Source organism: Natrix helvetica (assembly GCF_964273705.1).
Source record: "Natrix helvetica genome assembly, chromosome: 2".
Classification (NCBI taxonomy): Eukaryota; Metazoa; Chordata; class Lepidosauria; order Squamata; family Natricidae; genus Natrix; species Natrix helvetica.
The window spans coordinates 121280049-121424227 of NC_138552.1; the positions used below are offsets into that span (position 1 = coordinate 121280049).

General features: G+C 43.9%; 7 protein-coding genes across 15 annotated transcripts in view; 3 read left to right on the forward strand and 4 right to left on the reverse strand.

The window, feature by feature from the left end:
* Positions 1–4740: 4740 nt before the first annotated feature.
* ABHD13 (abhydrolase domain containing 13) lies at positions 4741–13762 on the reverse strand. 6 transcript variants are annotated; one of them, XM_081943493.1, is made up of 3 exons: positions 13632–13762; positions 12718–12827; positions 4741–5998 (listed from the first exon to the last, which is right to left on the reverse strand). In XM_081943493.1, exon 3 carries the CDS (start codon positions 5991–5993, stop codon positions 4950–4952), a length of 1044 nt encoding a protein of 347 aa, XP_081799619.1. In that variant the 5' UTR covers positions 5994–5998; positions 12718–12827; positions 13632–13762; the 3' UTR covers positions 4741–4949. The 6 variants fall into 6 exon arrangements, with proteins under 6 accessions (XP_081799619.1, XP_081799620.1, XP_081799621.1 ...); XM_081943494.1 differs by having other exon boundaries at positions 13569–13705; XM_081943495.1 differs by having other exon boundaries at positions 13542–13681.
* A 9420-nt stretch (positions 13763–23182) lies between these two features.
* Positions 23183–27016, forward strand: LIG4 (DNA ligase 4). The gene has a single exon (XM_081945872.1). The coding sequence runs from the start codon at positions 23194–23196 to the stop codon at positions 25918–25920; it is 2727 nt and encodes a 908-aa protein (XP_081801998.1). The 5' UTR covers positions 23183–23193; the 3' UTR covers positions 25921–27016.
* Positions 27017–40606: 13590 nt separating this feature from the next.
* HTR2A (5-hydroxytryptamine receptor 2A) lies at positions 40607–41884 on the reverse strand. The gene is given in 2 exon segments (XM_081944878.1): positions 40607–41752; positions 41755–41884. Coding segments are annotated over 2 exon segments (768 nt in total). The 5' UTR covers positions 41864–41884; the 3' UTR covers positions 40607–41093.
* Positions 41885–56888: 15004 nt separating this feature from the next.
* Positions 56889–99187, reverse strand: SUCLA2 (succinate-CoA ligase ADP-forming subunit beta). 2 transcript variants are annotated; one of them, XM_081942933.1, is made up of 11 exons: positions 98787–99187; positions 87372–87549; positions 81892–81991; positions 75024–75186; positions 72599–72727; positions 71603–71741; positions 69675–69836; positions 69417–69559; positions 64042–64162; positions 60529–60617; positions 56889–57677 (listed from the first exon to the last, which is right to left on the reverse strand). In XM_081942933.1, the coding sequence occupies exons 1-11, from the start codon at positions 98814–98816 to the stop codon at positions 57603–57605; spliced, it is 1329 nt and encodes a 442-aa protein (XP_081799059.1). In that variant the 5' UTR covers positions 98817–99187; the 3' UTR covers positions 56889–57602. The 2 variants fall into 2 exon arrangements, with proteins under 2 accessions (XP_081799059.1, XP_081799058.1); XM_081942932.1 differs by lacking the exon at positions 98787–99187 and adding an exon at positions 98297–98437.
* On the forward strand, positions 98416–107097 carry MED4 (mediator complex subunit 4; the record flags this gene model as incomplete). Of its 3 annotated transcripts, none has more annotated exons than XM_081942935.1 (7): positions 98416–98594; positions 100565–100631; positions 100907–101077; positions 102075–102132; positions 103087–103173; positions 103798–103929; positions 106661–107097. In XM_081942935.1, the coding sequence occupies 7 exons, from the start codon at positions 98416–98418 to the stop codon at positions 106831–106833; spliced, it is 867 nt and encodes a 288-aa protein (XP_081799061.1). In that variant the 3' UTR covers positions 106834–107097. The 3 variants fall into 3 exon arrangements, with proteins under 3 accessions (XP_081799061.1, XP_081799063.1, XP_081799062.1); XM_081942936.1 differs by lacking the exon at positions 98416–98594 and adding an exon at positions 99243–99375; XM_081942937.1 differs by lacking the exon at positions 106661–107097 and having other exon boundaries at positions 103770–103906.
* Positions 107098–108846: 1749 nt separating this feature from the next.
* NUDT15 (nudix hydrolase 15) lies at positions 108847–117640 on the reverse strand (the record flags this gene model as incomplete). Its single annotated transcript, XM_081942938.1, is given in 5 exon segments — positions 108847–110203; positions 111637–111806; positions 111808–111828; positions 113063–113088; positions 117524–117640. Coding segments are annotated over 5 exon segments (471 nt in total). The 3' UTR covers positions 108847–110066.
* Positions 117641–130147: 12507 nt separating this feature from the next.
* Positions 130148–144179, forward strand: part of ITM2B (integral membrane protein 2B) — a gene marked incomplete at its 5' end in the record, with an annotated part of 23568 nt that continues 9536 nt past the window's right edge. The window contains 4 exon segments of the mRNA XM_081943854.1: positions 130148–130216; positions 130268–130324; positions 142601–142645; positions 142649–142729. Of these exon segments, the coding sequence (XP_081799980.1) occupies positions 130148–130216; positions 130268–130324; positions 142601–142645; positions 142649–142729 (252 nt within the window).

Below are 144179 nucleotides of genomic sequence, written 5' to 3' on the forward strand. Positions count from 1 at the left end.
TCCCGGTGCCTGGAAGCCGTACGGGTCTGGATGGGCGACAACAGACTCAAGCTCAACCCTTCCAAGACGGAGTGGCTGTGGTTACCGGCACCCCGGTTCAGCCAGTGGGTTCCATCTGTGGCCATTGGGGGTGAGCAACTCCCCCCCGTGGACCGGGCGCGCAATTTGGGCGTCCTCCTAGATACCTGGCTGTCGCTGGATGACCATGTGACGGCCGTGGCTAGGGGGGCGTTCCACCAGGTTCGCCTGGTGCGCCAATTGCGCTCCCTACTGGATCGGGATGCCCTTCGCACAGTCACTCATGCCCTGGTGACGTCCCGCCTGGACTACTGCAATGCTCTCTACATGGGGCTCCCCTTGAGATGCACCCGAAGGCTGCAGCTGGTCCAGAATGCGGCCGCGCGGGCAATTATGGGGAGTACCAGGTACTCCCATGTAACACCTCTCCTGCGCGAGCTGCACTGGCTACTTGTGGCTTTTCGGGTGCGTTTCAAGGTGTTGATTCTCACCTTTAAAGCGCTCCATGGCTCAGGACCTAGTTATCTGCGGGATCGCATCCTACCCCATACATCCCTGCGACCAATTCGCTCTCACAGAGAGGGACTCCTCCGGGTGCTGTCCGCCAAACAATGCCGGCGGGCGACACCCAGGAGTAGGGCCTTTTCTGTGATGGGCCCGACCCTCTGGAACGACCTCCCCCCTGACATTAGAATCATTATTGATCTCCGCTCCTTCCGTAAGGAACTCAAGACCCACCTGTTCCAATTAGCTGGCCTGACCCAATCGCAATCATGATCTAATCCCTTGACTTTCCTGGCCGGATATTTTAAATTTTGGGGTATTTTAATTTGGTTTTAATCATTAATTAATCTTTGCACTATTGTACAGACTTGTGTTTAATTTGTTTTTTATGGGGTTTTGTAATTGTTGCATATAATGTTTTTTATAATGTTTTTATTCTGTCTGTACACCGCCCCGAGTCCCCTTGGGGAGAGGGAGCGGTTGACAAATCCAATAAATAAATAAAATAAATAAAGGGAGGAGTACCCAGATTTGAACCAGGACCTCCTCATGATGAAAGTAAATAAAAATCCATAGGAAAATATAGAGTTCAATATTTTGCAATACTAGGACTGCAAACTAAAGTCTTGGGCACAACCAGGTTTACCTGCCTTTGACACTGTACGGCAGTGGTAGTCAACCTTTTTCTACCTACCGCCCACTAATGGATCTTTCTTGATGGAAAAATTTCCTTACCGCCCACCAGTTTTTGTGCAAGTGCAGAATATTTTTTAGAAAGGAGGGTGTTTTTTTAAAAAAAGAAATGTACATACATTTATCTTTTCATTTCTACTTTATGCATGTTTATAATGTTTTTAACTTTATAAAGTTTAATTAGAAAACAATAAAGTAAATTGAAATTAGCTTTACTAGTGATTAATGAGATCTTTGAGGCTGATGCTGCGAGACTAAATATTTGATATCTGGTTCGATTTTCGTAAGGAACAAACGAAGGTCTCCTCTTTTGGTGCTTTTCCTTTTTATCTCCTTTTTTAAATCTTCCTTAGGGCTATGTACAAAAGTAAGGCTGAGCTAGTTAGCCCACTTATTATTATTAGCCAACAACAATTCTCTCCTGCCTTTTCTTTCTCCTATTTTGCAACTGCTCTGCTCCGCTTCTGCCTGTCCCTGCTATCAGTTTCTACTCGACTTCTCCTCCTCCTCCTTTCCCCACAACCCCACTCCCTTCTAGAACTGATGATGTTACCTAGTTTGGTAATGAAATGTCTGTAAGAAAACCACCAAGCTCAGAAAGCAGCAAGGATCCCCTATCCCCCACCTCCTCTTTCTCCCTTTCATTCTCCTTTTTGTCTTTTCTGCTCCCCCCCCCCCCAAGCTCAGAAAGCAGCAAGGATCCCCTATCCCCCACCTCCTCTTTCTCCCTTTCATTCTTTTTGTCTTTTCTGCTCCTCCCCCCCAAGCTCAGAAAGCAGCAAGGATCCCCTATCTCCCACCTCCTCTTTCTCCCTTTCATTCTCTTTTTTGTCTTTTCTGCTCCTCCCCCCCCCCCCCTTCTAGCACTTCACCAGCTCAGGCGCGACCGGAGAAGTTTCTCTTCTCAGAAATGTCTTCAGTGGAGCAGTGAGGAGCTGAGAAAACTTATCCGGTCGCGCCTGAGCTGGTGAAGCGCAGGCAAGCGCCGTCCCATCGCCAGAGAAACAGTGAGTGAGGTGAATCACGTGGTTGCTCAGATCACATGGGCGCAGCCCGACCGGAGAAGTTTCTCTTCTCAGAAATGTCTTCTCGGGCTGCGCCCGTGTGATCTGAACAACCACGTGATTCACCTCACTCACTGTTTCCCTGGCATTCCCAATGCCATGCGGTGGTTTACAGATGACAACTAGCACTTTGAATTGCAACTATAAATCTACATAAAGCCAATGCATCTTGGTGTCACATAAGTATAATGAGGAATGCATACCTGCATAGCTACATTCCAAATAGTCTTCATAAGGCAGCCCCAAGTAGAATAAGTTTCAGTAATTCATTCCGGAATGACTAAAGATGAATGACTGGAAGCAGTCCAGGAAAAGGTACAAATGGTGTACAAGACAGAGTTATGTAAAAGTCCCTGGGCTCACAGATATCACCCACTCTTTGGACAGGAGCTATGAATCTAGGTGGACTACAAAATTACATGCTGAATCCAAGCAGGGTAGTAGAACCCCATTCAAAGTTTAAATATCTCTAGCCCAGGTCCTATGGGGCGGTCACTGTCCTGGTAGGTTGAGCTGAGTCTGTCCTTCCATATCAACAAGTGATAGGGCCTTGATGTAGATATTAAAGAGGAGGGAGGAGAGCCCTGTGGCACTCTTCAAATCAGGGATCTAGGACATGACTCTGCCCTCAAACTGACTGGAACCTTCAGACTTTGAGGAAGAACCACAGGAACATAGTGCTTTCTATACCCAAACTCTAAACTTGACCAAGACACCATGAATAGTATGAAAAGCTGTAAAATCACCAAAGGCCAGGATGGATACACTACCCCCATCCTAGATCTGCCACAAATCAAGGATGACCAAGTTGTTTCAGTACTATACCAGGTTCTGAAAGCTGATCACCACCTTCGGAACTGTAGTGTGGGGTGCCACAGGGGTCGGTCCTCTCACCTCTCCTGTTCAACACATACATGAAACCGCTGGGCGAGATCATTCGAGGGTTCGGGGTTGAGTATCATCTGTATGCCGATGATACTCAGTTATACATCTCTACCCCGAACCACCCCAACGAAGCCGTCGAGGTGATGTCCCGGTGTCTGGAGGCCGTACGGGTCTGGATGGGAGACAACAGACTCAAGCTCAACCCTTCCAAGACGGAGTGTCTGTGGTTACCGGCGCCCCGCTTCAGCCAGTGGCCAGTCTCTGGCCATTGGGGGCGAACAACTGCCCCCCGTGGACAGGGCGCGCAATTTGGGCGTCCTCCTAGATACCCGGCTGTCGCTGGATGACCATGTGACGGCCGTGGCTAGGGGGGCGTTCCACCAGGTTCGCCTGGTGCGCCAATTGCGCCCCCTACTGGATCGGGACGCCCTTCGCACAGTCACTCATGCCCTGGTGACGTCCCGTCTGGACTACTGCAATGCTCTCTACATGGGGCTCCCCTTGAGATGCACCCGAAGGCTGCAGTTGGTCCAGAATGCAGCCACGCGGGCAATTATGGGGAGTACTAGGTACTCCCATATAACACCGCTCCTGCGCGAGCTGCACTGGCTACTTGTGGCTTTTCGGGTGCGTTTCAAGGTGTTGATTATCACCTTTAAAGCGCTCCATGGCTCACGACCTAGTTATCTGCGGGATCACATCCTACCCCACACATCCCTGTGACCAATTCGCTCTCACAGAGAGGGACTCCTCCGGGAACCATCCGCTAAGCAATGCCGGCGGGCGGTGCCCAGGAGTAGGGCCTTCTCTGTGATGGGCCCAACCCTCTGGAACGACCTCCCCCCCCGATATTAGAATTACTGCTGATCTCCGCTCCTTCCGTAAGAAACTCAAGACCCACCTGTTCCAATTAGCTGGCCTGGCCCAATCATAATCATAATCTAATCCCGACCCTCCTGGCTGGTATTTTAAATTTTAAACTTTGGGGTATTTTAATTGGTTTTAATTATTAGCTAATTTTATGATCATTGTACAGACTTTTTGTTTAATTTGTCTTTCTGGGGTTTTGTATTTCTGTTGTTTATAGTGCATTTTATTTCTGTCTGTACACCGCCCCGAGTCCCTTCGGGGAGAGGGGGCGGTTTATAAGTCTAATAAATGTAAAATGTAAATGTAGTCTCATCGTATTCTCCATTTTTTCTAAGAAAAGCCTGGAGACAGGATGAAAATTGTCCAAATCACAGAGATCCAGCAGTGGTTTTTTTGAGGTGCTCTTATCTCTTCCGGAGTTGGAAGGACTATCCTCTCTCAAGGAAGCATTCACCATTGCAAGGATGAGGCCTTAACCAAGCAGGAGCAGGGGTTGAAAATACAGATTAATTTTAGTAACAGACTAATCTATATCTAGCTGTCTATGGTTCTCTGAAAACAGATTGCCAGATATATTTGGCAAACCATGTTTGTCCATGGAGCTAACATACACACTATACTGAACTGCTTTATTCTTCCCTCAATTCAGAACACAACACTGAGCAACAAATGTGTTAAAATGTCTTTTCCTAAATAAAAAAAAACATTTTATTAAAACAAATAGAAGTTTTATTTGTTTACAATGCAGTGTAAAAACTATGTTGGATCATAAATCAGTAGATACCTCCATGTTTAATTTCACTTTTTAAAGATAAATACATGCAGAATACACATTTTAAAAATGGTAATTAATGATCACTTCCCACAAATCCAGGTACAGTGCAGTTGTATCAGAAAGACAGACTGGAATTACAATTATATTATTGTTACATTAGATGTCATTTTTGCCATTTCTTCAGGCGAATGGCTTTTTAGAACTTCTTTGATAAACTGTTCGAGTGCAGTAAAGTAGCCTTGGCATTGCCAAGTGTCATTATGAGTTCCATCTGGAAATATTGCCAATCTTTTAGTCCGAGCAGGGGAAAGTTCGTAAAGTTGCTTCATCATAACTGGAGGAATCAATTGGTCAGCAAGTCCAGAAATGAACAGTGAAGGCATCCTGCACTGACATATTTTTCTATAAGACAGGAACTTGTTCTTATAGCACCATAAAGGAAGGTACCTCATAGGGAAAAAAGAAAACAGAGTGCTGGCCATATGTGGGATACTAAGGAATGTATTCTCCACCAAGATTGCAGAAATCCTATGAGAATTTTCAGAGGCTAGGTGAATAGCAACTGCTCCCCCCAATGAACGGCCAAAAAGAAAAATTTTTGTCTTGTCAAGATCTGATCTAGTCATCACATAGTCTAGAACAGCCTCAGAATCTAAATAGATGCCATTCTCACTTGCTTCTCCTTCACTCTTCCCATAGCCTCTATAGTCAACCAATAATAAATTTACTTTCAGGTTTACCAGCATCAATAAAGCATTTGGTAGTCGATGCCCAATGTTGCCTGCATTCCCATGAAAATAAATGATAGTAGGAGAATATGAGGAATTATCACCTGTGAATCTGAGAAGAATTAGGTTGAGCAACACACCATCTTTGGTTTTGATAAATATATTCTCATGTGGGATGCCAGTAGGCATGGGAACATAGAGTCTTGATGTAGAGGGTTGCTCAGGGAAATAAAGCAACACATCCTGGAATTTATATAATATACCTGTGATAGATACAAATATTAACAGAGGTAAAATCAGGCCACCGTACAAATGAAAAGTCACTATCAAAGGTAAGAGAGAAATACGGCAGACACCACAGGACCATGACACCAAAGCAAGCAGCCATTTTTCAATGGAAGTCCAAAGCATCCATGATTTTTCCATTATAGTAGCCAATGAATCTCTAGTCCACATGAATCCTGAAAGAAGAAAATACACTTAAGCTTAAAACAACATGAACAAAAAAAGTAAAGCAAAACAAATGCTAAGCATAATATGTCAGAAAAATTAGATTGCTCTGGTAACCGAGCAATGTTTTTGAAAAATAAAACAAAATAAGTGTCTCATCTAAGGCACTTGAAATGTGTATTAATTAACAAATTAATAAGAAAATTAAACTAATTTAAAAATTCATAAATAAAAGACAGAGAAAATAGAGGTAAGGAAGGTCTCTCCTTAGGTTTGACTGGTGTCTTCTAAATTAAAGCAAATTAAATTTGTTTTCTTCCCCCATTCACCCCAAAAGAGAAACCCAATTTAATTAGATTTAATTAAAATTCTATCATTCAAATCCATGTACAGACATACCAGCTGGCAGCAGCAATTAAAACTCATGGCAACTCAGAGCCATTACTTAGTGTATAAGGGCAGTGTTGTGTTCAATATTGGTTTTGCCCTAAAATGAAGCAAGAAAGGAAATTTCATTGCCTATCATACAATCTCAAGAAATGATGGCCTTTCTTTGGCTATGCTTTAATTGAAAATAATTCTACAATTGAGACAGCTGATTTTTACTAATTCCCCTCCTATTGTTCCTTCAGCACCACACGCTATTCTAAAGATTGAACAGATGGATTACCAAAGAGACAATCTTATTACAAAATTATGGCGTCTACAAATTTTCAAAGGAATTGCGAGCTGGAACATAAAATATATTAAGTGGAGAAAGCAGGACAGTTTAATGCTTTGGGTTTGAAGTGCTTCCACAAAGACATGAGTAGCCTTGACTCCTTTAATGAGACACAGACAGGTGCAATGTTTGTACTACATGCAAAGCAGTGGTGGGTTTCAAATCCCGTTCCAACCGGTATGGTTGGAACGGGGATGGCGGCATCCTCATGGACGCGCGCAGCGCGCACATGCGTCTTAGCACCTCCGCAATGGTCTGTGATGCTCCAGCTGCTCCACGGAGAGTCACGCAGACGCTGTACGCGCCATGCATGTGCGTGGCAGCACAGAAGCTTTAAAACACAGGTAAGGAGCTCGGGTGGGCAGGTGGGCCCTGCGGAGCACTGTAACAGAACAGCACCTGGTGCTCCGGACTGGCTCTGGTACGCCCGTACCGGGGTGTACTGCCTGCAACCCACCACTGATGCAAAGTACCATCCCTATTCCACAAATTATTTAAATGTGAATGTAGGATGGTGCAACCAAATACATGGAAAGAGATAGAATAGGTATCACAGACTTTTCTAATGTATTACTTGAAGGTAAAAGAAAGGATCAACTTTGGCCTTAGATGTGAGATACAAGATGCACAATGGCTGAGATCACAAAGTGTTGTAGGACAAAGGAATGCAAGTGAAGAATCAGGATAACATCACAGCTCATGTAAGAAGTATTCAATTGCAGACGAAGGCCATATTTTTGTAATAGGTTGGTTATTGTCTTCTACCAAAACCCCACATTGGTTGGGTCAATATAATACTTTAAACAAAATAAAATATTTTACATTATGACTAAGTGCTGAATGCTGCATTAAGTGTAATTTAGAAACTAATTTCTTTAGTATGCTGTGCTAATCTAGAAATTGTGGCTCCTTTAATAAATTATGGGCAACACAAACAAATAATAAAATATATACATATACCTAGCTATTTCATTTATCAAGAAAGCAGCTGTGGGAACTCAAAATCCTACTTGACATGTGTTTAGGTAGCAGCTGACTCCTCACTTTTATGCAACACTATACTCTAGACTATTAAACATATAAATGTAGAAATGGATAAGTCATGGAAAATCAACCCTGCTAGCTTTGTAGGGCAGATTTCTAGGCCAGCAAATATTTGCATGATTTTTTAAAAAATTCTATACGGAAAACCTCTTTTACAAACTTGGGGTGACAAAAGTTGTATTATCTTTCTAAAATATGTAAGCTAACTAACACTCTTTTCTATTTTTAAAACTTTCACAAAGCCATGTGTTCTCCCAAAAGTGATGGTTCCTTGAAAAATGAAAACATCTTTACTGATGCTTGGTAAATGATTATGTTACAATCTTACTTGCTATATTTCTGAGGTAAAATTTCTAACTTTGAGTCAAATCAATATGCAGATGATAAAATGACTAATTTTGATGACACAAGATTTCATATTAAGCTTAGGTATTCATATTTTCATCCTTTTCCTTAACATTCCATTTGTGTTGCATCATTTTAAACTATAGGCCGGAGGATATTTACTGACTTCAATTAACACATAAGCTGTTTTAGCAGCCTTCTAGGTTGAACAGCAACACATTAATTAACATTTTTAAATAGATTAGTAAGGTTCTTCAGTAGAAGCTTAATAAGTGCTGAACCTGTAGGATTCAATTTTTTAAAAAATAATCATTATCATCCAGTAATACCAATACTAGCATAATAATTATGCATAACATATTATGGCCAAATCTATATACTCTAATTTTGATAAAAGCTGCTGGAAAAAAAACTTCCAAGGCTACCAATAAAGTCTACAACCAGATAATGGCTTGATGCAAAATAGGATGAGTAGAATGCAGCAGTTTCCTGTCTCATCCAGCCCATTTGCAGCTTCAGGTTTATATTGTAAACTACCTAGAATCACTTAGCTCATGGGTGTCAAACTCGCCACATCACATGACATTTTTCCCATTCGCAGGGGTGGGTGTGACCTGCACATGATGCATCCAGCCTGCAGGCCACCAGTTTGACCCTCCTTGACTTAGGGTGATATAGAAATTCGATGAATGATCTGTTTCAGAATCAGATGGCCATTTTAGCTGCAGTATCCTTATATCCCTCAAATCAGGTGCTTACAGTTGAGGGACCATCAACAATAGTATTGGAATAGATTGCAGCTGGATCAGAGACCCAGGAACTGCACTGATGTGCTTTCATTTTGAATCACACAAACTTTAGCCAATGTCATATACAGAAAAAATAGTTTAGATGCACAAATGCTTTAGTCTAATGACATACCAAAAATGACTTGAGGAAAATATCACAAACATCTCATCATTCAGGAATCTGGAAACATTATATCAGCACCCATGAATTTGAAATATCCTACAGGGTTGGTACTTAAAAGCATAATGATGGTTTTGTGCAAAGAATAATTAAACTGCCTCTCAGAAGTACTACCTTCTCATTTGGTATTCTTAGATTTAATTTTTTAAATCAGATTTCTAATAAATATGGTAATCAAGATTGCCAAGGGGAAAAAACTTGTACATGATAACTTTGCACATTAAAAGTAATAGTATTTCAGTCTTATTTCAAACTATTATAAACTGGTTGCAGTCACAGAATTTTACATGTCTGATTTCATTGACACTACTTTATCTATTTATTATCCATCTATGCTTTAATCTTGGAACTGAACAACTACAACAGTAATATTAATTTTACAGTAATATTTTAGTTCTGGTTTTTCTTCACTCTTTAAAAAAAATAATCATAGCTGTTGATTCTTGTCCTTATTCCAGCCCTGCAAAATATATGTTTAAGTGTTGCTTATCCTATATTTGTTCCTTGGTAATAATACGTGATGAAGAGATAAGATTACCAGTAATGAGTGACAAAGAATCTAGATTTTTAAACAAACTATTCTCCAGATTTCATCATTTTTTCAGCTGTTAAGCCTGATGTGTTTAACTTGCAGCATGATGAGAATCATTTAGCTGTTCTCTGAAAATTAAACTCAAAAAAAAAGAAAGAGAGAGACTCAAAAACATAGATGGGAATACCATGTTTCCCCAAAAATAAGACAGGGTCTTATATTTTTTGACCCACAAGATATGGCCTTGGGCTTATTAAAGGGGGAGGGCTTATTATTTTGCAGGTGCAGGAAGCAGCAAGCACACCAGCCCCACCCTCTCCATCCCACCACCTGCTTGCCTGCGGCCACAATGACCCAAGTTCTCCTTGCATCCTGGCCTTCGCTTGCCCTGCTTGCTCGTTACCGAACAGCTGACTGTGCTGCTGTGGCCTCGCGGGGGGGGGGGGGGCTCTTCCTGGCAGAACGAACACACACACACACACACACACACATACACACACCCTCCAAGGAAGCCACATCCCTTCACTAACTTGCTTTCCAGCTCCATTCTCCACTCTATGTGCAGGACAAGAAAAGTAGACTGTGTGCCTATGGTAAAAAAAACCCAGAAAATACCTTCCAAGTTCTCGAAAAAGAAAAAAAAAGATCTCGCGTAGTTGGAAGTAGTCCCACAAACTACTTTTCTTGCCCTGCACGTGGCAGTGGAGAATGGAGCAGGAAAGCAGGTTAGTGGAGGGATGTGGCTGCCTTGGGGGTGGGGGGTAGGGATCTCTTTCTCACACACACATACACACCACCCTTTCCTTGGGAGCTCTGCACAGACGCAGAGAAGGCTTCGGATAGAGCATTTGGGGGATGTGCGTCTGCGCTGAGATCCCAAGGAAAGAACGATTGCCAGGAAAAAGGGAGGGGATTGTGTTGAGCTTCAGAACAGGGTAAGAGGAAGGAGAATCTCCCCTCCCCATTTTCAAGCTGTTTGCAAAAATGCCTCATTCCGAGCCTTTAATCCTGCAATCCTGGAATATTCTGAAGGCTCGAAATGGAACGATTTTGCAAACCGTTTGAAAATATGGAGGGGGATATTCCTGCCTCTCCCCGTTCTGAAGGTCACAGACTGAAAACAGGATAAGAGACAAAATCCTCTCTCCTGCATGCCTTCAATCCTGCAATCCTGGATAATGTGAAGGCTTGGAATGGGGCATTTTTCAAACCTCTTGAAAATGGGGAGGGGGGATTTCGTCTCTTATCCTGTTCTCAGTCTGTCCTGACCTTCAGGACAGGGGGAGAGGCAGGAATATCTCCCTCCCCATTTTCAAGAATGCCCCATTTCGAGCTTTCAATGTGAATATGCAGGTGAGAAGCGACCTCCTGTAGGCATTAAAATCCATACACTTGGGACATCGAAAGAAGCCCTGCAAGGAGAGGCTGCTGCCGAAGTGCAAGAAATACTCCCCCCCTCCCCAACCTGCAGATCGTCCTTTCAAAGAGGAGTTTCACTAGGACGAAGAGGTGGCTGAAGGCGGCGTTTGTGTCGCCTTCATCCTGGTGAAACTCCTCTTTGAAAGGATGATCTGTAGGTTGGGGGAGGGGAGATTTCCTGCACTTCCTTGCATGGCTTCTTCCGATGTTCCAGGTGTATTGATTTCCATGTCTTCTTTTCCTGTTCTGTGGATGGAATTGCGAGCTGTGACTGTCACCGTTAGGCAAGGAGGGCATGAGGCATTTGGGTTGTGTTGCTTGGCCTCCGGCTTCTTTTGCAGCCGCAATTGGCTGCAAAAGCGACTGGCGTTTGCTGGAGGCAGAGCCACAAATCAGCTGTTTTGTGAACGGAGTGGCCCAGCTGATCCAATTAAGGGGCCAAGAAGCCCTGAGGCGACTGGGAAAAGGAAGGGCTGCCCCCTGTTCTGGCTAAACCTACTCCTTCACTAGGGCTTATTTTCGGGGGAGGGTTTATATTTTTGCCCACCGCAAAAATCTGGCATGGCCTTAATTTCAGGACATGTCGTATTTTGGGGGAAACACGATAAGATACCCTTCCTACTTTCTCACATGTTCTCAATTTCTAGAATATTTAATTTTAAGTTGATGTTCAGCTTTATACTAAATAAACAAGTCAGATTCACAAACCATTTTGGAAATTGATTTATTTCAAGCTGACCACCTTGTTTTACAAGACAAAAATTGATTTCTGGATCACACTAACTTTAAATGTATTATATAAAACAATGTTACAAAATCACTCCTACCATAGGGTAGGATTATAGTACATAAGTCTAAGGTTTCAAATCAAATTTGTTGCAGATTCTCCACATAATGTTAAGCTATTGCTTGGAAATACTGTTTGTGTGCCTTTCAATCTGTTTTACCACAAAATCTTTAAAAATATGTTCTTAAAGTAATCAAATAAATCCTAATTTTAGCATTATTTTTAATATCATGGTAGTATTCTGAAGTTTACATTAGTGCAAATTCTTTGAAGAAATATCTAGGCATGCTCTATATAATATAGAAGAATAATACACTATGTTTTACAATAATAGCATTGAGAAAATAGTTTAAATTGGCCCCATGCAATCAATGTTTCACACAAAAACATGGAAGAAACCCAACTATAATGTATATATCCACTGGTGGTATTTCAATAGTGCAAATTGCTTTAATTCACTCATAATGCATTTGTGATATAAATGATTATCACAAAGGCTTTGGTGTGCTTGTTTGTATACTCTAAAGCAGTGGTTCTCAACCTGTGGGTCGGGACCCCTTTGGGGGTCGAACGACCCTTTCACAGGGGTCACCTGAGACCATCGGAAAACACATATTTTCGATGGTCTTAAGAACCAAGACACCAATTTTATGGTTGGGGGTCACCACAATATGAGGAACTGTATTAAAGGGTCGCGGCATTGGGAAGGTTGAGAACCACTGCTCTAAAGGAAGCCCATTGTATTTCTGAAAAAAGCCAGTACTTTTGCAGAACTAAATAATTTCTGGGTATAAGCTAAGATATTTATTAGCAATCTAATGTAATGTACGTAAACAATAGATTTTGGCACTGACCCGAGAAACTACATGGTATATGCTAATAGAAACACAAAAGGCAGCTGATGCATTCATACCTAAGGAGCAACTTCTTGAAGAAAATATCTCTTACATAAGCCATCTCTTTTCAACTTTAGATCAGGAACTGTTTTATAACAAAGAATTCCCACAGGATTTAGAAATGGAGCTAGGACAGAAAATAAAGAAGTTCAAACAGTAACTATTTCAATTACTGTACTATTATATCTGTTAGTTAATTAACAAATCCTACTAAAAGAGTTAAATATTTTAGTAAGCTTTATGTTACTGTTTAGTAAGCCATAAAATGTGGCCAACTGGAAAGAACTACACTGTCATCCACTTTTAGAAGTCGAACCACTGCAGTGGTCAGGCCAAACCTGACATATTACAAAAGATCGACAGTCCGATTTTCCAACGTATATTTGGCTTAGCAATAGCACTTAGATTTATATACCGCTTCATAGTGCTTTACAGCCCTCTCTAATTTTTAGAAACAATCTTGGGAGCAATTCAAATAGACAGAGGCTCGGGTAAAACAGCCTAAACCCAGCATTAGATTAGTTCACTAGGGCCAACCTTTCCCAATCCGGGGCAGTCCAGAAAGTCAAAACTATTTAAGTCCGAGCCATCAAGGGTCATTTAAGGACGAGCCCTATGTCGGAACGCCGCGGTGAAATGTCCTTTCCGAAAGAGTTCAGAGATCTGCCAGCCTCGACACCAGAACTACCAGTACATATGGGCAGCCCTTTCGCGCCCACCCAGGGGATTTTCGAGAGAAACGCACAGCGGCACGAAGGGAGAGGCAGAAGGCGAAGCGCTCGATAGACCTGGCGGCGCCCAAGGCCGTGGACGCTTTGAGCCGACTGTTCTCCCACCCCACCTCGAAGGGGAGAGGACGGCGGCGCACCTCCGCTTCCTTAGCTAAGCGCGCAGGCCTCTGCTCGAATCAGCGGAGTCCCAACACACCAACCTCATCGCTGCCCGTGACGGGATACTCTGCATCCCATCCTTCTTCCTCTTGGACCAGGCTTGACTCGCTCAGACGTCACTTCCGGGACATCATCGACAACGTCACAAGTGCTTCCGGCCAACGAGTGACGAGGACGGATCGTCTTGAACCGACTGAAAGACCGCTGCGCACCAAGTTGGTGAACGCAGCAGAAATTGGCCAGAGCGGGGTTGGGGAGTCTTTCTGGGGTTCGAGTGCAGGCCAGCGTTCCTGTTTCTATGGCGACTTTCGAACCGTTCCTGTGAGGTTCCGGAAGTAGCGCTTTAATAGGCCGCGGTTCTCCCTGATCGTAGCTTGTAATCTGCCGGTGAGAATACATGTGGGTATATACATCACATATACTCGTGAATAAGCCAACACTAAAATTTTTAACCAAAGTAGCATAAAAAACTTTGGTAGGTGGTAGGCCATCTACCAATAAAGCAATATTTGAAGTTTCGCTTAATTTTCACATTTGGTTTCTCTGTGGGTGGTTAATTTTTGGGTTAAAAGTTCAAGGTTTGTTTGCAGTATCTGCAGATGGACTTACTCGTAAACATATACACTGGTACTTTAAAATGTAACCTTATATACTTGTGGATACATTCATCTACGAATAAGCTGAATCTATTTTTCCTGGATGTACTTTGGCACTTAAAATTCCAGGTTTATGCGTGAGGAATAGGTATATACAGGAATTTACAACTGGGTTGTTTAGCGATTGCTTGAAGTTACAAAAGATCCTTTCAGATTCAAAGTTTTGAAGGCTACCCTCATTGATCACATGACAACCAGCTTGCATTTATGGTGATTTGCAGTTTCCTGCAGTCACATGACCATGGCTGAGGATGTTTTTTTGCAAAACTGGTTTTATTTCTGGTTTCTGACAAAGAATACTCACAAACAATGGGTTTGCTTAATGGCTGCAGCATTCAATAAACGGCCATGTTTGCCTAATACCTGCTGCACAAGCCATCGTAAAATTGGGGGCAGTCACATGATGATACATTTACAATACAATATAATAGTAGAGTTGGAAGGGACCTTGGAGGTCTTCTAGTCCAACCTCCTGCCTCAGCAGGAAATCCTATACCGTTTCAGACAAATAGCTATCCAACATCTTCTTAAAGACTTCCAGTGTTGGGGCATTCACAACTTCTGGAGGCAAGCTGTTCCACTGATTAATTGTTCTAACTGTCAGGAAGTTTCTCCTCAGTTCTAAGTTGCTTCTCTCCTTGATTAGTTTCCACCCATTGCTTCTTGTTCTACCCCCAGGTGCCTTGGAAAATAGTTTGACTCCCTCTTCTTTGTGGCAACCCCTGAGATATTGGAAGACTGCTATCATGTCTCCCCTAGTCCTTCTTTCTATTAAACTAGACATACCCAGTTCCTGCAACCGTTCTTCATATGTTTTAGTCTCCAGTCCCCTAATCATCTTTGTTGCTCTTCTCTGCACTCTTTCTAGAGTCTCCACATCTTTTCTACATCGTGGTGACCAGAACTGAATGCACTATTCCAAGTGTGGCCTTACCAAAGCATTATAAAGTGGTATTAACACTTCAGGTGATCTTGATTCTATCCCTCTGTTGATGCAGCCTAGAACTGTGTTGGCTTTTTTGGCAGCTGCTACACACTGCTGGCTCATATTTAAATGGTTGTCCACAAGGACTCCAAGATCCCTTTCACAGTTACTACTACTGAGCAAGGTATCATCTATACTGTACCTGTGCATTCCGTTTTTGTTGCCTAAATGTAGAACCTTATTCTTTTCACCATTGAATTTCATTTTATTAGATAGTGCCCAATGTTCAAGTTTGTCAAGATCCTTCTGTATCTTAAGCCTATCTTCTGGAGTGTTGGCTATTCCTGCCAGCTTGGTGTCATCTGCAAATTTGATGAGTTCCCCATTTATTCCCTCATCCAAATCATTGATGAAGATGTTGAAGAGTACTGGGCCTAAAACAGAGCCTTGGGGTACTCCACTGCATACTTCCCTCCATGTAGATGCAGTTCCACATGTTGAGTGAGGTTGGTCAGCCAGTTATGAATCCATCTGGTGGTGATGCTGTCTAACCCACATTCTTCTACTTTATCTAGTAGTAGGTTATGGTCTACCTTATCAAAAGCCTTACTGAAGTCCAAGTAAACTATATCAATGGCATTCCTCTGGTCCACTAATTTTTTCACATTATCAAAGAATGCAATAAGATTAGTCTGGCATGATCTGTTTTTGACAAATCCATGTTGGCTTTTGGCTATTACTTTGTTTGCTTCTAGGTGTTCACAAATTCGTTGCTTGATTATTTTTTCCAGAATCTTTCCTGGTATTGAGGTCAGGCTGATAGGTCTGTAGTTTCCTGGATCTATTTTTTCCCCTTTTTTGAAGATGGGAACCACATCAGCTCTTTTCCAGTCCTCTGGTAGTCCCCCGGTGTTCCAGGATCTCTGAAAGATATAATTCAGTGGTTCTGAGATCTCGTCTGCCAGTTCCTTCAGAACCCCGGGGTGTAATCCATCTGGTCCTGGTGATTTGAACTCGTCTAGGGTAGACAGGTGCTCACTTACCATTTTCTTCCCTATTTCAATTTGTGTTCCTAATCTGATTTTTGTGGTGCTGCTTTTGATAGGTTGGACTGTTTTATCCCTTTGTGTAAAGACAGATGCAAAACATGAGTTAAATAGTTCTGCTTTCTCCCTGTTGCTTGTCACCTTCTTGCCACTTTCTCCTAGCAATGGACCAATTGTTTCCTTAACTTTTTTCTTGTTTTTAACCTGTTGGAAGAAGCTTTTTTTGTTAATTTTTACTTTTGTGGCAAGCCTTTCTTCATTGTGAGCCTTAGCTTTCCTCACTTCATCTTTACAGGCTTGGGCTATTTGCTGATATTCTGCCTTAGTTATGTCCCCCTCCTTCCACTTTTTATACTTACCTTTTTTGTCTTTCAGTTTGTCAGATAGTTCTTTATGCAGCCATGCTGGTTTCTTTTGGGAGCTGTTATTTTTCTTCTTCATTGGTATTGTGCTAGACTGGGCTTTTGTAATCTCATTTTTCAAAATTTCCCAAGCTTCTTGAGTTGTTTTCCCCTTGAGGATTCTCATCCATGGAATTTTTCCCAAGCTCTCTCTAAGTTTATTGAAATTAGCTTTCTTAAAGTCCAAGACTCTAGTTTGACTTTGTTCTACTACTTGTGTTTGGATAATGTTGAATTCCAATATTGCATGGTCACTTGCCCCCAGGGTTCCTATGGCTTCAACACCTTCTATCATTTCCTCTCTGTTAGTGAGAATTAAGTCCAATATGGTTGATCCCCTTGTTCCCTTCTCTACTTTTTGGAAAACAAAGTTGTCTGCTAGGTTTGTTAGGAACCTGTTGGATCTTCCACTTGGTGCAGAGTTTGTTTCCCAGTTGATGTCAGGTTAGTTAAAATCTCCCATTACTATTGTGGTGTGCTTCTACATACCTTAGTTAGCTGACTAGCAAAAAGTTCATCTACTTCCTCTGCTTGATTGGGTGGCCTGTAGTATAGACCTATGGCAATGTCATTTCCCCCACAACCTTTAATATTGACCCAAATGCATTCAAGATAGTTCTCATCATTGTTGTGCTCTATTTCTGTAGAGACGTAGTTATTTCTTATATATAGTGCAACTCCACCTCCTCTTTTATTTGGTCTATTTCTTTTAAATAATTTAAATCCTTCTAGCTGTATGTTCCATTTGTCGGTTTCATCCCTCCAAGTTTCTGTAATGGCAATAATATCGTATCTGCCCTCTTTTACTTGAATTTCTAATTCGCCCTGTTTATTCCTCATACTCTGTGCATTGGTGTATAGACATTTGAGTCCATTTTGATTGACCTTGTGTTTACTGTCTACATAACCTGTGTTATGCCTGACTGCCCCTATTTTCTTACCACTTGTGTGATTCATGCACATGGTATGGCAATCACTATTAAATGCTTGGTTTTGCTTGACAGCAGGAGTGATAATCTTACCCACACACACATCTATGTTACGTGCACTTATAACCCTATGAATTTTAGTTTGCTGGGGACAGAAATGTTCTGTATCTATTAATTCTCTGTCCCCGCTCTTCAGTTTAAATGTTTATCAAGAAAATCTGTGAATTTAATGCCAAGTAACTCAGTCCCTTTCTTGGATGGGTGCAACCCATCTCTTTTGTACAGTTTTTCATTGGACCAGCTATAGGCATCATGACTAATAAAACCAAAGCCTTCCCTTTTATACCACTCCTTTAGCCAAACATTAAACTCTGCTACACGCTGGCCCTTCCCTTTTTGTTCCTTATATACAGGTGAAACCTCTGAAAAGATAAGCCTACAACCTATACTATTAAGTTCATACCCCAAGTTCTGGAAATCATTCTGCACAGAAAGTACATATTTCTGGGACAGATCATTAGTGCCAAGATGTATAATAGCATCAACGTCACAGTCCTTACTTGCATTCTTGCCTATTTTAAGAATAGGCCTCTTGTCTCTGCTGGCAGTAGCACCTGGCAGACACTTGACCTCTTTTAAAACTTCCATATCATCTCCTAAATTTACATCCCTAATGATTGAATCACCAACCAGAAGGTAGCTTCTCTTTTTGTTTACCTTGCTCTTCTTCTGTGACTGATGTGTGATACCTGATTCCCCATTTCGCATTTCCGAAGAAAGTTCTTCATTTTGGACCACGATCCCCTGCTTATTTGAGTCATCATTATCACAACTACCTTGACCTATCTCTTTAGTGTCCCCATTAAGGTCAGCAAGGGCACTATATCTGTTTTGCTGGGTCACAGCAAAAGCTTTGTGTTTATGGTTCACAGCTCTCAACCTGCCAGATCCCACGGTTGTCCAGACTGCTCTTCTCCTGCAAGATCTTTGTGGCAGAGGGGGCTGATAGCATGGCATCTCCATAGAGTGGAATGGCTGAATTTGATGCTCATCGTGGCTTATGGCCATAATTTCAAGTTCAATTATGGACATAATGTAAGGGTTATCTGTATAATACCTGTATGTTGTAGAGGACTGCTGGAAATGGGTCAAAAACTGTACCCAACCCTGATAATTAGGTAGTACTGTGCTTGATCTTGCTTGCCCCAACCCTATTGGCTTTTTGCAAAGCTTAAAAAAAACACCCAGCTATATACCCAGACCTGGGACTTGGAATGTGTTAAGGGCCCTATTACTTGGGTTTACTATTAGTTGATTTTTTTTTAAACAAAGTTTTATTGGTTTTTTTAATATTTTACAAAGGGAAAAGGTAGGGGATAGGTTACAAATTTTGGCAACTGCAGTGTGCGGTAGGTGCGCTCCCCCTCCATACTCATAGTATACATTTGCACATAATTCATTATTAGATAATAACATAATAACATATAGTCAGCATGTAAGTTCAGTTAATAATTTCGAACAGTTTATGTCAGGTGGATTTTCTTACTCATTTTTGTGATCTGAGCTTTCTCAATGTTGCCCCATCTCCCCCCGCCGACAGAGCTCCGGCCCCTCCCGTGTCCTGTGTATCTGGTGGAGGATCCTCAGGTTTTTCTAGGAGTAGTTTGTTTTTTTCCATAAAGGCCTGTGCCTCTATGGGTGTATTAATTCTAACTCTGGTCTCCGCCCAGAATATTAGCATACCTTCAGGCATCAACCATCTAAACCACACCCCCTTCTGGTATAGTTTATTCGCTAATTGTGAATAGTTTTTTCTTTTTTCTCTTACTTTCTTGGGGATCTGTTTCAGAATGGTTATCTCCTTATCTTTGTATGTCAGGGCTTGCCCCCGTTGTGTGCTCAGAATTTCATCTCTTGTGCTTTTTCTAAGGAATTTAATGTGTACCTCCCTGGGAACATTGTGTGTCCTAGCATAAGCTGAATTCACTCTATATACCAGGTCTATTTCCCACCCCATCTGTTGCTTCTCTTTCTGGATGTAGTCAGCCAAAATGCTTGTCATGATGTCCCTTATATTTTCATCATCTGTCTCTATCACATTTTGAAATCTAAGATAAAAGGACATTCTCTCAAACTCTATTTTCATCTGCTGGGAGTCAAGTTCTTTGTTTCCCTTCTGCATCCCTTCCATCCCTTCCTTCATCTCCGCCGCCCCACCCTCCAAGAGGTCCAATCTCTGTGAGTTCTTATTAATTTTGGCCTGGTTCTCTTTAATTTCTTCTTTCATCTCCTGCAGTTGTTTCTTTATTTCCTCTTGTCCCTGTATAATTTGCTGAAACATTTGTTGAAAGTCCATCTCCAGAGATTTGGGTTGCATCAAAGCTGTTATTTTTGATTGTGTACTAGGACTGGAGGTTGCAGATGTCGGGGCAGAGGCAGCAAAGCCAGGCTTTCCAGGAGGTGGTTTTTTAGGTGGCATTCTTTATACCATAAAGAGTTCAGTCAGTATAGAGAATGGACAATCAGAAAGGCAAGGCAGCTAAGAGAGTCCAAGAGACAGAAGGTCCAGGCAGAAGAGAGTTTTTGTTTCCACTGGCCCTGGTAATAGAGCAAAATTTCCACTCCAGGGAGTTCAAAGAACAGCAATCCACAAGAGACCTATCTGAGCAACACGGAGACAAAGACTGGAAGCCTGAAGTTTCAAAGGTGGAGTCAGATTTCACATTTCATAAAGACAACGGAAGTGTGCCATCTTGCCCTGCCAGCTTCGGGTTTGGAGGCAACAAATAAAGTTTTCGAAGTTCAATGTTCAAAGTTTCCAGATCATCATTGTTTTAGGGCTTAAGTCCGAAAATTCACTTAATTCACTTAATAGGAGCGTGACCTCATTGGTTGGCTCTCCCCCTCTTCCTCCTTTCCCTGGGGCAAAGAGCTAAATCGTTTCCAGCCGCCTGTCCGAGGGAGGGGGGAATTCCCCCTCCCTCCAGCCGCGCCTCTCCGATTCACGCCGAAAGATTTAAACAGCTGACTTTTTTTTCGTTAGAGTTGTTAGGGTTGTTAAAGGGAATGGAGAAAGTTCACGTCTCACCGCACAGCAGCCGCATCCTTCTAGTTTCTTTTTCTCCGATCGGCATCGTAGCGAAGACACCGGAGCGTCTCCCCATCGTGCTCCCCGGTGCCTGGAGCGAGGCGGGGGACCTCCCGCCGGCCGCCGCCGATCCAGGGATCCCCCGTGGTGCCGCCCCTTTGGCAGGACGCCTCTACGGGGTGTCCTGTGCCCCCCAAGGAGTGGGAAGCCCACCAGGGAAGCGGGGGGCGAGCAAAGCTTGCTCGTCGCTGCCGGCCGCCGGAACCGGAAGCCAGGTTTACTATTAGTTGATTAATCATCACAGCTGCTGTTTATACTTATTTTTGTGGGTAATTTTATTGTTTTAATATATTTAAATTGTTTTATAATTTTCAGAGTTATAAAACAATTTAAGAATCACTTGGTTGAGTTGGGCAGGTATAGAAATTGAACAAATAAATAAATCTACCATAGTTAAGTGGGCAATATTATCCTGAAAGTGCTGGCAGTTAAGAATGCCCCCTGTTCGCCCAACAGTTCTTGATCCCACATAATTGGGATATGAGAATTGGTGGTTAAAGAGCAGCTACCCAAACATACTTTTCTTGCCTTTCCTCCTAGCTGCTTGAGATCTCTTGCCAGATCTGGCAGAGTTGGCACAAACTGTTTGAGACATGGCTGATTAACTCATTCAGTGAGTCCATATTTTCCTACTGCTATAAGGCAAATGGCCCTGAAGATCAATAGGCAAGGATTGGGGCAGGGACATAATGCACATCAGCCTCTGGCTGTCACACCAATGTTATCTTGATACAAGATAAAACAGGTAGATGACAGGGCACAGATTCTGACAAAAGAAGCTGAAAATCTATATACCATAGATTTAAAATATAATGTAAAACTGGAAAATATGTGGGTCAGAATGTGTTGATTACTTAATCACTTCTCATCCTCCAAGTACAGTTGCTGAAGTTTCTCTGATGTGCAGTTAATAGGCTGTGGGGATGACAAGTTTGATGTAGTTTGATGGTTATGGTTTATAAACCAGGAGACACTGAGTTCTAGGTCTCCCTTGGGCATAAAAGATGATTAGGTGACTTTGAAGCAGTCACTATCAGTTAAGTCCACCTCACCAAGTTGTTGTAGGGAAACAGATGTATTAGATATACTTGCTGTCTTAAGTTATAGATAGAAAGAAAAGACAAAAGTATAAGAAGTCCTTAGAAGACAAATCTGGTGTCGTAGATTGTGTTGGTTTATTCTTCCAGTCTGGGCAGTGCTGAATCTGGGCAGCATTCTATGTTTCCACCAGATGTGGCAATCATGGTAGGAGAATGGGACTGATCCAGTATTGTATTCTCCTTTGCAGGTGGCCTAGCACAGAGTGGACTCAGTTGCTCAAACTTCTGGCTATCTCCATCTGTTCTCTTTCTGAGCAGCAGAATTCTGTTGGGTCAGCACTTTAAAGGCAGCAGGATAATTGGCTGTATTTTTTGTTTCTTTATTAGATTTTTATCCTGCCTTTATTACTTTTTAGGTAACTCAATAGCAATAACACTTAGACATATACCGCTTCACAGAGTCAGCATATTACCCCAACAATCTGGATCTTCATTTTACTGACCTCGGAAGGATGGAAGGCTAAGTCAATCTTGAGCTGGTGAAAATTGAACTGCCGAACGGCAGCTGACAGCAGAAATAGCCTGCAGTATTGCATTTAACCACTGTGCCATCACCACTGAAGATGGTGAACAATATGCTACTCCTCTGATTTTCCCTACAACAAGAAACCTGTGAGATGGGTTGTGTAGAGAGGGAGTGGTCCAAAGTCACCTAGCGGGACTAGAATTCAATCTACTGGTTTCTAGGCCGTCACCTTAACCACTACACCAAACTATCGCTTTAATCCTCTGGGACTAAGGATGCTGGATGCAGAAAGCAAAGCAAAGAATACAAGCATAACATGCTGCCCATTAGCTGCTGCCATTGTACCACATTAAATATTAAAATTTGATGACTTACAAAGGTCTATGGGAGCATCACTGAAAAGTCTGGTGAGGTCAAATGTAGCTTTATGTCTCAATTAGTACACTTTTCCTTTATAAATCAGTGTTTGCTCAGTTTTCCTCAGTGTGTTGCCATATAGTACTACCATATCATCATATAGCAAAACACATTCAAAGGTAAATTAAGACTATAAATTAGAATAACTGGATATGAAAAGAAACAATATAATAAAAATAAAATGGGAAGCTTCTTTGCTTACGGAGTATATAACAATGCAGCCTAAAACTCTTTTATTTAGTGTTTCAGGTGGCATATGGCTTTGCCCATGTACTTCATCTGATGATATTCTGATAACCAGTAGAATGTGTTTCTAACCTCATATAGATTACTATGACATAGCTGGAACCAGAGAGTAAAACTAAGTTTATTACTTTGAGTTTAATGTTCATTGTGCAATGTCGAGGTATACAATTAATTCATGGTAAAATGATAAGCAAAAATGTTCAAACTAAAAAGAGCTATGCATTTGTAATTCCTTTGGTTGTTTCTTTTTGTAGAGAAAAAAATCTAAGATGGCTTCAGTCCCTACTTCACATTCATCTTCCAAGCTAACTGTAGCATCACAAGTCCCATTTTCAGATCTCTGTTCAACATTAGAACAAATACAGAAGTGCAAATCTCGACAAAATAAAACAAGATATTTCAAGGATTTTCTAGATTCCTGGAGGAAATTTCATGATGCTCTTCATAAAAATGAGAAGGATGTGATAGATTCTTTTTATCCTGCAATGAGGCTTATTCTTCCGCAGTTGGAAAGAGAGAGGATGGCTTATGGAATTAAAGAAACAGTGCTTGCTAAGCTCTATATTGAATTGCTAAGTTTACCCAAAGATGGAAATGATGCTTTCAAACTTTTAAATTTTCGAACACCCATTGGCTCACAAGGAAATGTTGGAGACTTTGCTATGATTGCCTATTTTGTTTTAAAAGAAAGATGCTTCAACAAAGGTCAACTGACCATACAACAAGTAAATGATCTTCTAGATTCTGTTTCTAATAATAATGCTGCCAAAAGGAAGGATCTAGTTAAGAAGAGCCTTCTTCAGTTAATAACTCAGAGCTCAGCACTAGAACAGAAGTGGTTGATCAGGATGATCATAAAGGATTTGAAACTTGGTGTGAGCCAGCAAACCTTATTTTCTATTTTTCATCCTGATGCTGCAGAATTGCACAGTGTCACAACAGATTTGGAAAAGGTTTGTAGGCAGCTGCATAATCCTTCGGTATCACTTAGCGATGCTTCTATTGCATTATTTTCTGCCTTTAAACCAATGCTTGCTTCTATTGCCAGTGTGCGCCAAATTGAGAAACAAATGAATAATCAGACTTTTTACATAGAAACCAAATTAGATGGTGAACGAATGCAGATGCACAAAGATGGAGATGTTTACAAATACTTTTCCAGGAATGGATATGATTATACTCAGCAGTTTGGTGGTGGTCCTCTCGAAGGTTCATTGACTCCTTTCATTCATCAGGCCTTTAAAGATACTCAAAACTGCATTCTGGATGGTGAAATGATGGCCTATAATCCTACCACCCAGACATTTATGCAGAAAGGAAGCAAGTTTGACATCAAAAGGATGGTGGATGATTCTGAATTACAAACATGTTTCTGTGTATTTGATGTTCTTATGGTCGATGACCAAAAGTTGGGTCATGAGATGCTGAGCAAAAGATACAATATATTAAATACAATTTTTACACCAATACCTGGTCGAGTACAGATTGTTTCTAGAATTCAAGCCAACACACAGAAAGAAGTAGTAGATGCCCTAAACAAAGCCATTGATAACAGAGAAGAAGGAATTGTAATAAAAGACCCCATATCAATTTACAAACCAGATAAGCGTGGGGAAGGATGGCTGAAGATCAAGCCAGAATATGTGAGTGGGTTGATGGATGAACTGGACCTTTTAATTATTGGAGGCTACTGGGGTAAAGGTTTTCGTGGTGGCATGATATCTCATTTTTTATGTGCTGTTGCTGAGACTCCTTTGCCTGGTGAAAAACCATCTAAATTCCATTCCATTTGTCGTGTTGGTTCCGGTTGCACTATGAAAGAACTGTATAATCTTGGCTTGAAATTAGCCACATATTGGAAGAAATACGATAGGAAGTTTCCACCTTGTAATATCTTATGTGGTGTTGAGAAGCCTCAAGTCTATATTGATCCTTGTAATTCAGTGATTGTTCAGATTAAAGCTGCTGAGATTGTGAGTAGTGATATGTATAAAACAGAATGTACATTACGTTTTCCACGCATTGAAAGAATAAGGGAAGATAAAGAATGGTATGAATGTATGACTCTCGACCTTCTAGAACAACTCAGAAGTAAAGCTGCTGGGAAGCTTGCTACAAAACACCTTGATGTAGTTGAGGATGAACCACAAGAAAAGAAGCGTAAAACTCTTGCAAAAATTAAAAAAGCAATTGGTTTAATGGATCATTTTAAAGCACCAGATCTTTCTAAAATAAACAAAGTTTCTAATATTTTTGAAGATGTTGAGTTTTGTATTATGACTGGGACACCAAATTATTCAAAGTATACCCTGGAAAGCAAAATAGCAGAATACGGTGGCAGCATAGTTCAAAATCCTGGGCCGGATACCTACTGTGTTGTGGCAGGTACTAAGAATGTTAGAGTGAAAAATATTATTTCTTCCAACAATTATGATGTCGTGAGAGCAGAATGGCTTTTACAATGTTTCCAAGCTGGAAAGTTTGTGCCGTGGCAGCCTGTTTTTATGATTCACATGTCTCCTGAAACAAAGCAACATTTTGCTTATGAATATGATACTTATGGTGATAGTTTCACAGCTGATACTGATCCACAAGAGTTGAAGGCAGTGTTCTCAAGAATTAATACCTCTGAAGAGATTTCTCAGCATGTGATTGCTGACATAGAAGCCCGTTATTCTTGGGAAAGTTCCCTAAATATGTTCAGGCAACAAACCATTTACCTGAGTCTTTTTGATGAAATGAGCAATTCAAGGGACAGAATAAATCAAACCAGATGTTTAACTGTAGAGTTGCTACTTCGTTTTCATGGAGCAAAAGTAGTGTCACAGCTTGAGGAAGATGTATCCCATGTAATCAGTGGAGATCATTCTGATTTGAAGAAAATAAAAGCCATCAGAAGGACATTTAAGAAAAAGTTTAAAATGGTTTCTGAGCAATGGATAAAGGATTCTGTAAAAGCTGGAGAATTACAAAATGAAAACCTGTACATAATGTAAGATTTTAATTTGTAAGAAAAATCTTGTTAGGATTGTGCAAAACGTTTGAAAGTGATTTGCAGTATCAGGAGCAGGAGTGAAGTACATCTCTTTCAAAATGATCATGCTTTCTGCAAGATGATGTGGCTACTTCCAAAGTTGTTTTCAGAGCACACTCTTAACCTGGCAGAATGTAGTTTTTGAATGTGTTGCACAATTCAATTCTTTTAATATTCCAACTCTTTTGAAGGTATGTGAATGAAAGAAAAAAATGCTCAGGAAAACAGGGGGATGATTATTTCTCAGTCTTAAGTTTTTATCTGTTTTACCTAGCTTTTAAAGTATTTATAGAGAAACCTGTATTACTCAATTATATCTATTAAAATGTACAGATCCTAAATAAATTTTATTATTTGCAGCCAACAGGGCTATATGTTGAAATTTCCAGTACAGAATGTGGTTTAAGATGTGGTTTAATTGTTTTAAAAAGTGCCATCTATCTAAATCTGTGTTTCATTCATATTTAATGTATTGTTGTAATGATGAATTTTTAAATAACTGGATGTGTATACTCAGAATTCAAAACATCTACAATCTTAAATGCATAATAGGAGTGCTTTCTCCAGCAAAGAGGCTTTTAGTTTTATAAACTTAATTTAAGTTTTATCAAAAGAGAATCCAGGGATCTATTTTCTGAAACTTGAAAGGGCTGCTTTTCAATAGTTTAGCGAGAATAGTTTGTTTTGCACATGTTTTCTTTTTCCATCATTCTGTAATAAATATTTAATATAATTAAATAATATGTGTATTTTAAAACTTGATTCTGTTTTGGAATAAGTAATTAGTTAAGAATATTTAATTTTATGTCTATATTCAATGTTATGTTGATGTCTGTGCAATACAATTTCTAGTACTGATAATGTGTTTTATTAAAAGATATTACTAGGATTAAACAAGCTTGAGATAAACAGATGTCCATCATCTGACAAAAAAAATTAAAATGAAAAAATAATTAAAATTTTAATTAACTAGTTTATTTTAATTAATTAAAAAGAAAAGGCTTTTCCAAAGAAGACAAAAGCCTTCAAGGGTGGGGTAGATCTGGCATCCCTGGAGACCTCCACTCCTGCTTGGAGTGTCCAAGCATGGGTTAACTTCAGCTTGCTGCCCAAGGACTGAGTTCAAATCTTTGTGTAGCCACGCCTCCTGCTCCCTCCAGGAGCTCAGTTTTAAAAACTCAGTCGCCCTAAAAGGATGCAATTGGAGAGTTTCCAGACCTTGAGCAGCAAATTGAACTCTCCATATAGTTAGTGTAGCCTAATTTTTCTTATTTTTGTATTAGCTTAGTTGTAGATCTGTTAAATTTATCAATCACTGTAAAGTGCTTGTGAGTGCGTGGGACAGGTGCTTGGAGCGTGGCGGCCTTCCGCGACCACCGCAGTTAAGGCTCCACCGGGAGGCTTGTTGGCGGCTGCTGACGAGCTCCGAGGGCAGGTACCCTCAAATTTGCTGCCAGGCCTTTGAATTGTCGATTGGAAGCTCTACTGAGCTTTCCGATCTGCAGGCAGCTCCCTGGTGCGCTCTGTAGTTTGCGGTGGCCATTTTGGGAAAGAAAAAAAGTGGTGCGCTTTATTTCTAGCCATTACTTTGCCGCAGCCTGCTCCCAAAGCAGATTGCCGCCAGGAGGGCCTTAATTCGGGATTTCCCCTGGGTCGCCAGGCAGGATCTCCCCCCCTCTCCAGGAAGAACGTGTGGGCAGCAGCAAGGAGTTTGGCTTTCTTGGGCCGTTCCTCGCTTCTTTAATACGCTGATCTGCATTGCCTGGAACTTTGAATTTGGCCCCAAAAGACTGCTGATTGCAATTGAGTTCCGGCAAGGCCCCATTCCCATCTGGACTGGACTGGAGTGAAGAGGCCTACCTGCAAGGCGCTTACTGGGACCAGTTTCTTCTAAAGCTCTTCTCAGGGCAAAGAGGTACCATGGCCACCAAGAACGTGGCTGAAGCCAGAGACCCAACTGAGACACCCCCCCTAGCAAGCGCAGCAAGACCAACCATGCTGCAAAAGGAGACAGTGCAGGCTGCCCTGCAAAAGGGAAACAGCCTCAAGCCAAAAAGACCTCCAAAGCTGCAGAGAAATTGGCAGAAAGGAGACAAAAGGTCCTTGAGAGACAGTTCCAGAAAGCAGCTAGTGCATAGGCCGTGCAAAACAGGCCACGGAGATCCTGGTTCGCCGACCTGGTCAGTCTGTTGGTAGCTAGGCATTGGTGCATACCTGAGGAGCAAGTAGCCCTCTGCCAGGGGACCATTCCTCACCTGGACCCTCGCTGGCTCCAATTGGTCGTGTGGCACTTGAGGGGGAGCTCCTGAGAAGGGACAATTTCTCTGACAGAGTGATCAGCACCATCTTGGCATCCAGGAAACCCTCAACCGTGTGTATTTATGAGGCAACGTTGTCCACCTTCTCCTCCTGGTGTCGCTCCCAGCAGATCAGCCCCACGGCTGCGACTATTTCGCAGATCCTGGAATTTTTGCAGGAGGGCCTGGACAAAGGACTTACCCCCAACACGCTTCAGAGGCAAACAGCGGCCCTGGCCACCATTCTATCCAGGGGTGATTCCTTACCGCTCAGCAGACACCCAAGGGTCCGCAGCTTCCTGAAAGGGGCTACTAACCTATGCTCCCCCACGGTGCACCGTTATCCAACTTGGGACTTACCAATAGTCTTGCAGGCCTTAACATCACCGCCTTTCGAGCCTATCCGCTCGGTTAGCTTACGACACTTGTCCGTCTCAGAGTTGGCCGCACTTTCTGTGAGGGAGGACCTGTGCATTATACATTCGGACAGGGTCGTCCTGAGGTTGGATCCGACCTTCCTACCAAAGGTCAACAGTCTATTTCACAGAACACAAGAGGTGATTCTGCCCAATTTCTGTCCTCATCCTACTCATCCCAGAGAGCGGACTTGGCACAAGCTGGATGTGTACAAGAAGAGAACAGCCTTGTTCCGCAGGTCCGAGGCCTTCTTTGTGTCATTCCAGCCTACGTCTATGGGCAGAAAGGTGACATCAGCTACCGTTGGCCGCTGGCTGCGGGCATGCATAAAGTTGGCATATGAACTACAGGCCAGACCTATTCTTCCTCGTATTACAGCACACTCCACGAGGAGCGCCGCTACAATGGCCGCCTGGGCCACTCAAGCTCCTATTGAGGAAATTTGCTGGGTGGCTACCTGGTCCTCGCAGTCCCTGTTCATTCGGAATTACAGATTGGACTGTTTTGCCTTGGCTGAGGCCGTTTTCAGAAGGAGGGTCTTGCAGAGAATCCTTGCGGCTCCTGGAGACGAGACGGTTCCTTCTTCCCACCCTGGGACCTCATAGCTTGGGTATGTCCCATGCTTGGACACTCCAAGCAGCGCCTAGGAGAATGACCGTTGGCTTACCTGAATGGTTGTTCTCTAGGCGCTGCGGGAGTGTCCAACCCCACCCTGGGGTCGTCTCTCTGAATGGATGCAGGACTTTGCACCAACAGACACGGACATTTTCCACACAGCGACCTTTCATCGGATTCCTTCGTTTTTAAAACTGAGCTCCTGGAGGGAGCAGGAGGCGTGGCTACATAAAGATTTGAACTCAGTCCTTGGGCAGCAAGCTGAAGTTAACCCATGCTTGGACACTCCCTCAGCGCCTAGAGAATGACCATTCAGGTAAGCCAACAGTCATTCTCTGCAAAAAGGCTTTTCCAAAGAGCATGGAAGCATGATAAGAACACAAGATCTAAAGAAAACAGTTTCACCAGCATCTGAGAAGAAGGCCACTTTTTTGCCACCTGGCCTTGAGCTTTGTTGATCTTCAAAAGGTAAGGCGACCAGAATAGTGGGGGAGTATGAGATACCTCAGAGGGTGCAGGGAGGCCTTGGATGGCTGGAAGCACATGGTCTTTTTCTGCACTAAGCCCCCATGGTCTTCCTCATCCCTGAGCTACCTCATTCACACTTAACAACCTCTGCATTCAATTAAAGAATGCATCGGGGGAGGAGCGATGGGGCTCCATTCAACATAATTCAGATAATGTTATGACCATAATGGGCAGATGCTATTACAGTCATAACTTGGGGACTACCGGTAGTTGTGTTTCTGAAGAGGTAATGAATTTGTGCAATGTATGTGTAAGTACAAGAGGCAGTAGAATATGGTAGTTTTGATGATTGTGGAAAATAAGTTAATAGGAATTATTGAAGGGAGTAAAGGAACAAACTTCAATGCTAAGTAAAAAAAAGCTGACACTTAAAAAAAAAAGACAGTGAAAAGCCTGTATTATACTACCTAGAAAGGGGGGGGGGGGGGACAACAACAAAACCCAAATGCCTAAAAATGGGAAAGTTAAACCTTACCTAAACAAAAATAAAAACTTATTACTCACAAATTATATCTAGTTCTATATAATTTAAATAGTGTGATGTATGTGTGCATTGGAAGTTATTACAGGTGGTTGTATTAAATCTTCAGCTTAGAGCTTTGCTGGCATCCTGCCATAAATTGTTAGGTGGCTGGGGGGAAGATGAAATAGGCAATTTGCATGTAAAGGGTAGAGATGAGCGAAAGAAGGAGTGACAGGTTGACAAAAGCCAGAGGCACTGGTACCATTGGTGACTCCTCCCAGCTTTAGACTCAGCCCAATCAGGATTGGATGCATAAATTAATTCTCCAAATTAGCTACTTAATTAGATTTTTTTTTCCAAATTTATCCCTCACTTTTTTTTAATTGGCTTGTCTAAGGTTTTGCTGCTGTTCTTCTTTAATTGTGATCTACAAACTGCCTTTCCCCAGCTCCTACTGCATCGTGGGTGCCACGAGGTAACTCCAGAGCACCCCATGACTTCTAATCATAGGACAAGCCAACAGTCCCTTTCCATCGCAAGGCCTCCTGCTGGATTGATTTTGCCGCTGCTGCCCTCTCCATTCTCTTCGTCTGCAAGCTCCAGAGGCCATTTTGAAGCCTCGGGACCATTTATTTTGGCGCCAAGCCTGGCTTTCAACAACAAGCTTCTACTCCACAGGCTCCTATACCTGCTTCTAGTGTGCCATCACCTAGACTATCTCATATCAATAAAAATCCATCTACTCAATCAATCCCATCTCATTCTGATCAGGTCTCAGTGGGAGGGGAGGAGGAAAAGACAGTTAGGGATTCTGACTTGTCCAAAGATGAGGATTTAACCCCTGACCAGCCTACCTTCGTAGGTTTATTCAAACCAGCTGTCTTTAAATTCCATCTCGCAGGCTCATGATGGAACAAGCCATCTAACACCTAATGGAAATCCAGGCAATTCAACCGGTCCCTCTGGATCAGGTAGGTCAAGGTTTTTACTCACAACTGTTTGTCATGTCAAAAGCATCAGGGATAGAGAACAATCCTCGACCTAAAGACTCTGAACCTGTATATCAAATACCGCAGGCTCAAATTGCATTACCTTCAAACCAGTCTGGAGGGGATCAGGGAGGGCGACCACCTAACATAGGTGGACTTAACGGAGGCATACATCCACACCCCCATCCTACCTGCCCACAAGCAGTTCCTAAGGTTTTGCTATGCATCAAAGTGCTACCAGTACAAGGCACTCCTGTTCAGCCTGTCGTCCGCACCGAGGGTGTTCACAAAAGTACTGGCAGCAATAGCAGCCCATCTTTGCTCCTGGCTCATCAGACTACAGTGCAACCTCGATGATGTCTTAATACAGTCCAGGTCAGCAAACCAGATGCACAGATATCCCCAGACCACTCTTTTGACACTTAGGGAGCATGGATTCTCCATAAACTTGGAGAAAAGCCACCTTGTCCCCACAACAAGACTGCTACACCTTGGTGCAGTAATTGACACAGTGCAGGGCACAATCTTTCTTTCCCCAGACCGTCTCTCTAGTCTGCAGCAGATGGCCCGACAGGTGAAAAGGAACCGCAGAACATTTCTCCTCTCTCTCTCCCAACTGCTGGGCAGGGTGGTCTTCTGCTTCGGCATTGTCCCCTGGTCCAGACTACACAGCTGGAAGCTGCAGTGGTTCCTGCTGCCGCATCAAAGAGCCAACAGGAGCTGCTCGCCAAGACAGGTCACATTGCTATTAGAGGTAACCAGGTCCCTGGGGTGGTGACTCTCTCCAAAGGTAGCCCAGGGGTCTTCCTTCCGGGACCTGGCCCGCATCACTATCACCATGGATGCCAGCCTCGTGGGTTGGGGGCCCACCTCCACACTCAGATAGCACAGGGCACCTGGTCTCCTCGACAGACAAAACACAACATCAAGGTTGCCTTTTTGGTGGCAATTACCTCTGCACGCTGCATCTCTGAAATTGCAGCCCTGTCCACTAGACAAGATATTTGTATTTTCCATGAGGACAGGGTGGTGCTTCGTCTTGACCCGGTTTTCATCCCTAAGGTCAGTAGCAGATTTCACAGGGCCCAGGAGATCGTCCTCTCCAACTTTTGTCCTTCCCCTGCACATAGACTTGAGCGCAAATGGCACAAGCTGGACATGCTCCGTGCACTCCACTTCTACATCTCCAGGACTGCTTCCTTTTGGCGCTCGGAGGCTTGTTTGTTTCTTTTCATCAAATTAACATGGATGCCAAAGTCTCTTCCAGGTCTGTCGGACGTTGGATCAGGTCCTGGATCTTGAAAGCCTATGGGCTCAAGGACTGCCTCTCCCTCCACATGTGACAGCGCATTCAACACGCAGCGCGGCCACCTTGGCAGCATGGTCTACCCAAGCTTCCATTTAAGAAATCTGCGAAATCTGTATCTCTTAATACCTTAAGAGAAAACAGGATTTTTGCTGACTATATTCTCTGGATAACCTTTGGATACTACTAACTGGAAAGAGAGAGAAAGAAGATCTATCGGAGCAGGGGAACCCAGAACATTCAAATATAATTATCCAACACAGGACGGACGCTCTAAGGTTGAACTTAAAAAATAGGAATTAATGTTATAATACTACCATCAAAGGAATATACTGTTTTTGTTATTGTTGTAAGATTATTAATCCTAACTCCTTTTGATATTATTGGCACTAGTACTGATTAATCTAGGAGATTGTTTGATCATAATATAATAACTATAAGCATTCTACCCTTAGATTTTATTAAGTTATCAAAATAGATTAATAGATTAATAGAAAGTTAGGAGTATTATAAATGTGACATACAAACACACTTATATACAGTGATAAACCGATAAGTCTCTCACACTATCTCACTATCCTATGACAGCTGTTCCCATATAACATACGAACTAATCGATATATAGAGTTTACTACCCCCTATCACTATTTAAAATTGATAATTGAGTAGAGGTAGAGGGAAGAGGAGAGGGAGAGGAAGGTAGGTAGGTAGGCAGGAAGGAAGGAAGGAAGAAAGAAGGAAGGTAGGAAGGAGGGAGGGAGGAAGGAAGGAAGATAAAGAAAGAAAGAAAAAAGAAAGAAAGAAAGAGAAAGAAAGAAGGAGGACTGGAGAAATTTACGAGGGAGAGAAGTGGGAGTTCTGGAAAAAAATTAAAGTAGGGATCAAATTCCTCCCAAAAATGACAAGTAGTACAAATTTAACGAAAATTGGCACGGGGAGGAAGCCAGCATCCCAGCCATCCCTAGTGGCTGCCAGTCCCTCAAACCAAAGATCTTCAGAGGATATGCCTCAGAGAGAAAGGTCCAACTCAACTAAGGAATTGCAGATGATACTACAGACCATGCAGGAGGCAATGGCTAAAAATCACGAAGAACTTAAAAAGGATATTAAAGAAATAAGGAGTGATACGGTAGAATTAAAGGAGAGAATGCAGAAGATGGACGATAAATTTGAGAAGTTCCAGGAACAGATAATAAACACGAACAAAGAATAAATGTAATAGAAGGAAGGTTGGAAAAGGAGGATGAAAAAAGGGAGCAGCTGAGTGCTAGGCTGATCCAGGCAAACAAGGAACTTGAGTTAACGGTCCTCGCATTAGAATCGGAGAAAGCAGCCCAATTCCTATGTTTCCAGAACGTAAAGGAAGAAAAAAGCGAGGATTTACCAGACACGATGGCAGACCTAATGGCAAAGGCTTTGGGAATAGAAAAGGCTGAGATGGCAAGTGAGATCGACGAGACGTATAGAATACAAACAAATTACGCAAAAAAGAATAATCTACCAAGAGAAGTTCATGTAAAGTTTGTTAAAAAATCAATACGTGATGAGGTGCTGAATAGAACCAGAGATGACCCGATAATTTACAACCAACGACAACAAACAGTTCTAAAACAGGTACCGAGGAGAATTAGAGAATTAAGAAGGCCCTGTCAATTTTTAACATCTGTCCTGAACAAATTTGAAATTAACTTTAGATGGCTGATGCCGGAGGGCGTACTGGTAACTTGGAGAGATAGAAGATTTAGAATAGACACAACAGAACAAGCGGAAGACTTTTACAATACCCTTGTTGGGCAGGAGGAGGAGAAAGACGAAGGAGAACAGGCAGGAGCAAGGAGGCAAGGATCCAGGGTACAGATAAGAAGAGAAAAGGAACCAGTGGAGACACGAAAGGAGAAAGAAGTTCTAGACGAAAAAGGGGAAGAACCAAAGGAAGTGAGAGAAATAAGGGCAACAAGAAGCACACGACCCAAATACACATAGAAGTATGTCAGGAGAAATCAAGATCCTATCATTGAATATTAATGGTCTAAACTCACCCCAGAAGAGGAAAACAATATTTAGTAAATTAAAACATTTGAACTACAATATAATTGCAATGCAAGAGATCCATATGACTAAAAGACAGATCCAGATCTTAGAATGTCCTAGATTGGGTAAACTTTACGCGGCACTGGCTGACCAAAAGAAAAGAGGAATAACATTATATGTCAAAGACACAATTCAGACTAAACTAATCTATCATGACGAGGAAGGGAGAATACTAATCGTGGAAATAATGTTAAACCAAAAAAAGGTGTCACTGGTTGTAATATATGCACCTAATGAAGGCCAGGAAAATTTCTACCACAGACTACATAGCATTATTCGAGAGATGGGAAACGAAAATGTTAGTTTACTGGGTGATTTCAATGCTATAGTTGACCCGAAACGGGACTATAAAAGTGGAAAGAAGAGAAAAGGAGCTAGGAGAACTTTGCCAAGGTCATTCTTCCAAATGGCTTAAGAACTTAATCTGTTTGATGTATGGCGAGAAAGATGCCCAGAGGGTAAGCAATATACCTTCTACTCGAATAGACACGAATCCTGGTCAAGGATAGACATGGTCTGGCTGCCGATGGAGCTAATCTCAGAAGTGAAGGAGATAGATATAGAACCCAATCTATGGGCTGACCACAATCCCATGAGGATTATTTGGATAAAACAAAAGGGCAGTTATCATTGGTTACTCAATAGATCAATTCTAAAAGACCAGGAATATATTAAAAGAATCAACCAAGAATTAAGATTCTTCTTCAAAGAAAACGGACCAGGAGACACATCCATACAAAACCTATGGGATACGACTAAGGCATTTATAAGAGGGGTCACAATATCAGCCACAGCCAGGAAGAAAAAAACCGAGAATCTAAAAATAAGAGAGCTGAAAGAAAGGTATAGAAATTTAGAGAGTGAACTGCAAAAGAAACCGCAGAACAGAAGTATAAAAGGAAATATGGAACTGATTAAACATGAATTGGCTATATTTGAAAAAGCAAAATTGGCACAATCTATAAAAAAAGCAAAACAAAACTTCTTTGAGAATGCAAATAAACCGGGGCGATGGCTATCCTATAGGTTGAGGAAGCAAAAACAAGAGAACTGGATCAATAAACTACAAGATGAAAAAGGCGAGATCTGCTACCAACTAGAGGAAAAGAAAAAGATTACCCAAGAGTTTTATGAACAATTATATAAAGAAAACCGAGACCATACAAAGGAAGGAATATTACAATATTTGGAAAAGTCAGATCTGCCAAAGGTACCAGAGGAGATTAAGGACATGTTCAATGAAGACATTAAAACATCAGAGATAACCGAGGCCATACAAAGACAAAAGAATAATAAAGCTGCAGGGCCAGATGGGTTGCCAGCGGAAATTTATAAAGAATTTCAGGATATACTTGTCCTAACGTTGTTGGAAGTCTACAACGCTGTGTTGAAAGAGGCGAAGACACCGTTATCATGGACGGAGGCTAACATTGTACTATTACCTAAGGCGGACACAGACCAGGTGCTTATACAAAACTACAGACCAATATCACTGCTAAATGCAGATTACAAAATCTTTGCCTCAATAATAGCAGAAAGGTTGAAAAAAATTCTTACATCGTTCATCCATACAGATCAAAACGGATTCCTCCCCAGAAGACAAATTAAAAACAATATGAGAATTATGTTGGACATTCTTGAATATTATGAAGTGCACAATGACAAACAGGTTGCACTAATCTTTCTCGATGCCCAAAAGGCATTTGATAATGTCAACTGGGAATTTTTGCACCAACAATTAGAATACATGGATTGTGGGGATAAATTTATAAACACGATCAGAGCAATTTATACAAACCAAAAAGCCAAAGTAATAATCAATGGTGAACTAACACAAAGTATTGTAATCCAGAAAGGTACAAGACAAGGTTGCCCCCTATCCCCCCTGTTGTTTATACTAACCCTAGAAGTACTAGCCAGGAATATATGTAAAGAGGTACAGATAAAGGGACTAGAAAGGAGCAATTTAAGTTACAGGCCTTTGCGGACGATCTAGTGTTTGTGCTAGAAGATCCTATGAAGTCTGATACGAAACTCATTGAGGAACTGACAGAGTATGGGAAAATAGCGGGTCTAAAGATAAATATGACAAAGACCAAAATGCTGACTAAAAATATGACATCAAAAGCAAAAGAGGAGTTAACGAAGTAATTGAGTATCCAAATTGTCAAAAAAGTTAAATATCTTGGTATACATTTATCTGTGAGGTGTGTGACCATCAAAGAAGACAATTATACCAATCTGATTAATAAAACTAAGAAGGATCTAGAAAGATGGAAAAACCTACAACTGTCCCTGATGGGCAGGATCGCAATTATAAAAACGAATATATTACCAAAATTTCTTTTCCTATTTCAGAATATACCCATTAAATTAGAAAAAGGTGTCTTCAAAGATTTGAATCAATTGGTTTCAAAATTTATCTGGCAGGGAAGAAAACCAAGAATAAAACTTAAGGCTATGCAAGACACTAAGGAAAAGGGAGGATTTGGCGTACCAGATTGGGAACTCTATTATACTGCGGCCATATTAACATGGCTAAGAGAATGGATAATGCTGAAAAACAAAAGATTACTCAAATTGGAAGGTCATGACCTCCAAGCAGGCTGGCATGCCTTCCTCTGGTTTGAAAAAGGATCCGCACACAAATATTTTAGTAGATATTACATTAGACAATCTCTGTTAATAATATGGAACAAAATTAAACATGACCACTATACCAAAATACCTATTTGGCTATCTACGATGGAAGTATACATAAACCCAAATTTAATTAACGTGGAAAATATAGTCACATATAAAGAGCTATTGAACAGGCAGGGGGAGATCAAAACTAGATCAGAATTGACATCACAAGGAATACAAGTAGAATGGTGGTCTTATTTACAGATACAATCAAGGTATGCACAGGATAGGAAGAACGAAGGTATTGCCAAAGACTATACAATATTAGATAAACTGTTGATACAGACAGAAAACAGACTGATCAAAGTGCTGTATAGATTTTTGTTGGAATATAAACTAGAGGAAGAACATGTCAAAGAAACCATGGTCGCCTGGGCGAAAAATTTCGGTTACAATGTGGAATTGGCTAAGTGGAAAAAACTTTGGATACTTAATCAGAAATTAACATTGGCTACGGCGTATAAAGAAAATCTTTATAAAATGTTCTACAGATGGCATCTCCCGCCAGCACGGCTTTCTAAAATGTTTAAAAATCTGGCCCCAAATTGTTGGAAGTGTAAAAAAAACACCAGGCACTTTCTATCATATGTGGTGGACGTGCAATGAGGCAAAAAAATATTGGAAAATGATTCAATCATGGTTAGAATAAATGGTGGGATAACAAATTATGTTTAAACCAGAAACTTTTCTCCTAGGCATAATACCGGAGGGGTTTAAGAAAGATACACTCTATCTAATTATGCATATACTAACTGCAGCGCGCATAACCTATGCACAGCATTGGAAAAAAGAAAATACACCATCAGAGCTAGATATAATCAGAAAAGTGTTGGCCTGTGCAGAAGCAGATAGGCTCACTTTGGAACTTAAAAATAAAGGGGAATCAGAATATTTTGAGGTATGGAATAGATTTCATGATTGGTATAAGTTAAGATGACAAGACTGGAACAAATGTATATATTGTGATCAAACAGAAGGACAGACAATGTATTAAGTAGATTAACTGTTAATGGTTGAAACTAGCTGTACATAATGTGAATATATGATCACCCCGACTATATATATATATGAAATCTGTGAAGCAGCTATGTGGTCTTCGCCATCTCTATTTGTAAACCATTATAGACTAGACAGATATGCATCAGCAGATGCTGCCTTTGGCAGGAGGGTACCCTCAGAACTGGACAATTGGCCTCAGGCCAGTCAACTACCCACCCTTAACATTATGGACAGGCTTTGGTATGTCACATTCTGGCTGCTGTCTCCACCAACTGGGGAGAATGGGTCCTTACCTGATATGCCCGTTCTCCAGATGGTGGAGACAGCAGCCAGCCCCATCCCTTAGCTGACTTCTTTCTGAAACTCTTTTACTGATTTTTCAATTCGGAATAGCTCAGGGCATACTGGAGGAGAACATGAGAGTGTTTTTGATCTTGTGATTAACACCATGCGTCAGTCTACAGATTTACCTTTGTTAAAACGGGGGGGAGTCACCAGTGTTACCAGTGATGTCACAGCTGTAGATTCAGTCCAATTGATCACTGGACAGAGACAACCCATTCTGGCTGCTGTCTCCACCATCTGGAGAACAGGCGTATCAGGTAAGGACCAACACCGATTCCAGTCTTCAAGGCTGCAAAGCCTGAGAAAGAAATGTGAACTGTACCAAGCAGCTCCAAATATCTGAGCGGTTCCCAAAACACGTATGCGGCACATCATTGGACGAAGGCAAACCAGACAAGTGGCGGAGGGCCAGGGACAAAGGGGAATACTGTAACACTGTGTGGGAACTTTAGTTCTAGCCTGCTTTCATTGCAACACTAATCCTTAGTAAAAGAACCTATAATTTCAACCAAATGGAGTTGAGGGTCTGTCTTTCCTAGAGACCTAGCTGTGGAAGGTCTGACACAGTTGGACACCCAGGGTATTTTTGTTTGGCACCTGGCTGACAAAAGAGCTAAAGGTGCCAAATTTCCAAGAGGAGGCTATGAGTGCCTGAAGTTTCATATCACTTAACACTGTACACAGGCAATTGTTGGGTTAACCATGTCCCCTATTTTGCCACAGTCTGCTGCAGTTGCCAATAAATGTGAGTTTGATGTCTTTGAAAAAATTATCTATGCATACTAAAACATAAGTTTGGTATCTTTGGAAGTATTTGTAATAGAGAATTACGGTGTTATGCAAGTTGAAGTTCAGGTTACTGCAAAAGCCAGTCTCTTTCATCTTTAATCAAACCATATTAAGATTATTGTAGCACATTGTATTTAAAAGGCAGTTTTTTTTCTCATAGCTATTGAAACGTCTCCTCTTGAAGTTAGAACTAATACAGCAACATGTACAAGGAAAAAGAGAGGAACTCTTATATTCATATGCATTCTAGGTAATGTCTTTCCCTTCTGGGATTCTCAGATTTATATAAATTAAACCAAGGTGAAAAACTAATATCATTATGCTATGTATTTATTTATTTATTATTTATTTATTTTACCGTGCTTCTAGACCGCCCCCTCTCCCGAAAGGGACTCGGGGCGGTGTACAGTCCATATAAAGAATATATCAAAATACAATAAATAGAAGAATTAAATATGTACAGTTAAATATGGAGGAGGTTAAAATAGAATTAAAAAGAACTGTACAGAGCCAGTATATATAAATATAGTTTTAAAACCCCTAGGACACACACAAATTAAATTAAAAACAATACCCCTAAAATAACCAGTTAATAGTACGTTTACCAGGAGGAACAGTTGTAATTAAGCCAGGCCTGCTAGTCGGAACAGGTGAGTCTTCAATTTTGTGCAGATATATTTAGAAGATCTACCAGTAGATAACCCTGAAGAAAAGTGTTAAATTCTCATGGAGATATCTGTGGAATGTAGAATCATAGAGTCATAGATGTATATGGAATGTCCTCTGACAATATGGCTGTAATCACACTACATACAGTAATAAATCAAATTCAGTTTCATTATTGGTATAATTGAGAATAAAGACTCAATTTTCTAAAGTGCAAGTTTTATCTGATAAAATTAAATGTAGTTAAAGAAACCATTAGCCCTATTTTCTGTGGGTGCACAACAAAATGAATTTAAAATTACTGTAACTGCCTGGCTGGGTTGGTACATGTCATTAAATCAGGCACAATTCACTTAACAACTGCCTTGCTCAGCAATGGAAATTCTGGTTCCAATTGTGGTTGTAACCTGTGTAATGAGTCATAGTAGTTCAACGTCTGTAAAAGAAGACATTGCTACTTAATTTGCAGTAGTGGATCTGAATATGTCATTTTTATCAGCTCTTGAATTGATTTTTCTTTTCAGAAAAAGCAAGGAAAGCATCTTTTAGCAATTAATTTATTTAACTTCTATTTATAACATTTCATATTATGCCTACAGTTATATTTCCTAGGTTTTCTTTTAATTAGTTTGATATAAAATGTATTTCGTATAATTGAATCAAAAATTTACATTGTATTGCTCTCATTTTCCAAATCTAATGTTACATGACATTATACTTTACAACCATATTGCGTAGCAACAGAAATTCCATCCCCAGTTATTGTCATTAAGTGAGTGCTACATAGTCCTGGAAATTGCAATGAGTGACTTTAATGAGTGACAAATCTTTGATAGTGAAGTACTGTCTTGCAAATTCCCAGCAAAGTTGCATACTATTTTTCCAGATCAGCTTTCTCCAGCTTGCAGAATATACACAGTTAAAGAAAATGGTCTTGCACCAGAATCACAAGCAGCTAACTTTTTCATTCATATTACTGACTTTGCTCTTTAAGGTTTCATCCAGATCATGTTCAGTTGTCCCTGTAGAATAGTCTTTAGCCATCAACTTAGATTCCTTTCTTAAACATTTATTTTGTGTTAACTGATGTGAGTTGTACACAACAGTAGAAATAGTGTTCGCTAAGAACAACTGCAGAGGTTTCTTTTTCTCTTTGTAATGACATTGGATGTAATGTACAAAAGCGGATCGGTAGGTTTTACTGAATAATGTACATATAAGTGGGTTGACTGCTGAAGAAAGGTAGCCGATCCAAACAAAAATGTTTAGCAGATCCTCAATTACATCTTTGTCACACGCCTTCTTGCAAAAAGCTTTCATCACATTTGTGATGAAAAAAGGACACCACATTACCACAAACAGGAAAAAGACAATGCCAAGTACTTTGGATGCTTTCTGTTCATTACTTATTGATTGCATCTTTCTCCTTTTAAAAGTTCCTGATTCTTTGTTCAGAGAGTGTGTGAAATGAAGAGAACTTTGAGGAAAAAACCTGAATGAGCCAAACTTAGCTTTTGAATCAAGATCATTCATGCATGATATGGCTTCTTTCTGAAGGGATTTTATAGTTAAAAAATAGGTGATCACCATGATAGCAAGTGGAGTAAAAATGCTACAAAAGAACCAATTAAAACAAACTTCTCTTCCACAAGAAAACAGCTTCCATTCTTGAAAACTTTAGAATTATCACGGAATCCAAATATAGGAACTGGCATTGAAATACCTATATGTTTAGTTAAAAAAAAGATAAATATAATTATTTTCACTTTTAAAAATATGTCATTCTGTGATGTACCACAATGGGTGTCCACTCATTCCCAATAACATTCCTGCACATAAAGATCAGACCGTCACTGCAGAGCATGAATTTGCTTCCTTGAAGTTTGCACAGCTATTCAGTAGAAACTAAAAACAAAGTACCTGTTAGATATTAACACTAGCTACCATGGTTTCCACTCTGGTCCTCTGTTCCGGCGGGAACAGAGGTTTAATCTGATTGGTTTAGAGGTCTGACAGCTCCCTATAAAAGGAGAGCTGTCAGACCGAACAGTTGCTGGATTGTACATACTTGTCTGTTGAAATAAAGAGCTGTTGTTGCTTTAAGCCATTGTCTGCCTTCTCATTGCCCGATTTAACACTGGGGACGAGGATGGGATTGAGAGGCAGATAGGTGAAGAAACGAACAACGAGACATCCAGCAAGTAAATCCAGCCCAGAGCTTTGGCTCGGCATCGAGCGACCAATTCAAGTGGCAAATTCGAATCTCCTCAGTCAAGAATGGCCATGCACGCCCCGCCAACTCTGTAGGACCCGGTGACTGAACACTGGGAATCGTACATGTTAAGGTTCGAATGCTTCCTCGAGGCAAACGACCTTATGGGGGTTCCTGACTCCCACAAGAAGAACCTCTTCCTGGGCTATTGCGGCCGAGAGGTCTTCGAAACAGCGAAGGATTTATCGGAGCCAACTCCAATCCAAGCGGTTCCTTGGGTGGCATTACAACAGACTTTAAAAACTCACTACTCGCCCAAACCTTCAAGGCACGTTCGCCACCATGAATTCAACGTGCGGAACCAGAAAGGAGAGTCCATAAACCAATATGTTGCGGCCCTGCGAAAAGCAGCAACATACTGTGACTTCCGTGACCTGGACGACCAAATTTTAGACCGCTTAATCTGCGGAGTGCGGGACATTAATCTGCAGAGACATCTGCTAGCCAGATCAAACATGTCTCTGCAGATCGCACTCGATGAAGCCAGGGCGTCCAAATCTGCTGACAAGTCCACAAAAGCCTTGCAGCGCCAGCACAACACGCCACAATCCATGCTGAAGCAGACGCGTGTACATCACGAGGCCGCTGAACAAGAACCCTCCAACAGCGAAGACGATGACAGCTACGCATGAGCAGTAGCCACACAAAACTGGCGCAAAGATTCAACTCGCGCCTGCCGCCCTGCGTAAGTTGCGGGGGGCACCATGCCCGGTCTACCTGTCGGTGTCAGGCCTGCAGAGGTTCCTTTAAGAATCTTTGGCCTGCCACACTTTCTTATAATTTCCTATGTGTTTCATTAGTGTAGTAGTTGGGAGGAGGGAATAAAGAAGAGTAAGATTATGGAATGTATTGTTGTGATTTTTCCTAGAAGCTCAAGGTCATCTTTTGTCTCTGCACCTTGACACCTGACCGGAAGCAGAGGGGTGTAGATGCCAGCGTGGAAGATGATGATTGGAACATGTGATGGATTTGTGGGTGTGGGGATAGATCATGAACTTTCAACTGGGTGGAATTCCAGGATGCAAATCAGTGTTGGAATTTTCCATAGACGTGCTAACTTGCCTGTAGAATAAATTGGACCTTTAAGGATAACTTTGCCTTGGACAATGATTTAATTCTGCATGGTATTTAGAACGCTAACACACACTTTATCGTTTGTTCAGGCCTACCATCTGCAAAGAAATTAGCGAAAATGTTTGTGAAACACATTTATCACCTGCATGGGGTACCAAAAAAGATCATTTCAGATCGCGGAGTTCAATTCACTGCCAAGTTCTGGAGAGAATTCCTGAAATCGATTGGGTCCACATAGGGACTCAGCTCAGCATTTCATCCCAGCACAAATGGGGCAGCAGAGAGGGCCAATGTGATGGTGGAACAGTACATCCGGTGTTATGTGGACTATCAGCAAGACAATTGGTCGGACTTGCTACCCTTCACCGAAGTAGCATATAATAATGCGGTCCACAGCAGTACAGGATTAACTCCTTTCCAGATTACCAGTGGCATGGAATTCGTTCCCATGCCTGAAGTACCTAAAGAACCCCCCTCCTCCATGTCTCTGAATGAATGGCTGGAGGCACTAAAGAAGGGATGGGAAAATACGAAAAAGGCGCTAGCAGTTGCGGCAGAAGCCTACAAGAAGCAAGCTGATAAACATCGCTCCCTACAACCCCCCTTTCGAGTGGGGGACAAAGTTTTTGTGTCTACTAAATACATAAGGCTAAGGATGCCTAGTAAGAAATTAGGTCCAAAATTTCTAGGTCCTTTCCCAATAGAAAAGATAATTAACCCCGTTACAGTTCGACTCAGCCTACCCAAACTCCTAGGGAAAATTTACCCGGTATTCCATTGTAGCTTATTGAAGCCAGTAAGGGGGTCTAGCGTAAGGCCATCCACCCAAGCTCCACCTCCTCCCGTAGTGGTAGAAGGGGAAACACATTATGAGGTGAAAAAAATATTAGATTCCAGGCTGTATAGAGGTTGCTTACAATATTTAGTGTATTGGAAGGCGTACCCTTTGTCCAAAGCTACGTGGGTGAAAAGTTGGGATCTGAAAGCGGATAAATTAGTGAAACAACTCCATGAGAAGTTCCCTGGTAAGCCAAAGGGTCCCCCTGGGGGAGGCAGAGGTGGTTAATTGTGTATAGTAATTTCTACTTTTACTTCTTTTGCAGACAACATGGGTTTTTTGAAGAGAGGCTGCCTGTCAGGCCTTCAGAGGTTCCTTTAAGAATCTTTGGCCTGTCACACTTTCTTATAATTTCCTACGTGTTTCATTAGTGTAATAGTTGGGAGGGGGGAATAAAAAAGAGTAGGATTATGCAATGTATTGTTGTTATTTTTCCTAGAAGCTCAAGGTCATCTTTTGTCTCTGCACCTCGACACCTGACCGGAAGCAGATGCCAGCGTGGAAGATAATGATTGGAACATGTGATGAATTATAGGGTGTGGGGATAGATATGAACTTTCAACTGGGTGAACCCACAGGATGTACATTAGAGTTGAAATTTCATAGCATAATGCCAACATGCCTGTATTATTAAATTGGAACTTTAAGGATGATTCTGTTCTGGATTCTGATTTACTTTTGCATGGTATTTGGAACGCTAACAGTCAGTTTCGGGACGCAACCTGTCAGCGTTGCGACAAGAAGGGGAACATTGCCAAAGTGTTCCAGAGCAAATTCCCTGCCACCACTTGGCAGCCAAAACCAAACCTTAACCACCAACAGAGGCCCAACCCAGGGGCCTGGCGGAAAACCCAAGGGCGCCCAGAGAGAGAACCCAAAGTGACCTATCAAACCACAATAGGGAAGTCTGCACCAGGCGGCCAAAAAGTCTGAAAGTCACAGTCCTCATTGAGGATGCTCCCTGTGAGCTTGAAGTCAACACTGGATCGTCCCTAACGATCATCTCCTGGTCGACCCTGAAGCAAGCCATCCCAAGCCTGAAAAAATGGCACCTTCGCACTCCAGACAGCAGCTTGTGTGACTATCAGGGGAATCGAGTCCCCATCGTGGGCCAAGGCACCTTCCGAGTGCAGTTTAAAACATCTGCGCCAAGCTTCCAGTGACTGTGGCCACCGCACTGCTACAGAGCCTCCTGGGGCTCGATTGGTTTGAAGCCCTGGGGTTGGAAGTCACTCAAATCAACGCCATAAAGGATGGTGGCATCGAGGCGATTTTTAAGGAGTTCGAGGATGTCTTCAGCTCCGGTCTCGGTAATTTCTTTTAACTTGGACCCCAATGTAGTGCCTATCAGGCTAAAACCCAGGAGAGTACCTTTCGCTCTCTGCCCTAAAATCGATAGGGAAATTGACAAACTGGTGAGCCAGGGGATCCTCGAGCCAGTCGACCATGCATGCTGGGAGACCCTTATAGTGATGCCGGTCAAGCCGGATGGGTCAGTCCACATCTGCGCAGACTATAAATGCACAATAAACAACGTGCTGCAACAAAGCGCCTACATTGTACAGCACCTACTACATTCGCTAGGGCCAGGAATTTTTTTTGCTAAATTAGATATGGTGCAGGCATACCAGCAGTTGCCTGTAGATGGTGCCACAGCGGAGGCTCAGACCATTGTGATACACAGGGGTGCATTCAAATGCCACCGCCTGCAATTCGGAGTTAGTATCGCCCCTGGACTGTTCCAAAGCATCATGGAACGGCTTTTGCAGGGGATACCAAGAGTCGTCCCCTATTTTGACGACATTTTGGTATCGGCTGCAAACAAGGCACAACTTTTAAAAAGAGTTAGGACTTTTTTGACCAGAATTCGCGAAAAAGGCCTCCGACTCAAAAAAGAAAAATGCAAAATTAATGTGCCCAAGGTAGAATTTCTGGGGTACATGATTGATGGCTCTGGGATCCACCCGACATCCCAAAAAATAAAAGCTATCCAGGAAACCCCCACACCTCGCAATCAGGCCGAGCTGCAGGCATTCCTCAGGCTCCTTAACTTCTACAGCATCTTCCTCAAGCAGAAAGCTACCATCGCTGAGCCCTTGCATCGCTTCCTGTCCCAAAACGCCAAATGGTCCTGGGGCCGAGCCGAGGCCACCGCATTTGCCGCGGTAAAATGCCTTCCGGCTGCTGACTCCCTGCTGGTCCAGTACAGCCAGACCCTGCCGCTGGTGTTAACATGCGATGCATCCCCTTTTGGCGTCGGCACTGTCCTCAGACACCGCATGCCCAACGGCACGGAAGCCCCTATTGCTTTTCTTGTCTCCCGCTGAAAGGAACTACAGCCAAATGGACCGAGAGGCTTTGGCTTCTGTAGTGGGAGTCAAGAGGTTCCAAGAGTACCTTTACGGGTGAGACTTCAAACTTGTGATGGACCACAAACCTTTGCTGGGGCTACTGGCTGGGGACCGAACTACCTCGGTTTCCTTGTCTCCATGCATGACCAGGTGGACTGTTTTCCTGGCTGCTTACTCCTACAAACTGATTCACTGCCCTGGTTCCACGTTGGGACATGCCGACGCTTTAAGCCGCTGTCCCCTACCTGAACTGCTGGCTGACCCCACTCCTGAGACACCAGTCCTACTTATTGACTGCCTGGACTCTGGACCTGTCTCATCCAATGACGTTTCCCATTTTTCTGCTAAAGACTCTAGATTCTGAACTGGGTGTGGAGGGGGTGGCCCAAGGGGCCTTTTGGGGCCGAATTTCAAATGTTTTTACTAAATGCGATGAGTTGTCAGTAATCAAGGGCTGTTTACTGTGGGGGGACCGGATGGTTGTTCCAAGCAAACTGCGAAAGGCAGTATTGGAGGCATTACATATGGGGCATTCTGGCATCGTCAGGATGAAATTCTTGGCTAGGAGCTATGTCTGGTGGCCTAACATGGACAGGGAGATAGAAGAGTGGGTGGCTACCTGCACCCTGTGCCAGGAATCCAGACCAGCTCCCCCAGAGGCACCCGCTAAGGAGTGGGAGCGCCCTCAGGCACCCTGGTCTAGGATGCACATTGACTTTGCAGGCCCCGTTCACGGCCAAACGTTTCTCATAGTTGTGGACGCATATTCGAAATGGTTAGAGGTAGCCCTGATGACCTCTACCATGGCAGAGGTGGTCATCAAGGTGCTACAGAGACTTTTCTCCATGCACGGCCTGCCCGACGTCTTGGTCTCAGACAATGGGCCCCAATACACAGCCATGCAATTTGAGACCTACTTAGCTAGCCAGGGAATTCGGCATGCCCTGGTCGCACCATTCCACCCGGCTTCCAATGGTCAGGCGGAGAGAATGGTGCGATCGGCTAAAGAGGCCCTCGCCAGAATGGGCCCGGGTGATTGGCAAACACGGGTTGATCACTATTTACTAATCCAACACATTACGCCAAGCGCCACCACTGGGAGAAGTCCCTCCGAGCTTCTCATGGGTCGCTGCCTAAGGTCCCACTTAGACCGGCTACACCCAAACTACTCTGCCACATCGCCCCCAGACTCCACAAGCAAGATTTGAAATTTTAGCATAGGGGATTCAGTATACGCCCACAACTATGCCGGGGGAACTCTGTGGATTCCTGCTACGGTGATAGGCATCACCGGGCCTCGCTCTTATCTATTAGAGCTAGAGGATGGTAGAAATTGGAGGAGGCATATTGACCAACTCCGTGGTCGCCTCTCCCACTCCAATCTTAGGGCACCAGACGAAATTCTGGAACGAAGCAGCCAAGGCCCTACCCAAAAGGAGCAAACATTCACTCCTTCCACAGCCAGCTCAAACCCGCAAGGTCTGGAAAACCTATCTGAATTTGTCCAAGCGAGCAAAGCCAGGGAACTCCAGCTGCGGACTGGGATAAGTTCCAGCAGGTTCCACAGAGTGGAGCTGGAGAGCAGACAGGTCCATCCGACCTGCCTGAAGAACCGGTTCCAAATGAACTGCGCAGGTCTGGTAGAGTGAAACAAAGACCCGCCTACCTCAAAGACTATGTGACCAAAAGGAACATCCCAACCAAGAGGGGAGGGGTGTTAGATATTAACACTAGCTACCATGGTTTCCACTCTGGTCCTCTGTTCCGGCGGGAACAGAGGTTTAATCTGATTGGTTAAGAGGTTTGACAGCTCCCTATAAAAGGAGAGCTGTCAGACCGAACAGTTGCTGGATTGTACATACTTGTCTGTTGAAATAAAGAGCTGATGTTGTGTTAAGCCATTGTCTGCCTTCTCATTACCATCTTACAAATACAAGTTAAAGGTTTTGGCTTTGATAGTAGCTACAAGCATTGTGTAAACTCTACAAGGACAGATTGGAAAACCACGAACAAATTGCTGAATTCAAACATCGTCAGCAACACCAATTTTATATGTTAGAATTTCAATTCAGAAATGTGAATGTTTATTACAGTAGTGCATTAGTTTTTATTGGGGGGGGGGGAAACCACAATCATAAGATTTTCCTATTTGGCAGGTTTAGTAATACAGGCAGCACTCAATCAGTGACCTTTCATTCAGCAACCATTTAAAGTTATATGCTGCTGAATGGGGTGAAACTATAACCGTTCCTTGTAGTTGCAGCCAATGCAGCCTCCCCAAATTTATATGATCATGAGTTGGCTGCTCACAATTATGATGGTCATGACATCCCATGGTCACCATTTGTAAACTTCCCAGCTGCTTTCCTACAAGTAAAATAAATGGGGAAGCTGGTGGGGAGTTACAAAGAGTGATCCCATAATTCTGGGACACTCTGACTGTAGGATTTGCCTTAACAATAGCAACCGGAACAGCTGCAATTGCTATTGTAAGTTGATGCAATCATATGACATTGTGCTTTCCAAACTCTGCTCAGGAATGAAACTGCTAGTCCCATTTACCTTCATTAAGCAAGGACTACCTGTGCTATATTGTCCTAGTGCATTCTCACACAGAACACAAATGATGCTGGTGTACCTTGAGAACCACACATATATGTTTGCCAGCATATATACACTTTGAGACAAAGCATCCCCTCCTTCCCCAGTGATTTAATGTAGTTGAGATCAGTGGGAAGAGGAAAATAATATTTCCCCATCAGCAAACTCTATTGAGATTGTTCTATTTTGATTACATAAAAATTACTATCACTTTGGGATGTGGTAAGTGCATTTAAAAATGTTTATTCTATTCTTTACTTTCTTTTTAACATTTAAGACTTTCTTTTAACACTCCCTCCAGCAAAAACAGGACAAAACTGTCCTTCAATGCTGTATGCTCAAGCCATACATATTTCATCCACTGTTAATGATGTCTGCTGTGAATGAGCAATGCCTACTCTTTTGAGCTATTTTGGTTTTGCAGCATATTTTATTTTTATGTATTGTGTCTGTGTGTGTGTGTGTGTGTGTGTGTGTATGCAGGTCTTGGTGTATTTGGGTCTTTTCCTGTGTAAGATTGACAGTATCTTGGTGATGTTTCGACGAGGTCACACTCGTCTTCTTCAGCACGCATCACAGAACACAAGAACGCAGTCAGAAAAGAAGAAAAAAAATTTCTCCCTTTTCCAGCACCTTAAAGCAACAGGACATGAAATTGATTTTGAAGGAACCAAATTACTCTCCAAAATTGAACACTGAACACACTGAATAATTATGGAAACTATAGAAATAGAGAAACACCCCCACAACATGAATAAACGTGATAATACCTCCCGCCTACCAGACATCTGGAAACTAGCCCTAGTCAATAAACGAGTCCCAGCCACAAAAACCGACACAGGACCCAGAACAATACAGGAGACTGTCACCAATCACCCTCACCAAACATCAATTCCATCAACCAATCAAGATGTGACCACACAGCCAACCAATCCGTTTAAAGCAACAAAGCCAACATTCCACACACACACCCCTATATTTATAGAAAAATGGAAGCTCCGATCATGCTTTGCTCGCACAAGCACGAAGCCAAAGGCACCAGCCTGAAGATGACGAGTGTGACCTCATCAAAAGGTACTGTCAATCTTACACGGGAAAAGACCCGAATACGCCAAGATCTGCATACCTATACCCGTGAAAATCTACAAAAACAAATATCCTACCTCTACGGGGAGGAAACCTTCATGCTCACCAGGACCTATGAAAAACTCGATGTACGAAAAGCCACCATCTTATGTGACCTCATATTCCTTTGCAACTGCCGAGACAAAAATGTGATCCCCACATGCTTCCAACTAAAATTCCATTCAAAAACCTCAGCCACTGAAAGGATCCTGAAAATAACTGAATTAGCCTTAATCAGAAACAAACTCCACAGGAAAAGATTCCTACTAGACCAAACCAACAGGGACCTACTCACTCTTCACCTCAAACTCAGCAACAAAATTCACCCAGCACTCTGGGACAAATCCAAACAACTAGCCCTCTGGAGAGCCGAAACAGAAACCTCCCACAAGATAGACACACACCAACAAACTCCACAGACTAGAAAAACACCAGAAGCCCAACCCCCCTCCAGAGCAACTCATGAAACAAACAGTACATAACATATCAGACAGGACCCTCACCATAGCAGAAACCAATGTCCTTTCCAAAGGATTCAACTTTGCAGTCACCCCCAAACGCATCCCCACTGAAAACATCATATGCGGAGTTGAAGCTACCTTAACCAATATCAACCCAGATGAAGCCAATAAAATCAGACTTGAAGTCACCAAGTCCTCTGCTCCAGCAATCCACCCAGAAGCAACTTACACAAAAAAGAACAAAAAGCACTCACCAACTTGAGGAAAGACAACAACATAATCATTCTCCCAGCAGACAAAGGTAACACCACTGTGGTGTTGAACACATCTAACTACCAAGCCAAACTATCCAACCTACTCCAAGACCCCACTTACAAACCTTTAAACACAGACCCCACCACCTACCTGGAAAAAAACCACCAAATCCAAAATAAAAGCCTCTACCATCAGTGAAGAGATCCAGCAAAGAATCATTCCCAGAGAAAAGTCATCCAGATGCCCCAAGCTCTATGGCCTCCCCAAGATACACCAAGAAGGAATACCACTCAGACCCATAGGCAGCTCCATAGGCTCACCTCTATAGAATCTTGCCAAATTTCTTGCCAAACAACTTCAGCCCTACACAGAATCCATCACCTTACCTTTGTTCTGGAATTAAACCGGCTGTGATGAATGGGATCTTGAATGGCAATATAGCGATCCAGAGATATGGCACAGAGATGCATGATGGAGGCAGTGGAGAAAAGCACATCTAAATAAATCCACACAACACAGAGGTTCCTGGGCAGTGGCCCTCTATATTCTGTAACTAAGGAGAGTGCTTATTAATTGTATAGCAGTTGGAAAGCTATATCTATATTTCACTGATACAAGATGTATTTTCTATTGTTATATTTTACCTCATCCATCTACAGATTTTTAAAAGTGGTCAGTCCATGTCCTCCAGGCTCTTGGAGGCTCCCATATCCAATTCTGAAGCCAGCAGTTTTCTAGATTTCACTGTGGCTGATATGGCAGCAGATCTGCTAAGGTTTAATGATACAATTGCCTTTGTACTCCCCCCTCCCATCTTTGGACTTCTTTGAAATTATACAGTTTGCACTACCATAACATTTATTTTTTCTGAAGTGCTGTTTCCCACTATCTCCAACTCAACAGAAGCCTTGTTATTGGCAGAACATGTAGAATCTGTGGTGTGTCTGAAGTTAATGACGTGGTGGTGAAGTTGGGGGATCTTCCCCAGCATCTCTCAGCTGCTTTCAAAAAGTGTAATTGTGTGGTTGGTGCGTGCAGACTTCAGATTCCCAAATGACTGGCTTGGCATTGTATCTTTTTCTACTTGTGTCACCACATGTAAGAAAAGAAGACCCAACTGACAGCAGCTGCCCACAGGACTCAGAACTCTATCCATTAGCATCTAGCTATTGGGTGAGTAAGAATTATAACCAGTAGCTTATTGCTGTTGATAGCACTGAGTCCGTTGTCTACTAGCCATTTTTATGTGTATGTGAGGCTGATAAGAAGGGTGCTCAGCTACCCATAGGTTATGATTGGACCAACTCATTATGCAGTACATTATTTAATACATAGATTAGAGTGATCACCATCACTGCATGCCATTCTTGGTGAATCAAATGCTGATCAGCTATGTGTATTGGGAAAACTATGTCAAACAGGAAAAGAGAACTTCTGATCCTTGAGTGCAAACTCCATCATCCCACACCTGTTGTTCAGGTGTTAAGAGTAATCCAGTGAGGTAAAGTCTTATGAGTAAAACAGAGGAGACTCTATTATTTTATTGGCCCCTCTGCAATCAAGTTCTGTTGAATTGCTAAATCCACCACTCTAGATATCTGAACTTGCCTCTTCCCCCATCAAGGACAAAAGTTGGTAGACATTTTCCTACTGACAGTGTAATCCACCAATCACTGTATTTTAAGTTGCCCTTCAGCATCACTCACCAGACTTGTTAATGAAGCAGAGTTGAGATCAGCTATGAGAGTAAAGCAAATTTCTATAGTACCGGCATACTGGAGCACATTAATTAGATTGTCTAGGTCTAGTTTATAATGTATATCGGTAAAATTAAAATAGCATCTATGATATGTTTACTAAAAATAAACATATTTTATATTCAATGAACATAAAAGAGAGAAAACAGGGCTCCCAATTTGAGAGGCTGATGGGTATATTTAAGAATTATACCGTATACTGTAAATATCAAAGAAAGTAGGGGAGAAGAAAAATGAAGAGTATTGATGCTCAGTTGGACTAATGGAGTCACTGTACAAATGCCAAAGGGCATTGAATAGTATTTTAGTTGGTGTCTAACTTAGTATACAAAATAGTTTAGATATCACTTGGGCAAACAAAACATGTTTCCTATATCTCCAAAAATTCTAAAGGGCTTATTTTAAGGCACACATGCTCATATAAACATGTGCACTTTTAAAACACATATACAGTATCATGGTATATGTCTGGACTGTTTGGGGGTGTTTGGGAATAGGAGGCACTGTTTTGTGGTGGCTCTTCTCTTTCCTCCATGGCCAGTTTCACTAGTGTTGTGGGGAGAGGTCAAACACTAGGTCCCCACAGTGTGGGGTGCCTTGAGGCTGATGTCTCCTTCCTCTCCTCTTTTAACATCTACATGAAACCATTGGGTGCAGTCATCTTACAGCATAGGATATACTATCATCAGAATGTTGATGATACCCAGCTATAGATCCCCGCCCCTGTCCAGGCAACTGATACTATTGCTATGTTGGCCAAGTGCTTAGAGGACTGAGGGCCTGGATGGTGAGAAACTGGCTTTGCTCAATCCTAGCAAGACAAAGTGCCTTTGAGTTTTTGACCCCTGGAGTGTGGTGATTTACCATCCTTGACTCCTTGGATACTTCCTTGGACTGAGCTGGTGCACAATTTGGACATCCATCTGGACTCACGCTAGATGTTCAAGGAACAGGTGGCAGACAATTCAGAAGCTTCAATGGGTCCAGAATGAAGCACTGAACACAGTATTGGGTGATCCTAGGTTCACCCATGTTCTACCTCTGCTATGTGCACTGCATTGGCTCCCAGTTTCCATTCAGGTGCAATTCAAGGTTCTGGTTATTAGCTTTAAAATCTTACATGGCACGGGACCAAGTTATTTAGGGAATCACATCTTTCTGAGAGTAATCACCCCTCTTACCATATCAGATAGAGTAGGTATGTTCTAGATTCCTTCTTTGAAATCTTATACCTAGTGGGACTTTGGAAGCATGCCTTTTCCATGGCTGCACCTACCTTATGGAACGTTCTGCCTCCGATGATTCAGCAGGCCTTTTTGAAGATTATCAAGACGTGGTTTTTTTACCAAGGGCTGGGATAGAACGAGGATATCTGGAGCTGATTGTGGTGTAATCCACAATGATGGAGGCACTGATTTTTTGATTTTATGGTTTTATAGTTATTGATTTTATTATTTTAAGTTGCACAGTTGTAGTTATTTGTGGGCATAAAATATTTTATATCAATACAAATATAGCACAAGTTGAAAATGAATTGAATACATTGAATTTGATGAAAAAGCATCCCACCTTCCTATTTCTCGGCAGAAAAAATATGGACCTTAGCAACTACAAGAATAGAAAAATATATCATAAACAGTATGTAGATTTTATAAATATTTGCAGAAAAAAGAAAAGAAAAATAGAAAATCCAAGTAGAATACAAGGGGATGAAGAATCATTTGTCATCTAGAAATAAATCATGGCATAAACAAGCCTTAGCATTTTTTTTCTACAACGTTTCCATGATATTAGTTTTATCTAGTCCCCAGTGCATGTGGGTGGCAAATTTAATTATGCTTAGCAGTACTAAGCCAATTATAGTATTAATAATTTTATATCTTTCCACATGTGATCATGAAATTATTGCTATCTGATGCATTTCAAACCCTTTTGATGTCGTTTGCAAGCTGCTCTATGTGAGAAAGGTGCCAGGCCCTCCTTAAATTGACTTCCTCTTTAAAGAACAGCATGTATTTGGAAAAAGAATAGTAATAATTGTAGTAGCTCTTCCTCTTTCACCGCGTGATCAGCTAATTTGCTACTGCCCGCCGGCTCCCTGATAAGATTTTTGCGGGGGGGGGGGAGAAGCTCCTTGGCCTCCGTCTCTTTTTCTCCCTCCTCGCTTCAGGATCCTCCCTAATCATTGTGGGTCGAAAAGAAAAAAGGGAAAGGGGCGCTTGTTTTGAAGTGCCCGAGAGTAGGGAGGGGAGCGGGCGCCCGGCACACAGAAGAGCCACATTGAAGTGTGTAAAGAGCCGCATGTGGCTCGCGAGCCGCGGCTTGCCGACCACTGGTCTAAGACAAGCAATATATTTTAAATGTTTATCTCTCAGATTTCCCTATCTTTTGTATAAATGTAGCCTTAGGGACCAACGGGCTGGATAAAAGTTTTGAGGGAATATCCCTGTTTTTTTTAAGTATTGGAATGTGAAAAAAGAGCAAGATCTCCACCGAAGTATTAGCTTTGCTCATAAGAGAGAGCCTGCAGTTTACTCCAAACCACAGTGTACAATGGTGAGAAGTAATGCAAAAGAATATATTTTTCTGTGCCCATACATCAACAGGTATAGGCATCCCAAAAGATGATTGATCATATCCCACTATTTTCTTACAAAAATGTATAAGGTGTTAATAAGATCTTATTTTGAACAAATTTTTAGAAATGTTTTCTTCTCATTATTTTGTTCCTCATATAGACATATTTGTAATATGTCAAAGAAAATAATTTAAACAATACAGTTAAAAGACTTGCCGTTGGTTGCTTTCCTGCACATGTTATGTGCGGGATATGTGCGGGATCGTATCCTGCCCCATACATCCCTTCGGCCGATCCGCTCTCACAGGGAGGGGCTCCTCCGGGTGCCGTCCACAAGGCAGTGCCAGCGGGCGACGCCCAGGAGTAGGGCCTTCTCTGTGATGGGCCCGACCCTCTGGAATGACCTCCCCCGTGACATCAGAACAACCACCGATCTCCGCTCCTTCCGTAAGATGCTCAAGACCCACCTGTTTGGTTTAGCGGGCCTGGCCTAATCCCAATTTAGTCCCTCAATTCTGTACTTTTAAATTTGGGGGGTTGTTTTAAGCTGATTTTTAACTTTTATTACCCTGTACAGCCTTATTGTTTAATTGGTTTTTAAGTGTATCTATTTTATATTAGGTTTTAATGTGGTATCTGTACACTGCCCAGAGTCCCTTCGGGGAGAGGGGGCGGTCTATAAATTTAATAAAATAAAAAATAAAATAAAATAAATAAGCTTAATTAATTCTCTTGCTAGATCTTATATTTGAGGCTAATTTTAACTGTTATTGTAATGTAGGTACTGATGAGTCAATATGAAATGCTTGCATATACCTCTCTTCATCTTTTAACTGTGTTGTTTAAATTATTAAAAGGAACTAAAATTGTTTTAACTTTCATAATAATAATTGAGAACAATCAACCAATGAAACAGTTTGCCTTCAGAAGTTGTAGGAGCTTCATCACTGAAAGCTTTCAAGAAGAGACTGGCCTCCCATTTGTCAGAAGTGGTGTAGGGTCTCCTGCTTGGGTAGGGGAGTGTTGGACTACTAGATGACCTATGATGTCCCTTCCAACTCTGTTAATCTGTTAATATATTGAGTGCCTGTAGAAAACACGGCTATTCTTGAAAGGGTGGCGATTGATATTATTACATGTTTATATCTTTTTCATAAATACTTCATTAATAGAAGTAATGTAAAAATTATAGACTTACACAAGTGTCATTAATTATATCAATTGTCTGTGTTGCTTTTGCAAACAAAGGACTTTATCATTTGGAATGAAGTCCAAGTAAAACTGACTGTTAAATTCAAAGTCAACTTAAAGGAGGTCCAGAGAACTGAGTCTCTAATTCCATTATAGTTGGATAAATTATCTGCTTGCAAATTTCATTTCAATGTTTAAATGAAAGGATTCTGAAAAATAAGACTAAGAACAATGCTGAACTTTTAAAAACTTTATTACTTTATATCATGTCTGCTTAGCACTAAGATAAATAAATTGTATTTGTTTACAAACAGAAAACTCCATGGTACCAGAAATTAAAAATAATTAAGTGTTACAGTATTTCCTGTAGTGGTTAGGTTACTGTGTTCAAGGAGTAGTTACTATAAAACACTAACTGGAGACATACACTGTCCATAACTAGTTAAGTGAGATGCTCCGTTTATTCAGTGTACTTCAGAATATAAATATCTTCAATATGTAATGCATTACCAGTATATGCCAATCATAATATTCTAATATTTTTGTGCTTCCTGAATTATTTCTCAATGGCTGTTGAATGCTGCAATTGTAACTACTCTCAACAGTCTTATCACTTGGTTAATTAGCAAAGAGGCAAAGGGAAAATCCTATTCACATCAAACTTATATTTGGAAAAACCAAATCCATATTTTTTGTTTACAACAGATATATTAAGAACTGCTCAGTTTGCTTTTGGAAATTTAAGGAACTAAGATCTGTAATTTAAATAATCCGCATCAAACCATTCTTGTACAATAAACATTCTATTCATAGAAAAGTGAAACCTGTATATGGTCATTAACACTACTACACATCAAATGCAGACACACATAAAAGTTGGAAAAGGAAGAAAAAAAGAATTTCAGAGAAAAAAAACATGATGAAGGATTAGGATATTAACTACATACTGGACTAAATTGGCAACTGAAATTTAACATCTACTTGGGCTTGTTTTGCTAGGGTCACTATTTCAGAAAGTTTCACAACCTGGAAGACAAAACAGAAATTCCTATGAGATAATCTTTTTAGAAAAAGTTAAGGCAATACAAAATCCTACATGCATATTAGTAAGTCTTTATTAATTGTAAGCCCACTTGATTTTCAATCAAATTCAAGTTATTGCCAAGCTGAAAAATAGCCTTAAACCTCCCACCCCTTTTAGGAAGGTACCTAAACAGATTCAGTAAAGTAACTACATCAAAAAGATTGGCAAATTTGGACAGGTTAGGCCCGTGATGGCGAACCTATGGCACGCGTGCCAGAAGCGGCACGCAGAGCCATTTCTCCTGGCACGCGGAGCCATCACCAGTTCCTCTTCCAGGTTCCGGCGCAGCAGCCAGCTGGTCTTCACGTGCATTGGCGTGCCAGAAAGCAGAAGTGGAGCTGCCCAGTGCGCATGCGCACGCCAGGAAAATGATTTTTGTTTCCAGTGTGCACATGTGCATTGGCAATTTGGTGATCTGGTTCCTGGCACCATGCACACGCAAAAAACAGCAACAGGAAGAGCAACGGCCACGCGTGCCAAAAGAGCGCGGAGAGGGGTTCTCAGCCATCATTTCTTAGTGGAGTAGAGCTGTGGTCGGGGCTTCCCTCCCTCCCTGCCTGAGCGGGCTTCTTGCGTGGCCCCAGCCCTCCAGCCGGTGGCTCATCTGCGGTCCGAAGTGCCTGGCCGGCTCAGATGCCTCAGAAAAGCAGCGGCAGCCAAAAGGGGAAGGGCAGGAGCGGGCGGATGGCCCCTGCAGCCAATCCCATCCCAGCCAGAAGCAGCACTATGACAGCCACCGGGAGCGAGGGGGCGGCAACAGCAAGAACAGGCTTTCCTCCCTCCCCACCTGAGCGGGCTACTTGCACAGCTCCAGCCCGCGGCTCTGATGAGGATCCAGTCTGGAGCGCCTGGCTGGCTCAGGCGCCCCAGAAGAGCAGCAGCTACAGCCACAGGGGGAAGGGCAGGAGCCACCGGGCAGCCACCGCAGCTGCTCCCACGTCAGCGAGCCAGGCTCAGTGGCGTCTTTATGAGGGTAGCGTGCCTCCCTGCCAGCAGCTCCTCCAGCATCCCAGCTGGAAGCAGCAGCGCAACAGTCGACGTTACCAGGGGCAAAGGGGTGGCGGTGGCGAGAATGGATGACCGCTGCCCCTTTGTCCCCCAACAGCGGCTGTTGCGCTTCCGCTTCCAGACGGAATGCTGGTGGAGGAGCTGCTGGCGGGGAGGCGAGCTACCTGCATAAAGACGCCGCCGAGGGCGTGGCAGAATATATCCCGGCTTGAAGTGGCAGCGCTCCAGACTGCTCAGAGACTCATCAGAGCCGCGGGCTGAAGCTGTGCAAAAAGCCTGCTTGGGCTGGGGGGGGAGGGAGGGAAGCCTGGGACAGCCCGTCCTCGCCATCGCCACCCCTTCGCCCCTGGTAGCGGCGGCTGTTGCCCTGCTTCTTCCAGCCGGGATATATTCTTCCAGACCCTTGGCGACATCCCGGTACCAGGGGCGAAGGGGAGGTGATGGCGAAGACGGGGGGTCCCATGCTTCCCTCCCTCCCACCCCCACCCGAGCAGGCTTCTTGCACAGCTCCAGCCCGCGGCTCCAATGAAAATCCACAGTCCGAAGTGCTGCCACTTCCAGACGGGATATATTATGCCATGCCCTCGGCAGCGTCTTTATTCGGGTAGCTCACCTCCCCGCCAGCAGCTCCTCCGCCAGCATCCCGGCTGGAAGTGGAAGCGCAAAAGCCACTGTTGGGGAAGGGACAAAGGGGCGGCGGTCGCCCGTTCTCGCCACCACCACCCTTCGCCCCTGGTAACGGCGACTGTTGTGCTGCTGCTTCCAGCCGGGATACTGGAGGAGCTGCTGGCAGGGAGGCGAGCTACCTGCATAAAGACGCCGAGGGCCTGGCAGAATATATCCCGGCTGGAAGCAGCAGTGCTCCGGACCGCAGATCCTCATCAGAGCAGGCTGGAGCCGTGCAAGTAGCCCGCTTGGGTGGAGAGGGAGGGAAGCCCTTGTCTGTCTCGGGTGGGCAGGGGAGGCTGTTTTCACCCTCCCCAAGCTCCTTGAAAGCCTCTCGAGCCTGGGGAGGGTGAAAAACAGGTCTATCGCAAAAGGGGGGGTCGCACATGCATGCGCAGGGGTGCACGTGCACGCATGCGCAAGGGGGGTCGTGCGCATAGCATTATGGGTATGGCACGCCCTTGTACGACCCCCTTGCGCTCCCCCCGCTTTTGGCACGGGAGCCCAAAAAGGTTCGCCATCACTGGGTTAGGCCAATATGATGGTTTCCCTGTGGTTTTCTGAAATGTGTATATAGTCATGAGATCTGTATCTGTAGCTCAAGTTATATTTCTTGTAATCAGAGATGCCAGTTTTAACATCACTGTTCTTCCACTTTGTCCATATCATTTCTTCATCTTATCATGTCAGTTTTATCCAAACTGATTTTACTCTTTAGATACTTTCAATTTCACACAAATCATCTTGAAAGTTATGATTCTGTGGATGGCTTTCTGAGCTACACGCGCGCGCACACACACACACACACACATGATGTTGATGTTCTAATCTGTAACTGGTGACAGGTCATCAGGGCACTGAAACACAAGAGAGATGCTCCAGCACAGAGATTTAATATAGTGAACTTTATACAATTGAGAAGATTAAGTCGTAAATATATGCAAACTAAGCTTGAATTCATTTATACAAATTCTGCAACAGCCTGAATTCCTTAAGTACCGGTATATGAAATTTTGTCCCTACACATGCCCCTATTAACAATCTATGTAACAACTATTGAGAGAGTATCTGTGTGGTTAAGAACCAGTGGCAAAAGTATATAGAAACCTTTTCACTCACCATTTTAGCAGCTTCATCCAAGTCATCACAAGCAAGTATTTTCAGACCACTGTCTGTTATTATAGCTTTGGCATCATCAACTCGTGTACCTGCACAATAATATGGTTGTTTCAGGATTACAATATTACTTCTCTCAATTTCAATAATGTACAACATTCAGCTGCCACACCATTCCTTCCCACTGACTTTTCCCATGATTTACAGATGAAACTAAAAAAATTAGAATATTGTGCAAAAGTTCATTTATTTCAGTAATGCAACTTAAAAGGTGAAACTAATATATGAGATAGACTCATTACATGCAAAGCAAGATAGTTCAAGCCGTGATTTGTCATAATTGTGATGATGGGGCTTCCCTTGAAATGCACTCGTAGACTACAGTTGGTCCAGAACGCGGCCGCGCGGGTAATTATGGGGAGTACAAGGTACTCCCATGTGACACCTTTCCTGCGCGAGCTGCACTGGCTCTCTGTGGTCTACCGGGTGCGTTTCAAGGTCTTGATAACGATCTTTAAAGCGCTCCATGGCTCAGGACCTAGCTACTTGCGGGATCGTATCCTGCCCCATACATCCCTGCGACCAATTCGCTAGCACAGAGAGGGACTCCTCCAGGTGCCGTCCACCAGACAATGTCGGGGGGCGGCGTCTAGGAGTAGAGCCTTCTCTGTTGCGGGCCCAGCCCTGTGGAATGACCTTCCCCCGGATATTAGGACTACCTCTGACCTCCGCGTCTTCCGGATAAAGCTCAAGACGCACCTATTTCAAGTAGCTGGCCTGGCTCAACCATAGTTCGTTTATACTGCTCCTGACGGGTTTTTTAATTTTTGTGACTTTTAGACTTTTATTAGGGGATTTTAAACTATGTTTTAACTGTCTTTTCTTATCTTCATACCTCCTCCATGTACACGTGTTCGTTTATTCTGTGTGTGTATTGTCCATATTGTTTTTTATGTGTTTTATTGTACGCCGCCCCGAGTCCTTCGGGAGAGGGTGCGGCTAAGAAATAAATTTATTTTATTATTATTATTATTATTATTATTATTATTATTATTATTATTATTATTATTATTATTATTATTATTATTATTATTATTATTATTATTATTATGGTTTACAGCTCATGAAAACCCCAAATCCTCAATCTCAGAAAATTAGAATATTACATGCAATCAATAAAACAAGGATTGTACATAGAACAATATTGGACCTCTGAAAAGTATAAGCATGCATATGTACTCAGTACTTGGTTTGGGCCCCTTTTGCAGCAATTACTGTCTCAATGCGGTGTGGCATGGAAGCTATCAGCCTGTGGCCCTGCTGAGGGGTTATGGAAGACCAGGATGCTTCAATAGCCGCCTTCAGCTCTTCTGCATTGTTCGGTCTCATGTCTCTCATCTTTCTCTTGGCAATGCCCCATAGATTCTCTATGGGGTTCAGGTCAGGCGAGTTTGCTGGCCAATCAAGCACAGCAATCCCACGGTCATTGAACCAGGTTTTGGTGCTTTTGGCAATGTGGGCATGTGCCAAGTCCTGCTGGAAAATGAAGTCAGCATCCCCATAAAGCTTGTCTGCAGAAGGAAGCATGAAGTGCTCCAAAATCTCCTGGTAGATGGCTGTGTTGACCCTGAACTTAATGAAGCACAGTGGACCAACACCAGCAGATGACATGGCTCTCCAAATCAACACAGACTGTGAAAACTTCACACTGGACTTCAAGCATCTTGCAGTGTGTGCCTCTCCATTCTTCCTCCATACTCTGAGTCCTTGGTTTCCAAATGAGATGCAAAAATTGCTCTCATCAGAAAAGAGGACTTTGGACCACTGAGCAACAGACCAGGTCTGTTTTTCTTTAGCCCAAGTAAGACGCTTCTGACGTTGTTTGTTGTTCAGGAGCGGCTTGACAAGAGGAATATGACATTTGAAGCCCATGTCCAGGATCCGTCTGTGTCTGGTGGCTCTTGATGCACTGACTCCAGCCTCAGTCCACTCCTTGTGAAAGTCCCCAACACTTTTGAATGGCCTTTTCCTGATAATCCTCTCCAGGCTGCAGTCATCCCTGCCGCTTGTACACCTTTTTCTTCCACACTTTTCCCTTCCACATAATTTTCTATTAATGTGCTTTGATACAGCACTTTGGGAACATCCAACTTCTTTTGCAATTACCTTTTGAGGCTTTCCCTCCTTATGGAGGGTGTCAATGATGGTTTTCTGCACAACTGTCAGGTCAGCAGTCTTTCCCATGATTGCGATTCCTACTGAACCAGACTGAGAGACCATTTAAAGGCTCAGAAACCCTTTGCAGGTGTTATAGCTTAATTAGCTGATTAGAGTGGGACACTTTGAGCCTAGAATATTGCACCTTTTCACAATATTCTAATTTTCTGAGATTGTGGATTGGGGTTTTCATGAGCTGTAAGCCATAATCATCACAATTATGACAAATCATGGCTTGAACTACCTTGCTTTGCATGTAATGAGTCTATCTCATATATTAGTTTCACCTTTAAGTTGCATTACTGAAATAAATGAACTTTTGCACGATATTCTAATTTTTTGAGTTTCACCTGTATATATAGGCCTCTAAGGCTCTAGGAGTTGACTTTAATGTCAAACCTGTCAAGAATGCATTTCTGAATTAAACTGCTTTATTATCATTCCAGCCTAGTTTTTAGATACAGGCCAATAACCAACAGCTTGATTGAGCACAATTGCCCATCTACAAGGAGAAACAGGCACAAACATGAAGAATGGAAAATTCCCAAAAGAACAGAATTTTCCACTGTTTTCTGTTTAATACTACCATATTTTTCGGAGCATAAGACACACCTTTTCCCCTCAAATAAGAGGTGCGTCTTTTACAATGAGTACAGCATTTTTTGCCTCCTGAAACCCCGCCCCGTTCACCAAAATGGTTGTGCATAGCTTGTAGGAGACTTTCAGAGAGCTCCTGGGGGCTGGGCAGAAATGAGCAAAAAAAATGGGCCTTTTTTTTTTTACTCAATTTTGCCCCTCCCAGCCTCCAGGAGCACTCTATAAGCTTCCTAATGCCCTTTTTTGACAAAAAACAGGCCCGTTTTCGCGAAAAACGGCCGGTTTTGGGAGGTTTGCAGAGTGCAAAAACTTTTTTTTTAATTTGCCTCTTCAAAACCTTGGTGTGTCTTATACTGCAATGCGTCTTATACTACGAAAAATATGGTAAGTGTGCACTTCCCCTCCCCATGGACATAAATTAAATTTAAGCTATCTGAAAAAAACTGTTTGTAAGCATAACCAGATCTCACTTGGTAACTGGTCTTTACAAAACAAGGATATTGGGAGAGGGTGGGTAATGGAGTGCAATACTATATGTGGTAGAGAGCTAAGCAATTGCTCTAAGTTCATATAGTCTTTTAACATATGAATATTATTTCAATAGGTATTAAGATTTTTTTTTACTGTCAATGGATGGATGAAAAAAGCAAAGAAGTCACTCACTAACACAGTTTTGGATTCACCTATGTTTGGAATGCTTACCTTGTAACCGTACAACAATAGGTATTTTTAGATCCAAATCTTTTACTGCCATAATTATGCCTTGGGCAATCACATCACACCGCATAATGCCACCAAAAATATTTACTAGAATAGCTTGAACCTATATAAATAAGTAATACATGTCATTATATGCTGAAGAACTACTAAAAGTAAATATTCTTTAATATTTTCCAATTTATTTGAATTTGTTTTAATCAATTTATGGAACATAAGCATCTAATAGTCTGTAGACTATTCATACATCTGCCATTCACCTTGGTAGGAATGGGTTGATTTCTACATAATGGAATAGACTTAAAAGATTCAAGTTGCTCCTTTTTAAGTTATTATTTATTTGGATTCCTCCTCCTTAAAGCAAGGTGGCTAGCCAGACTCAAGAAAATTGGGGAGGAGATCTTTTGCAAGTCTTTTATTCTGATAAGAGTAAATGTTACAATTACACAGGAAATGCTACTTCCATATTCATATTTAGATAGGCATGCTTAAACAAATTTAAAAAAATCAAAGACCCAGCATACAATTATCAATCCAGGAAAGCTCAAGTAGGAACCAGACTAGCTCCATATACTTCTTGCAAAAAGAAGTTGGTACTTTATTATTATTTCTTCTCTGCTCTTAGAACTAGAAGTTTGTAAATATTACCGTGTTTCCCTGAAAATATGACAAGTCCTGAAACTAAGGCCATGCCAGATTTTTGCGGTGGGTAAAAATATAAACCCTCCCCCGAAAATAAGCCCTAGTGAAGTGGTGGGTTTAGCCAGAACAGGGGGCAGCCCTTCCCTTCCCCGGTCACCTCAGGACTTCTTGGCCCCTTAATCGAATCAGCTGGGCTGCTTCGTTCACAAAACAGCTGAATCGCGGGTGCCGCTCAGGCCTCTGCCTCCAGCAAACACCGGTCACTTTTGCAGCCAATTGCGAAGCCGGAGGCCAAGCAACACAACCCAAATGCCTCATGCCCTCCTTGCCTAACTGTGACAGTCACAGCTCGCAATTCCGTCCACGGAACAGGAAAAGAAGGTATGGAAATCAATACACCTGGGACATCGGAAGAAGCCATGCGAGGAGACGCTGCTGCCGAAGTGCAGGAAATCTCCCACCCACAACCTGCAGATCGTCCTTTCAAAGGAGTTTCACCAGGATTAAGGCGACACAAACGCCACCTTCAGCCACCTCTTCGTCCTGGTGAAACTCCTCTTTGAAAGGACGATCTGCAGGTTGGGGGGGGAGGAGAGATTTCCTGCACTTTGGCAGCAGCGTCTCCTCGCAGGGCTTCTTCCGATGTCCCAAGTGTATGGATTTTAATGCCTACAGGTCACTTCTCACCTGCATATTCACATTGAAGGCTCAAAATGGGGCGCTTTTGCAAATGGCTTGAAAATGAGGAGGGAGATATTCCTGCCTCTCCCCCTGTCCTGAAGGTCAGCACAGACTGAGAACAGGATAAGAGACGAAATCCCCCCTCCCCATTTTCAAGAGGTTTGAAAAATGCCCCATTCCAAGCCTTCACATTATCCAGGATTGCAGGATTGAAGGCATGCAGGAGAGAGGATTTTGTCTCTTATCCTGTTTTCAGTCTGTGACCTTCAGAACGGGGAGAGGCAGGAATATCCCCCTCCATATTTTCAAACGGTTTGCAAAAACGTTCCATTTCGAGCCTTCAGCATAATCCAGGATTGCAGGATTGAAGGCTCGGAATGGAGCATTTTTGCAAACAGCTTGAAAATGGGGAGGGGAGATTCTCCTTCCTCTTACCCTGTTCTGAAGCTCAGCACAGACTCAGAACAGGATAAGAGGCAAAATCCCCCACCCCACTTTTCCTGGCAATCGTTCTTTCCTTGGGATCTCAGCACAGACGCACATCCCCCCAAATGCTCTATTCGAAGCCTTCTCTGTGTCTGTGCAGAGCTCCCAAGGAAAGGATGGTGTGTATGTGTGTGTGAGAAAGAGATCCCTAACACCCCCCCCCCAAGGCAGCCACATCCCTCCACTAACCTGCTTTCCTGCTCCATTCTCCACTGCCACGTGCAGTAGTTTGTGGGACTACTTCCAACTTTGCGAGATCTTTTTTTTTTTTTTTGCGAGAATTTGGAAGGTATGTGGCTGCCTTGGAGGGGGAGTGTGTGTGTGTGTGTGTGTGTGTGTTCGTTCGTTCTGCCAGGAAGAGCCCCCCCCCCCACGCAGCGAGGCCAGAGCAGCACAGTCAGCTGTTCCGCGGCCAGCAAGCAGGGCAGGCCAGGATGCAAGGAGAACTTGGGTCATTGTGGCCGCAGGCAAGCAGATGGTGGGATGGAGAGGGTGGGGCTGATGTGCTTGCTGCTTCCTGCACCTGCAAAATAATAAGCCCTCCCCCTTTAATAAGCCCAAGGCCATATTTTGTGGGTCAAAAAAATATAAAACCATGTCTTATTTTCAGGGAAACACAGTAGTGACACATTTTCAATTTAAATAGCGAGCTCTGGCATATGCAGCAAATCAATAGTATAAGTACGTTATCTAGAAAAGGAAGAAAATAATGTAAATTCCTGGAGGGATAAAGTGGCCTATCTGTTGTCCAAAATATAATAAAAATTAAAATGTGTAGTTTAATAAAGAAGCAAAGGTGGCAAAATATAAAGGAAAACTACTGATACAATATTTGTAGCCTATATTTCTACAGAAATATTTATGTTTTACATAATTGTGTGTATAAACTGCCACATCTTTCTGAATAGAAAAACAGATATAAATGGAAATATTGTTTAAAAGATTGAAAATCAGAATCCAGGAGGGCTGAGTAAAACTGAGTTGCTTATTGACTGCAAGGCCAAAAAGCTCTTGGAGAAGTCCTCTCAAACTGTGATGATGCATTAAAGTGGGGCTGCAGCAAAAAGAAAAATTTCAGTTAATTATGCAGCAGACTCTTGGCAAAGTAACAGACCATGCTATTCAAAAGGGTTCTTTTTAGCTGACAGATTCATGGGGCTAATCACAGCATGTTATGTGTATCTAGTTATGAGTTTATAGGACACTAGACAACCCATGTCCCCTCGGGTCATCCTTACAGATTTATTTCCTTACCAGATTCCTCAATGCTTTCAAAGATGACAGAATTTCTAATGTATACGGAGTTCTCAACTTACAACAGTTCATTTAGTGATTATTCAAAGTTATAAAGGTATTGAAAAATGATTTACTGTCTGAGCATTTTTCACATTTATAACTATAGCAACATCCTCATTATCTCTACCCTGTTGACATTCCAGAAATTTTAAGAGATCTGGTTGTTCTCCCAGACTTTGGGGTAGGTTGGATGGGACTCCATTGTTAGATATGTTTGCAATATGTCACATGTGTTTGGTTATAATAGTCTGGATTTGCAATGGTGTTTATTTCCCTTGTGTTTCTATTTTTTTGTAACATTTGCAGAGTCCCAGGGTCAGGTGATCCCCTTTTGCAACCTTCTGATAAGTCAAGTCAATAGGGGAGTAAGATTATCTTTAATAAGCATGTTACTAAATTATCAACTGCAGTGATTCACTTAACAACTGCAGCAAGAAAGTTTGTAAAATGGGGCAAAACTCACTTAGCAACAGACATTTTGGCTTCAATTGTGGTCGTACGTTGAGGACTACCCGTACTGTCTTCACTGGAAAAGCTGTGATACATTCAGAGATGTATCTGCCTGTAAAACAGTCCATATTGAACTGTATAGCACAGTTAAACATTAGAACAGGGAATATTTTATGAATGTAATTTAAAAAAAAATTTTTAGAAGTTTAAAAAGTTTGCCAAATTTCAATACCATGAGTGTTATGGGTCCCAGATTTTGGAGAAATTCTGCAAGTTAGCCCATTGGAATAGCTTGATTTGAAAATATTTGTCCTATGATCATCATTTTATAGAATGGAAAAGAATATCAGAGTTGGAAGAGACTTTGGAGGTCTCTAGTCCAAGCCCCTGGTCAAACAGGAGAAAATATAACATTTCAGACTAATGGCTGTCCAGTCTCTTTTAAAAGCCTCCAGGGATGGAGCACTCACAACTTCTAAAGGCAAGCGGTTCCACTGTTGATTGTTCTCACCATTAAACTTTGCCTGGTTAGAGGTTATGGGATCGAGAGTGTTAGTAGTATATATATATAATATGGAAGTATGGCCATCTATTTAGATTTAGAAAGAGTTAGTAGGTAGCAGAGGCTACAACAAATTAATGAAAGCTTAAGCAGAACTAGATTTAGTCAGTCATTGAATGGGAAGCTGCCAGGGAGCCAGATGTATACATTTTACTATTACACTATAGAAATTTATAGATAAAAGAAATTTACTTGCTTTTAGCTAAAGGCCTTGGCAAAGCAAGGACACAAACAACTTTAAAACTGGCTTTTTCACAGAGGATTTAATGCACAAGTGAAAATAGTGAACGTCTTACAAATATTCAGATTCAGATTTAAACAATTAATAAACAGTAACACGATTTTTCTACACAAGATTATAAGCCTGTGCACACTTTTTAGTAGACAGCATACTGAAAGCTTTTTGAGACTTGTTTCTTAATATGAGAATATAGTATGTGAGATTATATTATCTATAAATACTCAACAGGTGTTCTGACAGAAAAAAGTCCTTGTTTAAGATACACTAGCCCAGCGATGGTGAACCTTTTTTGGCTCGCGTGCCATAAATGGGGGGAGCGCAGGGGGGTCGTGTGCAGGAGTGTCGCACCCATAATGCAATGCGAGACCCCCCCCAGTGCGCATGCACGCACTACAGGTGTGACCCCCCCCCATTTTTGCATGCTTTTTTCTCCCTCCTCAAGCTCCAGAGGCTTTATAGGAGCATGGGGAGGGCGAAAACAGCCTTCTCCGCCCCCTGGGAAGCTCTCCGAAGGCTTCAGGGACTTCCAGGAGGCTTCCCTGAAGCCTCCAAAGCAGTCAAAACGACCTCCAAACAAACCGGAAGTCACTTCTGGTTTGCTCGGAGGGTCGTTTTAAGCGCTCCGAAGGCTTCAGGGACCGTCAAGAGGCTTCCCTGAAGCCTTTGGAGTGCTCAAAACGACTCTCCGAGCAAACCAGAAGTGCGTTCATGAAGCCTCTGGGGGGCCTCCGGCGGGAGGGGGGTCTTTTTGCCCTCCCCAGGCTCCTATAAAGCCTCTGGAGCCTGGGGAGGGTGAAAAATGGCTTTAAAAAAGGGTGAACTCAGCTGGCAAGCTGGCCAGCTGACAGGGCAGTGCCTCGCGTGCCCTGACAAATGGCTCCACGTGCCACCTGTGGCACGTGTGCCATAAGTTCACCATTACTGCACTAGCCTTTGGGTCCTCCAGCTCAGAAAAAGTTTGAAAGAAAAAACAATGAAATAAATCAAAGATTCTGTTCATACCTTTTTATCTGAAGTTATAAGCTTAAAGGCCTCAGTTACTTGTTGCACTGTAGCACCACCTCCGACATCAAGAAAATTTGCTGGAGTGCCTCCATGAAGTTTAATTATATCCATTGTAGCCATTGCCAGACCAGCTCCATTCACTAGAGTGAACGTGGGGTGGGCAGAGAGAAAGACAAAGGGTGGGGATAAAAAAGAATCACTACGATCCAGAGCATCCATGTTTTAAGCTTCCTACAGTAGATGAGCAAAACATACCCAGGCATCCAATGCTTCCATCTAATCCTATGTAATTGAGATCTGCCTTTGCTGCATCTCTGTCTCTCTCATCCTCCTGGGTCCAGTCCTGCAGGTCGAAGATTTTCTGCTGACGATAAGCCGAATTGCTATCAAAATTTATCTTTGCGTCCATACACATCACTTGGAAGACAAACAAATTGTGTTTAGACCCCTTAGCACTAAAACTTAAACTTCTCTCCTAGAAAAATATGTTCTGGAAGTTAGGTGTGATGTTACACTACTACCCTTTCCCCCTCACTAAATGCAGTTCTGCAAAATGACAGATAACTGCATTCTTTGTGATCTAATATGAGTCAGTGTAACATGTCTGCCTTCTACATTGCAGGTACTTGTTCTGAATTTTTGGTTTGTTTTTAATCTTTTATTAAAAAAATACTGGACAAGGTTGTGTCAAGATTCCAGCCACCCTCCTCTTTCTTTATCCCATAATACTCTGAGACCCAAGTAGGTTAACTTTTGACTGAATGACTGAATTCACAGAATCATGGAATTAGAAGGACATTAATGCAGTAAATTCTTCTACTGCAGTAGAAGAACACTAAAGATAGCCATCAATGCTTGAATTCAAATACGTAGATCTAGAATCCATCCCTTTTGGAGGCAGTCTGTTTCATCATCATCAGATTATTCTTCTAAGGTTTAGTCCAGTAATGAGAGTGGGGAACCAGGGCACCTCTAGAGGACATTAAACTCATTATCATTTTAATAAACATGGAATAAGGTGAGGGATTATTGTGAATCAGCAACATTTGGCGTTCAGATGCTTACCAATTATAAGAGGATTTTTATCTAAATCCTTCCCTGGGGGGGGGGGGGGGGATTGACTAAACCCACTGGCTCTACTTCCACTATTTGGAGCCAAGAAATTGATTCCTTCATCTGTGGCAGCTTTCAGTATTTGAAGATGGCTGTCATGTCACCTCTTCATTGACCTTTCTCCAGACTAAACATACCAACTTTCCTTATAGTATTTGATCTCCAAGCACACCATCAATTTCATCACCCTTCTCTGGATACATTCCAGAGAATTTGTCAACATCCTTCTTAAACTGCAGTGCTTAAAACTGAACACAAAATTCCAGGTGAGCTCTGACCAAAGTAGAATAAAGTGATAAAGTGACCATTACTCCTTATGAATTGGGCACTATGCATCTTGCCAGTTTAGCTGCTGCATAATGCTAATACGAACTGATCTGTATTTAGATTTGGTTTACAACTCTAGAATCTTTATGCATGCACCCATCCTTATTGTGCTGCAACTTCTCTGTTTCTTTATCCAAAACTGATATAAAGTTAGTAAACACTACATTGCATCTCATTTGTCATTTCTTCCAAATAGATCAGACTCACTGAAGAGCATTCAGTACAAATACAATCAAACAATTATGACAGATAAATATCTCTATAAAATAGTACAACCTTCTCTATATTTTACTAATTTGTTAAAGAGTATAACAACCTTGCCAAAATCAAAATATATTACATCATAAGACTTCTATGACGTACAAAAAAGGAGGCAGCATTAATTTGCTTTTAAAGATTGCATGCTTATGATGAATGTTTTTTTTTAAAATGTGGCATAGTTTGCTGAAGAAACCATAGATTGAGGCATATACAATGCTAAGCCATCCTTATATTTAACTGCAGCTGCAGTAAATTGGTCCCAACACTTCTAGAATACTAATGATGTATAGCATTTTACAAGAGTACCATTGTGAAGATTGAGTAGCAATATGGACATAAAGATTGCCCTTCCATCATACCATGATATCTCGAGTACGTTTTATTGTTCATAATTTCCTTTTTAGTGAAACTAGAATTGGATACTGAAACTTAAGATTTTTATATGTCATCATACTAAAGAAGTCCATGAGAAAGTACTTTACCAATCCCTGTTGAATCTTCAACCATTGGATTTATTTCTACCATAGTGGCATCAAATTTAATGAAAAGGTTGTATATCTTAATCATATTTTCAGCTGCTTCATCTACCAAATTAGCAGGAAATCCCATTTTCTGGGCTAGCTAAAAAGAAAATAAAAGAGGAAGATAGTAAGAAACCAAATACTTTGTAAATATGTTACAAATAAATATGCATAGCATACATCTAGGACACTCAACAATAAGTGTTATCTGTAGTGAGGGACCCTCTGTTCTCCTCACAGATGAACAATATTGCCAACATTCCTGTTACATTTCAAAAATTTTGGAAAAACCCTGATGAAAGCAATACATTCACATATAAAGCATGAAGCCTTTCCTTCCGTAAATTTGTGCTGTGATCTTCAGTGAACATTCAGTTATTCCTCTTGGGGGGAAAAAATAGAAATCCACTTGTAGTATAGTTTTGATTAAGCATTGTGTAACTAACAAACCAAACAAAGGTAAACTAACATTTTTGTTTTTGTTCCTAATTCAATTTCTTCTTTATTTTTAAATTTAAATTTTTATGAATTTTTAAAAGGTTTCAGAATGCATACACACCTTCCATTAAAATATATATTGAGCCTGTGAATTATGACACTGATGAAACTGCTAATTAATGTACACAACATTAGATAGATGAACTGAAGACCTAGTTCCTATTGAACTTACAAAAATGATGATGGCACTAAAAACATTTAATATATTCTTGAAATTCCCATGCTGCATCTCTGTCAAAGAACAGGATGTTATGCAACAAAGCCAACATGCAAAACAAAATATACCATACATTGTATAAACATATTCTATTTAAGGACAAATTACAATGATCTATATTGCAGCTTCCTCCATAGAACATTTCCCTGGGCATCCATCCAATATATTTTTATCAGTTCAACAGGTTGCACCACTTATGTTATTCACGTGCCATCACTGAGCAAAAAGGGTCTGTTTATTACCCTGATGGCTTGTTCTTTTTTAATGCCTTCTACAATGTCAATTGGTTCCTTCGCAATTGCATCAGGATTCTCGGCAGCCACATCTTCAATATTGACACCACCCTGAGAACTGCCAATGAGAACAGGCCCCTGAAAAGAGGAAATGTGTTAGCCAACTTAGTACTATATTAGTACTGTTTAAAACCAGAAACCACATTCATACTCTGCTTAGACTCTGGGGAGAACAAAGGCTTTTTACTAGGCTTCCAAAAAATAGAGCTATATATTAATGGTAACTAATTAGGGTGAATGCTTGTGACTGAATGGAAGACAAATCAGTAAAAGAAGTTTATTAATATAAATGTGATAGCCATATAATTTTAAATTCTGATAACTATTCCAGCCTTCTTTATTGTTATATCAAAAACCCTGTAGCAGAAATCCTGTAGGAAAAAATGTATCATTTATGGATTTTTAATATAAGATGACTGTCAAAGACAATAAGTCTGGTATCAACTTGTAGTACAGTACATACAGGTAGCTGGCGGACAACCATAGAGTGTATGCTCAGAGCGACCACTGCTGGAAGACTCGGTTTTGAAGCTGCCGAAAAAGCCATGCTGTGATGGCGGCGGCAGCGGAGGTGCCCTGGCTCTGCAGGGAGAGCTGGGCCAGAGCATCGTGAGGCTGGGAGGCGTGAGAGCAGAACAGGAGCAACCTCCCTCCCAGCCATGCAGAGTGCCATTCACTGGCATTTTGAAGGCGCCAAACTATGGGAGCTGGATGGCGGCGAACAAGTGCTCACGCGGCTTGGCAATACCCCTAGGTCAGTGAATGGCACTATGCCTGGCTGGAAAGGGGGTTTGCTGGGTGGCTGCTCGTGAGCGCAGTCACTTCATGGCTGTTGTGTTGCGCTGCTGCGATAGCGCAACACAGCCATTCGCCCATGAGGCTGTGCCCGGTTTTTTAGGATCCCGCTTGCAAGAGAGCAGCCGCCCAGCAACCCCCCTCTTCAGCTGGGCACAGCGCTGCTCACCAACCTAGCGGTATTCTGAAAGCACCAAGCAACGCTATCACCTTTGCCTCCCCACCCCGTTCCCACGGCTTGGCACCTTCGAAATACTGCTAGGTTGGTGAGCGGCGCTCTGCCTGGACAGAGGTGGTGGGTTGTCCAGGGGCCTTATTTGTGGGGGAGGGCTTATATTTTTGCCCACCAGAAAAATGGGGCATGGCTTTATTATCAGGACATGTCGTATTTTCGGGGAAACACAATAGCCCTCAAATTCTTTACAAGACGTGACCTGAAAAGTTGCAAGCAAGGTATCATTTAAATATTTTTATTATGTTATATTTAATTATATAATATTTATTTATTTTTATTTTAGGAAATTTATATTTCCGCCTATTCGCATGTGGCGACTGAAGGAGGCTTACAGGAATATAAAAACCTCATATATAAAACAATGAAACTAATAAAAGAGAATAATCCTAAAATAAATAAAATAATATAATAACCCCCCACCTCCGCTGGCAATAGCACATCACATGAGCCTTTTTATGGGCTCCATTCTGCTCTGCATTTCCCAGGTCCGCTGGCAAAACCAGGTTTTTAGACCCTTCTGGAAGAGTGTTAGAGTGGGGCCATTCTACTCTTTGGAGGAATTATGTTCCAGCGGTAGGAAGCCACCATGGAGAAGGCCCTTTTTCTAGGTCCCACCAGGTGTACCTCCCTAGGGCAGGGGTGTCAAACTCAATTTCACTGAGGGCTGCATCAGGATTGTGTTTGACCTAGGGGGCTGGGATGGTGTGGCCAGGATGGGCATGGCCAGCTCAATGTCACTCATATTGGGGGTGCCTGTGGTGGCCCGAGTGCTCTGCAAGGGAAAATGGGCTCCTGAGCTCTGTTTTCAGCTGTAATGCCCTCCTGCAACCCTCTGCCAGCAAAAACTGAGTTTGTGAGGACCACCATGGGCCAGTCCTTTGCGGCTTCCAAGGCAGCATCCCGCAGGCGAGATCTGGCCCCTGGGCTTTGAGTTTGATACCCTGCCCTAGGGGATGGGACCCGCAACATTCCTTTCCTCTCCGCTTTGGTGGATCAGATAAATATGACTGGCAAGAGATGATCCCTCAGATAACCTTCCATAAAGAGCGTTAAAGATGATCAGCACTTTGAATTGCACTCAGAAGCAAATCACCAACCAATGCAGCTCCCGCAGGACACCCAAGTTTGCATAAAACATGTTGGCTGCTGCATTTTGCACCAACTGGAGCTTCTGGGTGCTCTTTAAGGGCAGCCCTGTGTAGAGCGGGGCTACTTAATATAAAAGTATATTAAAGAAAAGTGGAAATTATATGATTGATTATGGACAAAAAATTTATGTAGCAAAATATTTTCACAGGGTAACTGTCTGTACTGGGCAGATTTTCGAGTATACTCGGCACTTGCCTGAAATGACCGTTCCATGGTTATGGCAAAATAGTACTCTCTTCTGGGATATCTGCGTTCACAAATAAATACTTGATTGCATATCCTGCCCTTTTCGCCTGTTTGTTTGGTATACAACTTTTTCCCAATCATTTTTGAGGATATATCTTTTGCTTCTTCTGGACTAAAAAAAAAACCCAAGTATTAAAGATAGAGAAAAGTCGAAATACTGTATTTTAAAAAATTGCATTCTATTATGGACAGATGAAGAATGAGGCTGCTGGGACTACACATACACTTTAATTACTAGGTTCAGAGAATCACTTAAAACCAGTTACTGTATTTTTCTGAATAATAAGACGCACCTTTCCTCCTGAAAAAGAGGATGAAAATCTGGATGCATCTTATACACTGAATACAGCGTACTGAATTTTTGGCCTACCGAAACCCTGCCCCCTTTGCAAAAATGGACGTCCAGAGGGCTTGGGAGGCTTGCAAAGTGCTCCTGGAGGCTGGGGAGTGTACAAATGAGCAAACAATGGACTGTTTTTGCTCATTTTTAGCCCTCCCAGTCCCCAGGAGCACACTACAAGCCCTCCAAAGCTCAGCATGCCCTTTATGTTTGCAAAAAATGGCCCGTTTTTGAGAAAAAAGAATGTTGGTCTTACCTGAACGTGTCTTTTAAGTAGAGTAGAGGGAGGGGTCACTCGAGGGTTAACACAGCCTGATTGGTCCATTAGACTGAGAGAAAACTTCTTAACCTACTGTCTCTCCTATTGGTTCCCAGTTTCCTTGATGTCGAAAGTCTGCATCTGAAATTTAAGAACAAAGGACAATCCCCAGGGGCCACCTGGTCCTCCCCCACCCAGGCCCTGTTTTAACTAACTAGGGCGGGATGTGACCCCTCCCTCTACTCTACTTAAAAGACACGTTCAGGTAAGACGAACATTTTTTTCCAGTAGAGGGAGGGGTCACTCGAGGGACATACCTAAGTACGTCCCAGGGTGGGAAGACTGGGGCCCAGGGGGAGGAACACCACCCGCTGAAGGACCCTCCGGCCAAAGGACGCCTCAGCTGAGGCATAGACATCTAATCTGTAATGACGAATGAACGGGGTCGGCGATGCCCTGGTGGTCGCTCGACAGATCTCCTCAAATGGGGCCCTGGTAGCCCAAGCCGCCATAGAGGTGGCACTACAAGTGGAGTGGGCTGTAATACCCGTAGGTGGGACCTGCCCCGCAGCCTCGTAAGCCGCCACTATTGCCTGCCGTAGCCACCTACTGATGGTAGCGGAGGAGACCTTGGTATTTATTTATTTATTTATTTATTTCTTAGATTTTTAGACCGCCCCTCTCCCAAAAAGGGACTCGGGTCAGGGTCCCCAAAGACCCTGGCTGAAAGGACACGAAGAGGGCCTCTGTCTTACGAGTCCCCTCTATCCGTTTGAGATAGATGCGGAGGGCACGTCGGACGTCCAGCCTGGGCCAGAAACCTTCTCGCTCGTGTGATGGACTCAGACAAAAATTAGGTAAGATAATTTCCTGTGCCCTATGTAAGGGAGTATTCACCTTCGGGATAAATGTGGGGTCGAGCCGAAGGAGAACCCTGTCCAGACGAAAAATACAGAGATCCCGGGATGAGAGGGTGCCCAACTCCGATATACGCCTGGCCGAAGTTACTGCTACTAGAAAGGCCACCTTAAAGGTGAGTAGGCATAGATGGACTGTACAGAGAGGCTCGAAGGGAGCCTCCATGAGAGCCCTGAGGACTAAAGGGAGATCCCATGTCGGGAATCTATGCACCGGAGGGGGTCTGAGATTTGCCGCCCCTTTGAGGAAGCATTTTATGAGGGGAGAATGGGATAGAGTGTGTGGGACCCCTCCCCCCAAAAACTGTGGGTAGCGCAGCCACCTGACGCCGTACAGTATTATGTGATAGGCCGTCCTCCAACCCCTTTTGGAGGAACTCTAAAACATTGGGAATCGTGGCCCTGGAGGGGTTTAGGTTTAGGGTAGCGCACCATTTGGCAAATACCACCCAGGTAGCTTTATAGATCCTAGTGGTGGAGGGCCGCCTGGAAGCCTCAATAGTTGCTATGACCCCTGAGGAGAGTTTAGCCTTCTTCAGAAGCCTCCGCTCAAGAGCCAGGCGGTCAAGTGGAGCCACTGGGGCTCCGGATGTATTAGGACCCCCTGACGCAAGGCGACCTCCCCTTGAGGAATCCGCCATGGTTCCGACACTGAGAGCTGGACTAGGTCCGCGAACCAAGGTCTCCTGGGCCAGTACGGGGCGAGCATGATGACGAGGACCTCCTCTGCCACTATCTTTCTGATGGTCCCCGGGATGAGGGAAGGCATAAAGTAGGCCTGGGGGCCATCTACTCCTGAGGCATCCGTGCCCTCCGCTGTGGGTGTCTTGAACCGGGAGTAGAAGCGAGGTAGTTGCGAATTGGTGGGGGTGGCAAACAAGTCCACCAGGGGTGTGCCGAACTGCTGACAGATTCTCTGGAACAGTTTGGGCTCCAGCTGCCACTTGTCCAGAGTCGCCCGGCTCAGCCAGTCCGCTTGATGATTGGACACTCCCGAGATGTGTTCCGCCACCAGTGAGGATAAATGTCTCTCCACCCTCAGGCCGAGTGTCTGAGCCTCCCGCCAAAGGGCACAAGAGTGGGTTCCCCCCTGCCGGTTCACATGTGCCTTTGTGGCGACATTGTCTGTCAGAAGAAGGACATGTCGGCCTTGTAGGTGCTGGCTGAAGTGATGTAGGGCCAGTCTCGCTGCCTTGAGCTCCAACCAGTTTATGTCGTGGCGGAGATCCGAGGCCGTCCACTGTCCCTGGGCCAAGTTGGAGGACTTCACTGCCCCCCAGCCAAAAAGGCTTGCGTCTGTCGTCACTGTCACTCTGTCCGGCTCCCAAAACGAGCCCCCCCGCTGCACACCTGGTGACAGCCACCACCGAAAGGACGCTCGTACATCCGCCAGTAGCCGAAGGGATCTCAAGGAATTGCTCATCCTCTTCTTCTGGTACGGAATCAGGGCCCACTGAAGAGGTCGCAAGTGGAGGCAGGCCCAGGGAACTATCCCTATGCAGGATACCATCTTGCCTAGGAGTTGTGATAAGGTCCGGACGGGGACTGACCTCCTTGCCCTGACCTTGGTTACAAGCTGCCGAAGGCTGGTCAGCCGGTCCGGGGAGAGCTGCACTATCTCTGTCGTTGAGTTTATGACCGTCCCTAGATGGAGGATCTGATTGGAAGGGGACAGGTGGCTTTTGGGAAAGTTGAGAGAGAACCCCAGTGACTGTAGGCAGCGGATGGTGAGCCGAAGGTCTGACTTTGCTCTGGGAAGGGAATCTGCCTGAACTAGGACGTCGTCCAGGTAGCATTGGAGTCCCACCGTCACTGTGTGCAGATGAGCCGCCAATGCCGCCAGGACCTTTGTAAATGTGCAGAGAGCTGAAGCTAGACTGAAGGGAAGGGCCCGGTATTGATAATGATTCTCCCCGTGGGAGAAACGGAGGTGTTTGCGATGGGACAGTAGAATGAGAATGTGGAGATAGGCCTCTGTCAGGTCTACCAAGGCCAGAAAGTCCCCCCGCCAAATGCCCTGAAGAATGGATTTGAGGGACGACATTTTGAAGCGTCTGTATACTAGGAACCGGTTCAGACACTTGAGGTCCAGAATCGCCCTCCAACCCCCCGAGCTCTTCGGAACTACGAAAAGGTTGGAGTAGTGACCCCTCCCGCGTTCCGCGGCCGGAACCGCCTCCACCGCCCGAATCTCTAGGAGGTGTTTTACAGCGAGATCCATCAGACGGCGATGCTCTGGATTTCTGGAGAGGGGAAAAGTTCTGAAAAACCTAGGGGAGGGGAGTGGTCTAGCCTCAGACTGAACCGAACGGTGACCCTGACCCAGATGTCTGTGGTGATTTTGTCCCACTGGTCCGCATAAAGTGCCAGATGGCCGCCAATGGGAAGATTCGGGTTCGAGTCATTTCCCCCTGCGGAAGGGGTGGCCGCCCTCCCCACGAAAGGGCCGTTTGGACTGGGACTGGAACCTGTTTTGGTCTTGGTAAGGGGGACGTGAATACTGGCTATCCTGCCTGTAAGATTGATACCGCTGCTGCTGATCATGGTCGGGAGCCCTAAAGGAGGGCCTACAGTATGGATGGGGGCGGTAATCATGCTTCTTGGCAGTAGAAGGCATCACCTTCTTTTTATCCTTATTTTCCACCAAGATAGGATCTAGAGCCGCCCCAAAAAAGATGGGTCCTGCATAGGGGGCTGCGGCCAAGTTCCATTTTGCCTTATTGTCCATCTGCCAGCTGCACAGCCACAGGAGGCGCCGGGAGGTGACGGACGTGGCTAAGGCACTGAAGGCGAATTTAGCGCGTCCAGGGTCGCGTTAGCCGAATACTGTGAAGCTGCTAGGATCTTTGTAATGTCCTAGTGTAAGCGGTCGTCCTGGATCGGGATTCGATTCTGGAGCTGGCGGAGCCACATTACCGTGGTACGGTTAAAGTAAGATGCAGCCGCTGCTGTCCTGACCGCCCAGGGGAAGCGTTGAAGTTTTTGCGTAGGGTCAATTCCGCCCACTTGTCCTCCAGCTTCAGCTTGCCCGCCGCATCCCGGGACACTACGGGGGAAGAGGAGACGAGGGCTGCTATGGGAGTGTCAATAATTGGAAGCTGGAGTTCCTGGGCAAAGGCCTGTTCCACATTATAGGCGCGACGATCGTTGCTGCCTGGGTTGGAAAAGTTGGAAGGACAGGTCCACTGATTCTTCAGCACCTCCAGGAACAATGGGGGAGCAGGAATCTCCTCCTTGTTCGTGGCTGTGTTGGGATCCCTTAGAGGCGGGACTGAGGGGTCCCCGGTTCAATTTTGGTGGTTTTCCTGGCTTTATGTAGCAAAGGCTTGAACATAGCCGGATGCAGAAGAGTTGAGGTAGAAGGGGAATCCGGCGGGGCGGAGTCCTCATCCTCTGAAAACCCCAACTCGTTGCGGCTGTCCTACCCCCGGGTGGAGCCCTCGCTAGCCAGGGAAGGGGAGGTGGCCCTAGATCGACCCTTATAATAAGAATAGGGCCTGCTGTGGTAGGGAGCCCTATCCCTCTGGGCAATGCCCCAGGAAATTGCTGCTGAAATAAGTCTCTTAATTTTTTCCAGGAGGTGTTTAAGATCCTCCGGATCCTCCCGGTACTGGCCTGAGCACTGAGGGGCAGGACCCCTAGTTGAATGAAAATGCCTGGGAGAGCCCTCCAAGGGGTCCGCCATTTCTGCCTCAGCCGGGTCAGGGGAATCCGGTAGGGAGGGAGACTCAGCCCTCCTGGGTCCCTGGTATGACCTGGACGGGGACACTGACGGGGAAGAGGGACTAAAACCCCTGCGAGGAGAGGGGGAAGGATCCTGGTTCTGACCAACTGGAGACATGGACCTGGATCTGGGCCTAGCTGCCAGGGCTTGTTTCTCTGCCCTGGCGATGGTTGTTTCCAAGGCCCTCTGGCGCCTCTGCTCATCTCTCTTTGTGGCCCTAGAGGGTCTCTGCATCGCTTGAGGCCTAGAGGATGAGGACCTGGCCCTTGGTTAGTGGGAGAGGGCCTCTCTTTCCTCTGGGGCCTGGTCAGAAACGGCTTGAGCCGGGTCAGAGCGCGCCGCCATCGCCCCACTCACGTGTTTGCCTCCCCAGGCCTCGCACAACTCTCCTGCCAGTGGTGCGGTAGGCCAGCCGGTCTGGATCTGTCCGCTGGCTCTGGCGTGGCTCTTAGAATTGCCTCTCCTATCTCTGTCTCCGAGTCAGCAGTGCGCTCCAGAACTTTGCCAGCCAGCGCACGTGGCGGCTCCCAAAATGGCCGCCGGAGTCACTCCCCGATTGCTGCAGTTTTCGGGCGGCCGCGATTGAATTACGTCCCCGCGGCTCGCCCTTGCAGGGAAAAATCAGAGGCTGTTTCAAGGCGCGCGCGGCTCCAAGGAGGACGCTGGTGCGGTATCATAAGGCAGGAAGGGATCGTGCAGCTGAGCGATCTTTGAGCGCTCTTCTCCTGCGCCGCGATCACGTTGTGGGCGGTATTCTTGGCTCCTGGGGCTGCAGTGGTCAGTGGAATCAGACCAGGGCACCCGGCCCGCAGCAGGGAGGGGTCGCCCCACAGGGCCCTCCGTGACTGCTCAGGACAGGAACAAGCCTGTCTGTTTGGGCGCAGCCTTCAATTTAGTCTTTAGAGTAGCCAATTGATCAAATTAAAAATTTAAATTTACCTTAGCAGGTTGGATTTCTTCGAATTAGTAAATATTTCCTATCTGGAGAACCAAAACACAGTGCTTGGACCAAAAGACTGAGAGGAAACTGGAACCAATAGGAGAGACAGGAGGTTAAGAAGTTTTCTCTCAGTCTAATGGACCAATCAGGCTGTGTTAAGCCTCGAGTGACTCCTCCCTCTACTCTACTGGAAAATGGGCCAATTTTTTGCTCATTTTTGCCCCCCCCCAGCCCCAAGGAGCACTCTACAAGCCTCCCAAAGCTCTGCATGCCTTTTTTTTTCAAAAAATGAGTCGTGCAGAAGTTTGGGAGGCCTGCAGAGTGCAAAAACGTTTTTTTAAAAATTACCTCTTCAAAATCATGGTGCATCTTATACTCCAGTGCGTCTTATACTCCGAAAAATAGGGTGCTTATAATCGCAAGTGGAAAGATTTGTTCAGGTTCCCCATAGGCATTATCTGGCCACTTGGATTCTAAATGTAGAACTACACAGATCATATCCAGCATTGCTCTTCTCACAGTCATTTTTTCAAATAACAAACATGATTAGAATTCTGATATTAAAATAATTCAAGGAAACGTCTAAATGTAGTAGATTTTTAAGATCTAAAAGTATTCATTTATTGATTTAACTTACGAAAAAACTATTTTCACTCCTCCTTTAAGGCCACCTTCAAATGTTCCTTTTCCCCTGCCACCTGCTAAAACCTGTGCCTTTACAACAAGATCCTTTGCACCTAGAATAAAAAGGGACAAGGCAAGAACTGTCTTAATTTAAATATTAAAAATCGCATGACATCTTTTAATCTATAGCAATTGTACATCTAGTTTTGAAAATCAATGACAAAATAATGTATGCAAAGATAGAAACTATTCTCTGCATAGTGAAGAAAAAAATGAAACCAACTTTTTATTATTGTAAAATATCCTTGGTGTCAAGCTAGAAAAATGTAAAGCTCAAAAAAGATTCCAATAAGATTATGAACTTGTTCCTCAAGATGTAACTTTGCTGTTTGCTTTTTAACTAAAACAGGTCAGAAGTGCACTAGCTGTTAGTGAAAGGAGATTACTATCAGAAATGCTTTTGTAAACAGTCAGTTGAGACCAAATATTTCACTTCTAGATAAGCTTAAAGCAGCAGCATGAGGTTTATTTATTTATTTATTTATTACTTGAACTTATTAGTCGCCCCCTCTCCCCACAGGGACTCGGGGCGACGTACAAAGGTATTATATAGCGTATAGAGGAGGTAAGAATAAATAAATAAGTTACAATACTTAAAAAGTTAAAACCCCAGTGAAATTGACCCTTAAAAACTAAAATTACAATTAAAAATGCCCTGGGCTGGGGAGGTTGTAGAGTTATGCCAGGTCAGCTAGTCGAAACAGGTAGGTTTTCAGCTTCATACGGAAGGAGCGAAGGTCGGTTGTAGTTCTGATGTCTGGGGGGAGGTCATTCCAAAGGGTGGGGCCCACTACAGAGAAGGCCCTACTTCTGGGCGCTGCCCTCTGGCACTCTCTGGAGGACGGCACCCGGAGTAGTCCCTCTCTGTGTGAGTGGACGGGTCGCAGGGATGTATGGGGCAGGACGCGATCCCGCAGGTAACTAGGCCCTGTGCCATGGAGCGCTTTGAAGGTGGTAACCAGTACCTTGAAGCGCACCCGGTAGACCACAGGAAGCCAGTGCAGCTCGCGCAGGATAGGTGTTATATGGGAGAACCTCGATCTCCCCATAATTACCCGCGCGGCTGCATTCTGGACCAACTGCAGTCTCCGGGTGCACCTCAAGGGGAGCCCCATGTAGAGAGCATTACAGTAGTCCAGGCGAGACGTCACCAGCGCGTGAGTGACTGTACGCAAGGCCTCCCGGTCCAAAAGGGGCCGCAACTGGCGCACCAGGCGAACCTGGTGGAACGCCCCTCTCGCCACGGCTGTCACATGATCTTCCATAGACAGCCGGGCATCAAGGAGGACGCCCAAATTGCGTGCCCCTTCCACCGGGGCTAATTGATCATCTCCGATGGTCAGCGATGGCATATGCTGGTTGAACCGGGAAGCCGGAAGCCACAGCCACTCTGTCTTGGAGGGGTTGAGCCTGAGCCTGTTGTCATCCATCCAGACCCGTACGGCTTCCAGACATCGGGACATCACTTCAACAGCCTCGTTGGGGTGGTTTGGGGTGGAAATGTACAGCTGAGTGTCATCAGCATACAGATGGTATCCCACCCCAAAACCACGGATGATCTCACCCAGCGGCTTCATATATATGTTGAACAGGAGAGGCGAGAGGATCGAGCCCTGTGGGACCCCACAGATAAGGGGCCTCGCGGTCGACCTCTCCTCTCCTGCCAACACACATTGCGTCCGGCCAGAGAGGTAGGAGAGGAACCATCGTAATACGGTGCCCCCGACCCCCAACCCCTCCAGACGGCGCAATAGGATACCATGGTCGATGGTATCGAAGGCCGCCGAGAGGTCTAATAGGACAAGGATGGAGGAACAACCCCCATCCTTTGCCCTCCAGAGATCATCCACCAACGCGACCAAGGCTGTCTCCGTGCTGTGACCGGGCCGGAAGCCGGACTGGCGCGGGTCTAGATAATCAGCTTCTTCTAGGTGACGCGGAAACTGCTGAGCCACCACACTCTCAACAACCTTCGCTAAGAAAGGAAGGTTGGAGACAGGACGGTAATTTGCTAGCTCCGTTGAGTCCAGAGAAGGCTTCTTGAGCAGGGGCCTCACCACCGCCTCTTTCAAGGCAGCTGGTAAAAGGCCCTCACCCAGCGAAGCGTTCACCAGCTCCAGTAGCCAGCCTCGTGAGCCCTCCCAGGAGGCCAGTACCAACCAGGAGGGACACGGGTCCAATAAACATGTAGTGGCTCGCAGTCGCCCGCGCAACCTGTCTAAATCTTCGGTGACAACAGGGTCAAACTCCTCCCAGCATGGTCTCTCAAGACTAGCTTCAGACGTCCCCACTGGAGCACTGAGGTGGGTCCATCCCCTTCGGATCCAATCGATTTTATCCTGCAGGAACTCTCCAAATTCCTCTGCCCGGCCCAGTAATGGGGGGTCCCGCTGCCCCTGTGACAAAAGGGAGCGGGTCACCCAAAACAGGGCGGCAGGGCGGTTCTCCGCGGACGCTATAAGGGTGGCACAATACTGACGTTTGGCCACTCTTATTGCCACAAGGTAAGTCCTTACGTAGGCTCTTACTTGTGCTCGGTCGGATTCGGAGCGGGAGGACCTCCACTTGCTCTCTAGGCGTCTCCTAAGGCGTTTCATTGCCCTTAGCTCCCCGTTAAACCAGGGGGCCCGGGTAGAACGTGGCCGTCGAAGAGGCCGCAAAGGCGCCACCCGGTCTAAGGCACCGGCGGCCGCATTATTCCAAGCGGCTACCAGGTCCTCTGCCCGGGGGTGGGGCAGGTCTGCAGGAGGTGGCCCAAGCTCTGCCTGGAACCTATCTGGCTCCATCAGACGCCTGGGGCGGAACCATCTGGGATAGTCTGGTTCCGCCTCCCCGCGGTGGGGAGCAGCGCCAGGGAAGTCCAGCTGGAGAAGTGAGTGATCTGACCATGACAGGGGCGTGATGACTAAATTCCCTCTTCCCAGATCACTCGTCCACTGGTCGGAGACAAACACAAGATCAAGTATATGGCCTCTCTCGTGTGTGGGGTCCTGAACTACTTGAGTCAGATCCATGGCTGTCATGGAGGCCATGAATTCCCGGGCTGCCCCGGATGCCTCTCCCGTCGATGGCAGGTTAAAGTCCCCCATCACTAATAGCTTGGGGGTTTCAACCGCCATCTCCGTGATCCGCTCGAGGAGCCCGGGCAGGGCCGCTGATGTATGGCGGGGAGCCAGGTATACTATCAACAGGCCCAGCTGACTCCCTGGGCCCCATTTCACACCCAGAGACTCACAACCAGAAATCTGCGACACAGTGAATTCCCTCGGTGCCAAATCTTCCCGGATGATTATCGCTACCCCACCACCCCTACCTTGGGCCCGTGGCTGGTGGAATACACGGTAACCTGGAGGGCACATTTCCCTGAGGGGCAACCCCCCCTCTGGGCCCAGCCAGGTTTCCGTTATTCCTGCGAGGTCCGGCTCCCCCTCTGTGATCAAGTCACTGATGAGGGGGGCCTTATTAATCACGGACCTCGCATTACATAACATCAGCCTAAGGCCCAGGTTCTGCCGATCCTGTCCACCTAGCCTGCGGGGGTTGGTACAAGCGACCGGGCGTATCCAGCGGCCCCGGTCTCCCAACCGATTATATGTTCTTCTAGTGTCCTCGCGCCCACCCCTCCCTACGACCGTCGCAATTGGAATTCCCCTTGTAGGAATGGTGTTTCCTCCCACCCCCCTCACTCCGCTCCCTTCCGTCCTGACCCCACCTGTTGACCTGGCAATGTCCATATCCCAAGGCAAAGTAGCCCTCCCCCCCTCCCTGGAACCCCTTAAAACCTTTAAAAAACATTTTATTAAAAAACCCCTAATCCCCCGCTTCCTCCACCTCTCTGGGTTAATAAACCCCTCATCGAGGTGGGCCCTCTTCAGGGCAAGGGGGCATGCCTGCGAGAGGGGGGACCCTCGCAGTCGAAGAATGTCAGACCTTGAATAGATAAAAATGTTAATCAATCCATGACTATGGCTGTGGCAGGGTTTTTCTTTGCAGCAGGTCCAAGATGTAACTAGATGTAAAATAGAGCAATGAGTATTTGACAGGCAGATAAGATGGAAGAGGAAGCAGACCTTGCAATCCATAGTAATCTACAGACCACCAGTGAGGCCCAGAGGTAGTTCTTAAGGCCCAGAGGCCCAGAAGTAGTTCTTAGAGTATACAGGGATCCATAGTAATCTACAGACCACCAGCGAGGCCTAGAGGTAGTTCTTAAGGCCCAGAGGCCCAGAGGTAGTTCTTAGAGTATACAGGGATCGCACCTCAGCGGGGGTGCGGGGGGGGGATGGGCGGGGGGGTAGGCGGGGTGCTAAGGCCAGCTGCTCAGCCTATTGATCTTCTGGAGGTCGCCCAGAACCTCCGGCGACCCCCTGGCTTTCTTCTCCAGTCCCACCGGCCCCATTGGCCTCTTAGCCAGGCTGCGGTCAGAGCAATAGATGAGAAATAGGGCGCCCGATATTCCAGCGCCATTTCTGGCGCCCCGTCGCCATCGTCGGTTAGATCAGACGCCGCCCCCGCATAGCAGGATGTAGCTCGCCTCCCACACGTTCTCCTCACCGACTCGCTATCTTCCTGGAGTCGCTCCTCCACTGTCCCGTTGTTCCGCCGCCCTGGCAGCCACATAGACCTTCTCCTTTCTGCTCTTGTTGTTGTAGAATGTTTGAGCATTAAAAATGTTCAAAATAGTTTAGCGCTTGTGGAACTAAAAAAAGTGTTAACAAAAAGTTTGCTGCCTTTCCTTTTGATATCATTCCCATTAAAAAATAATTAGGGTTCACATTCATTTTAGTATGCTTAATCATGATATGTAGCAAAATAAAATCCCTACTGCCTGAATGAATCCAAGCTAACTTTTAGACAACCTCTTTCAACCCAACTCACTTCACAGGATTGATGCTGGGGGGAAAACATCAGGAAGGAGTATTGGGTATGCCTTGAGTTTTATATATACAAAGGTAGTATAAACATCTAATAATAAAACAGCCACTATCAACACTTGTATCAACTGTAAAGAACCTCAATCATAAAGATTGTTATGCAGAGACAGCTTCTACCATAAAGCTGCACTACTGGATTTTTTTTTAATTAGGTAAGTTTTAATATTAATATTTTTAATTTTAGGTGATTTAATAATTTTAATTAGATTAATATAACATTTTAGTAGCATTTATCTGTTAATACCAATTAATTCCAACCTGAAGACCTGTATTATTGAAATTTACATTAGCTTCTTCCCAACATCTACTAGAATAGCTAAGGTCTAAGTTAACCTCTAAGTTCATATAGATAGACTCTGGAATGGGGGTTAAAATAAACACACATGTTTAAAATGGCCCAAATCTCATGATTTTGGTATTTTCCTTTGAAGAATGAAAACGGGGTACTGCATGAACCTATAAATTTTATTGTATATACAATTACAATTTAGTCATTTACCTATTTTTTTTGCAATGTTGTAAGCTTCGTCTGGTGTCTGTGCAACCAATCCATATGGAACAGAAATGCCAGCATCTTTCAGTAATTCCATACTCAAATACTCGTGCAGTGATAAGTTCCTTCGTTGCTGAACTTGAAATACACGTCTATTAAATAAAACTGCATTTCCGCCTATAACCTGTGGAAATTAGAACAGAGCTTTCAATTGAACAAAAAAAGTAATTAATCCTTTAGCATTAGTCTTTCAAATAAGCAGCCTGACATTTGCAGCAGTACATTGTATAACTACCAACTGGACCAAAAACCTCTGGCTCATAGAAATTCACAGGCTGAGATGGAAGCTCTGTTTCCCCAAATATTTTTATTTTTTTATTTATTACATTTATAAACCGCTCCCTCTCCCCGAAGGGACTCGGGGCGGTGTACAAAACAGCTAAAAACCACATACAAAATACAATATCGAATACCCATAAAAACAAGACAATATAAAACCGTTCTAAAACAAAAATTAAAAGCAATCTAAAAAATCTATCCCCCGAGATTGAAATACCGGCCAGAAGTGTTAGCAATTAAAACTACGGTTAGGCCAGGCCGGCTAAATGGAACAGGTGGGTCTTTAATTTCTTGCGGAAGGAGCGGAGATCGGTAGTTGTTCTAATATCGGGGGGGGGGGAGGTCATTCCATAGGGTCGGGCCCATCACAGAGAAGGACCTACTCCTGGGCGCCGCCCGCCGGCATTGTCTGGTGGACAGCACCCGGAGGAGCCCCTCTCTGTGAGAGCGAATTGGTCGCAGGGATGTATGGCGTAGGATGCGCTCCCGCAGGTAACTAGGTCCTGTGCCATGGAGCGCTTTGAAGATGATAGTCAGCACCTTGAAACGCACCCGAAAAACCACAGGTAGCCAGTGCAGCCCGCGCAGGAGAGGTGTTACATGGGAGTACCTAGTACATCCCATAATTGCCCGCGCGGCCGCATTCTGGACCAGCTGCAGTCTTTGTGTGCATCTCAAGGGAAGCCCCATGTAGAGAACATTGCAGTAGTCCAGACGGGACGTCACCGTCGCATGAGTGACTGTGCGAAGGGCGTCCCGATCCAATAGGGGACGCAATTGGCGCACCAGGCGAACCTGGTGGAACGCCCCCCTAGCCACGGCTGTCACATGGTCATCCATCGACAGCCGGGCATCCAGGAGGACGCCCAAATTGCGTGCCCGCTCCATGGAGGCCAGTTGTTCGCCCCCAATGGCCAGTGATGGAACCCACTGGTTGAATCGGGGCGCCGGTAACCACAACCACTCCGGTAACCACAGCCACTCCGTCTTGGAGGGGTTGAGTCTGAGTCTGTTACCTCCCATCCAGACCCGTACGGCCTCCAGGCACCGAGACATCACATCATATAACATTTCCAATACTGAAGGGTCCATATAAACAACCTATGATTACAAACTATTATGTGATTAAATGCTTTTAAGAAAGGGTCAGGTCATGTGTTGGACTTTGATCTTTTGGCCTTTAAAATTTGGATTTTTTTTTCTGTTCCAGTTTTCACAATGCTTTTTATCACTTCCTGTTGTTCTTATAGAGCAGACTGTTGGATATAAGTCTTGTGGTCTTCTTTTGAGTAGAATAGCTGGGGGTCAAAGGACAAAAAGCTTGCTTGAACTCTCAATGTGAAGTTAAAAGACAATAAGTTCAACTAGCCCTCACAAAAGCAATATGCTTTTGCAATAGATATTGCCACAGCAATATCTATTGCGTTCTGTTTCTATACCACAGGACCATTTTTGAAGTAAATTGACATGCACCAACAATTAACTGCAATAACATTGCTGCCTATTTTTCATATCAACCAGAGCACTGAAATAATTACTGATTAGGCAATTATAAACATTTTTAAGATCTCCTAAAATCCAACTGTATGCTTTTTTACAAATACCATTCTAACTATCCCCAGAGAAGTCAGATTTAATTCAGTTTAATTCAGATGGTACGGATCTCTGGCAGTTTGCTGACAAAAATTTTAAAAGCTTACAGAACCATTTGAAATATCTACTATAAGTTGAGTTAATTTCCTAGGATGCCTAGCTAAGATAGCAAAGTGACAAAATATAGAAACTACCCGAACATCTAGGAACCAAGATTGAGATGGCTTTCTTAATGGCAGAGATTCCCAAAACTGGAGAGTTAAGACTAAAAGAAACTTAACTGCCATTGAACATCCACAGTAGACCCTTTCTAGAAAAATCAAAAGTTAAAATATTTAATAGGTAATTATCAATCCTAGCCCAAGAAAGATATAACACAATCCAGCCACAGTTCAGTTCTTTATTTTCTTACAACTTGTAGACAGAACCTTGCCAGACAAAACTTAATCAATAGGAGTTTCTAGGAAGTGGCTAGCCTATAAATCTCTTCCTCTTCCCATGATCCAGATTGGGATTGTGCCATGTCTTGTTTTAGCCCGCTCTTTCCTTCCTGGGAAACTGTTCCATCAGTGTTAAGACTTTAGGCAAAACACAGCTTGAATGTAGTAGAGAGATTACATTAACCATCTGCTTCACTGCAACATCCACTGATAAATTGTATAACTAATTTGGAATATCATTACAGGGAATTCTTGATTTATGACCACAATTGGGATTGGAATGTGGTCCTTGAGTGGTCATTAAATGAAACATGCATGTGACTGCTTTGCTCAGCAATTGCAATCCTTGTATCCCTGGCTGTAAGTTTAGCCAATCTCCCAGGCCATTAAATAGATGGAGCAAAACTCAAGAAAAGCTGCAATCCTCCTGGCAGCAGCCTATTTGGTCTCCAATATTCCTGCAGCCCAGCTCCCTTCCATGCACAGAGGGGAAATCTTTCATGAAGCTTCAGGTGTGGAGCTGAAATCTTTGAGATTTCAATTCTGTTTTGGCAGCCTGCCGAAAAATTTCCCCTTGCCTTTGTGCACATCTGGCCACTGTAAAACATTACTGTGTAATTACCCCCCTGCATGGTGATATGTCCACAATTTGGGAAGCTAGCCGGGAAGGTTACAAGTGGAGGAGGCTTCCCCCATAGCCTTGCAGAAATAAAAGCACCTAACGTCACCCCTTCAGTACATCTAACAGCTCTTAATGATACTCTCTAGATCAGTGCTCCCCAACCTTTTTATCGCCGCGGACCGGTAAATGTTTGATAATTTTTCCGTGGCCCGCTTGTTTTGATTTAATAATTTCAATTTAATTGTATTTAAACATGCCTTCAAAATAAAATACAGCTACACCAAAATGTCACAAATGTCACCTAAGACAACAACGAAATCAGTATTATTTGAAACTCAAAGTTATGTTTCTTCAAGGTACTCGCTTTATTAAAAATGTTATATAATGTCAGTATCACTTAACAACGCTCCTGCTTAGCAACCAAAATGTTTGCTCAGGAACTCTGGCATTGAAGTGTGCAAGTCTTAAAGCTGTCAAGTTGCAAGACCCTTTGCACCCCTAACCCTTTAGGAAAAAAAAAACCCAGGGTCTTCAAACCTGACAGCTTGAAGACTTGTGGACTTCAACTCCCAGAATTCTGAGAGTGATTGATGCCCTTGGTGGACTTCAATTCTCAGAATTCTGGGAGTTGAAGTCCACCAGTCTTAAGAGCCAATTTTGCAGATCCCTGGGCAAAATTGGCTCTTAAGACTGGTGGACTTCAACTCCCAGAATTCTGAGAATTGAAGTCCACCAGTCTTAAAACAGCTCCAAGAAGCGAGGAGGGAGAAAAAGAGACGGAGGCCAAGGAGCTTCTCTCCCCCCCCCCGCAAAAATCTTATCAGGGAGCCGGCGGGCAGTATCAAATTAGCTGATCACGTGGCATGCACGGAAAGCGAGGTTTGACTCCAGGGCTAATTCCCCATGAGAACTGTTGCCTCTGAAGCGATATTTTGCTCCAATGCAATATTTTGAAACTTTAAGCGCCCCTTTCCCTTTTTTCTTTTCAACCCACAATGTTTAGGAAGGATCCTGAAGTCGGGCGGGGCTGAGAAGCGAGGCGGCAGAAAAAGAAACGGAGGCCAAGGAGCTTTCCCCCCGCCCCCTCCCAGCAAAAATCTAACCGGGGAGCCGGGCGGGCAGTAGCAAATTAGCCGATCACGCCGCGTGGGCAGTAGCAAATTAACCGATCACGCCGCGTGATCGGCTAATTTGCTACTGCCCACCCAGCTCCCTGGTTAGATTTTTGCTGGGAGGGGGCGGGGAGAAGCTCCTTGGCCTCCGTTTCTTTTTCTGCCTCCCCGCTTCTTGGGGCTGTTTTAAGACTGGTGGACTTCAATTCTCAGAATTGTGGTGAGGGAACAGTGGTGAGGTTTGCCTTTCGGCCAATCAGGAAGCGGAAGTTCCTCGGGCGGCCCGGTGCCGATTGATCCACGGACCGGCACCGGTCCGTAGCCCAGGGTTTGGGGAACAAGGCTCTAGATGATAAAAGAAAGGGGAAAGGGAAACACATCCAGCAGATAATGGGAAGCTGGAAGCCAGTCAGGAAACAAATTGTTTAGCAGATTAGAAATGTGTTGTTTCCCCACAGTATTCTCCACATAATGGAGAACACATTATTCCCCAAACCATTACCACAATCTCATTCAAGTATAAACTCTTACTTCATGACCCCAGTCTCAACTTGTGTAGCAATCTTCATTTATTCTGTTTTTTAAACAATTCAAAAGCAGGGATTCATTTCAATTAAAATATAAGCACTTCAATACAACCACATTTAAAAATGGCTACTTAAAAAAATCTCTGAGAGCAAACCACCATTTCTTAATTTTCTGTGTCTATTTTATAATAATATTGTTCAAAAAGAGTCAGTGGTGTAGTGATTAAGGCATCAGGACTAGAAAGAAGGAGACTGAATGTTCTAGTCCCACTTTAGGATGAAGACAGCTGGCTGACCTTGGGCCAGCCCTTCTCTCTCAGCTCTAGGAAGAAGACAAGGACAAGTCACTTCTGAAATCTTGCCAAGAAAACTACAGGTTGTCAGGGTAGTTGCTAGGAGACAAAACTGATCTGAAGGAACTCATCTCCCAATAGTATCCAAACAAAACATTCAGCAACTGCATATAAACAAAGGTCAGGATAAAGACACACATACACCTTAAATCTCAAATGCCTACTGCTCAACTTAACTAAGCAGAGCAAATGCCATAATGGAGGGCATTCTTGATATAAATTCTGTAAATAAATTCCTAATGTATGCTGTATCCTCAAGATGGCATGACTAAGATTAGTTGATAAAGGAGTATTAAATCATGGTACAAGTATTATATCCAATAGCCAGAGTCTATAGGGAGTTTTGTTTGTCAGAATAAGTATGCTTAATCTGTAAGTAGCAAAATGACAGCTCCTTCAGAACAAATGTAATATTTTTAAATTGTAATAGCAAGGATAGCACGTTGCAATAATCAAATCTAAAAGTAATTCAGAACAATCCATATCCAGGAATAACTGTAACCGGAAAGAGGACACACTTTGTCCTGGAAGCCAATGATGGTTATTATATAAGCATATCTCCAGGTTATATAACTACTTTCTCTTGTCCAAAACAGGTAAATTCCCAAACTAGACAACTATGTTGCTTATTGGGATATAACCTCTACCTACTGGGTTTTAACTAGCCTACCATTTTCTCAAGATATTAATCCATAGCGCAGTTTATCATAATATTAAAAAAGAGAATATGAGATATTTAGAATAGTTTTAATTTCATCTAATGATTGCCCCTGAAAGTTGCATAAAGATTTCAAACAACATTTGTAACAGTATAGAATACATAAAAACTTGACTTTCACATGACCATTGTATAAAAGTAATGGGACCATTGTAAAAAAAATAACAACCCCAATTTCCAGTACAAAAAGCTGGCCTGGAATAACATTATGGTTAACAGAATCAAAAAACACTGAGAGGTCAAGAAAACCCAACTAGGTTGCATTCCTAATACTTCTCTCTCTATATAGCTCAGCCAATAGGTTTCACAACCAAGACTTGAAACTAGATCAAAACAGAACTAGATAATCTGCTTCTTCCAAGAGCATCTGCAGTTATGTAGCTACCACCTTCTAAATTCCCTTCACCTGAAAGGAGATATTAACAGATTAATTACTGTTAAGATCCCAAGAAAGCAGAGCTAATTTTTTTATATATACACCCCTTATATTCAGCAACTTTTCATTCTTTAAGGATGAAGTTACCTTTCAACCTGTTCAGCTAATCTTCTGAAACTTGATTAACTCAGCCGTGATGTGTAGAAGTTGAGTTGAGATACAGTCTAACACAAGTTTCTTGTCCATATTCTCAGGTCAAAAGAACATAACAGAGAAGTCCAAGTCTTAGATGTACATAAAAGTATGTTCTAGCCTCTGTTGATTATTTTTGAGCCATTTCTGCTATCTGTGCTTCAGCTATCCTCCATCCTACCTCATTTTCTATAAATCCTTTTGGGAACAAGTGATATTCCAGCATCTAAAGAATTAGCAGGTTAAACCGTTATCCACAAATGCCTATATTTGTATCACATATCATACATTTATTTAGAAACACTAGGTTTTACTGAGTTAATTTGAACATACTGAAAACACTACACATTCTCAAAGTGTAACAACGGGAATATTCAGTCACTAAAACGTGGCATGTATGCAAAATGAATGCATCTGAGTCTCTACTGTGTACTCTCTTTATTTTTCAAAATTAAGTAAAAGTTTTGTTAATTTTAAGCTACTAAAGCCTTGAAAGAGTCTAGAATGTAATGTGAGATGTGAAAAACACTAACCTTTATCCTATTTGAAGGAGCAGAAATAATTATATAAGAAAACATAATATATGTAGATTCCATTTGGACTATTCTAACAAAAAAATGAGAAGTACAAAATATAACTCGACTATGTGCTGTGGTAACTTAGGCAATGACAACTGCTTGAAGATACTGCATCGCCTATAAGGAAGAGGGGATAGTTCAGAACTTTTTAAAGAAATACTCTTATCAGTTGGGTTGTGAAAAAATACTCTTATTTTAAATAACAATAAGGAAAGGCAAAGTCAATGAAATCACCATCAGCTATTTGAGTCCAGGTTGGTACCTGAGACTTAATAATCACGCTCTGTTGGCTGTGTTTGCACAACATAGTGAATCATACATTAACTAAGCAGATTTTAACCTAGTGTATTGTGTAACCTTAATTGTTTTAGATTACAATTCATGTGTTGTACAAATCCAAAAAATCAGATTAACAGAAAAATACATAGTTATGATTAAATGTGTGTGTGTTTGGCAAACATATCCTACAAGTTGCAAAGGGAGAAAAGCAGGCTAAGTTTTTCCGTATAAACATAGGGCTCACCTATATTTTCATTTATTTTTGTGACAAATACTGTTTTCTACAATCAAGATCCTTTTAAAACTAGAATCTGTCTTCTAAAATATTAACTCTACTTTGTAGTCTGGTATCATCTATATGTCTGATAAACAAACCTTTATATTATAAATCAACAACCTGCATCAATGATGCCACTCCTTTTTAAGGTGCAGAACAGCCATTCAATAATGTATAATCAGTTGGCTGACAGTAAAAGGTTGTTTTCCATTAGAAATTGAATTGACTCACTGCTAATCTGTCTTGCTAAAATCTTTGTCCCACATGTGTTGCTCTGAGCTGAATCAATGAGAGGGAGAGAGAATTATCTTTGGTTTTTCAAAGACTTCAATTATTTCTTTTTTCATTTTTTTCCTAGTAGAAAACATGCAAGCAAATAGAGCTGAGCAATTAGAGCTTAGCAGGAGCAAGTAAAGATGTATGAAGGGAACAGTTTTCAATAGGACAGCTGAAATCATGAACTGATCTTCTTCTCTTGGCCTGGCAATGGAGCTTAAGGACAAATCCTAAGAATATTCAAGATCACACTCTTGTTCAAGCTGACAGCAATGAGAACACATTGAGTATGACCCTTTTTCCCTTTCTTCTTCCTGGAAAACCCCTTCTCTTTCAAAAGGTGCATTGTCTTTCATCTATATAGCCATCTATTTTAAGTGCTCATATATAAGAAACATAGAACCTTCCTAAAGTGATCTCAAACTTTTATTAGGCTAGTTTTAAAGGGTAGTGTTCATCTCTAGTAACTTGTTTTGCATTATTTCTCTGAGAATATTTAAATCAGTCCTAAGTAAATTAAATGTACATTCATTCTCTAAATTAAAGGTTTGGATAGCAAATACCATTCAAATATTTTTCATGGGTATGTATTATAATGCATGTATTAAATTTGCATCCTTCCTCTCCTCCCGGAGGTCAAATAGGATGCAAAAAATTACAGAATTCTCATCTGCATTGTCCCCACAACAGTCTTGTGGGACGGGTTGAGGTGAGAGACAATAACTGGCCCCAAAGCTTTCACTGTGCTTCAATGGCTGGATGTGAATCTGGTTCTTCCCAGTTCTTGTCCAACAGGTTAGCAAATACTTTGTAAATATTTTTCCCCTGCAAGCGATCATAAACATGGAATAAATTGTCCCATTTTCAGCATTGTCAGATATAATACATCTGCAACTCAGAAATAAGAAAAAAAGGAGACATTTTTGCCAAATGGAGGTAAACCATTAAACTAGTTAATAAAGATCAGGCAAAAAACAACATAGAAACACTTCCTTGGCAATGAAGCTAATGAAAATGCACAAGCCATGCGTATGAAGAAAACAGCATATGGAGAGGACAAGCAGAAAATTGAAGATATTTGGTTCTATGCAAGAAATATTTTGTTGGGGAAGCTGTAATACTAAAGTATTCAATTTGTACATCTACATTTATGGTATGTCAGAGACTGCAAAAAACTCTAATTTTTCTGGCCTTTGTTTTGTATGACTTTTGCTGCTTTGGTTCTGTAGGAATTCAATTTCTTAACTTGGTAATTACAATAACTTCTAATTTTGTATAGTAGAATAGTATGTACTGTTTCCTGAAATTTTAAAATATTTTTGCATACTCAAATTACTTACTTAAAAAATTACATGGCCATTTTATAAATGATAATCCTAAGCAATTCAAAATAGTAATCTAAGCTCACAAAATCCCCAAAGAACTATACTTCCCATTACAGCATTACAAATTTCCACCAACTCTCCATTTGCTGGGTTCACTTCCATCTCAGTCTAATCAAGTAAACAGCTAAGTCTTCACAACTCTTGAGAGGGCTAATAGAGGGGGTCTTTGAATCTTAGGGGGGAGGGGGAAGGCAAAGGACTGGGGCAGCCTCGAAAAGTTGTGCTTACCAGATGACACCATTTAACGAAAAGACGCTGGAACTGACTTGATGGGGTGAGCAAATTTTCTCAGAGAGATGCTATTCTGTAGAACATGGCCTCATGTTATTCAGAGCTTTAACATGCACCTTGAATTGCATCTGGAAATGAACTGGAAGCTAATGCAGTTCATGCAACTGTGGTGTGACATGAGCATATAATGAAATATGGTCTTCAATAGCAGCCACATGTAGAGCATGTCACAGTAATCTACAGAGTGGTGACAATAAATAACTATGGCTAGGAGCAGTGTGAAAGATTGTGAGCAAATCCCCCCTTAACCACAGCTGCCTCTCCTCCTACTCTTGTTCAATATTTTCCTTATGAAAGATTTTTGATGCTGACATTAGATACTGATACTTAGGTACTTGTTTGTGATCTCATGAATATTGTATGTGTTGGTTTTGGGATGGCTCCTGCTACATATCCATCCCTAGGAACAATAAGTGTTGTATTTTCTCCATTTGTACAGTATCTGCCTTATTATTGATTGATGGAGGCCAAAATCTTTAGCAAGAATTTGGCAGCTCTTTCCAGCCTCCTGAACATCAACATGAAGACTGCCTGCATCTCTTCTGACTGAGGCAAGATTCAGTTCTACAAATATGTGAAGAGCAGATTCCAGTGATGACAATGTTTGTTTTATAGGGAAGGATCCCTTAAACTCCTATTGCCTCACTCACTGAAACTTGATTCAATGTATCCCTAAGATAGCTGATCATCCTAAGGTTTCACATATCTTTTCCAACAAAAACAGTGAATGTTGGCTTAGCATGTTCAATAAAGACACAGTACACTGTTGCAAGAATCTCTACTAACAGGATGAAGCTATTGTGAGTCACAATATTGCAGGGATATGAAAAGGCACCAACTTCATCTCAGGACTGTATACTTTAAAAAATACCTGTGAAAATTCCACACACATTGCCCCCAACGATCAATACACAATGGCAATCAACAGCATCCGAGAATATTCTCCCACAAGTGCAGAAGAGGCTGCAGTTATCAATGTCTTATTTCTTCTTTGTAAAAAAACATATGGAATTTCAATGCTCACACAGTCCTCTGTAGCTGTTCCACTTGTAATTGAGCAAAACATGCACCCAAAATACGTAAAGGCAACCCTTAATAATGTACCTTGGCTTTCCCTTTATGATGCCAGAAGCATACTGAAAGAGTACACAGGTCATGATCTTTCTGAATGACCTTGCTTTAGCCAAGTGATCACAACTCTCCTCCCTATCCTTCAAACTGAGATTCGGTTTGAACTTTCCTTGGCAGGCTCCCCAACACAATTCCGGCCAGCCCTCTCTGCTTTCATCTGCATCCACTCGTCTTCCCAACCCTTGAAAGGTGCTGAAATAAGCCAGGTAGCTGCCAGAGACACCTGAAGAGGAGCGGGTGAGGGTGGAAAGAATGGCCGGGCAGCAGTTGCTCTCCATCTGTGCCCATTCCCTGTAAAGCAAGTAAGGAGGCAGCCGATCCCCTTCGGGGCGCCTCGGGTCAGTGTGTGCCTCTTGCAGCTGAACTCCCAAGAAGCTGCGGCGGGCGGGAAGGACGTCCCCATACCCCTTCCCTGCCAGGGATCACCTGCCCGCTCGTTCACCTTGGTAGCCGCGTTCAAAGTCGCGTGGCCGCTGCCACCTTGGCACCCGCTCAGCTGCCGGACGGCCGCGGTAACCACTCGCGTACAGATCAAGGAGGCGGCCATGATCGACCTCCTTCATGCGGGGCCCCGCCGCTCCCGAGAACAGCCCCGCCCGCCCTGCGCCTGCGCAGAAAGACAGGAACCTATCCGAAGGCAGCCGAGTCCTCTTGGTGCGTTTATTCTTCTTCCTGATCCAGGGAGGAAGCGGAAGCCACTGGCGGAGACATACGAGACAGTGGTCCTGCGTTGGCGCCGCGTAAGACGTCTTGAACCCCTTGGCCTTTATTTCGGGGCCGCGTTACCCTGAAAGCGCTCAAGTTGGTGCTTTGATGCCCCGATTGCTCCGCCCCTCCTTCAAAGTATTTTAGGGATTTGATTACATAGTGTCGAGTTATTTCTGATTCCTAGTGACCGCAGACAGGTTTTCTCCATAACGATCTACCCCTACCTTGGCCTTTGGAGTCGCGGTGACAGCCATCGGCTCTATAACCGATTTTATAACCGAATCCTATAATCATTTCCCGCTGATGTCGTTTTTCGTTTCACCTTTCCCAACGTAACAGTAGCTGCAAAGAAAACTTTCTTTTCCCTGCCTTTTATCCAAAGAGTTTTAATTTTATTTATGCCCCTAACTAATGGTATCCCCTTCGCCGAAACTTACGAAGAGGTGCAAGAGGTTAAATGCAGGTGCCATGGGCCGGCCACCCCCTTTAAAACGGGGTTGTATTTCCCAGCAGGAGCCCTTGCAGGAAGAAAGCGGTCTTATTGAATATAATGCGAGGTCCGGAACACAACTGGGGGTTAAAGCCGCGTGATTTTCCTTCTCCCTTTTCCCTGCCCAGGCCTTGACGCCGAGGTCACCAGGGGCCGCTCTCAGCCTGCTGGCTGCTGCCCGGCTGCAGTACTTTCCTTCGATCTCTGCCGCGGCTTTTCCTTCCTGCCAGCAGAGGCGGGATGGCGGCCGGAGCGAGCGGGGAGCAGAGCAGCACCAGGGAGAGGCTGCTGGCTGCCTTGGACGATCTGGAGTTGCTGGCCAGGTGGGCGCTGCTGGACGTCGCGTCGTGGATCTCTCCGCTCAGCCGCGGGACTTGGCGCTGGCCGTGGAAGAGCCTAAGCGGGAATTAATGAGGGCAGCCCGTGTTCTGGGCTGGTATTCCTCTTCTTGTTTTCAGGGCTCATATCCTCGGCCAAACGGATGGTTTAAAAAGCGGAACTTGGGGCGTCTTGACGTGAACACAACGTTATTGGACGGTTAATAAGTACCCAATTTCAAATTATTGATTTCTAGGTTCACTGAGAAGGAACTATTTATTTATATCTCGCCTTTATTGCTTTTACAAATAATTCAAGGCAGCAAACAGTCCAACACACCTTCCTCCTATTTTTCTCACGACGACAACCCTATGAGGTGGATTGGGCTGACAAAGGAGAATGACTCTCCTAAAGTTATCCAGTTGGCTTTCATGGCTAAGGCGTGACTTCAACTCACTTGCTTTCTAACCTGGTGCATTTGCCAGTAGCCCAAACTGGCTAGTGGTTAACCATAAAGTGGACTTTTCTATTTCCCTGCAAAACGGTTGTGGAGAGCTGGCAGTCTTGCAGGAACAAACTTGAGAAGCAAGTGTGCTCTAGATATGTGAGGCAGGATATAACTCTTGTTCTTCTTTTGAATCTGGCTTTTGTGTGAAAATTGTTCTTCAAACATTTTACATGTTCAGGTCTGTGGGGTGCAAAACTTACTTTTCTGAATTGAATGTAGATTTATTTTGATGCACCTCTGAGCAGAATTTTAAAAATTTCCTTTACATTGCAAATGCTACTTCACCTGACAATCCATGGTCACTAGCAATTGATGACTAGAAAAAAAATTACCTACAATGGCCCAACTGGTGCCATCACAGACAGGATGTCCACTTTAAACACCATGCCCTTTCTAGCTCAATTTCACAAATTATATTTTAAAACTAAAATCCCTATCTGTATTTGTTATATTTTTACTATAAGACCACCTAAATTGTTTTATTTTTTTTATTAACTGCATTTATCAATCATTTTTATAACAATTATTTCTGTCAAATATCAAATCTAACTGGATTTACCCTGATTAGCTGAAACAGCGGGGAAATGGCATTTAATATGAAAGGAAGACTTAATTTATTTGCTTTGGAAGAATGCATAATACACTAAAACTCCTTTTTGCTCACAACTTATACTGTTTTGCTTTAGAGAACTGATTGAAGTTTTGGCAATTTCAAGAAATCAGAAGTTAGCACAACCTGGGGAAGAGAGCCAGGTAAAGAGTTTAAAAATCTTATAAAACTATAGAAAAAATATTTTGATAATTAACTACAGGTTGACCAGCCTGAAAAGTAAAGTAGTATGTCTGTTTTTCTACTTTTATTTATGCTATTACATAAATAAAGTTATGCTTTTTTTATCCAGGCCCTGAGATCTATAACTACAGCTATTAGAAAATCTAGATAGCTACTACAAGATTTGATTTTATTGGAAATCCTGAAATTGACAACAGTTACATTTTTCTGTAATATATAGTTATTTATTGCACAGATCCTGGAATTGTTAATTCAGCGGGATAAAGAATTCCAAGAATTGATGAAACTCGCTCTTGATCAAGGGAAAATCCACCATGAAATGCAGGTATTGGAAAAAGTTGTAGAGAAAAGAGACAATGATATTCAGCAGCTTCAAAAACAACTGAAAGAAGCAGAGCATATTCTGGTGAGTGAAGTGCTTGATATCTTTTGATGTTTGTGCCTATTAAATCATGCATACAGAAAGTTGGTATAGTTTATTAGTATTAAATGTTCTAGTAATATGCTAGTTTATTTTTAATATCTTTAATCCTTTCCTTTGGTTGCTATGTTACTGCAAGCCAAAGTTGTCTATACTTTCTTGAAATCTGTTTTCTTTCTCTGTGCTAGTCTGCAGGGGTTTTTTCTTTAAATTTGGATGTGCTAGCTGGTAACCATGTGAATATTTTAGATGAATCCTACAGCATGTTACTAAAAAAGATAATAATGGCTCCTCAAGCCTGAAACCCCTGATTATCAAATTGTTTAAATTTATACAGCATGTAGAACTGTAATTAAGGAAGAGGTTGAATTGTACAATTCCTTGGACCAAAACCATATTTTGGCTAGCATGCTGTAGAAAATCAATCAATTTAGTTTTTTCTTTAGCATTTTATATGAAGCCAGCCAGTTCTCATTTAATTAATAGTCCATTATTTAACTATGGTTTAGTACAATTTTAAACCAGGCAATGGATCAAGATTTTCTTTTGTTAGCAACTTGGTTAGAAATATAGCTCTAAAGAAGTACAGAAACATTCTTAGGATCCTATTAAATAACCAAGCTATTGTTCTTAGACTATTCCCTTGATTAGGATAATTTGCATATTTCTTATACTAATTTTAATTTCTGTAAAGAGGATTTATGAAAGAATGCACTTTTTATAAATCAGCATATGAGCCAAGGTGGTGTAATGATTAAAGTGCAGTACTGCAGGCTACTTCAGCTGATTGCAGTTTGGCAGTTCAAATCTCAAGTTTTGACTCAGCCTTCCATCCTTCTGAGGTCAGTAAAATGAGAACCCAGATTGTTGGGGGCAATAGGCTGACTCTGTAAACCACTTAGAGAGGGCTGTAAAAGCACTATGAAGCAGTATATAAGTCTAAGTGCTATTGCTATAACAATACATAGTATTTTACATATAGGCTACAGCTGTTTATCAAGCAAAAGAAAAACTGAAATCAATAGAAAAGGCAAGAAAAGGTAAGTGTTGTTTTTAATTATTTCTTTTTAAGTCTGTTACTGCAGCCATAAGTTGAACATTACATGTCACATGAAATTTATAAACATTTGTTTCAATCATAATTTATTTTCATCAATAATTACCCTATATATTTTTTAAAATTCATGGTACATTTGCAAAACAAGACAATTCAGTAACATTATATATCATTTATTCTTGTTCACCTAAAGGCATTTTCGGTCATTTGCACCTTGATAAAGCTGTGACCAAAACAAATTAAATAAAATCTTGCAATCTTCTATGAGATCTTTGAGTCCAACAATAGCTGCCTGCTGGATCAATTATGTAGAAGAGGATTGAGGTGAAACTAAACAGAGCAATTGAACAACACACATATTCCTGGTTTAATTTCTCTAGCTTTGTAAGGACAGTTTTTGGTGCTTCATGGGATGCTAGATAAAATTATGAGAAGGGGAAACAATGGCTTTGTGGAGATTCGGAAATTGCAACTTCCAGCATTGTTTACATTAGAGCAAGAGGGAATTGTAATTTATGTAAAATTATAGAGAACAGAAAGTAAAACTACTGGAATGTCTCTGTTGTCTGTAGTATATTCATGAATCAGCAGGGAGGAATGTTCTGAATGTTTGGCTTTTATTGCATTATTTTTGCACAAGAATTTAATTTGAAGATACAGGAATTATTTTCATTTGGGTATTTCAAAGTGTTTCTCATGAGAACCATCATACCATAGGAAAATGTAGCACCTTACAAGATAAATTTCCATTATAGAAGAGAGGTTGAAATGCACATAGAGCTGCCCAAAAAGAAAAAAAGGGCTCGGGAAAACAAAAGGAAATGATCATTTTATAATCTTAGTGCTTCAACATTTTTTTACTTGAAAGGATTAATAGTGAATTTTATGTTACAGAATGGATGGCTGCATGCATTCATAGTATCTACATTTCTTACAGGAGCTATTTCGTCTGAAGAAATAATTAAATATGCTCATAGAATTAGTGCCAGCAATGCTGTTTGTGCTCCTCTAACTTGGGTGCCAGGTAAATGATAAATATGTCTATATCATTTTATTTTTACTGACAGTAAGTAGTCACATATTCTTTGGTAGCTGCAAATATGTTTATATATACTACTACTTGATAAATTTGATAAGACAGGTAATGCAAAATACATATTTTCTAACACAAGAGGTTTATGCAGTGCTTGAAATTATTAAGGTGAAAGATGCTTTGGAGCACACGTGTATGAATGTAACATGCAATTCCTTGAATCTGCCTTCTAGAATTAAGCTATAGCTTTAGAGGCAGCCTGATAAAAGGTGCAGCTGCTTTAAGGAGTTACCTTTGAGTGCTGAATCTTTTTTCCTTTAACTCTGAATTTTTGACTACTGAATGCATGCATGCTTTGTGCTACCAAGTGAGCAACTGTTAACTTATCTAAGATTTTTTTAATGAAGAGTATGACGGAAAATAAATTATTTGTTCATTCATGCTATTTTTAAAGCTGGCCATTCATGAATGGCTTCAGGAGGTCTACAGAAGGTTAAAACAAAGTAATAGGTAAATGAAAGCAATAGTAAAACTGATCACTAAAGAAAAACCACTATTATATATTTCACTTATATTTGCTTATTCAGAATTGCAAACAAAATCATTATTTTTAAGGGGATCCTCGAAGACCATATCCAACTGATTTGGAGATGAGGAGTGGTCTTTTGGGTCAGATGAACAATCCTTCAGCAAATGGAGTTAATGGACACTTACCAGGAGATGCACTTGCAGCCGGCAGATTGCCAGGTAATAGAAATTTAAGAGAAATGAGTGCTGTCAAGTGTGTTCATATGCACACTTTATGTATATAAAATACATATATACATATGGGATATGCAGTGTGGAACCTTAGGCATGACAAATGTTGTAAATCTCAGAAGTTAATGAAATTAGGAAAATAAAGAAAAGTCCTTTGAAATAAACTAAGAATTTATTTAAAATAATGATTGAAATATATTCAGAGATTAAAAATGAAAAATGAAACTATTAAAAGCATTTACATATCACTGTAGTGAAATGTGTGTACAGTATTCACACAAGCTTGAGTAAAAGAATTGTTTTAAAAAGATTTAGAATTTTATCAGGAGATTATTTCTAACTTTTAAATCAAAGCTGGTCTGTAATGGAAAAACAAGTGACTTCAGCTATTTTAGCACTCAGCAGCATTATATACTGCCCCATAGTTCTTTACAGCATTCTCTGGATGGTTTACAATGTCAGCATATTGCCCCCAACTATCTGGGTCCTCATTTTACCAACCTTGGAAGGATGGAAGATCGAGTCAACCTCCAGGTTGATAAGGATCAAACTACAGGCTGTGGGCAGAATTTGTCTGCAATACTATGTTCTAACACTGCACCACCAGGGCTCTGTTTTTTTTGCAATATCAGCATCACCTTACCACTGAAGCTGAAATCTAGGGAGGGAATAAGGTTGCCGTCTTTTTCTGTAAGATGATTTTCTGGTGAAATTGTATAAATTGCTAATTCTAGCGGAAAGAAGACTTCTGAGTGAAGAATTTAATCCTGTGATTTTTTTAAATGGAAAAAATACAGCTTTACTAATGGTGAGAAGAGTTGAATTTCTAAAGAAGACAAGATTCTGGTAGTAATAGCCTAAGAAATAAATTTGACAAAAATAAAAAGGTGGATAGGTGGCTTGGAAAATAGTAGAAAAAAGAGGTACATGCTAAACCAGAAATTTCTCGGATTGATAGAAGTGAGAGAGAAAAGCAAATTAGCTTATTGACCAATTAAAATAAATGGGAGATAGCATAAAGAATACCTGTTTTTATTTGCTGTCTTGTTTATTGTGAGAGCTTTAAGTTCTTCTAAAACTCAGGTTGGCAGGACATTGCTTGCAAATGCCAATGAGTTCTTGCAGAATCACTAGTATTCCCTCAAAGTACTTTAACATCAGCAAATCATTTCACCATTACCTACACTTTGACATTCTGTATGCTCTGATCTTGACTCATGGTGGTAGAGGATAACACATATGCTGCAGGAGAACCCATTGTGGCTGTTGATATGCTTGTTGGGAAGCTTTATGAGCTGCCTGGCAGAAAATAAAATTATGGTCAATGGTTTATACTTCCTTGCACATGGGGAATACATATGAGTTGCATTTATTATGGGACGAATTTGTTTTACTCTTGGAAATCCAGTTTTGGTGCCTGGAGAAGGTCATTTGATTTATTCGGAGGACGGTGTTTGCCCAGTTATGTAATATTATCCATTTGCTGTCCACAGTAAGCATCCATTCAGTTTGCAAAGGGAGAAATTATACAGTAAACAGTTGCGCCCCAATGAAAAATAGTTAAAAATTTAACAGGAATATTGGTTCAATTATTTTTATCTATTAAGCATGTGTAGTGTGGTTTTAAATCAGGTATCTGATATCATTTTTTTAGATTAACAAATTATGGGTAATCTTTAATTTACAAGCCCAATTGAGTCCAAAATTTCTATTGCTAAATGAGAGTTGTGTGTTTTGCTCCATTTTACGGCCTTTCTTGCCACCGTTAAGTGAATCACTGCAGTTTTTAAGTGAATCTAGCTTTCCCATTGACTTTGCTTATCAGGTCGCATAAGGTGGTCACACAACTCCGGGACACTGTAATAAATCAAAAATATGAGTCAGTTGCCAAGAATCTGAATTTTAGACTTAGACTAACCTTATTCTCACTTTGAATGTACACTAATCAGCAGACATTAAAATGAAATTTTGCTGTATACAGCTCTCAAAGTCAAAATCTCCAATATACACTACATAATAGAATAACAAAATAAATACAAAATTATACCTATGACATGGAGAAACAACAGTCTAGTTTGGATATATACATGTACATAGCGAGAAAAACAAATATTGCGAGTTTTATCAGATGGATGGCATAGGGATCAAAGCTGTTACAGAATCTGGTAGTCCTGCCAAAAATACTTCAAAACCTCTAAGAATGACGTGGAAAGACCAGTTCAGAATACTTCAAAACCTCTAAGAATGACATGTGGAAAGACCAGTTCAGATTGTTAGTTATCTGTACCCCACCCCCACCCCCATACTTAATACTGTTGATGACCTCTACAGCTGCATCCTTGATACTCAGTGGAGTATGACCATGCTGGCTCTTTGATCACGTGACAACGGGGATGCTGCAATGGTCATGTGAAAACCTGTCATAAATCACTGTTTTCAGTGTTGTTATAACTTTGAATGGTCATCAAATGAATGGTTATAAGTTGAAGACTACCTGTCAAGGTATTCTTAGCATCAGAGGGTTTAATGGGAAAAAGAGAATGTTCTTCTGAAATCAGTGGGAATTGCAAATATATGACTAGTTTACTTTGATTTTTTTAAAATTGATGTGCAATTTTATACTGTAAATTTCTGGCTGTCAGAAAGTTCTTCCATGTCATTTTAATATATTATTAAAAAATAAGAGCATGGAGTAATTGTATATTTCTTTTTTCTTCAGATGTACTTGCACCACAATATCCCTGGCAATCAAGTGACATATCAATGAACATGCTTCCTCCTAATCATAGCAATGATTTTATGTTAGAACCTCCTGGACATAATAAGGAGAATGAGGATGATGTAGAGGTTATGTCAACAGATTCCTCAAGTAGCAGTAGTGACTCCGATTAGGGCCTGCATCTGAATCACTTGATCATACCAGCAAATACACATTCTGCATTCCAGATGGAGGCTGTGGTACCAAGGAGGAAACTTAAAAATTCATGAGAATCATTCTCTTGTATTTGATATGACTTTATCCCAGAATTTCAGATAATTGTTGAAATAGGGTAATGGTAGCTACTGGAAATATGTTATGCTCTGATATAATTTATTTTGGTATGTGTTTCCTCATAAAAATGTTTTTGCACTAAATAAATATCTATGAAATTGCAAGTTAGCTGTTGCTTGTGAGTAGCGTAACACTTCTATGAACAGCAAAGAATTGTAAGGAACAAATGTCACCAATTTCTTAATGTTTTTATAGTAAGTCTTCTAGTCTTTCAAAATAGACCTTCAAGCAGCAGAGATGTGGGAGAAAATTCCATTCTTCAACTCTATTAAAGAAGTATTCTATGAGTAAAATTCTGCTAACAGATCTTTAGATCGAATCTTTCTGATTGCATAAAATCGGAAAATATTATTTAATGAGACTTTCCCAGCCTGCTACTTTGCATATGCATTAGTTTGTAATACTTTACCAGCACTTCCACTTCCTAGGCTTTTTGTCAAGGGAATTGTAGCCCAATGCACACACAGCATGAAGGTATAAAATAGTTTTGTATGAATTTTGCTAGTAGGATTCATTCACAATCAGGTTGTATAAGTAGTGAATAAAAGCTTTTACATGTAAAATAGTAAGTTTTCACTAAAAATACTGAATGTATTGTGGTTACACCATATCTTGTTTAATGAATGTGAAGGTGAGGTCATAAGGTCATGTAATGGTTGTCTGAATCATGGATTTGCTTTAACAGTAATCTAGGCCCATTAAACATGCCCTAAGTTTGGCAACCAGTGTGTGTGCAGGAGGTGGTTTTGGTTCTCAAACTTGGAGGACAGAGACAATGAATTCAAGATGATGGTGAAGGGGAAGGCAAGGGGAGAGAGAAATGGTGTCAGATCATCAGAAGCCAGGGAGGGCAAAGGAAAACATCAGTGATAGAAGCTAAGGACAGCCATGGGGAGAAAGAGTATGATGAAGAAAGGGCTGGCTTTTCAGTAGGAGCAGTGGGGACTTGGCCTTCCCAATGAACTAGAGCAGTGGTGGGCAACCTTTTTTTTCAACTGAGCCAAATCTCGCCAAAACCACGATTGAAATTTATTTTGAGAGCCACATTTTTAAAACCGAAAATACATAGGATGGTACACTGTTTTTAGTTTCAATAAACTCTGGCATTTGAAGCACGCAAGTCTTAAAGCTGTCAAGTTACAAGATCCTTGCATCCCTAACCCTTTAGGAAAAAAAACCAAGGGGTCTTCAAACCTGACAGCTTGAAGACTTGTGGACTTCAACTCCCAGAATTCCTCCTCCAGTCATGTTGGCTCAGGAACTCTGGCATTGAAGCATGCAAGTCTTAAAGCTGTCAAGTTGCAAGACCCTTGCACCCCTAACCCTTTAGAAAAAAAAAACAGGGTCTTCAAACCTGACAGCTTGAAGACTTGTGGACTTCAACTCCCAGAATTCTGAGAATTGAAGTCCACCAAGGGCATCAATCATATTAGCCCAGGGATCTGCAAAATTGGCTCTTAAGACTGGTGGACTTCAACTCCCAGAATTCTGAGAATTGAAGTCCACCAGTCTTAAAACAGCCAACTTTGCAGACCTCTGTGTTAGCCCAAAGCCTGGCGCTGGGCGGGCCTTGCTCCCCCATTGGTGGAGCCCCAAGAAGCGAGGAGGCAGAAAAAGAAACGGAGGCTAAGGAGCTTCCCCCCCGCCCCCTCCCAGCAAAAATCTAACTGGGGAGCCGGGCGGGCAGTAACAAATTAGCCGATCACGCCGCGTGGGCAGTAGCAAATTAACCGATCACGCAGCGTGATCGGCTAATTTGCTACTGCCCGCCCGGCTCCCCGGTTAGATTTTTGCTGGGAGGGGGCGGGGGGGAAGCTCCTTAGCCTCCGTCTCTTTTTCTCCCTCCTCGCTTCTCGTCCCCGCCCGACTTCAGGATCCTCCCTAATCATTGTGGGTCGAAAAGAAAAAAGGGAAAGGGGCGCTTGTTTTGAAGTGCCCGAGAGGAGGGAGGGGAGCGGGCGCCCGGCACACAGAAGAGCCGCATTAAAATGTGCAAAGAGCCACATGTGGCTCGCGAGCCGCGGCTTGCCGACCACTGAACTAGAGGAAGAGGTAAATTTTAAGAAAACCTAAGTAATATGAATGGATTTAAACATCTTGGAAATGTTTCTCTTAAAATCTCATTTATTGATTAAATCAGAATTGGCTGGTTCTCTATATTAAGCCAAAATTAAATTGATATACTCTGTGAACTCACCCTGCCTGTTTGAATTAAGATTTCACTTGTTATACTTGGGCACATATTCCTGACTGTTCCAGGTTGTCAGGATGGTTTTTTTTCACTCTGCTGTTTTATCTTATCTGCTGGGATTCCTTGCTAAAATACTGTCAATTTTAAAACAGCAGTCACCCAACACTTTCCTCTTGGATCTGGCCTGTGCTAACTTCTCTTTTTTCTTTCAAATTAAAGGCTTTTTGTTTAAAAAGAATTTTTCTAAAAAATTAAAGGACATGAAATGGATTTTCATAGTTCCTGGTTTACTCAGTTAACCATAGAAGCAAAGTTTTATACAATACATTGAATAATGTGGCTGAACAAATTTTGGTTCAGCGTATCATGCAAAAATGACTAGTGGAAAACTAAAAACAATGTGGGTTATATAATTGCATAAAAACATGTTAAGGTATTTTTTGCATTATTAGAAAAGTTTCACAGGTTTTCTTGGTAAAAAAGGGTTGCACACTACTCGTAGTAATTTTTCTTCTTTCCATTGGTGGTACTCCTAAATCAGAGAGCAAATGGATTAGAATGGGAAGAGTTTAAAATATGGACCTTTTGTGATTAATTGGATCATATCAATTATGGGAGCAACTATAAATGTTTTTACTAGGCAATCATCTTTTCTTACAGAGCAAAGTAACAAAATATAGGATGCATTATTGCAGCTGCTTTGACCAATAACAAAACCATAAGTATCACAAGCATGCATTAAGCCCTGTATACTAGGATATATCACTGTATTAAAATGCGTTGTAAAATACATTGTAAAGAAAAAATATTTGAAGGGAATATGATTACTGCCAGTCATTCAGTAATGACAGAGGTTGGTTTTAAATCCAGAAAATATAACTTTTATAGATTTCCAGTGTACCCAATCAGGTGATTTAATTCTCCTTTGAAAGGATTATAATTTTGTTCTCTTAAGCAGCGTAGGGGCCAGAAGAGTTTATCCGCTGGTGGAAACTCATCCCATTTTACCCATTTCCAACCTACAAAAAGAAAAAGATCAAATGTTTCAGCATAAGTACATTAATCTGTCAATGATTGCTAGGTTGATATAGCATCAGATTGGAAAATGGGAGTTTATATAGAGAAAGAAATTCATTGGAAAATAGTAAATGACTAAAATTCCCAGACTGTTGTGATACAAAGACATAGATTTTTTAAACCTAGAAACAAAACACATCATTTTACAATGCTATATATGGCTGTGACAGCTGCAAGTGGTTCAATTTAAAAAAGAAAATTAAAAGCATAAAAATTAAAAACATTATAAAGAAAAAAACTTTCATACATCTAAAATGTAGGTACCTCTCAAGAGTTACAGAAGACCTATTGCATGCAGGTGACAGCAAATGTAAGTGCCAATCTCTAACAATCATCAAATCTATCCCAGCAAAAATGATGTAATGTATGCCCTGATCTCAAACTCTTTGAATGGTTAATTATAGCTTCAATAGCACACATAAGCACAAGCCCAGCCCTGTATAATATAGTAGCGCTGAAGGATTAGGTCACGGGTCATCTAATCCAGCATTTTGTTTCTCATACCATTGTTACCAAAATACCTTCAAAAGCAGAGGGAAGCAAACTGTTCTGCATAAAATTCGGTTCAAGCGTTCCTGTTTTATTATTACATTTTAGTATAAAATCAGAGTTGCAACCTGCCTAATTATTTTGCAGTCTTACAACTTCTTGACATATTTTGTTACAGGAAGTTTAAAGACAAATATTGAGTAGACAACTCAAAAGATAATGCTGAAACTCATTTTCAGTACCCTAAACCTAGACATTAATTCAATTTAATTTATTTAATTTAAAAAGATAAATTAGAGAAACTTGCAGCCAAGCCTTGCCTAGACACAAAATCAACAAAGGGATATGATTTGCACTTTTATACATATGTTACGGTGAAAGACCGAAATTGGTGAATGTCAACATTCACCGGTGAATGTCGACATTCACCAGATACGCTTGGTGAATGTCCGAAAATACCCTTATCCTCTCGACACCCTTCTATTCGCGGAGTTTTTTTTTAAAAAACCTGCGATCCTGCGATCGACATTAAAAAAAAAAAAACTCCGCGAATAGAAGACGCTTTAATACCTCGGCTCCTCGCTTCCTTTTAAAGGTCTTCTATTCACGGAGTTGTTTTTTTTTAAACCTGCCATCCTGCGATCGACATAAAAAAAAAACCTCCGCGAATAGAAGACGCTTAAAAGGAAGCATATCTGCCGAGGTATTAGGGTAAGGGGATTAGGGTAAGGGTGTTGAGAGGATAAGGGTATTTTCGGACATTCACCAGATTTCGGTCTTTCACCGTAACACATACACAAATGTTCAAACAAAAAAAAGCAGAAAACCATTCTTACATTATACATATATACAGACAACATGGATACAGAGTTTTTTAAAAACTTACTTTCATTTTTATCAGGTTCCAGATTCTTTGGTTCGGATTCATGATTCATATCAACGTCTCCTTTCATTAGGATGACATAATGGTAATTTTCCTTTAAACTGGCAGCATTTACAACTGAAGCAAACTGCACATTTGTTAGATGCAAAGCAGCTTCTTCTAAAGTTTCTCTCTGCACATTCTACCAAACTTTCACTGCACAGAGAGGAAAAGTGAAGGAAATATGAGTTAGTCAGAAAGCAAGAGTGGTTCTATCGGTTTGAAACATCACAAGAATCCAGTTTATATGACAACTAGCAGTCATCTACTCTGAACAAGATTCCTGAATATTTTTGTCAGCTTTGTTTGCCCTTATTCCCAAAGAAATTGGTTTGCTTATGAAGAAGTGATAGCACTTTATTTTCATTAATTCATTTTCTGTGATGTAGCATAATTTTAATATTTGTTTACTGGCCTAATGCTTTTTGAGCTAATGGAAAATATTTGGTGTTTCAGTAGCTTCAGATTGCTTTTCTTATTTATTGTACTTTTATAACCCTATAACATGGAGTGGCTGTGGTATACCCCTTTATATTCTGGACTTTTTCAACTTTGCCTTGCCCCACATAACCTGGGGATCAGGTGGTCAGAGCAGGTGCCTAGGGAGGTTTTTGCTCAGCTTCAATCTGTGTGGCAGTTATAGGGCGCCCGCTTCCCTCCCTTCTCTCGGGCTTCGGAGGGAAGCTTCTGCATAACCAGGCTGTAATTTGCCGAGCTGTACGCGCGTGCCTGTTTTCCACGGCGTGGAGCAGTGGCGAGATTCTGCGCAGCGAGCGATGATTCCAGGGGCCATCCGGGAAGATGAGGAACATGAGGGGGGACCCTGCCCCCCCCACTGATGGCCCCCGGAATCATCGCTCGCCGCCCAGAATCTCGCCGCTGCTCCACGCCGTGGAAAACAGGCGCGCGCGTACAGCTCGGCAAATTACAGCCTGGTTATGCAGAAGCTTCCCTCCGAAGCCTGAGAGGAGGGAGGGAAGCGGGCGCCCGGCACACAGAAGAGCCGCATTAAAATGTTTAAAGAGCCACATTTTTTTTTGTTCACTGGAGTATAAGCCGAAGTGGATTTTTCAGCCCAAAAAATGGGCTGAAAAATTCGGCTTATACTCAAGTATATACGGTAATTCCCTTTTCCTTCCTTCCTTCCTTCCTTCCTTCCTTCCTTCCTTCCTTCCTTCCTTCCTTCCTTCCTTCCTTCCTTCCTTCCTTTCCCCGGGTGTATGAAGCCTAAAACTTTTTAAAAGTTAAACCGAGCATTCATTCAGAAGACACCCCAACTATTGTGCTTTTCAAAGATTGCAACTTTAAAATACGTGGACTTCCATTCCCGGAATGTTGGCTGTGGGACTCCAGAAATTAGAGTCCAAATACCTTAAAGCCTCCAGCTCACCCAAACTCTAAGTATCCTCCGGGAAGCTTCCGGGGCAATGGAGGGACCTTCCTAGAGCTCCGTAATGATGGGGCTCCCTGGCAGGGATAGCGGGCACTTTCGGCCCCCACCGGTCATTTTGGGGACCGTGAGGGGGTCAGTGGTAACCCTGGCCGTCTTTGAGAACCAACTGTGACCCGGGGGGGGGATAGCTGAGACCCGGGAAAATCAGACAGCCAGATGGACAGGAGATGGAGGATTGCGAGAACGCTGAGGCTGAGCCACGGCAGCGGAAAAACCGGAAATGTGACTTGCATGGCTGCCAGGATGGCGAGACAGCTGAGAAACAGAGGAACGGAAGAGCGGAGGAGCGTTTCCATGAGGGAGCGAGTCGGTGAGGAGGAGAACAAACTGTTCAGGGGCGGTGTGTGGGCCCAGCCGGCGACGGCGATGATGGCGGCACCGGCGGAGATGGCATTGAAACATCGGGTGCCATATTTCCTTCCATCTCTCTAACCGCGGTGAGCTGCCTATTCAGGAGGCCGAGGGGCCGGAGAGGAGCTGTGGGGATTTAAGAAGCAAGCCAGGGGTGGCCGCCGGAGGCTTTGGGCAACCCCAGAAGATCAACAAGCCATGAAACTGGCCTTGGCACTTCGCCTATCCCCCCCCCGCCCCCCCCGCGGATTTCCGATTTAAGCACTTTAAGAATTTTACGAATTTCAAGAACTTTAAGAACTTTAAGAACTGCCTCTTTAAGCACTTTAAGAACTTTAAGAACTTTAAGAACTGCCTCTGGGCCTCGATGGAGGACTATTTCCGATTTAAGCACTTTAAGAACTCTAAGAACTGCCTCTGGGCCTCGATGGAGGTCTATTGACTATCATGGTTCGGCGTTGTAGGCTTCCTCTCTCCTTTTATTTATCCATTTACATCTTGGCCTTTTCACATGTATTTACATCCTGGACCTGCCATAGCCATAGTTATCATCATCATAATCTACTCAAGGGCTGATATTTTACAACTGCGAGGGTCCCCCCTGTCACAGGTATGCCCCCCCGCCCTGGTGAGGGCACACCTCGATGAAGGGTTTATTGACCCAGAGAGGTGGAGGAAGCGGGGGATCAGGGGTTTTTTAGTAAAATGTTTTTTAAAATTTTTATGGGGTTCCAGGGAGGGGGGGAGGGTTACTCAACCTGGGGGTATGGATATAGCCAGGTCAACAGGTGGGATCAGGATGGAGGGGAGCGGAGTGGGGGAGGTGAAAGGTTACAGCATTCCTATGGGGGGGAATCCGATAACGACGGTCATAGGGAGGGGCGGGCGCGAGGACACCAGAAGAACACATAGTCGGTTGGGAGACCGGGGCTGTTGGACACGCCCGGTCGCTTGTACCAACCCCCGCAGTCTAGGTGGACAGGATCGGCAGAGCCTGGGCCTTAGGCTGATGTTATGTAATGTAAGGTCCATGGTTAATAAGGCCCCCCTCTTCAGGGACTTAATCTCAGAGGGGGAGCCGGACCTCGCAGGAATAACGGAAACCTGGTTGGGCCCGGAGGGGGGGTTGCCCCTCGGTGAAATGTGCCCTCCAGGTTACCGGGTGTTCCATCAGCCACGGGCCCAGGGTGGGGCGGTGGGGTAGCGATAATCATCCGGGAAGATTTGACTCCGAGAGAATTCACTGTGTCGCAGACATCCAGTTGTGAGTCTCTGGGCGTGAAATGGGGCCCAGGGAGACAGTTGGGTCTGTTGATAGTATACTTGGCTCCCCGCCATACATCAACGGCCCTGCCCGGACTCCTCGAGCTGATCGCGGAGATGGCGGTTGAGACCCCCAAGCTACTAGTGATGGGGGACTTCAACCTGCCGTCGACGGGAGAGGCATCCGAGGTAGCCCGGGAATTCATGGCTTCCATGACAGCCATGGATCTGACTCAAGTAGTTCGGGACCCCACACACGAAAGAGGCCACATACTGGATCTTGTGTTTGTCTCCGACCAGTGGACGAGTGATCTGGGTATAGGGAATTTAGTCATCACGCCCCTGTCATGGTCAGATCACTCACTTCTCCAACTGGACTTCCCTGGCGCTACTCCCCGCCGCGGGGAGGCGGAACCAGATTGTCCCAGATGGTTCCGCCCCAGGCGTCTGATGGAACCAGATAGGTTCCAGGCAGAGCTTGGGCCACCTCCTGCAGACCTGTCCCGCTCCCGGGCAGAGGACCTGGTGGCCGTGTGGAATAGTGCGGCCGCCGGAGCCTTGGACCGGGTTGCGCCTTTGCGGCCTCTCCGATGGCAACGATCAACCCGGGCCCCCTGGTTTAATGGGGAGCTAAGGGCGATGAAACGCCATAGGAGACGCCTAGAGAGCAAGTGGAGATCCTCCCGCTCCGAATCCGATCGAACACAGGTAAGAGCCTACTTAAGGACCTACCTTGTGGCAATAAGGGTGGCCAAGCGTCAGTATTGTGCCACCCTTATAGCGTCTGCAGAGAACCGCCCTGCCGCCCTGTTTCGGGTGACCCGCTCCATGCTGTCGCAGGGACAGTGGGATCCCCCGTTGCAGGGCAGGGCAGAGGAGTTTGGGGAATACCTGCAGGATAAAATTGATCGGATCCGGAGGAAGTGGACCCACCCCAGTGTTCCAGAGGGGGCGTCCGAGGCTAGTCTTGAGATTCCACGCTGGGAGGAGTTTGACCCTGTTGTCACCGAAGATTTGGACAGGTTGCGCGGGCGACTGCGAGCCACCACATGTTTATTGGACCCGTGTCCCTCCTGGTTGGTACTGGCTTCCTGGGAGGGTACACGAGGCTGGCTACTGGGGCTGGTGAACGCTTCATTGGGTGAGGGCCTTTTACCAACCGCCTTGAAAGAGGCGGTGGTGAGACCCCTGCTCAAGAAGCCTTCCCTGGACCCAGAGGAGCTAGCAAATTATCGTCCTGTCTCCAACCTTCCTTTTCTAGCGAAGGTTGTTGAGAGTGTGGTGGCTCAACAGTTCCCGCGTCACCTGGAGGAAGATGATTATCTAGACCCGCGCCAGTCCGGCTTCCGGCCCGGTCACAGTACTGAGACGGCCTTGGTCGCGTTGGTGGATGATCTCTGGAGGGCAAAGGATGGGGGTTGTTCCTCCATCCTTGTCCTATTAGATCTCTCGGCGGCTTTCGATACCATCGACCATGGTATCCTATTGCGCCGTCTGGAGGGGTTGGGGATCGGAGGCACCGTATTGCGGTGGTTCCGCTCCTACCTCTCTGGCCGGACGCAATGTGTGTTGGCAGGGGAGCAGAGGTCGACCCCGAGGCCCCTTACTTGTGGGGTCCCTCAGGGGTCGATCCTCTCACCTCTCCTGTTCAACACATATATGAAACCGCTGGGCGAGATCATCCGTGGTTTTGGGGTGGGATACCACCTGTACGCTGATGATACCCAGCTGTACATTTCCACCCCAAACCACCCCAACGAGGCCGTCGAAGGGATGTCCCGTTGTCTGGAAGCCGTGCGGGTCTGGATGGGTGACAACAGGCTCAGGCTCAACCCCTCCAAGACAGAGTGGCTGTGGCTCCCGGCTCCCCGATACAACCAGCACATTCCATCGCTGGCCATCGGGGATGAACAATTAGCCCCGGTGGAACGGGCACGCAATTTGGGCGTCCTCCTTGATGCCCGGCTGACTATAGATCATGTGGCAGCCGTGGCGAGGGGGACGTTCCACCAGGTTCGCCTGGTGCGCCAATTGCGTCCCCTTTTGGACCGGGGGGCCCTGCGCACAGTCACTCACGCGCTGGTGACGTCTCGTCTGGACTACTGTAATGCTCTCTACATGGGGCTCCCCTTGAGGTGCACCCGGAGACTGCAGTTGGTCCAGAATGCAGCCGCGCGGGTAATCATTGGGAGATCGAGGTTCTCCCATATAACACCTCTCCTGCGCGAGCTGCACTGGCTTCCTGTGGCCTACCGGGTGCGCTTCAGGTGTTAGTCACCATCTTTAAAGCGCTCCATGGCATAGGGCCTAGTTATCTGCGGGATCGTGTCCTGCCCCATACATCCCTGTGGCCCATTCGCTCACACAGAGAGGGCCTTCTCCGGGTGCCGTCCTCTAGAGACTGTCAGAGGGCGGTGCCCAGGAGTAGGTCCTTCTCTGTGGCGGTTCCCACCCTTTGGAACGACCTCCCCCCAGACATCAGGACAACAACCGATCTCCGCTCCTTCCGCAGTAAACTGAAGACCCACCTGTTTCGGCTAGCCGGCCTGGCATAATCTCGACAACTGTTCCACCCCTTGGTTAATTTTAATTGTCAATGTTAGCTTTTAAACTTTTATTCTTATTGGGGTTTTAACTTCTCTGATTATTGTATTTATTTATTTTTACCTCCTTCTTTGTAGTCCGTAGACCGTTGCTTGTGTACGTCGCCCCGAGTCCCTGTGGGGAGAGGGGGCGACTAATAAGTCTGATAAAATATATAAATAAATAAATAATAATAATAAGCTGGAAGAAGCCTCTCCCGACGACACTTCTCCGCTTGCCTACTAGGACGCAACCAGGGTGCCTGAGACTCGGGATCACCACCCCAACTCCGACCCTTGGGGGCAGCGGCTTCTCCATGCCCAGTCCAGCAGAGTTATGCTCGGTTTGACTCCGCCTCTTCGGCCAGACGGTCGCGCAGCCAATCTGCGTGGGAGAGGTTTTTTCCCCCCAATCTTCTCAGAGCTCAATTGCCGGTGGTAATTGCCAATTTGGTAGCACAGACGTTCAGAAAGGGTAATTATCTCGATTAAAAAAAGAACTTTTTAAAAGGCCAGAAGCCGTCTTAAAATCTCAACTGGGAATGAAAGGAAAACAGGCTATAAAAATCTACTGATCAAACAATGGTGGTGGGTGCAGTTCGGGGTAAACAAGCACAAAATAATATCAATAGGAGTAAAAACGCTAAACTTCACTTTAAAATGAAGAGATTTGCTCTAACTTTGCAATGCACCCCTTGTTACCTTAATCAGTCCCTTCGGGGAGAGGGGGCGGTCTAGAAATCAAATAAAATAAATAAAATAAATAATAAATGATGATTTACTGGATTTGCACAGTGCACTAGGCCACAAACCAATAACCTGAATGAAGCACTCTTGGCTGTTCTTGCAAAAATTAAGCGGGGTCAAACCTGATTAGTAGGTAGATGGAGGCCACAAGGAATTATAGAAGGGTAAGATAGACTCAGAGCCAGTTTATGGCAGTGGTTAAAGCATCAAGGCTAGAAACCAGGAGTCCTTGAGCTGGATTAGGTTGGGGCAGTCACTTTCTCTCAGCACTAGTAAAGGGTTAACATAAAATGTAAAGTTAAGCCGGACAAGAATTCCACGAGCCTTATCCATTCCACAGGGGATTAAATACCTTATCTACCTGACTAGGTCTAGCTAGGAAATTGGTATTAGTCTATCCTCATAAGGCAATCAAGATATCCTGTCACTAGGGTTAATGTGTACAAGGCATACGTGACACAGGAAGAATGTGTATTTAGGAGAATGATCAATATATAAAGTATAAAAATCTGTAACAAACTGCCCTTCGGGGTTCAGATTCTGCTTGAGCTATCGCTGCTGAACTTTGCACAATAAACCTTTCCCTTCCACAAAGAGCTGGTTTGGTCTCATTTCTGCACACTAGTGATGAAGGAAATGTCCTTCTGGGTTCGGCTCCAAGTGGGGAAAAAGACACTGGAGACATGGAGGCTGCTTGGAAAGATGGTTTTAATGGTGGACAGGACCACATGGCCTGAGTCCTGAACAGAAAAGGTAATCACATGCTTCAGTGTTGGTGGAGAAGAAGAGAAGGGAAAGGAAGGGAGTGAAGAAGGGCTTGCAGGGCTTTTTATAATCTGTTCTGCCCCACCTATCTGTTTCCTGTTCCTGTGTAAGAAATGTATTCTGATTGGTTGCCAGACTCCCATGGGCCCGGGCAAGGGCAACCCTCTAGGCTGAGTTTTGAATCCAGGTTTGGTTGAGTTCTCAGATGCCATGTGGTCAGTTGAGTAAAAGGCAATATTATCCTGCCTTAACCCCATCACTCTGGAGCTGAAGAGGAGAACTCTTTATTATGTAAAGTGGACTAGCTTGGCCTTCTTAATGGCCCATTGACAAAGTGGGGATGGGCCGGAAGCTGCAGGAATTTACTTTGTGTTTAAAATGTGTTTCTCTCTTTTTCACATCCAGGAAAATATAATATTCTGCCTTTTCAATATTTCCTAGGATATTTCATTTTTCTGGGAGAGGGCTGGGTGATAACTTCCTACAATCCCTCCTTTTTTTTTCAAAACATGTGAGTGGAACGCACATGTTCTTGACAAAAGATAAAAATTGGTCAGATCAGGGAAACTTATTTTTTTTTCTGATGGAAAGGCATTGAGGGAGACAGCAGAAGGATCCTTTCAGTGGCTCCCAGAGGGCTTTCAACCATGAAGGTCTAGCAACCAGGGCACAATTTCTGGAAAGAAATTTACAATATCCAATTTACCATGCCAATTATTTTCAGATGTTTGATATCACTTTCTGTGAGCTTCCAGACAGGTTACAAGCAAGCAGAAGTCCCAAAATTCTTCACACCCATGCTTTTCCTTTAAGTTACAGGCTGCCCATTTCAAAGGGATGATTCTAGAACCTGCCCTAACTCTTATTTTAGTGAGGCCAAATTGAGTTTAGCTAGTGTGCAATACAAGCTATTTAGTATTTTTTTAAATTACACACAATGAGCCCAGGGACTCCTATCAGAGACCACCAGTGCAACATGTCCTGCTTTACTGGGCAACTGGGCAGCGTCATTTTTTTTTGAGTCACAGTCAGGGTTTGAGTTTTGAAGATCCATTCTGCTACTTTTCAAGTGGGGGAATTGCCTGAGGGGAATTGACCCTCCCCCATGGGATTAAAAGGGAGATATCACTGTTTAGGCTTTTGTGCAAGGGCAAAAATCAACCTAGGAAATTTATTTATTTATTTATTTGTTTCGATTTATCAGTCGCCCCCTCTCCGCAAAGGGACTCGGGGCGACGTACAATTAAATCAAAAATACAAGTGTGGCATGGAGGAGGTGACATCAATATTTAACAGTCAAATACAAATGGAAGCCACTAGGTTCAAATAAATAACAATAAATTAAAACAATTAAAACAGTTAAAAACCCCAGAATTTACATTTAAAATATTAAAATATTAAAATTGCCAGGGAGGTTAGAAGGTTCTAGTTAAGCCAGGCTGGCTAGTTGGAACAGGTGGGTCTTGAGTTTCGTGCGGAAGGAGCGGAGATCGGTCGTTGTCCTGATATCTGGGGGGAGGTCATTCCAGAGGGCTGGGCCCATCACAGAGAAGGCCCTACTCCTGGGCGCCACCCTCTGACACTGCCTAGTGGACGGCACCCGGAGGAGTCCCTCTCTGTGAGAGCGAATTGGTCGCAGGGATGTATGGGGCAGGATGCGATCCCGCAGATAGCTAGGTCCTGTGCCATGGAGTGCTTTGAAGATGGTAACTAACACCTTGAAGCGCACCCGGTAGACCACAGGGAGCCAGTGCAGCTCGCGCAGGAGAGGTGTTATATGGGAGAACCTCGTTCTCCCCATGATTGCCCGCGCGGCTGCATTCTGGACCAGTTGCAGTCTCCGGGTGCATCTCAAGGGGAGCCCCATGTAGAGAGCATTACAGTAGTCCAGGCGAGACGTCACCAGCGCATCCCGGTCCAATAGGGGGCGCAATTGGCACACCAGGCGAACCTGGTGGAACGCCCCCCTCGCCACGGCTGCCACATGGTCATCCATAGACAGCCAGGCGTCAAGGAGGACGCCCAAATTGCGCGCCCGCTCCACGGGGGCCAGTTGCTCGCCCCCAATGGCCAGCGATGGAATGCACTGGTTGAACCGGGAGGCCGGTAGCCACAGCCACTCCGTCTTGGAGGGGTTGAGTCTGAGTCTGTTGTCACCCATCCAGACCCGTACGGCTTCCAAACACCGGGACATCACTTCGACGGCCTCGTTGGGGTGGTTTGGGATGGAAATGTACAGCTGTGTATCATCAGCGTACAGATGGTATCCCACCCCAAAACCACGGATGATCTCGCCCAGCGGCTTCATGTATGTGTTGAACAGGAGAGGTGAGAGGACCGACCCCTGCGGCACCCCACAAGTGAGCGGCCTCAGGGTCGACCTCTGCTCCCCTGCCAACACACATTGTGTCCGGTCGGAGAGGTAGGAGCGGAACCACTGCAACATGGTGCCCCCTACCCCCAACCCCCCCAGCCGGCGCAATAGGATACCATGGTCAATGGTATCAAAAGCCGCTGAGAGATCTAATAGGACCAGGATAGAGGAGCAACCCCTATCTCTGGCCCTCCAGAGATCATCCACCAACGCGACCAAGGCCGTCTCCGTGCTATGCCCGGGCCGGAAGCCGGACTGGCGCAGGTCTAGATAATCAGATTCCTCCAGGTGACGTGGGAACTGCTGAGCCACCACACTCTCTACAACCTTCGTTAAAAAAGGAAGGTTGGAGACAGGACGATAATTTGCTAGCTCCATCGGGTCCAGGGAAGGCTCCTTGAGCAAGGGCCTCACAACCGCCTCTTTCAAGGCGGCTGGCTGGAACCCCTCACCCAATGAAGCGTTCACAAGTCCCAATAGCCAGCCTCGTGTGACCTCCCAGGATGCCAGCACAAGCCAGGAGGGACACGGGTCCAATAAACATGTGGTGGCTCGCAGTCGCCCACGCAACCTGTCCAAATCCTCAGTGGCAACAGAGTCAAACTCCTCCCAGCATGGTCTCTCAAGACTCGCCTCGGACGTCGCCCCTGGAACACTGAAGGGGGCCCATTCCCTCCGGATTTGAGCGATTTTATCCTGCAGATATTCCCCAAATTCCTCTGCCCTGCCTGTGACAAGAGGGAGCGGGTCACCCAAAACAGGGCGGCAGGGCGGTTCTCTGCGGACGCAATAAGAGTGGTGCAATATCAACGTTTGGCCGCTCTTAATGCCACAAGGTAAGTCCTTAAGTAGGTTCTTACCTGTGTTCGGTCAAATTCGGAGCGAGAGGATCTCCATCTGCTCTCTAGGCGTCTCTTGTGGCATTTCATCGCCCTTAGCTCCTCGTTGAACCAGGGAGCCAGGGCGGTTCGTTGCCACCGGAGAGGCCGCAAAGGCGCAACCCGGTCTAAGGCCCCGGTGGCCGCACTATTCCATGCAGCCACCAAGTCCTCCATCCGGGAGCGGGTCAGGTCCACAGGAAGTGGCCCAAGCTCCGTCTGGAACCTATCCGGTTCCATCAGACGCCTGGGGTGGAACCATCTAGGACAATCTGGTTCCGCCTCCCCGCGGCGGGGGGTAGCGCCAGGGAAATCGAGCCGGAGAAGTGAGTGATCTGACCTTGACAGGGCCATGATGGCTAGATCCCCTACTCCTAGATCACTCGTCCACTGGTCGGAGTGTGGCCTCCCTCGTGCGTGGGGCCCTGAATTACTTGAGTCAGATCCATGGCTGCCATGGAAGCCATGAACTCCCAAACTGCCTCGGATGCTTCTCCCATCGACGGCAGGTTGAAATCCCCCATAACTAAAAGTTTGGGGGTCTCAACCGCCATCTCAGTGATCCGCTCAAGGAGTTTGGGCAGGGCCACTGATGTATAGCGAGGAGCCAAGTATACAATCAGCAGGCCAACTGCCTCCCTGGGCCCCATCTCACGCCCAGAGACTCACACCCGGATATCTGCGGTACAGTGAATTCTCTCGGTTCCCGTATAATTACCGCTACCCCACCACCCCTGCCCTGGGCCCGTGGCTGGTGGAATACACGGTAGCCCGGCGGGCACATTTCCACGAGGGGCAGACCTCCCTCGTGGTCCAACCAGGTCTCCATTATTCCTGCGAGGTCCGGCTCCCCCTCTGAAATCAGATCGTTAATGAGGGGGGCCTTGTTGACCACAGTCCTCGCATTACACAGCATCAGCCTGAGGCCCTGGCTCTGTAGAACCTGACCACCTAGAATGCGGGGGTTGGTACAAATGACCGGGCGTGTCCAATGACCACGATCTCCCAACCGACTACACGTTCTTCGATTGTCCTCGCATCTGCCCCTCCCTATGACCGTAGGTATCACAAAGCCCTCTATAGGAATGTTATTTTCCCTCCCCTCCCCCACTCCGCTCACTTCCCTCCTGACCACACCTGTTCGCCTGGCTCTAACCACACTCCTGGCCTGTGTAACCCTCCCCCGCACCCTGGAGCCCCCTAAAATATTTAAAAAACATTTGATTAAAAACCCCCTAATTCCCCGCTTCCTCCACCTCTCTGGGTTAATAAACCCATCATCAAGGTGGGCCCTGGAAAGGGCAGGGGACCATAACTGCGAGAGGGGGGGACTCTCGCAACCGTAGCAAGGAAAAACTTTGTGTGGAGTTAAGTCAAGGAGATAGTTTCAATCTAATTCTGAATGCCCCCCCCCCTCTCTCTGTGTGTGTAGCTGCTTCTACAATACAGAAAGTACAGACATTTTGGACAAACTTTCCCTCTACTAGACAGAAATCTAAGGTGTTCAGAACTTGCTGTGCCAGCCATTCTCAAATACAATTCTTACATGAATACATTAAACTGATTACAATATAAACGAGACAGGAAAGAAAACCTTACAATGGGTTTCTGTGAAGGAGGCAAAGAAAGAAAACTTTGCAATCAATTTTCACCCTCCCCCGTAGTCTCCTGGGGATAGAAGAGAGTCTTTTGGTCTTTCTTGTCCATTTTAGGATTCTTTCTTTCATATCTGCTGGATGGTACTAGGCTTGGCTTGCTGGTAAGAGTGGTCAGTCAGGCTTGGAAGAGTCTGTCCCAGGTTTGGCTAAGTTTTTTCCTCATGTCAGGTTTTATCAGGAGGCAATCACCAGCAGCCAATTCGAGAGTTATGGTTTGAGCTAGCAGTCCTTTGTTTCTGAGGTAAAAAAAAGAGAGAGGGCAAGAATACAGTTCTTTACAGACATATCTTTAGTCTCATGTTGTGGAATCTCACCCATTCTGTCCAAGTGTAGAAATCCAAACATTATTTCAGAAGGCAGACGATGTAAATTTCATGGAACATGACATTCCCACTGCCTGTATGATTGAAACACTTTTGCAATGATGAGTAAATTTCCAAGAGGGACAACAACTTGTGTTGCAAACAAACAAACAAATAAAATATCATAGGGTAGAGCACCTTGACTCATAAGCATTTAAAATGCACTCAGGCATAAAAGAGAGAAGGAAGAACAGCTTTTTTTTAAAAAAAATTGCAATTAAAAAAAGATGTACTTTGAGTCAACACTCCAAAATATTAAATTCCATTCAGATGGAATCAAATTCTCATTAAGTATGTTAAAACATTTACAAATGTAAGCAAAATATCTCAAAATCATTTCTTTTTATAGGTTTAATTAAGCATTTTAAACCTCAAAAATTTCCAGAAGAAAAAAAATCAAAATTGTATTTAGAGCAGACAAAGAAATGTAACTGCATAATTTTTATATGCAGATGAAAGATCACAACAGTGAAAGGTAAGCGGGACCAGATCACCCATTTACTCCAAATTTCTCAGAAGAGAGAGGGGAAAAAATGGTTAAAGTGGGCAGAAAACTTCAGCCGCCTTTAGTGATACAAAAGAAAGGAGGGAAAGGAGGGGGGATGCCCAGAGGCATTCACAGGTATCACTGGGGGCATTTCATACACACACTCATGGTAAAAATGAGCAGACACTCATTCTCCCCGCCTTTCCTGCTTCCCTCCAAAGAATGACCCAGAAGGAAGAGTGGAGGGGGGGAATACACGCAGGCAATCACGTTGAAGTGGATCCCTTCACTTATCACTTCCTGGGGCATGGGGGACACATACTCACATTCATACTGCAATCAGACCTTCATGCTTGCTCATGCCAACCAATCATAAGTATTTCAGGAAGCTTTTTTTTTCACAAGCCACCAAGCTTCATTTTCTTTTATTAGAGGATCTCACCCTCCCTTCAGGTTTGGAAATGATAACACACATGCATACACACACATACCATTAAACAATCTTGTAACTTACTGTTTCTTTATATGAAAGGGAATCAAACTACATTCATACCAACTTTTATCCTCAACATACTCACATTTGCCCTGCAATCATTAATTTCACATACAAAAATCCCATTTCATTCTTTCTTCATGCAAAGCAGTTATTACAGTTTCAGGGAGCTGTACATAAGCCAATGGGCTCCATTTCCTATTATTAAAGGATCTCAACTTCCCTCCAGGTCTGGAAATGATCACACACACACACACACACACACACACACACACAAATACCATAGAACAACACTTTCAGGCCTGGGGGAGGTCCTGTCCCTTTAAATCTTCAATTTTCTTTCCTTGGGGAACATGTGGCTCATTCTCCAAGCATGGGAAAACTCAGAGAGCCGCTTAAATCCTAACTATTCTCCCCTTCCCCACAGCTTCGAGCCCAAACTTACTTATTTTGCCAGTTGGTCATACATATCACAATCAATTCAATGTCATTGAATTCAACATGTTATTAGTATAGATGCACACCTAAAAAAAAATTTAACAGACATTACATCAAATTAAGTCCAATTACCTAGGTCTTCCCATTCAGACAGGCTTTATCTTTTTGTTACCTGCTAAATTTCTTACTTTTGCTTGAAGTTACCCTGTTGTTCTATCTCCTTAAGCACTAGATTGTTAATACCTGTCTCTGCCCTGGGGTGTTCATTTCTAATTTGGATCTGCCAGCGGTGCTGGCTAATTTTTAAAGATCCAAATTCTTCTATCTTGATGCTCCCAGCAAGCGCGGGCATATTTTTAAAGATCAAGATGTATAGAGACAATGTATGGAGATGTTTGTCCACACATTGTTTGCATTCGGCCAGGGTTCTAGGTTGAACCTCCCAGCACGTGCTGGCATATTTTTAAAGGTCCAGCTGTATGGAGACTTTCATTAATACATCGTTTGCATCTGGGTGGGGTTCTTGATTCATCGGATGGTGGCCAGAAATCAGCAATTTTGTTGACAAAATCTAGATCAAAACTGCCTTCTGGAAGCCAGGTTTCTACTTTAGGACCAATAGAGTAGGTTGGCCAGATAAATGTGCAGAGGGTTTTTTACTCAGGTTGAAGGCAAACCTTTAGTAGGAATTTCCTTTATTTCATACATGCACACCAGTGGAACCTACTCTGTGGGTGTGGCCTCCTTTGTGGGAGTGGCTTGCCAGCCATGTGACCTGGTGGGAGTGGCTTGCCGGCCATGTGACCGGGTGGGAGTGGCTTGCCGGCCATGTGACCGGGTGGGAGTGGCTTGGCAGTCATGTGACCGGATGGGAGTGGCCAAGACAATGTCACTGAATTTTTTGCCCCAATGAATGATCTACAAAAATAAGATATAAAAAAGGAAATTTATTATTTTGTGCACTTACTACTTAAATAAGATTAAAATAAGTACACAAAACAATATTTCAAAGGGAATAAATACATATTTAATTTTACACATGTTAACAGCTGTTAGAATTGTGTTTGCACAACAGTGGAAAAAACAAAGATATGAAAATGAGTAAATATTAGAATGTTAGAATTAGAATTAGAAATAGAAGACAATTTAAAAAAAGAATCCACAAACAATAATTTGAAGTAAACCATTTTAAAATATTCTACACTCAATACTTTTAAGTAAAATTATTTTAAAAAATTCTATGCACAATAAATAAAATATTATTTTAAAATACATTAAAAAAATAAAAGAAAAAAAAACCAAGTCACTTACCAGCAGGCAGAATCAGCAGCACTCCGATGCGATGGATGAATGCAACAGGCAGCAGACAGACAGAGAGAGGCAGCAGGACAGGTAAGACTGTCACTAAGCAGGCCGCCTGGCAGGCTTAGCCAGCCAGGCATGGCTGGAGAGGGGGGGCGGGGGGCTTTCGGCCCTCCATCGAGGAACCTTGCCGCCCGCCGCCCACGGCCTTGCCTCTCGCCGCTTGCGACGGCCCCGCGAGCCCCTGGCTTCAGCGAGAGAAGGCCTGGAGGCCTTCCCTCGCGGAACCTTGCCTCCCGCCGCTCGCGACGGCCCCTCGAGCCCCCGGCTTCAGCGAGAGAAGGCCTGGAGGCCTTCCCTTGTGGAACCTTGCCGCCCGCCGCCCGCGACGGCCCCACGAGCCCCCGGCTTCAGCGAGAGAAGGCCTGGAGGCCTTCCCTCGCGGAACCTTGCCTCCCGCCGCCCGCGACGGCCCTGCGAGCCCCCGGCTTCAGCGAGAGAAGGCCTGGAGGCCTTCCCTCACGGAACCTTGCCTCCCGCCGCCCGCGACGGCCCCGCGAGCCCCCGGCTTCAGCGAGAGAAGGCCTGGAGGCCTTCCCTCGCGGAACCTTGCCGCCCGCCGCCCGCGATGGCCCGCGATGGCCCCGCGAGCCCCCGGCTTCAGCAAGGGAAGGCCCGGAGGCCTTTCCTCACGGAGGCTCACCACCCGCCGCCTGCCCGGCCTACGCCAGCCCGGCGCTTCAGCCTTTCCTCGGCGAAGCTAGCCTCCCGCCGCCCCCTAACGCTTAGTTGCTTACCTGAGGGAAGCAGCAAGCTCCTGGAAGGCGAAGGGAAGAGAGTTTTGAAATGGAGGACCCGCTTTTTAACGGGTCGCCTCTAGACTGCTCACTGCTCACTGCTCACTGCTCACTGCTCACTGATTGGCTGGACTCCAGCCAATCAGTGAGCGGCAGGCTGGGCTAGCTAGTTTAGTGCAGACAGGCGGGGGAGCGAGCGAGCCAGCTGCGTTGTGACAGCAAGGGCGATCGAGCGACAGGGCCGGTGCCGGTTCCCAGAAGTTACTTCCGGGTCCGGTTACTTCTGGGTTCGGTGTGGAACTGGATCGCGTGATCCGGTGCGAACCGGTAGGAACCCACCACTGATGCACACACAAGGCAACACTCTCCTCCTCCCCCAAAGAAGGAAAAATCTATACTCACCTGAAGAGTACAATCTTCTAGGGCTGAAAGACATGAGAACAAGGTTTCCTCCCCCACAGAAAAGGCATTGTTGGAGGATTAGAGGTAAGGTGTGTGTGTGGGGGGGGGTGTAAATAGCTTGCAGACAGAGTTTGAAAAATAAAACCATCAGTTACTAAACAGATAAACATTATGGAATATCACAGAGAAATGGAGTCTGGATTCACATGCTTCAGGAAAGAAATGAACAGGTAAAATCATTTAGACACACAATAAATGCAATGCAAGGATGAAACTTTCCTTGCAAATGAGCTTAAAACATTTCCTGGGTTGTTACTTTAAGGTATAGGGAAGGAAGGAAGGAAAAAACCTTCTCTGTACTCTGTTTCTGCTGGCCAAACAGATGCAAAGTAAAGACTCCCCTCCACCTTCACTTAGTTTTGTGGGCCCAACAAACTGAGCGAAGGCAATTTCTGCCAGTTTACTCCTCTCTTTCTTTGAACACTTTAAAATTCTTGTCTTTTGGGTTGGAGACATCTTAGTTACAATTACCTTGAGGGTGCACAAAGACTTAGACATACACACACACTGACAAAGAGGGGATAACAAAACTCATGAGTTTCACAAACAAAATCATTCCCACCATGAATCTCAGTTAAATTGGGGAAGGCACAAATCTTAACAAACAAAACCACGTGGTTGCATAAAGACAGAGAAAGAGACAAACAGACAAGAGAAAAAAGAAACATTTCAACATTTTCCCTTTTCTTTTAAGTACCTTTATGTAGCCAAATTAGTTTTCCTTTGTCATCTTTCAGCAAAGCCCATTTCTCACACAATTTCCTTGCTCTCAGCCAAAATCTTGGCATCTAAGGAAATCTCCGAGGGCACTTCTGGCCACCCACAAGCTAATGCTTCCCATGACCCTTTACATGCAGGGCTCACTTTGGCCTAGCTGCGTGCCACCCACCATAAGTTTTCAGAAAAAAAAAAAGATTCTGGGAAGGACTTCGATTCCCCACAAAGTGCAGGAATTTACTTTGTGTTTAAAATGTGTTTCTCCCTTTTTCACATCCAGGAAAATATAATATTCTGCCTTTTCAATATTTCCTAGGATATTTCATTTTTCTGGGAGAGGGCTGGGTGATAACTTCCTACACTAGGAAGCAGGAAGTGGCAAATAGCTTTTGAAAAACTTTGCCAAGAAAACTCTGGGAACTTGTCCAGGTAGGAACACTCCCCCCCCCCCAACATATGCAGAGGGAAACAAAGATTATACGTCTGTTGTTGTTGTTGTTTTGCTAAGAGTTAAGCTAACTGGCTGGTCTTTAATTTACAATTCAGGCAGTTAGTTATTTAGCCAAAGATGAGCACATCTGTAATAGCAGAAACTGCCTTGAACCATGGATCACTATAGTAGAAGTAAATATCTGCATTAAAACCCTGGAGTGGGGTATGCGCCTGTGTATGACTGGGAGTAAAATGAAAGATTTAAGGTGAATGCATTTAGGAGACATTTTGTGAGGTAACGCATGGTTGCCTTATTTCCTGTAGTAGCTCAAGATTACATGTCATAGAGTATGGTCGGAACCAAGTGAGTTTTATGAGCAATTTCCGACCTAAGCCAGCGAGTTCACACCAGTTGAATTCATCCAGTTTCAGACAGCCACAATCTAGCCCCGGGCTCTAAGTTAGCATCTCAGATACAACCAGAAAGAAGGTGAACCTGAGTGGTAGCGGTCATGTTTGTGCCTCGGGCAAACCTCCGCAGAAGGCTTGCGCTCTGCTGGAGCTTTTGGTTTCCTATGCAGCAGCTCTGATTTCTGGCCCATCAAGTCTGGTTCCTGTTTGCCCTGTGGCGGAGGGCTGGCTGCTCGATCCGGCCTTTGACGCTGAGTTGGCTGGCTGGCTCCCGCCCTTGCGAATCCTCCCCCTGCCTCTCGGCTTCGCTTGGTCGCTCGGGTAGGCTCGGCACCTGAGGGCGACAGAGAAGGAAGAGGGAAGCCGCGCAGAACCTTCAACTGCCCCGGTTCTTCCCCTGGGACTCAGCGAGAAGGAAGCGGGGGCCCGACTGGCCACCTTCGCTGCAGCTGCCTGACGCTTTGTATCCCTGCTGAAGCCTCAACCGAGAGCATTCTGCAGCCATGGTGAAGGTGTCGTTTAACTCAGCCTTGGTGCAGAAAGACGCAGCGGAGGAGGAGGAGGAGGAGGAGGAGGAGGAGGAGGAGGAGGAGGAGGAGGAGGAGGAGGAGGAAGAAGAGGGGCAGAATGAAAAAAACAGCTGCAGCAGCCAAGTGCTCATCTTGTCCCCAGACACAAAGGCGAGGAGAGGAGGAGTCTGGCGCCTCGGAGCCAGCAAGTGCTCCTGCCGAGGGTCAGCAGCAGAAACAACAACGGTTCTCCCAGAGCAGCAGCTTATCTTGCAAGCTGCGGCCTAAAAGAGCAGCCGAGAAGGGCAGTGTCGAGTTTGGAAAGGGGAATGATGTGGTCGTCCAGGGGGTGGAGTGGGGGAGATGGGGTCGAAACAAGGAGAGACTGGCGTGGGGGGGGGGGTTACTCATATAGAGTGCCCAGTGAGGCTCCAGAAGTAGCTTTAAGCCGGCTGGGGCTTTGGAGACGAGTGTGTTTCTCATAGGTTTTTAATGTGCTGATAAAAGAAATGTCCTTCTGGGTTCGGCTCCAAGTGGGGAAAAAGACACTGGAGACATGGAGGCTGCTTGGAAAGATGGTTTTAATGGTGAACAGGACCACATGGCCTGAGTCCTGAACAGAAAAGGTAATCACATGCTTCAATGTTGGTGGAGAAGAAGAGAAGGGCCGATGGAGGGACTTGCTAGGCTTTTTATAACCTGTTCAGTCCTACCTCTCTGTTTCCTGTTCCTGTGTAAGAAATGTATTCTGATTGGTTGTCAGACTCACATGGGCCCATGCAGGGGCAACTCTCTAGGCTGAATCCAGGTTTGGTTGAATTCTCAGAGTTCAACGGATCTGGATGGATGGCAACCGACTGAAACTCAACCCTTCCAAGACGGAGTGGCTGTGGCTTCCGGCGCCCCGGTTCAACCAGGTGTTTCCATCTCTGGCCATTGGGGGCGTGCAACTAGCCCCTATGGAACAGGTGCGCAATTTGGGCGTCCTCCTGGATGCCCGGCTGTCCATGGATGACCATGTAACAGCCGTGGCAAGGGGGGCGTTCCATCAGGTTCGCCTGATGCGCCAATTGCGCCCCTTATTGGACCGGGATGCCCTACGCACAGTCACCCATGCGCTGGTGACGTCTCGCCTGGACTACTGCAATGCTCTCTACATGGGGCTTCCTTTGAGATGCACTCGGAGACTACAGTTGGTCCAGAACGCGGCCGCGCGGGTGATCATGGGGAGGACTAGATTCTCCCCTGTAACACCTCTCCTGCGCGAGCTGCACTGGCTTCCTGTGGTCTTCCGAGTGCGTTTCAAGGTCTTGATTATGATCTTTAAAGCGCTCCATGGCACAGGGCCTAGTTACATGCAGGATCGCATCCTGCCCCACACATCCCTACGACCAATCCGCTCTCACAGAGAGGGACTTCTCCGGGTGCCGACCGCCAAACAGTGTCGGGGGGCGACACCCAGGAGCAGAGCCTTCTCTGTGATGGGCCCAGCCCTGTGGAATGACCTCCCCCGGGACATCAGGATTACTTCCGATCTCCGCTCCTTCCGTGTACAACTGAAAACCCACCTCTTCCAACTATCTGGCCTGGCTCAACCGTAATTTTCTCGTACTCCTCCTGACTGTCTGTTTTTTAACATTTTGAATTTGGATTGTACATGGGGTTTTGTAATTAGGGTATTTTAATGGTTTTTAATTGTCTATGTATTGTATCTGTTAACCTCCTCCGAACATGTGTGTCTTTGTACTTATGTATGTCATGGATTTATGTAAATGTTATATGTTTTTTACTCCATTGTACGCCGCCCCGAGTCCTTTTCGGAAAGGGAGCGGCTAATAAATTATTATTATTATTATTATTATTATTCTCAGATGCCATGTGGTCAGTTGAGTAAAGGCTTATATTATCATGCCTTCATTCCCAACCCCCTGGAGCTGAAGGGGAGAACTCTTGTAAAGGGACTGGCTTGGCCTTCTTAATGGCCCATTGACAAAGTGGGTGGAGGCAGGAAGCTACAGGGAGCTATTCTCAATTTAAAACATGTTTTTTTCCTTTTCACATCCAGGGAAATATAATATTCTGCCTTTTCAATATTTCCTAGGATATTTCATTTTTCTGGGAGAGGGCTGGGTGATAACTTCCTATAGTGCTTTAGCTCGAAGAGTTGCCTTGGAGCGCGACAGTGGGAAAGTGAAATATTACCTCAATTTTGGGAGATCAGTTTATGAATCTAAAATGGCTGATGCTTGAAAAGCCTTTAAAAATCGTGGGACTCTCTTTATATTTACATATTTTATCTCAGTTGCACAGGACCGGGTCGGCATTGATTTTTTTAAGTTGTTTCGTTTTTCTTTTGCATAACAACATCTGGGTTTTGCTTGGGTAACCTGAATAGTTGGGCCTGATTAATACTTAGTACTGTTAGTACTTAGCTCACTGGGAACTCCAAGACTAGATTGACCCGGGATTTACGGGGAAAAAAGTATATCATATTTTGACACAGGTTGCAGATGCCATTAAAATGGCAATGGCAATTGATTTCAAAATTGCTATTCTTATTCATGAAATCTAATGTGATTCCAACCATTAATTTTGGAAAATATTTTTTAAATTTTGGATCCTTTGGATCCTATGTAACTGTGCCAAGGGAAACAGAGTTCCTGTTCTGCCTTAAAGCAGGAAGCTCTGGGTAACCTTTTCCAGTCATGCTCCCTGAGTCCAACCAAGGAAGAAAGCAAAAGTAAACCAATAATGAAAATTGTGTGCACTTGTCTAGCTGCCAGGCATCCAAACTGACTCAGGCATGGCTTCTGTGAAGATTGTGATTTTGGATTTCATTTCTTTTCAGTTCACCATTAGATCCAATATAACTGATCATACAACACCTGTTATATAACCCATTATCTGTGTGTATGCAGTATATTGAACCATAAATTAACCAAACAACCCATTTTTTGCTCATTTCTGCGCTCTCCAGCCCTCAGGAGCTCTTTGAAAGCCTCCATAAGGGTATCCACGGCCATTTTTGTAAAGGGGGCGTGGCTTTGGAAAGCAAAAAAATGCTGAATTCGATGTATAAGACCCACCCAGATTTTCAGCCTCTTTTTTGAGGAAAAAGGGTGTGTCTTATACTCCGAAAAATACGGTAATTATGACAGGAGAGACAGTGGCACAGAAGTGCTTTCTTTCTTTCTTTTTCTTTCTTTCTCTTGTTCTTTTGTTCTTTCTCTCGTTCTTTCTTTCTCTCATTCTCTCACCTTTTATGACCTTCTGAAAAGCAAAGTCATTGTGTTACTAACTTAACAACTGCAGTGATTCACTTAACAGATGAGACAAGAAAGGTCATAAAATGGGGTAAAACTTAATTGTCTTGCTTAGCAACAGAAATTTTAGTCTCAATTATGGTTGTAAATTGAGGATTATATGTAGTTAGTCCAGGACATTCCAGACCTGTTAGTTTAACTAGGAAATTGAACAATGGGAGGAAAGCAATGGTGTTCTGACCCCCTCCTCTTGTATACCAAGACACTCCAACACAAAGTCTCTTCAAAGATGTTTATTGACATACAGGTTCCACCTTGGCAGCAATCCAGCCTGCCAAGGTCAAGATAGCACTCTGGGCAGCAATCCAGGTAAACCCTTTGGCAGCAATCCAGCTTGCCAAAGTACGACACAGATCTGAGCTTCTCCAACTCCAATGATCAGTTGATTCCTGCAAAGGGTGTGTCCACAAGCAGTCCCTTTATAGTCTGGAGAGGAGTCTAATGATCAGCAGCTGAGAGCCATTACCTCCTGTAATTGCTCAATTGCTCCTTACGCCCGGGTAGCACGTCGGTAACGAGCATCTAATAGCTCACTGCTGATGTCTGACTCACTGTCCTGTGACTCCTCCCCACTGCTCCAAGGCATGAGGGAGGAGGAGGAGCTTCCGGTGATGGCAGTCACCTCCTGAAGCTCCAGAATACCACGGAGCTCAGCGATGGGCGAAAAGGTTATTTCCGACCCTCATTTCCATCTGAGGGTCGGAAGTCAGTTAGCATGACCACCCTGGCCCTTTTTCGACCCATTTGGGTCCGCTAGGGTGAATCAGAAGACTGGAGGGAAGGATAAAGAGCGAACGATCTGTGGAATGGGGGAGAGAGACCAGCATCGGAAATGGCGGCGTGTGTGGAAATGGCAACGTTCGGAGCGTTTTGGAGCGTTGTGGAGCGTTTTTGAGAGAGTGCTTAGAAAGAGGAATTGCGAGGAGAGGCTGGAAGGAAAGAGACTGAGGCTGGAAAGAGGCTGGTGAGCTGGACGTTTGTGACTGCATTTTGGAGTGTTTTGGAATGTGAGGCTCGAAGGGAAGAGGCTGAACGTGAGGCTGGAGGCTGGAGCGTTTTGGAACGTGAGGCTGGAGGCTGGAGCGCTTTGGAATGTGAGGCTGGAGGCTGGAGCGTTTTGGAACGTGAGGCTGGAAGGGAAGAGGCTGTCCCACTGGTGAGGAAAGAGGTTGTGAGCTGGAAATGGCGATGTTTGTGACAGCCTTTTGGAGCGTTTTGGAACGTTTTGCAGAGAGCGACAGGAAGGAAGAAGGTGAGAACGGCTGGAAGGAGGAATGTGAGGTTGGAAGGAAAGAGACTGGTGAATGGGTGAACCGAGAGGATTGGAAGGAGCGAGCTGGTGAGCTGAGAGGTTGGAAGGAGAGAAGGAGAGACTGGAAGGAAAGCGAGGAAAATGGAGAGAGAGGAAAAAGAAGGAGTTGGAAGGACACTGGAAGGTGAGAGGCTGGTTTCAACAGCAGCCGCTGAAAGAGCTGTCATGGATGCCAGTAACATCACTAGGACATTGGGACTATTTGGATTATACCCTAGACCATCTCTCCTCCACCCAGACCACCATTTGGTCATCTAAGAATTCTTCCCCCCCCCTTTTTTTTTTTCTATGACTGACCATTTACCATCTATAACATTTTGACCCCATCGTGTTTTTTAAGATTCTAAGATTAAGATTATTTATTCGAGGTTTGACCTGCTCCGCCTGCGGGAGACCCCCCTCTCGCAGGCATGGCCCTTGACGCTTGCAAGGGCCCGCCTTGATGACAGGTTTATAGACCCCGAGAGGTGGAAGAAACGGAGGCTCAGGGGTTTTTTAGTTAAATGTTTTTTAAAATCTTTTAGGGGTTTAGGGGTTGGGGGGTGGGTGGGTCAGATCAGGAGCGATGACAGAGCCAGGTCACCAGGTGGGGTCACGAGCAGAAGGAGCGGAGAGGAGGAGGGGGGAGAGGATATCATTCCTATACAGGGCTCTTTGATTCCAACAGTCGTAGGGAGGGGCAGATACGAGGACAGATTAACAACTCGCAGTCGGTTGGGAGACCGTGGGTGCTGGTTACACCCGGTCGCTTGTACCAACCCCCGTGTTCTAGGTGGTCAGGATCTGCAGGCCCAGGGCCTGAGGCTGTTGTTATGCAATGCGAGGTCCGTTGTCAATAAGGCCCCCCTCATTCATGATCTAATTTTGGAGGGGGAGCCGGACCTCGCGGGAATAACGGAAACCTGGTTGGGCCACGAGGGAGGTTTACCCCTCGTGGAAATGTGCCCACCAGGTTACCAAGCATTTCACCAGCCCTGGGCCCGGGGAAGGGGCGGTGGGGTAGCAGTGATTATCCGGGAGGACTTAGAGCCGAGGGAGTCCACTGTGCCACAGACGTCCGGATGTGAATCCCTTGTTGTGAAATGGGGCCCTGGGAGGCAGTTGGGCCTGCTGATAGTATACCTGGCTCCCCGCCATACATCAGCGACCCAGCCTGAGCTCCTCGAGCTGATCGCATCGGTGGCGGTTGAGACCCCCAAACTTCTAGTGATGGGGGATTTTAACCTGCCATCGGTGGGAGAAGCATCAGAGGGGGTTCGGGAGTTCATGGCTCAAATGATTCAGGGCCCGACACACGAGGGAGGTCACACCTTGGACCTTGTTTTTGTCTCTGGCCAGTGGTTGAGTGATCTGGGAGGAGTGAATTTAACCATCACTCCTCTGTCATGGTCAGATCACTCACTCCTCCAACTTGACTTCCCTGGTGCTACCCCTCGCTGCGGGGAGGCGGAACCGGAAAACACTAGATGGTTCCGCCCCAGGCGCCTGATGGAACCAGATAGGTTCCAGACGGAGCTTGGGCCACCTCCTGCAGCCCTGACCCGCCCTCGGGTAGAGGACCTGGTGGCCGCGTGGAATAATGCGACTACCGGGGCCTTGAACCAGGTGGCGCCTTTGCGGCCTCTCCGGCGGCAACGATCCACCCTGGCTCCTTGGTTTACTGAGGAGCTAAGGGTGATGAAGCGCCGCAAGAGATGCCTAGAGAGTCGTTGGAGATCCTCCCGATCCGAATTTGACCGAGCACAGGTACGAGCCCATTTAAGGACGTACCTAGTGGCATTGAGAACGGCCAAACGCCAATATTGTGCCGCTCTCATTGCATCCGCGGAGAACCGCCCTGCCGCCCTGTTTCGGGTGTCCCGCTCCCTTCTGTTTCAGAGGCCGCGGGAGGCCCCTTTACAGGGTAGGGCAGAGGAATTTGGGAAATATCTGCAGGATAAAGTCGCTCAAATCCGGAAGGATTGGGTCCCCTTCAGTGGCCCAGTTGAAACCTTTTTGGGAGGAGTTTGACTTGGTTGTCATCGAGGATTTGGACAGATTGCGTGGACGACTGCGACCTACCACATGTTTACTGGACCCGTGTCCCTCCTGGCTTGTACTGGCATCCTGGGAGGTTACACGCGACTGGCTCCTGGGCCTAGTGAATGCTTCGTTGGGTGAGGGGTCTCTTCCGGCCGCCTTGAAAGAGGCGGTGGTGAGACCCTTGCTCAAGAAGCCTTCCCTGGACCCTACGGAGCTGGCCAATTATCGTCCTGTCTCCAACCTTCCCTTTTTGGCGAAGGTTGTAGAGAGTGTGGTGGCTTCTCAGTTCCCACGACATCTGGAGGAGAATGATTATCTAGACCCGCGCCAGTCCGGCTTTCGCCCTGGGCACAGTACAGAGACGGCCTTGGTTGCGTTGGTGGATAATCTCTGGAGGGCCAGAGATAGGGGTTGTTCCTCTATCCTGGTCCTATTAGACCTCTCGGCGGCTTTTGATACCATCGACCATGGTATCCTGTTGCACCGACTGGAGGGGTTGGCGGTCCGGGGCACCATTTTGCGGTGGTTCGGCTCCAACCTCTCTGGCCGGATGCAACGTGTGTTGGCAGGGGAGCAGAGGTCGACCCTAAGCCCCTTTACTTGTGGGGTGCCACAGGGGTTGGTCCTCTCGCCACTGTTCAACACATACATGAAGCCGCTGGGTGAGATCATCCGTGGTTTCGGGGTGGGATATCATCTGTACGCTGATGATACTCAGCTGTACATTTCCACCCCGAACCACCCCAATGAGGCCGTCGAAGTGATGTCCCGGTGTGTGGAAGCCGTACGGGTCTGGATGGATGACAACCGACTCAAGCTCAACCCTTCCAAGATGGAGTGGCTGTGGGTTCCGGCCCCCCGGTTCAACCAGTTAATCCCATCTCTGGCCATTGGGGGCATTCAACTCGCCCCCGTGGAGCGGGCGCGCAATTTGGGCGTCCTCCTGGATGCCAGGCTGTCCATGGATGACCATGTGACAGCCGTGGCCAGGGGGGCGTTCCACCAGGTTCGCCTGGTGCGCCAATTGCGCCCCCTATTGGACCGGGATGCCCTACGCACAGTCACCCATGCGCTGGTGACGTCTCGCCTGGACTACTGTAACGCTCTCTACATGGGGCTTCCCTTGAAATGCACTCGGAGACTGCAGTTGGTCCAGAATGCGGCCGCGCGGGTGATTATGGGGAGTACTAAGTACTCCCATGTGACACCTCTCCTGCGCGAGCTGCACTGGCTTCCTGTGGTCTATCGGGTGCGTTTCAAGGTCTTGATTACGATCTTTAAAGCGCTCCATGGCTCAGGACCTAGTTACCTGCGGGATCGTATTCTGCCCCATACATCCCTACGACCCATTCGCTCGCACAGAGAGGGGCTTCTCCAGGTGCCGTCCACCAGACAGTGCCATGGGGCGGCGCCTAGGAGCAGAGCCTTCTCTGTGGCGGGCCCAGCCCTGTGGAATGACCTCCCCCCGGATATTAGGACCACTACTGACCTCCGCTCCTTCCGTGTAAAGCTCAAGACCCACCTATTCCAAATAGCCGGCCTGGCTCAATCATAACTTCATAACGCTCCTGATGGGTTTTTTAATTCAGTAATTTTATTTAATGGGATTTTAAATTGTGTTTTTTAATTGTCTCTCACTTATGAGTCTACCTCCTCCATGCACATGTATATGTCTTTGTTCTTTATGTATGTATGTGTGTCTTTATCTGTATTTTATCTGTTTTGATTGTACGCCGCCCCGAGTCCTTCGGGAGAGGGTTGCGGCTAATCAAATAAAATTATTATTATTATTATTATTATTATTATTATTATTATTATTATTATTATTATTATTATGACATCAGGAGCCCCCTTCCTTTGGCTTTCACCACTGCTCCATGCCTCAGGCGCCCCCTGGTGGCCAACCAGCCTCTCTGCGCCCTGCTCAGCGTCGGAACCCTGTCCAGGGTCCCCCACCTCCTCTTGAGCCGACTCAGAGGACACCTCGCTGTTGGAGTCTGGTGGCAGCGGCAACGGCAACGGCTGGGCCACAACACAATCGTATGCCAAGACATTTGCATGGATGCATCTACAATATCAGGAGCTGATCTTGACTTGGAGATGTTATCCACATCATCTGATACATTTTAAAGTTCCTTCATTCTGTCTGAGATTGATCTGTATAGTATAATCCATTATTTAGAGTGCTCCCAATTTCCTACCCACATAATTTGAGTACCCTAGCCACTGTAGATACCTGCACATTGAGGGTGTATGTCTGTAACAGGTAAACCTTCATATAGACATCTAAGTACATGTGGGTTTTCATGTAAGTAGGAAACCCAGACTTATTGTTAATTGATTCTAAAAGTGACTTTGGAATTCTCTAGTCTCTTCATAAAATTGACAAGTGTGAGTGGGAGGACTGGATTCCTTCTGATATTGTTGTCCTCAAAGATGAAGAACTTTATTGGTTAGTAATGATACATTAAGTTGAAATTGAAAATAAACACATGCTTGGTGTAATGCAGTGCTTCTCAATTATTTTCTGTCATGCCCCCCCTAGGAAGAAGAAAACATTTCGCCCCCCCCCCCGCGCGACTGTAAATAGTATCATTTGTCTATAAAATTGTTATAAGTACACCTCTGCATAACATAGCACACCGGTCTTTCCTCGTCTCCCACCGTAGTCACATGCTTTCTTTCCTCTTTCTCTCTTACTTGTCTATCCTTCCTTCCACCCTCCCTTCCTCCTTCCCTTCCTTCCTGCCTCCCTTCCAGTTCCCTCCTTCCTCTTTCCCCCTGCCTGCCTGCCTTCTTTCCCTCCTGCTTATCTATGCTTTCTTCCTTCCTTGCACCTCCCTCCCTTCTGCCTGCCTGCCTTCTTTCCTCTTTCCCTATCCTCCTATCCTTCCTTTCTCCCTCCCTCCTTCCCTGCCTCCCTTCCAGTTCCATTCTTCCCTCCTTCCTTCTGCCTCCTTCCTGCCTGCTTGCCTTCTTTCCTCTTTCCCTCCGGCGTGTCTGCTTTTCTTTCCTTCCTTCCACCTCCCTTCTGCCCTCCTGCTTTCTTTCCTCTTTCCCTCTTGCTTGTCTTGCTTGACGGAATGCTGGCGGTGGAGCTGCTGGCGGGGAGGCGAGCTACGCGGTGGCGAAGACGGGCGGTCCCATGCTTCCCTCCCTCCCACCCCCGCCCGAGCAGGCTTCTTGCACAGCTCCAGCCCGCGGCTCCAATGAAAATCCACAGTCCGAAGTGCTGCCACTTCCAGGCGGGATATATTTTGCCTCGCCCACGCCTTCGCTGCCGTTGCACCCAGATGGAAAGGGAGCCTTCGCGCCCCCCTTTACGGAGCCTTATAGTGGCGCACCCCACTATTTGAGAACCGCTGGTGTAATGTAATCATACTGAGCACTTCTGGTAATTTCTTTTGCTTACCTTCTTATGTTGACTGAAGTTTCCAGGTTGTCTTTCAGAGCAGCCTTCTATATACTACATTATATTAATCTTAAGTAAGCAGTTACCAAGACATGGATTATTCAAGTAACATTAAATTACATTAAGTTGCTATTCAAAGATAATTGTGAAGACTTACGATATGTGCTTCTGTTCCACATTTATGCTTATAATATTTTGATTTCATAAGTGCTGAAAACTTTATGGTCAATTTAAGAGATAAGAGATAACTTTTTACTGTCATTTTTTTTTTACTATGAGTACATTGGCCCACATTAAAAATGAAATTCTGTTGCCTGCTCTCAAGAGAAAGTGTATATCTTATACACTATAGAAAGTGTATAAACACACACATAACACACACATATAAAGGCTAAATAAATATACAGATATATACTTGCACCATACACACACACACACACACACACACACACACACGTATATATATGCTCTGCAGTGGACAAAAAAGCTCTACAGAGCTCTACAGAGAATCATTAAAACTGTCCAGAATATCACCGGGCTCTAGCTACCAGCCCTGGATAACATTTTTGCATCTTGCTGTTTGAGGAAGTTGCATAACATTCTCAGAGACTCTCCCCATCCTGCTTACAATATTTTTAGACTGTTGCCTTCTGGCAGAAGATACAGAACAATTAAAACCAGGACCACACGTCTTCTGAATGGCTTTTATCCCAGAGCTATAATTTCACTCAACAATGAACTAAAGGGCCACCATCAGTGACCTATTGGACAGCACTACTTGGTCTGTTGTGTGGATGTTTGGGTGGTTTAGGGGTGGGGAATTTTTTGGGTAGATGGGAGTGTGTTTGGGGATTGTTATGTGTGTTGGGCCTGGTCTCTGGGTGTTATGTGAATTTTGTTGTATGTGTAAACTGTGTATATATGTACAATGACAATAAAGTAAAGTAGAAGTATACATATATATATATATATATATATATATATATATATATATATATATATATATATATATATATATATATATATATATATATATATATATATATATATATATATATTAATCACTATCCATTTTGAATATGTAGCAGAAAAAGGAAACTTGAGAGTTCACAAGGTTGATGCTATATGGAACAAAACTGTGACTGAATCTAGATGTTCTGCTTTGGATACCACGAAGCTTCCTCCCAGAAGCTAACAAGGAAAACTGGTTGTGAAGAGGATGTATAGTGTCTCAGACAATCCGGTAGACTCTGCTCAAGCATTGCTTATGTGCTATATTCTGGATAGAACGAAGTGAACTACCAATGAACTTTTTTGTCATCCTCACCACTCTCTGCACCACCTTCCTATCTGAAGCAGTAATGCTTTCAAACCAGAAAGTAATGCAATATGACAGGATCATCCCTCTATAGAAAGTGGAAAGGACAGAGGAAGGAAAATAAACTTTTCTCATGCAATGTAGAAAATGCAGGTGCTGTACCCTCTTCACCAGTGTCTCACTGTTGAGCGACCAAGGTAGCCTACTCAGTAACTGCACACCCAGAAACTTGATGCTGCTAACCACCTCCACAGGTGAATCATTATATGTAGAGGTGTGTGGCTGTGCCTGTCTTTTCTAAAATCGATAATGATCTCTTTAGTTTCTTCTGTGTTTAAAATGAGGCTGTTTTTGTAATACCAGTTCACTAACCCTCTACCTCCTTGCGGTAAGCAACCTTGTTGTCATCTTGAATAAGGCCCACTACTGTTCTATCGTCCGCATACTTCACAATATGGTTGGTGGTAAACCTAGCACAATAGTCATGGGTCAAACAAGATGAACAACTGCAGACTTGGGACACAGCCCAGAGGAAAACTTGTGCTCAAGAAAATGTTAGAAATATTAGTCCCAACTCGCACATATTTATCAGTAAAAATAGCAAGAATCCAATTGTACGAAGGAGTATTAAAGCCTAAAATTCCCAGTTTGTCTACTAGATGCTGAGGGATGATTGCATTAAATGCCGAACTGAAATTGCACATGAGTGCTTTCTGTTTAATAATTTATTTTTTATTTTTTATTTATTGAATAAATTTAATACATTTCTGTTTAATAATTAAAAACTGTCTGGAAAAAATAATTAGATTTGTGGCCTTGGTAGAAATAAGTGAAACCTCTTTTTGCTGATGGAATAGCTTATGTATTAGAATTCCACCTGCCACTCCAGAAGGGAGTTCAGGGATTCTGTGGAAGATTTGGTGGTAGTTCAAGGTGGAAAAGAAGATAAGAAAGGAAGCATGTTCACATAGCATGGACACAAGTGGTGATTACATTATACCTACATGATGTAGCTGGATATACCTCACTATTGATTACTTTTTTGTGTGTGACTTTCTAGGATCCAGCAGAAGTGGTGCCTCTTGGTCAAAGAAGAGCTTGGTGCTGATGTATGTATTTTGGATTAGCTTTTTTGCTTGCTGTTGTAATCCTTGGTGGTGCCTATCTGTACAAGTATTTTCAAATTCAGGTAAGATGAAAATACGTATACGATCGAGTTTTGAATATTTTTGTTGTTAACTTACTAGGAATTGTCCAACTTGGCTTATCAGCTTAAGTCTTAATATAAAATTCATTTTAAATATTTTTAAACTTGAGAAAATTAACTCCAATACAACATAAACTCTATAAATACATTTGGATATAAGTTTAATATTAGGAAATATTTGCCAGTGTTCCTATTGTGAAAATAAAGTCTTTTGGGATAACTAGATCAGTGAGAGCTAACATTGTTCTCCTCACCTGCCGAAATTGTGCACGTGTGTGCTATTGCGCACATGCCCACCCACAATGCAATGCATCTGTGCCCCTGCGCATGCATGTGCAACACCCCCAACCGCATGCATATGTAACCCCCAGCACAGCCTACTTGGCCTTCTGCACCATGGGGGGGGGTCACCTTTCCCACACTCTGGAGACTTTTCTCAAGGCTCTGGGAGGGCGAAAATGAATTCCTGGAAGAATTCCAGGATTTGTGGAATCGAGGGTCCCATGGGTTCTACGTTTGCTGTCTGGCACCACTTACAGAATGTTTTCCACTTGGCATTGTATATTCTTGTACTGGACCGGCACCTAGATAGCTCAATAGTCCCTATCACTCTGGAGGAGAAGTTAATTTTCCTCAGGAGGTCCCTCTCATGCACCAGCCTGTCAACTAGAGCCATTGTGGCTCGGATGGACCAGAAACCCCTGGTGCAGAGAGATCCTCTCCTGGGGAATTCTCCAGGATTTGGTTATAGACAGACCCACTAAGTCCGCAATCCAAGGCCTTCAAGGCCAATGTAGAGCTACCAGAATGACCTCCGCTCCCTCCAACACTATCTTCTTCAACACCTCTGGGATTAGAGGAAGGGGAGGGAACGCATAGAGCAATCCCTGTGGCCACTGGCTGCGTATGGTCGTCTTCTCACGAGGTTCGTCCTACCAGCTGAAAATGGCCACTGCGCCACTTTATGGCCATCTGTGCATTAGCAAAAGAAAGGCAATATTCACCATAATAAAGTTAAAGTGCATACTCTATGTATGACTTGAGAATGTTGGTTGGTTAAATTAAGCTATCCAGTGCCATCTTAATCTCATTCTATTGGCCATGTAATCATTGCTAGTGGTTGACCTGAACTTCAGAATATCATTTCTATGTCTACCAAGGCAACCAGAATTTCCAGCTGCTGCTATCTAGAATTTCAAATAACAACTGGTCATTCTCAGGTCAATTTTAGATTGTCAGATACAAAATAGTCTGACTCAGAGACCTGGGTGATTTCTGAAGGGGCTTGGTAGTTTTTACCTTGTTTACCAGCAGATGTCCTGGATAGTTGATATTATCATTCCTAACCACCTTTTTTCTTTAAAAATCCCACAAATGGCAAAAATGAGCAGGAACTGAACTGAAACAGCAATTTTGGCTGTTTGAAGCTAGC

What these genes read in the sequence shown, in the direction of transcription:
- SUCLA2 (XM_081942932.1), bottom strand. Translation starts at nt 98,401, where the DNA reads ATGGCCGCCTCCTTGATCTGTACGCGAGTGGTTACCGCGGCCGTCCGG. An exon ending in AAAAAGAACAAGCCATCAGG is followed by an intron (nt 71,742 to 72,598) that starts GTAATAAACAGA and finishes TTTTCTTTTTAG; the next exon opens with CTAGCCCAGAAAATGGGATT. An exon ending in TGGATGAAGCTGCTAAAATG is followed by an intron (nt 57,678 to 60,528) that starts GTGAGTGAAAAG and finishes TTTGTCTTCCAG; the next exon opens with GTTGTGAAACTTTCTGAAAT.
- ABHD13 (XM_081943493.1), bottom strand. Translation starts at nt 5,993, where the DNA reads ATGTGGACTAGAGATTCATTGGCTACTATAATGGAAAAATCATGGATG.
- LIG4 (XM_081945872.1), top strand. Translation starts at nt 23,194, where the DNA reads ATGGCTTCAGTCCCTACTTCACATTCATCTTCCAAGCTAACTGTAGCA.